Here is a 133,600-nt window from a genome sequence, read left to right on the forward strand (position 1 = left end):
TGGGATCAAGGAGACGCGGAGTCAAGAGGTTTGTTAAGCAGGCGTCCCGAGCTCTCTTGAGCTGGGTTTTTATTAGTAATTAGAACAAAGAGCATGAGATCACAGTTACTTGTAACATATTGATTGGTTCACCCATAGCCATCTCCCTTTGTGCAATATATCATAATTGGTGAAGGGGCTACGTGAGCTATTGGAGGGGCTACGTGCACTATTGCCTAGTCTGTGCTTAATCAATAACCTGAGCATTGCTTTACCTTAAGCCAGGAGTAAATGTAATAAACACGTGTGTGGTTTGCCAGCACAGCATGTTTCACTACATACAAAGAAGGGCCACTAGAATGATCCGAGGAATGGAAGGCCTGTCGTATAAAAGGAGACTTGAGGAGCTCGGTTTGTTTTCCTTAACCAAAAGAAGGATAAGAGGAGATATGATTGCACTCTTTAAATATATCAGAGGGATAAATACCAGGGAAGGCGAGGAATTATTTCAGCTCAGTGCTAATGTGGACACGAGGACAAACAGATATAAATTGTCAGTCAGGAAATTTAGGCTTGAAATTAGACGAAGGTTTCCAACCATCAGGGGAGTGCAATACTGGAACAGCCTACCGAGGGAAACAGTGGGGGCGAAGGACCTCCATGACTTTAAGATTAAGCTGGATAAGTTTATGGAGGAGATGGTATGATAGGATAACGGGCTTAGTCAATAGGTCAATTAAGTGCCACACTGGTAAATAGTACAATGGGTCAATGATATGAGATTCTTAACCTTTTTCCAGAGGGTATGGCTGGAGAGTCTTGCCTGCATGCTCAGGGTTCAGCTGACCGCCATATTTGGGGTCGGGAAGGAATTTTCCTCCAGGGTAGATTGGCTGTGGCCCTGGAGGTTTTTCGCCTTCCTCCGAAGCATGGGGCAGGGGTCGCTGGCTAAAGGAGTGGGTGGATCGGCTTATGTGGCCTGCATCTTGCAGGAGGTCAGACTAGATGATCATAATGGTCCCTTCTGATCTTGAATTCTATGATTCTATGATTCTATGATTCACAAAATCCTCTGGCAGTGAGTTCCACAGGTTGACTGTGCACTGGGTGAAGAAATACTTCCTATAGTTTGTTTGAAACCTGCTGCCTATTCATTTCATTGGGTGCCCCCTAGTTCTTGTGTTACGAGAAGGAGTAAATAGCACTTCCTGATTTAGTTTCTTCACACCAGTCATGATTTTATAGACCCCTATCGTATCCCCCCTTAGTCGTCTCTTTTCCAAGCTGGTCGAAAGTCAATGGAGGTGCTGCATGTAGGGAAGAAAAACCAATTGCACAAACGCAGGATGGGGTTAGCTGGGTTGGCAGCAGCACTGCTGGGACAGAGCGGGGAGCTGTGGTGGATCATCGCACCCTCGACGTGAGTCAGCAGCGCGATGCCGGTGCAAGACAAAAGCAAATGCAACGTGCGGCTGCACTACCAGAGGTGAGAACTGCTCTGCTCGGCGCTGGGCAGGCCGGGAGCTGTGTCCAGTTCTGGTCACCGCTCCCTAGAAAGGAGGTGGAGACACTGGAAAAAGGATCGAGAGGCGAGCGACAAAGGGGTCACCTCAGCTAGGGCGCCCCCCTCGGGCGGCTGTAACAGGCCTCAGCCAGGATCAGCCCCAGGACGAGCAGGACCGCGGCGCCCAGCCCCAGGCGGGCGATGTTGGCGTGGGTGAAATCCGGGCGCCCTAGGGGGGAAGGGGAGAATCACTCAGCAGCTCGGACGGGGAGATCAGCAGCTGGTGCTGCCCCGGGAGCGGAGCCCCCAACCCCCATCCGGCAGGTCTAGCTCCGGGGCCTCAGCTTCTCCAACAAGGCGGTTGCCCTGGTGGACGAACTGCCCCTGCCCCGAGCCCCCACCTCCACTCACTCCACCCCCCCCCCCGTCGCTCGCCCTCCCCCACCCTCACTCACTCGCTCATTTTCACTGGGCTGGGCAGGGGGTTGGAGTGCGCCAGGGTCCCTTTGCAACCGGGTGTGCGGGTCAAAAACCGGACACCTGGGAACCCGAGCTGCAGGCCCCGCCCTGGCACCCAGCTGGTCCCAACCCCAGAGTCAGGCCCCCCGGATCCTGCCCCTGTCCTGGGACCCCCCAGTAGCTTCCAGGAAGCAAAATACAGGGCAGGAGGTGCCAGAGGAGCTGGGGGTCTGGTGTCTGGACTCATGCACCAAGAGTCACTTTCTGCATCACACCTAACCAGCCCCAACCCCCGGGGGCGGGTCCTTCGGCAGCATGAGCCTTCCAGGGCTGGTTCGATGGTGATTCCCCCCCAGCCCATGTACCTGTACCCGGCGGCACCACTCCAGGCTGGGTCGGGTCAGTTCCCCCTGTGGGAATAGAACCAGTATCTGTTGAGGTGGGGGAGGGGCTGAAACACTGACTCGGCGATTGCCCCCCACCCCTGAAACTCAGCTTCAATCATCACTGTTATTCCCGGGGGGACAGGGTGTTTGTGTGGCTGGGGCCTGTGCCATAGGGAGCCACTGGGCCCTGACCCCTCCATGCATCCCCAGAGCAGGGAGAGCCGTCTGGGGGCCGGGATCCCCCCTTCCTCTGCCCCAAATCGCCAGTGGCTGCTGCTCCCTCCTGGCTGGGGAATCCCCCAGAGACTCTGTCCCCGCTCCCGGGCCGGGTGTCTTCCCTGCTGTGCCCAGGGCAGAGCCTGGCTCTGAGCGTCCCATTGGTGCAGAGCCCCCTGATGACCCGGCTGGGTGTGGGGCTGGGAGCGGGGACTTGGAGCCGGGCCCCTCACCTGCTACCACCAGCTGCACGGGGTCGCTGGGCTGCGAGGAGATGAAGGGCTCTGACCGGGGCCGGTAGCTGCAGCTGTAGCTCCCTCCGTGCTGCTGGCCCACGCTGGGAATGCGGAACTCGGCCCCGGCCCCAGCAGGGTCCATGTGTCGCTGCGGGTTCAGGTCTCCAGCCTTGTGCAGGAAGAACCTCACGTCCCGGCGCTGCCCCTGACACCGGATGGTGACGTCTGCCCCTGGGGCGGTGACCCCAGTGGGGCTCATAGAGATGGAGGGTCTGGGTAAGCTGGGATCTGCGCACAGGAGACAGGCTGTGAGAGCCAGACCCAGGCACCCACCCAGCCCGGGCTCCCCGAGCCACAGGCAGATCCAGGGGCCCCCCAGGCAGAGATTCCCTCCCAGATCCCAGAGTTCCCCCAATACAGAATCCCGACCCTGTGAGCTGGGCTCCCAGTCCCACAGACACCCACCCGCGGCTCCCTAGTCCTTGGAATCCAGCCTGCCTTTGACACAGCGACTCACAGGCTGGTCTCTGGCGCCCGGCACTGCAGGGCTTGAGCTCCACCAAGGAAGGGAGGCAGGAATGTGTCATTATCCCCATTCTACACAGGAGGAAACTGAGGCACAGACAGATTCACTTTCCTCAGTGAGCTCCCAGGGGCAGGGACTGTCTCCTCACTCTGTGTTTATGCAGCGCCTGGCACAAAGGGGCCCTGACCATGGCGGGGGCCCTACATGCTCCCCCAACACAAGGATCCAGGCTATTGAGGTCAGCGTTTGCAGACATCTCCACTAACTGGGGGCATCTCGGTTTGTGGGCACTTGGCCTGAGATCCCCCAAGATTGAGCCCCAGCCCAAGGAAGGACACTTTTGAAAACCACGACGTGCTCCCATCACACAAGGTCTGTGGCTGCGCCAGGAGCTGGGCCAGATCTCCTGGGTCCCAGCCCAGCACCGTGTCCACAAAGCCATCACTTCTCCTGCAGCCCTTGCCTCATTCAGCCCCGGCCAGGGCACTGCCTGGGGCGGGGTCTGGAGAACAGAGGGGATGGGATCACGGGATTAAATAGCGACTCACGGTCCCTATGCACAAGGGGCAGCGTTAATGTAGCCTCCCTGCCCCGAGTCTCCAGGGGCTGCTGCTCCCCCCTGGCTGGGGAACCCCCCAGTGACTCCGTCCCCACACCCTGGCTGGGCGCCCCCTCTGGGGGGTCAGGGCTCAGGGCAGAGCCTGGCTCTGAGCGTCCCATTGGCACCGAGCCCCCGTGAGGGTCTGGCTGGGGGTGGGGCTGGGAACGGGGACGCCGAGCCGGGCCCCTCACCTCTCACCACCAGCTCCACGGGGTCGCTGGGGTACGACACGGCGAACGGCTCCAATCTGCTGTGATAGGAGCAGGTGTAGCTCCCGCCGTGCTCCCGGTTCACGTTGCTGATGGGAAACTCAACCCCCAAACCATCCGAATCCACAGGTGGGAAATGACGTTGCTCTTTATTCAGCACGAACCGCACGCCCCGGTGCTGCCCCCGACACCGAACGGCCACGGCTCCCCCCAGAGAGACCCCCCCGCTGGGTCTCAGCAGGGAGATGCTGGGTTTGGGGTAGCTGGGCTCTGCAGTGGGAAGCAGACAGGCCGTGAGACACAGGCCCCGTCACTCACTCCTGGGGCCCGTCCTCACCACACGGCCTCAGTGGTGGGTCAGACCCGGCGGCCCTGGTGACGGGCTACTGGATCCCTTTCCACAGGGGCCAGAGTTTCCCCTCAGCCCTGGGCTCACAGCATGAGACACGGAGCAACCCCAGCCCCTGGGGCCCAGAGCTCTGCTCCCCGGCGGGTTACAGGCCATGCCAGTCTCCAGGGTCCAGTCACTCCCTGGCTTCTCTCCTGGGAGGGCTGGGAGCCAGGACTCCTGGGATCTGTCCCTGGCTCTGGGAGGGGAGTGGGGTCTAGTGGGGAGAGCAGGGAGGATGTGGGGCAGGACTCCTGGGTTCTGTGCAAAGCACCACCACCGACTTGTAGGGGACTGTGCAAGTCTCTACTATACACTGAGGTTTAAAACCTTCAGCTTCACCCATCACCCTGTAAGTGATGTGTGGCCTGGGAAAGGCCCCTGCTCTGCAGCTCCCTCTGGGGGCTGGGATCCCCCCTTCCTCTGTCCCAAATCTCCAGTGGCTGCTGCTCCCCCCTGGCTGGGAACCCCCCAGTGACTCCGTCCTGTCCCTGGCCAGGCGTCCCCTCTGCTGGGCCCAGGGCTCAGGGCAGATCCTGGATCTGAGCGTCCCATCGGTGCAGAGACCCCCTGTGGGTCTGGCTGGGGGTGGGCTGGGAGCCGGGACGCTGAGCCGGGCCCCTCACCTGCTACAATGATCTCGACGGGATCGCTGAGATACGACCAGCGACTCTGATCCGTTATGGAGCGATAGTCGCAGGTGTAGCTCCCTCCATCTTCCCGGCTGACATTGGCAATCGGAAATTCAGCCACGGTCCCATCAGGCACTGTGTGCAGCTGCCGGTTCGAGTGTCCAGCTTTACGCAGAATGAACTCCATGCCCGGGTACCGACCCTCACAGCGGATGGTGACGCTTCCCCCGAGCGCCACCACCCTGCTGGGGCTCACCCAGATGGTGGGTTTGAGAAATTCACGCCCTGCTTTCAACAAGAGACAGGAGTTAAACAGGGGAGACAGAGCCCCCCTCCCCCCGCCTCCCCTCCACCCCATTTCAGTCCATCCGTCATTTGGCCTCTCTAGGAGTCTGTCCCCTGCCAAGGACTGTCTGTCCATGGGGCTCGGGAGCAGGGGGTTCACCCAGACCTAGCTCAGGACCCATCTCCATGAGAGATCACCTGCCCCACCCTCCCCGCAACCCCACCTGAGGCCAGCCAGGCAGCCTGACCAGTGCCCCCCTCTCCAGTTCTGCCCCCTGCCCCGGGGTTGGAAATAGAGTCTGTGACTGGCAGGAGTCACACAACACCCACCTTTCCCCAGGCCTTGGGAATGGGGGGGGGGGGCTGTGAGTGCAGGGGAGGGAGCTGTTGGGGGTGGATCTGGGAACAGGGGCAAATCTGGGGGTTCTCCCCACGGCTGCACTGACCGGGAACGTTTTGGTTCCTCGAGGGGATCTAGAGCCCACGGACGGGCCCTGTTAGAGTTTGTAGGAGCTGAAATAAATCCACGGGCCTCCCCCCACCCGGATCCTCACAGCCTAGGGGGGCAGGACATAGGACATTGAACCGAGGGACTGTTCCCAGCTGCTTCATCAGGTCCTGGGAGCCGGATTCGGCTCCTAGTTACTCCATGGGGGAGAGCACAGAAGAACGGGGCCGGGTCTGAGCTCCCAGGGCGAGTTTGGGTTGAGTTTTGGGGAAGGTTCAGGGCTCAGTTCCTCTTTTCCCCACGCCATGCATCCCCTCCCCCGTCCTTGATGTTACCCTCCTCCCCACAGACTGATACTCACCTCCCCACACCCCGCTGTGCCCGGCCAGCCAGCAGCCTGGAGAGAAGACAGCTGGTTAGTGACCAGATCCCAGAGGGACTGGATCCTACACATGCCCTGGATCAGATTCTGCCATCCCCCCACCCCCCATGGGCCCACGCCCTGGTCTCAGACCCTCCCCCCCATGGGCACACGCCCTGGCTGTCTCTGATACTCACCGAGGAAGAGGACGGTGAGAGCAGCTGCCATGATGGGGGTAGCAAGGGGCCCCTCCGTGCTGCCACCAACACCCCAGTGTCCAGCTCCACCGAGCCCCAAATAAGGAACTCAGCTGGTGGCTCCAGCTACAGGAAGTTGACGATGTCTCGTCTCTTCCTGCGTCCATCACACGTTCTAATCGGCAGGCGAAGTCTAGGGCAGCCAAAGCAAGCAAAGATCCCTTCAAAACCCGGGAAACCCTGGGCCCATCAGCCCGGCCAAGCATCATGCTGCTCCCAGATTCTCTATGTCTCTGTGGGGAGAGGTCACCCTCAGCATTGGGGAAGGTGCATCGGGCTGGGAGCCAGGAGACCACAGGGTCTTGTCTTCAATCTTCCACTGACCACTGCAGTAGAACCTCAGAGTTACAAACCGACCAATCAACCACACCCCTCACTTGGAACTGGAAGTGAGCGATCAGACGGCAGCAGAGATAACTTAAAACACAAGGAAATACAGAACAGTTCTGTGTTAAACGTAAAGGGAAAGTTTACAAAGAAAGATTTGACAAGGGAAGGAAACAGTTTCTGTGCTTGTTACATTTCAATTGTTAGCCAAATGGGCTCGTTCCCCCTGGAGCTTGCCCAATTACCCCAAGGAGGCACGGAGAGACAAGAGGACAGATACCAGGCCCTTTATTAGTCAGTCAGCTGAGAGGATGCTCTACTTGGCTAGTGCCAGAGAAGAGACACACCATACAAGCACAGGCAGGCTTTATTTATACACAGAGACAAACAACTTCGCGTGTGTAAATTCTGCTAACCTATGCATTGTTTAAATTCATTTTTGGTAGTAATCAGGATACATTTGCTTGACTTCCCGTCCTCCACATTCCTTTCCCAGGGTCAAGACGCATCCGTTCAGCTCACTCCCCTTTTCATATATATTCTATACATCCTGTATACGTGCAGCTTCGTGCATGGGAAACGACGAGGAGAGCTGAGATAAGCATGACTGGGATAACAAGCAAGAGCTGAGATAAACATAACAAGCATGAGCTGAGATAAACATGTTTTTCGGCCTTTGGGCCTAACAAGATTCCCCCCAAAAAGCATTTTGAGAGCCTTATGGTCCCCAATCTTCAGCCTTCACTGGCTGGTATAGGGCCATCATTTGTTGGTGTATAACTTGATTAGCCATTCGTCGGACTAATGCAATTACACAGGGAGCAAAGCAAGCTAGGGTTAATAGGGTTGTAATAAAGAGCACAAAGAGAAGAAAGCCTTCTCGGAGCCATCCCAGTTGCGGCAACCAGGACGTGAACCAATCCATATTCCACCCACTCCAGGTTTGGACCGGGACATGGGCTAACCTCCTCATTTCTTTTGTTATTTGTTTTACCGCTCTTCCATTATCATCTATTTGTAAACAGCAATTAGACTCGTTTAATTTTGCACAGATTCCCCCTTCCTCTGCCAGCAAATAATCAAGAACTAGATGGTGCTGATAAATCACATTCCTCATCTGAGTGGACTGATCGGCTAAAAGATCCAGAGCCGCAGCCGTCTGATTAGTTATTATTTCCAAGATGGCTTGCAGCCTAATTATCCGATTTAAGTTGTAAATGGGCTCCCTTGCCCCTGAGATCCATTCATTTGGATTCCATGTAGCTGGTCCATAATGTTTTATAATTCTCTCAGGGGGCCACTCCTGAGCTCCCCATGTTTGGGAGCTTCCAGCGGTCAATGAGGAATCCACAGACCGCCTCTCCCTAATCAGATCATCATATACCTTAATTCCCAATTTATCTCCCTGCATCTGGGGTAGTAGAAAGAACAAGGGCCTAATGTATCCGATGTAACATATTCCTGACCAATTTGGAGGCAATCTTCAGTACGCGTATTGTCCACATATCCAATAGTGGCCTTTTAGGGCTCATTTTCCCTTTGCAAAGGGACCCTCCCAGGTCTCGGGGTAGTCTTCGGGGCCCGGCTCTTCATAGTATAAAGAGTTACCCATTTCTAGGGGCTCCCCTAGTACGATGGACGTACCGTCGGGATTACAATATTCACATTTCCACGCCCCAGCCCCTTCCCTCCAAGCACAATTACAACCGAATTTAGGGCTATTGGTTGTAGACCAAAAATGGTTAAAATGGGTTACCCGAGTTCCATTAGAGTGTTGCCATGCCCACTGATACCAGCGTACCACATGGTCCTTACTGGTGGTATTATCGCGCTGGCACCTTAAAAAGAGGGCATCAAAGAACCCATCCAGTCCTACGGCCTTACAACCCTCGCCAGTATGCTGTTGGTAGGAACATCTTACCCAGCTATGATTAGTGAGTTTCACGTGGGTGTGGTTCCATCGCCCTTGATATTTAGAACAGTCATACGTATGGCAACTAGGGTGATCGTAGCAGTCATATCCTAGAGATAGGGTCCAGTCACATCGGCTTTCTCCCACATACACCCCCTCTCGTCGTGTCCGATTGAGACAAAGGATCCCTACTCCAGAAGAATAGAGGCACCAAGGACTGCTATCCTCAGTCCAACTTCCCGTTCCATCATGGACTATACTTAAATTACTAATCCACCATTTAGCTTGTACTGGCTGGGCTACCCAAGGCCACTCATTCCAATCCCCTGGACCTCCACAAACCCAGCAGCTGCTAAGATTGAAGGAATTCGCTATTGTTTCCCCTAGTTGCATAAACCTATTTTCCCAACCATAGTAGCAGTGTGAATACATAAGCAATAGTATCAATAATAAGTTCATTATCATTTTTTCTTAAACAGTCCTTTCAGTCCGTCAGGTCCTTGATATTCCCAGATGGTGTCTTCACCCGTGCCACCCCGGGCCTCCGGAGCCGGGGCGGACAGAGGGCTGATGTCCTCTTTGGTTGAGTCGGTTTCCAGGTTCGGGTTCAGGAACCGCTTAACCCGCGTATGGTGTGTCCATTTGTCGCTCCCGAGAATTTTAACTGCGGCTTGGCTGATGAGCGAAATGGTATGTGGACCGTCCCACCTCGGCGTAAGGGGGTCGCGCTTCCACTTCTTGACAAGGACCTGGTCACCGATCCCGAATGGATGTACAGTCTGGTCCAAGGGAAGGGCCTGGAAAGGTGCCGCGTAGCGATGTAGCTGTAACAAAACAGATTGCAACCCGGAAACCTGTTTCCATAGTAAGTCATTTCCCACTTCCCAGGTTACATCCTCCCGGAATCCTGGGATGAGTATTCGGGGAGGAAACCCAAAGACCAGTTCAAAGGGCGAAAGTTTAAGACCCTTGCGCGGGGCCCTTCGAATGCGGGTGAGGGCGAGTGGTAAAGCATCGAGCCACTTCAAGCTAGATTCTGTGCATATTTTAGTAAGAGTATCTTTGAGAGTTCTATTCATCCTTTCTACTTGACCCGAGCTTTGCGGCCTCCAGAGTGTATGTAGTTTCCATTGTATGCCGAGGGCCTGGGATACCTGCTGGACCACTTGTGAGACAAAGTGGCTTCCCCTATCAGACTCAATTACCTCGGGGAGATGGAAACGAGGAAGTATCTCCTGTAACAGGGCTTTGGTGACAGCCCGGGCCTGACAATGCCGGCTGGGGTAACATTCCACCCATCCGGTAAGTTGATCGACAAATACAAGCAGGTATTTATAGCCCCTGCAAGGGGGCATCTCAGCGAAATCAACTTGCCACCTTTGAAAAGGGAACATAGCCCATGGTCGACCTCCCATCGGGGCAGGAGGGCCACATCCCTTCTGGTTTGTTTGTTGACAGATGGCACAGTTATTAACAATTCTTTGGGCTTCCATGTGCATACCCAGTCCTTTAAGGGACCTGGTGGCCAAATCAACCATTGCCCCAGACCCCAGATGTCCCTCTTTATGCATGAGCTGGAGAATTTCCTGGAGTACTGGCCTGGGGACAAAAATCTCTCCCCCAGGCAGTCTCCACCATCCAGAGGAATCCTGCCGGCCTCCTGTGGCCTGGGCGTGACCTATTTCCTCGGCTGTGTATTGGGGAGGAGGGGTTTTAGTCTCAGTATCTTGAACCATGAGAAGCCATAAGGCCCCGTCTCGGGCGGCCTCCTTCGCGGCCTGATCAGCCAGTTGATTATACCTTCGCTGTTCGGCCTCAGGGGCCCTCCCGTGGGCACGCACATGTATCACAGCGACCCGGAGAGGGAGCATCAGGGCCTCGAGCAGTGTTTTAATGAGGCATCCATGTGCAATCTTTTGACCTGAGGCCGTAATGAATCCTCTTTCTTTCCATAGGATCCCATGTGCATGCACCACCATGTAGGCATACCGACTGTCAGTATATAGGTTAAGGGTTTTCCCGGCCCCTAAACGGAGGGCCTCGATAAGGGCCACCAGCTCCGCCGCTTGAGCGGACAAATTAGGGCTAAGTTTAAACTTGTATATTTCTTTTCCCTTAATCACTACTGCCGCTCCAGTGTACCACCTGCCATCCACCACATAGCTGGACCCGTCAACATATCCCTCAACATCGGGGTTGGGCCAGGGCAGGTCTGAAAGATCAGGTCAGGGTTTGGTCTCTTGTTGCAGGACCTCGATACAGTCATGAGTAGGACCGGCCTCCGAGGAGACCTGGGGATCGGGCAGTAGGGTGGCCGGGTTAAGGGAACTAACTGTCTTAAAGGTCAGATTGGGGGCCAACAAGAGCCCTACTTCGTATCTAGTATGTCGACTGGGATTTAGATGCTTCTCCCCAGCACCAGTTCCCAGTATCTGAGGCACCCCGTGGGGGACCACAACTTCAGTATCCCCACCCAGGGTTAACTTTTCGGCTTCCTGAACGAGGAGGGCGGTCGCTGCGACGGCCCGTAAACAGGCAGGCCATCCCTTGGCGACAGGGTCCAAGACCTTTGAATAGTATCCAATAGGTCGCCAGGTTGGTCCTGACCTCTGGCACAGGACTCCAGCCACCACCCCTCCTCTCTCATGAACGTATAGGGTGAATGGTTTCCGGGAATCTGGGAGGGCTAGAGCGGGAGGTTGAACCAAGGCTTCTTTAAGCTCTCAAAATGCTTTTTCCATTTCCTTGGTCCATACCCAGTGGAGCAAACCTTCCTTAGTCAAGGACTCATATAATGGTCTGGCTTTTCCCCCATAGTCGGGGATCCAAAGCCGACAAAAGCCAGTCAGTCCCAGAAATGCCCTTAATTCTTGGGGATTCCGGGGCTGAGGGCTATCAAGTATAACCTGGATTCGTTCTTTACCCAGACTACGACTCCCTTGTCAGAGGTGATATCCAAGGAAGGTGACCTGCTGCTTAACCAATTGAGCTTTCTCCCTTGAAACTTTATATCCTTGTTCCCCAAGGTAATTGAGGAGCTCTATGGTTTGCTCCTTGCAGGCTGTCTTTGTTTCAGTACTCAAGAGCAGATCATCACAATACTGGACTATGTTACATGCAGGGTGGTTAGCCAGGAATGGGGCCAGGTCCCTTTTTAGCTGGCTGCCAAAAATCTCAGGCGCACAGGTAAGCCCCTGTGGGACAATGGTCCAGAGATATTGGGCCTTGTAGTGGGTGTCCGGATCCTCCCACTCAAAGGCAAACAACTTTTGAGATTCTAAATCAAGGGGAATGGAGAAGAAGGCGTCTTTTAAATCTATGACCGAGAACCAGCTGTGTTTTTTAGGTACCTGGCCTAAAATTGTATGGGGATTCGGGACGACTGGGTAGGGGGCTTCTATTAACTTGTTAATCTGTCTCAGGTCCTGGACCAACCGATACTGTCCATTAGGCTTAGGCACTCCCATTATCGGAGTATTGTATGGGGATGTGCCTTCCCTCAGCCACCCGCATTGCAGAAATTTTTGAATCAGAGGTTTCAACCCGATCCGAGTGGTTAGCTTAAGGTGGTATTGTCGAATTCGGGCTGGGCTGCTTCCCTCCTTAAGGGAAATATGCACTGGTGTGGCATTTCTAGCTCGGGCCACGCCTCCTCCCTCTGCCCAGACCTCAAGATTTACCCCTGGCAGCTGGCTTCCATCACTCCCCTTGCATTCCGGGGAGTGATCTCTAGCATTTATGAGAGCCATCTAGTAATTAGAGGCTTGCTGCTTAGGAATTCTGACTTCCATTGTCCCGTTCTCGAACGAGATTTCCGCCTGTAATTTAGTGAGGATGTCTCGTCCGAGCAGGGCTATGGGACAGGAGGGACTGCAAACAAACTGGTGAGAGATCTGTTGATCCCCGACTTTTACTAGGAGAGGGAGAGTTTTCTCCAAGGCTGTAGTCTGTCCCTCAATCCCTTGAACAATGGCACGTCCCCGAGCTCTACCCCGGGGAGCCTTATTGAGGGGGAGTAGACTAAGGGTAGCCCCAGTATCGATCAGGGCTTCAACTGGGCGGCCCTCCCCTTTAATTTTTACCGTGGGATCCAGGCTGGCAGCTTGTGCTGCCAGGAGGGGCCGCTGGGTCCCCCGGCCCCCCTATGGGGAAGATCCCTCCCCTGAAAGTCCTGTACTGCCGTAATAAATGGGAGAGGGCAAAACTCTATCTTTGTGCTCTTTTCCCTTGGCATGTCGCCGGGGGCATTCGTTCTTCCAGTGTCCCTCCTCCTTACAGATAGCGCATTGATTTCGACCCAAACGGGGGCCCTTTCCCTTACTCGGTGGCCCTGGTCGTCCTTTAGCCTTGCCCCCCTTCTCCTCATTTCCCTCCCTTAGGGCCAGTGCCAAAACGCGGGCCCCTTTCCTTCGTTCCTCATCGTCTCTGCGATCATAAACCTTCATTGCAATCTCTAACAGCTCCTCTATATTTTTACCTGATGCCCCATCCAATTTTTGCAACTTTTTCCTGATGTCCTCATAGGATTGTCCAATGAAGAGGGGAATCAATACCCGCTTTCCATTGGCATCCTCCGGATCGAGGTCTGTGTACCTCTTACAGGTGTTACACAGGCGCTCATAAAAGGCAGCTGGATTTTCACTCTTTTCCTGTCGAACATTATACAGCTTGGCCCAGTTTGGGGTTTTTCTAATGCATCGTTTCATTCCCTGTACTATGGCCGCGGCATATTGGCGATGCTTGGTCTGGCCGTCGTCATCATGCCCCCAATCGGGAGGGCTCTCTGGTAATTGTTCTGCCACCTTGGCTGAATCTTTTTCTGTTTCAGATAGCCGTTCGTGGGCCCTCGAGAGGACTAAACGCCTCTCTTCAGCGGTCAATAAGGTGTTAAGAGCAACTCTCATGTCGTTCCAGGTAGGGTTATGGGCCGAGATTAGGGTCTCAAATACTGCTGTTAGTGGGGCGGGGTCTTCCGAAAACGGGGGATTCTGTTGTTTCCAATTATATAGATCACTAGTAGAAAAGGGAACATAGATCATAGTGAGCCTACCACCGGGGGCTACAGTTTCCCTTAGTGGCATCGTGTACACCGTGTCACCCTTATCCTTGTCTGGGGAGCGAGTAAGGGTTAGTTGAGTGTCCCCAGGTACAGGTGTGTAATTAGATGCCATTTTCCCCACCTTTCTTTTGGGAGTTATTGCGGGGCTGAGGTGAATCGTCACCTTGCTCCTAGGGTTATCAGCCACCCAGGAGCCTGAGGGGGTTGGAGGGGGCTCCTGCTTGGAGGTTCCTGGGACGCTTGGCTCATCCTCCTGTTTCATAGTTGGGGCAATATCCTCAGAGGGAGGGGGGCCTTTTATCAGGGCTGCCAGGACCGGGAGGCCAGGATACAGAGGGGGAGGGGGCATAGGATCAGGGGCAGAGGGAATTACAGCTGGCGGACAAGATTTCTTAACAGGGGGACTGGACCTTCTAACAGGGGCACGGGCCATTAGAGTCTTAATAGTCCGCGCTTTACATTTTTGCAACCGGGGGGGGGGGGGGATTGGCCACGAGGTCCTGCCAAATATCTATATAGGGATATTGGTCCCAGTTTCCATCCCGGGTTACAATGCTATGTACAGCTTGTACGATTTCTGGTTTGAGTGTTCCCCCCTCAGGCCATTTCACCCAGAGTGTTACCCATTCCAGAGTACAGAACTTTATAAGATTGTCTTTACATAATACAATTCCATAATCAGCCTGGCGTCTAAACGCTTTCCAATTACTCAGCATACATCCTCGAGGGGTTTCAGAGAAAGTGCTCTGAGAGGACCCCATTGTATTTTCGACCCGCTCTATGGAGGAAGGAGAAAGAAGAGGAGGAGGGGTGTCACTTATTCAGGTCCTCACTGGGTCACGAGGTTCGGCTGATCCCCCTTGCGATCAAGATATCCTGGTCATCGGGGTTCCCCCCTCGCAAGATTCTTGGGGCGGCTAGAATCAGCTTAAGTCTCGGACTTTAGTCAGTGGTACCCACATACACCGGTCTCCTAATTATCTGCTCGAGTGTTTATAACCTTGGCCTCCAACAAAACATTAATAGGAAAAACAGAAATACTGCTACCAAGAACAGGAGCAACCCCTGGGGTTGTTCCAAGTCCCAGTAATTGTCCAAGACGGTCCACGGGCTGGTGGAGTTAGTCATTGGGCATTAATTATATCATTCCTTAATAAAGAACATACACATTTGACATAACCATATTTCATAAGGCAATACACTGTCCCATGCACGTGCCGCCTAGAGGGCTCCCGTTACCCAACCTACACTGCAGGGGCGTCCCTGTAAGGTATTATGCCTCAAACCTGACAGGTAAACGCACTTACCACCTGGAGTGGCTGCGTCCGGCGGTTGGATTTCCCTCTGCTTTGTCCGTCCTGCTTCCGTGTCCGTCGGAGTTCTCTATAGAGGGGGCGCAGCCGTCCCAGTCGATTGCAGCGACCCGGAGCTCGAGCAAACCACAGCCCGAGGTGGCCACTCTCCTGGGTCGTCCTCGGCCACCGGTCAAGCGCCCCCTAGAGGGAGAGAAGTCCCATCTGGGTCGCCATTTTGTTAGCCAAATGGGCTCGTTCCCCTTGGAGCTTGCCCAATTACCCCAAGGAGGCACGGAGAGACAAGAGGACAGATACCAGGCCCTTTATTAGTCAGTCAGCTGAGAGGATGCTCTACTTGGCTAGTGCCAGAGAAGAGACACACCATACAAGCACAGGCAGGCTTTATTTATACACAGAGACAAACAACTTCGCGTGTGTAAATTCTGCTAACCTATGCATTGTTTAAATTCATTTTTGGTAGTAATCAGGATACATCTGCTTGACTTCCCGTCCTCCACATTCCTTTCCCAGGGTCAAGACGCATCCGTTCAGCTCACTCCCCTTTTCATATATATTCTATACATCCTGTATACGTGCAGCTTCGTGCATGGGAAACGACGAGGAGAGCTGAGATAAGCATGACTGGGATAACAAGCAAGAGCTGAGATAAACATAACAAGCATGAGCTGAGATAAACATGTTTTTCGGCCTTTGGGCCTAACACAATTAAGCTGGTTAAAATCAGCATTTTTCTACGGCATAGCTAAGTTTCAAAGCTGTGCCAAGTCCATGTTCAGTTGTATGAAGTCAAGTTGAGTTGTAAACTTTTGAAAGACCTGTGTGAGGAAGTGGGGAATTTTCTTGGTTTTTCTTTGTTTTTCCAGGGGGTTGCATGCAGCGGGGGTGGGACTCAGTGTCCCCAGGTGTTACTGGTTTAAGGAGGGGAGGGGAGAGGGAGTTTGTGGTTACAGAGGACCGGAAAGGGAACTGGGACCCCAGCCAATGGTCTGGAGGCTGGAGACCCCAGCAACTGGTGACCTGGTGACCCAGAGACCCAGCTCAGGAGTCACAGCCGGTTCTGGCCAGTGGGAGAACAATGGGCTGCGGGGAGAGGACCCTGGTCACCTGACCAGCCGGTTCCAGCCAGAGGGGCCAGAGGAGGGCTGAGAGGAGAGGAGGCCCAGGCGACCCTGTTTCCCTGGAGAGAAGACAATGGACAGAGGGGGAGCTTGGGGCCGGGATATCGGAGGCCCAGCTGGGAAGCAGGGGGGCTCTGGGCTGCAGAGGGGGAGCAGGCAGAGCCCACCTGGATACAGGGGAGACTGGGATGTGCTGGGCTGAGGGAGGCCAGGCCTGAGGCCCTGAGAGTTTCCTGCGCTGGGTTCAGATGCTCAATAAAACCTCCTGTTTTACGCTGGCTGAGAGTCGCTCCGGGCTAGAGATCAGGAGGCATCAACCCTTTTGGGGCTGAGGAGGCCCCGGGGGTCCAGAGCGAGTGGACTCCGTGAGGGGGCCCACGGCAGAGACAGACGTGCTAAGGCTCAGAGAGGTGCGGCTCCAGGAGGTGGAAGGGCCTGACCCTGAGAGAGAGTGGACCCCCGAGAAGGGCTGTCGCTCTGAAAGGGGCACCCCCCACGGACCGCACAGGGCCAAGAGTGGGCACGATCTGTGAGTCCGTGACAGCCAGGGCCCCTCCCTCCTTATTCGGCCTCTAGTGCCAGCCTCTCCTTTCCTGTCCAGTTCAGGCAGGTGCCCCGACTGATGCTCCCTCCCTCCCCCCAGGAGCTCATTGTCCAGCCCCCTGCCACCCCCACCCCATGCACTCCTTGTGCCCAGACTGCTGGGTCACACCCACCCACGCTGCCCCTCCCTGATCCCAGCCAGGATTGGCAAGCGCCCGGGTGCAAAGGTGCCCTGGGAGGCTAGGAACTGGCTCCTGAGAGGGAAGGGGGGGGGTGCCCAGCCTTCAAAATAGAACCCAGGAGTCCTGGCTGCCAGCCTCCCACTTGCTGTAACCACTAGACCCCAGTCCCCTCCCAGAGCCAGGAAGAGAACCCAGGAGTCCTGGCTCCTATTTCCCTCACTCTAACTACTAAACCCAACTCCCTTCCCAGAGCCAGGGATAGAACCCAGGAGTCCTGGCTCCCAGCCCACCTGCTCTAACCCATCAGGCCCCAATACCCCAGTGCTGCACTAGGGGGCGCTATGTGCAGGGAGCAGGAGGAGGGGTCAGGAGAGGGGAGCTCTCCCCTGGCAGTCAGCGCTGCCCTGATACCCCAGTGCACTGCTAGGGGGCGCTGTGCTGCAGGGTGTGGGGGCAGAGGTCACTAGGGGGCGCTCTCCCCGGCCTCCCCAGCCCCCGATCCTCACAGCCTAGGGGGGCAGGACATAGGACATTGAACAAAGGGACTGTTCCCAGCTGCTTCGTCAGACCCTGGGAGCCAGATTCGGCTCCTAGTTACTCCATGGGGGAGAGCACAGAAGAACGGGGCCGGGTCTGAGCTCCCAGGGGGAGTTTGGGTTGAGTTTTGGGGAAGGTTCAAGGCTCAGTTCCTCTTTTCCCCATGCCATGCATCCCCTCCCCCGTCCTTGATGTTACCCTCCTCCCCACAAACTGATACTCACCTCCCCACACCCCGCTGTGCCCGGCCAGCCAGCAGCCTGGAGAGGAGACAGCTCTTAGTGACCAGATCCCAGAGGGACTGGATTCTACAACTTGGGCTCAGATCCCACCCGCTCCATGGACACATGCCCTGGACTCAGATTCTGCCACGCCCCCACCCCCCATGGGCACACGCCCTGGCTGTCTCCGATACTCACCGAGGAAGAGGACGGTGAGAGCAGATGCCATGATGGAGGCAGCGAGGGGCTGCCACCAACATCCCAGTGCTGCGCTCCACCGAGCCCCAAATAAGGACCTCAGCCGGTGGCTCCAGCTACAGGAAGTTGATGATGTCTCGTCTCTTCCTGCGTCCATCACACGTTCTAATCGGCAGGCGAAGTCTAGGGCAGCCAAAGCAAGCAAAGATCCCTGCAAAACCCAGGAAACCCTGGGCCCATCAGCCTGGCCAAGCATCATGCTGCTCCCAGATTGTCTATGTCTCTGTGGGGAGAGGTCACCCTCAGAACTGGGGAAGGTGCATCGGGCTGGGAGCCAGGAGACCACAGGCTCTTGTCTTCAATCTTCCACTGACCACTACAGTAGAACCTCAGAGTTACAAACTGACCAACCAACCACACCCCACACTTGGAACTGGAAGTGAGCGATCAGACGGCAGCAGAGATAACTTAAAACACAAGGAAATACAGAACAGTTCTGTGTTAAACATAAACTGCTAAAAACGTAAAGGGAAAGTTTACAAAGAAAGATTTGACAAGGGAAGGAAACAGTTTCTGTGCTTGTTGCATTTCAATTAAGCTGGTTAAAATCAGCATTTTTCTTCGGCATAGCTAAGTTTCAAAGCTGTGCCAAGTCCATGTTCAGTTGTATGAAGTCAACGTTGAGTTGTAAACTTTTGAAAGACCTGTGTGATGAAGTGGGGGATTTTCTTGCTTTTTCTTTGGTTTTCCAGTGAGTTGCATGCAGAGGGGGTGGGACTGTGTCCCCGGGTGTTACTGGTTTAACGAGGGGAGGGGAGAGGGAGTTTGTTGGTACAGAGGACCAGAGAGGGAACATGGGACCCCAGCCAATGGCCTGGAGGATGGAGACCCCAGCGACTGGGGACCTGGTGACCCAGCTCAGGAGTCACAGCCGGTTCTGGCCAGTGGGAGGACAATGGGCTGCGATGAGAGGACCCCGGTGACTTAACCAGCCGGTTCCAGCCAGAGGGGGCTGAGAGGAGAGGAGAGGAGGCCCAGGCCACCCTGTTTATGAGCCTGTTTACCTGGAGAGAAGACAATGGACAGAGGGGGGGACTTGGGGCCGGGGATATCGGATGCCCAGCTGGGAAGCAGGGGGGCTCTGAGCTGGAGAGGGGGAGCAGGCAGAGCCCACCTGGATGCAGGGGAGACTGGGATGTGCTGGGCTGAGGGAGGCCAGGCCTGAGGCCCTGAGAGTTCCCTGTGCTGGGTTCAGACGCTCAATAAACCCTCCTGTGTTACGCTGGCTGAGAGTCGCTCCGGGCTAGAGAACAGGGGGCATCAACCCTTTTGGGGGTGAGGAGGCCCTGGAGGTCCAGAGCGAGTGGACTCCGTGAGGGGGCCCACGGCAGAGACAGACGTGCTAAGGCTCAGAGAGGGGCGGCTCCAGGAGGTGGAGGGTCCTGACCCCGAGACAGAGTGGACCCCTGAGAAGGGCTGTCGCTCTGAAAGGGGCACCCCCCACGGACCGCACGGTGCCAAGAGTGGGCACGATCTGTGAGTCTGTGACAGCCAGGGCGTCTCGCTCCTTATTCGGCCTCTAGTGCCAGCCTCTCCTTTCCTGTCCAGTTCAGGCAGGTGCCCCCACCACCGATGCGCCCTCCCTCTCCCGAGTAGCTCCTTGTCCAGCCCCTGCCACCCGCAACCCATGCACTCCTTGTGCCCAGACTGCTGGGTCACACCCACCCACGCTGCCCCTCCCTGATCCCAGCCAGGATTGGCAAGCGCCCGGGTTCAAAGGTGCCCTGGGAGGTTAGGAACTGGCTCCTGAGAGGGAAGTGGGGGGGTGCCCAGCCTTCAAAATAGAACCCAGGAGTCCTGGCTGCCAGCCTCCCACTTGCTGTAACCAGTAGACCCCAGTCCCCTCCCAGAGCCGGGAAGAGAACCCAGGAGTCCTGGTTCCTATTTCCCTCACTCTAACTGTTAAACCCAACTCCTTTTCCAGAGCCAGGGCTAGAACCCTGTAATCCTGGCTCCGAGCCCATCTGCTCTAACCACTAGCCCTCATTCCTCTCTGAGAGCCAGGGATAGAACCCAGGAGTCCTGGCTCCCAGCTCCCCTGCTCTAACTACTAAACCCCACTCCCTTCCCCGAGCCAGGGAGAGAACCCAGGAGGCCTGGTTCCCAGCCCCCCCTGCTCTAACCACTAGCCCTCACTCCTCTCTGAGAGCCAGCATAGAACCCAGGAGTCCTGGCTCCCAGCCCCCCTGCTCTAACCACTGGCCCCCACTCCTCTCTGAGGGCCAGGATAGAACCCAGGAGTCCTGGTTCCCAGCGCCCCTGCTCTAACCCATCAGGCCCCAATACCCCACTGCTGCACTAGGGGGCGCTATGTGCAGGGAGCAGGAGGAGGGGTCAGGAGACAGGGGCTCTCCCCTGGGAGTCAGCGCTGGCCTGATACCCCAGGGCACTGCTAGGGGGCGCTGTGCTGCAGGGCGGGGGGGCAGAGGTCACTAGGGGGCGCTCTCCCCGGCCGTCAGTGCTGGCCCCAGCGCTAAGCAAAGTTCTAATTACTCCGGCAGAGAGAATCCTGCAAACCCCTGGGCAAGAATTACAGCCGTGGCCGTCGTCACCTCCCCACCGTGTCCTCGGCTCGATGGACCTCTCAGGAGACGCGTCGCCAGCGGGATGGGTCCTGCTGGGGTTTCCCTGGGGTCGTCCCTCTTCCATATTGTGGTTCTGACCCCACCTAACACAGAGCGGCCAGCCGGGGTCAGACCAAAGGTCCGTCCAGCCCAGTGTCCTGTCGTCCTCCCAGCAACCAGAGGCCGCGCCCCACCCCCTCACCCTCCGGCCAGGGTCATTCCAGGCTCTGTCTGTGTCCCGTTCCCACGGCCCCGCCCCACAGGGCCCATGTGGGTCCCACTGCCACCCTGCACAATGGGGCCTGGTGTGAATCCGGGTCACTGCTGGTGGGGCTTCGGGGGGATCCCTTTCCCCTGCCCCTCCCCCAGGCCAGCCCCAGCCGGAGCTGGCCCCCGCGCTGGGCAGTGATGTGGGTGGGGGGATTCTGCAGGGGGGGCTGCCCCACTAGGGGGTCCGGTGAGAACAGCTCGTGCCCCCCCTGGGAGCCCACTTGCATATGTCCATCCAGCCCCCTGCTGGTGTGTGTGTGTGTGTGTGTGTGTCCTCCACCCTGCTGGTGTGTGTCCAGCACTTCCCCCTGCTGGTGTGTGTATGTTGTGCCCCCTGCTGGTGTGTGTCCAGCACTGCGCTCTGCTGGGTGTGTGTGTGTGTGTGTGTGCAGTGCTGCCCCCTGCTGGTGTGTGTGTATGTGTGTGTGTGTGTGTGTGTGTGTGCGCAGCACTGCCCCCTGCTGGCTGCCCCCAGCCCAGGGCAGCGTGAGACACTCCCCAAAGCTCAGGCGATGGGAAGGAGGCCGGGCCCTGGTACTTTGCAGCTGATGCTGTCCCAGGCATGGGTGGCAAGTTTGTAGAAATTTTGGTGGTGCCCAGAACCCGCCCCCCAACTCCGCCCCCCCAAACTCCGCCCCCACCTGCCCAGGGGCGGGCTCTACCTTTTTGGCCGCCCCAAGCAGTCATGCGCGGGAGGCGCCCCGGAGCCGCGGGAGCAGCGGACCTCCCGCGGGCATGACTGCCGAGGGTCCGCTGGTTGCGCGGCTCGGCTGGACCTCCCGCAGCTGTGGACGGTTCGCAGGTCCGGCGGCTCCGGTTGAGCTGCCGCAGTCATGCCTGCGGGAGGTCCAGCCGAGCCGCGGGACGAGCGCCCCCTCCGCAGTCATGCCTCCGGCAGGTCCGGTCGTCCCGGGGCTCCGGTGGACCTCCCGCAGGCATGACTGCGGCAGGTCCGCCGGCCCAGCCTGCCGCCCCCCCTGGAAAGGGCCACCCCACGCGCGTGCTTGCCGCGCTGGGGTCTAGAGCCGGCCCTGCACCTGCCTAAGGCTCTTGGAGGGGGTTTGGGGGGGGGAGGTCTGGGGTGCAGATCCTGGGCTGGGGATTAGGGTGCAGGAAAGGTGCAGGGTGCAGCCTTTGGGATGGAGTTTGGGTGCTGGGTGCAGGCTCTGGGCTGCGGCGGGGGGGTGGGTGTGCAGGAGGGGGTGAAGGGTGCAGGCTTTGGGACGGAGTTTGGGTGCAGGCTCTGGGCTGGGGGTGGGGGCATAGGAAGGGGTGAGGGGTGCAGGCTCTGGGAGGGAGTTTGGGGATAGGAGGGAGTGCAGGGTGAGGGCTGTGGGGCTGAGGATGAGGGATTCATGCTGCGGGGGGGGGCTCAGGGCTGGGGCTGAGGATTAGGGTGCGGGGGGATGAGGGCTCTGGCTGGGGCTGAGGATTAGGGTGCGGGGGGATGAGGGCTCTGGCTGGGCATGAGGGTTTGGGGCATTGGAGAGGCTCAGGGCGAGGGCGGAAGGGCAGGGTAAGGGCAGCCTGCCTTGCCATTAGTGGAGGGCAGGCACTACGACCCTGGGGCAGCAGACAGCAGTTCTGCCAGGAGCCGCTCTACTCTGACAGCAGGAGCAGGCAGGGGAGAAGCACACGCTGCTTTCTGTCAGGCAGGGACGTGGCGGGCGGGGGGGGGGACACGCAGGGGGAGGGGTGGCAGGCGGGGGCTGGGACCTGCTCCAGGCAGGGCCGGGGTTGAGACCCAGCTCCAAATATTGCTGGAGCAGGGCACCCGGCCCTGAATATTCCTGGAGCCTGGGCACCGCAGATGAATATAACCTGCCGCCTATGGCTCCCAGGCGAGCTCCCTGCGCGCTCCCGGCACCGACCTGACTGGAAATCGGTGGGTGCCCCCCCAGCCGGGGCTGTTCTGCGTCACGGGCCAGCCAGGCATTTCCAGCCCCTCGGCGCTCGGCAGAGCTTCACTTCTTGCTTAATAAGGGGGGGAGGGATAGCTCAGTGGTTTAAGCATTGGCCTACTAAACCCAGGGTTGTGAGTTCAATCCTTGAGGGGGCCACTTAGGGATCTGGGGCAAAAATTGGTCCTGCTAGTGAAGGCAGGGGGCTGGACTTGATGACCTTTCAAGGTCCCTTCCAGTTCTAGGAGATTGGTATATCTCCAATTATTACCTATTACCTATAATCCGCACGGGTCACAGCAGTGTTTACTGTCAGGCATTTCCCCTGTTGCGCTGCTGGAGAGGTGCTGGGAGGGGCCAGGGCAGGGGCTCCAGGCACCTACAGGAGATTTGTGTTGAGTGAAAGGGCCAGAGTGGCACAGAATGATGCGGTTTGAGCATTTTTATCCATTGAACTATTGAGAGATGTGCAAAATGATGGGGGTGGTGCCAGGCCATGGAGAGGTCAGATGAGAACTGTGACATGACAGCAGATGGGGAGATGCAGGAAGTTAAGAACATAAGAGCTGCCAGACCAAAGATCCATCCAGCCCAGTGTCCTGTCTGCTGACAGTGGCCAATGCCAGGTGCCCCAGAGGGAATCATCAACTGATCCATCCCCTGTCGCCCGTTCCCAGCTTCTGTCAAACAGAGGCTTGGGACACCATCCCTGCCCGTCCTGGCTAATAGCCATTGATGGACCCGTCCTCCATGAACTTATCTAGTTCCTTTTTTTGAACCCTGTTATACTCTTGGCCTTCACAACATCCTCTGGCAGTGAGTGCCACAGGTTGACTGTGCGCTGGGTGAAGAAATACTTCCTGTGGTTTGTTTGAAACCTGCTGCCTCTTCATTTCATTGGGTGCCCCCTAGTTCTTGTCTTATGAGAAGGAGTAAATAACACTTCCTGATTTACTTTCTTCACACCCGTCATGATTTTACAGACCTCTGTGAAAGTTACTAGTGGTCCCCCTTAATAGCTTACAAGCGGCCAGTAGGGGGAAGCAGAAGCCTTACGTACACAGTGACCTGAACTTTTTAACTATCTTTTCTCTTCTGCCTCAAAGCAGAGAAATCTTGCTCCAAGCCAGTTTTTACTAACCAGATAACAGAAGCACGGGGTTGGACACCCACCAATGAAGGGTTAACACGGCATGGTCTTTGTCTGAAAGTGTATAAAAAGCTTGTGAAACTTGTGTGCAGCAGAGTTTTTCTATCTTGATACAGAGCTCTTTCTTCTGCAGAATAAAACATCTTTTCCTTATCCCTGTCAGGTTGTTATTGGCTCTCAGGTAGGCAGACCCGATATTTCGGTAACACCTCCATCGTATCCCCCCTTAGTCGTCTCTTTTCCAAGCTGGTCGAAAGTCAATGGAGGTGCTGCACTAAGGAAAGAAAAACGAAAGACACAAACGCAGGATGGGGGTAGCTGGGTTGGCAGCAGCACTGCTGGGACGGAGCGGGGAGCTGTGGTGGATCATCGCACCCTCAACATGAGTCAGCGACGCGATGCCGGTGCAAGACAAAAGCAAATGCAACGTGCAGCTGCACTACCAGAGGTGCAGCGCGCACTTCCCGGGCGGTGAGAACCGCTCTGCTCGGCGCTGGGCAGGCCGGGAGCTGTGTCCAGTTCTGGTCCCCGCTCCATAGAAAGGATGTGGAGACACTGGAATAAGGATCCAGAGGCAAGCGACAATGGGGTCACCTCAGCTAGGGCGCCCCCCTCGGGCGGCTGTAATAGGCTTCGGCCAGGATCAGCCCCAGGACGAGCAGGACCGCGGCGCCCAGCCCCAGGCGGGCGATGTTGGTGTGGGTGAAATCCGGGCGCCCCGGGGGGGCTGCTGTGGGGGAAGGGGAGAGTCACTCGGCGGCTCGGACGGGGAGATCAGCAGCTGGTGCTGCCCCGGGAGCGGAGCCCCCAATCCCCGTCCGGCAGTTCCGGCCCTGAGGCCTCAGCTTCTCCAACAAGGCGGTTGCCCAGGTGGACGAACAGCCCCTGCCCTGAGGCTCCACCCCCCACTCTCTCCACCCCCCCATCACTCGCTCTCCCCCACCCTCACTCACTCGCTCATTTTCACCGGGCTGGGCAGGGGGTTGGAGTGCACCAGGGTCCCTTTGCAACCGGGTGTGCGGGTCAAAAACTGGACACCTGGGAACCTGAGCCCCAGGCCCCGCCCGGGCACCCAGCTGGGCCTAGCCCTAGAGCCAGGCCCCCCAGATCCTGCCCCTCTCCTGGGACCCCCCAGTAGCTTCCAGGCAGCAACCTACAGGGCAGGAGGTGCCAGAGGAGCTGGGGGTCTGGTGGTGAGGGAGGGGCAGGAGCTGCCCCTCCCCCTGGTGTCTGGGCTCATGCACGAAGAGTCACTGCCCCCGTCCCGCCCAACCAGCCCCAACCCCCGGCGGCGGGGTCCTTGGGCAGCATGAGCCTTCCAGGGCTGGTTCGATGGTGATTCCCCCCGAGCCCAAGTACCTGGCCCTGGGCTGCCCGGGCGGGTGGGAGCCGGCGCCGCTCCAGGCTGGGTCGGGTCAGTTCCCCCTGCGGGAATAGAACCAGTGTCTGTTGAGGTGGGGGGAGGGGCTGAAACACTGACTTGGCGATTCCCCCCCCCCGAAACTCAGCTTCAATCATCACTGTTATTCCCGGGGGGACAGGGTGTTTGTGTGCCTTGGCCAGTGCCATAGGGAGCCACTGGGCCCTGACCCCTCCATGCATCTCCGGAGCAGGGAGAGCCGTCTGGGGGCCGGGATCCCCCCTTCCTCTGCCCCAAATCTCCAGTGGCTGCTGCTCCTCCCTGGCTGTGGAACCACCCAGTGACCCCGTCCCCTCTGCTGGGCTCAGGGCAGAGCCTGGCTCTGAGCGTCCCATTGGTGCAGAGCCCCCGGATGACCCGGCTGGGTGTGGGGCTGGGAGCAGGGACGGCTGAACCGGGCCCCTCACCTGCTACCACCAGCTGCACGGTGTCGCTGGGCGGCAAGGAGACGAAGGGCTCTGACCGGGGCCGGTAGCTGCAGCTGTAGCTCCCTCCGTGCTGCCGGCCCACGCTGGGGATGCGGAACTCGGCCCCGGCCCCAGCAGTGTCCATGTGTCGCTGCGGGTTCAGGTCTCCAGCCTTGTGCAGGAAGAACCTCACGTCCCGGCGCTGCCCCTGACACCGGATGGTGGCATCTGCCCCTGGGGCGGTGACCCCGGTGGGGCTCAGGGAGATGGAGGGTCTGGGTAAGTTGGGATCTGTGCACAGGAGACAGGCTGTGAGAGCCAGCCCCAGGCACCCACCCAGCCCCAGCCTCCCTGGCCAGCCCCAGTGACGGGCAGATCCAGAGGCCCCCGGGCAGAGTCTCTCCCAGATCCCAGAGTTCCCCGCACCCAGAATCTTGGCCCCGCGAGCTGGGATCCGATCCCCACAGACATGGCATCGTGGCTCCCTAGTGCTTGGGATCCAGCCTGCCCTTGACACACAGCGACTCACAGGCCGGTCTCTGGTGCCTGGCACTGCGGGGCTTGAGCCCCACACAGGAAGGGAGTCAGCCCCCCGGGAGGCAGGGAGGGGTCATTATCCCCATTCTACACAGGAGGAAACTGAGGCACAGATAGATTCACTTTCCTTAGTGAGCTCCCAGGGACAGGGACTGTCTCCTCATTCTGTGTTTATGCAGCACCTGGCACAAAGGGGCCCTGACCATGGCGGGGGCCCTACATGCTCCCCCAACATAAGGAGGTTAGATAGGTGTTGGGCATCACCTGATCTGGAGCTACCACCTTGGGCCGGGCCAGCGTCACCTCAGCGTCCATGTCCCACTATCCATAGACTTTCCTCCCATCCACCTCCAGGGGAACAAGGCACTCGCTCCGCAGGGACAGCCCTGCGCCCACCCTGTAAATGGAGAACCTGGTGTCGGGAGCATCCAGCTCTGCAGAGGAGTTGGCCTGGGCCCTCCTCCCTCCTGAGCAGTTGATAAGCTGCCAGCCCCCCTTGCTTGGGAAGCCGGCCCCTCATCCGGCTGGGCTGCTACCCAGTTAACCCTCTGTGGGTCCGGTTTGCTCAGTCTGTCCCTGAGCTTGGGGCACTGGGTCTGTATGTGGCCTCTCTGGCCACAGTAATAGCAGCCCATGTCCCGTGGGTCCCTTCGAGCTGTTCGGTTGGTCCTGATGCCGGATGTTCCCCTTGGGATGGAGTTCTCCATGTTTCCCCTGTGGGCGGTCCCAGGGTCCTCTCTCTGTGCATCGTGGTGGGCCTGTTCCTTTGGGACTCTTCCCTGCCACCCCTCGACCGGCTCTTCACAATCTCATCAGCCAGCTGCCCTGCGTGTTGTGGGTTCTCCGGCTTTTTGTCCACCAACCACAGCCTCAGGTCGGACGGGCACCGCTCATACAGCTGCTCTAGTACGATCAGTTTAACCAGGTCCCCCTTCGTCTGGGTCCCATCTGCCCACTTGCTGGCGTACCCCTCCATGCGGACGGCCAGTTGCAGGTAGGAGACCTCAGGGGTTTTACCCTGACTCCGGAACCTCTCCCGGTGCATCTCAGGAGTCAGCCCAAACTCGCGCAGCAGGGCCTGCTGGAATGGTTCGTAGTTCCCTTTCTCCTCCTCTCCCAGCTGGCAGTACAATGCCACGGCCTTGGGGTCCAGTAAGGGGGTGAGAACCCGGAGCCTGTCCGCAGGATCTACCTGGTGCAGCTCGTAGGCCATCTCAAAGGCACCCAGGAAGTCATCCATGTCCTCCCCGTCCTTACGCGGGGCCAGGATGGACTTATCAAAGGTCCGCACAGTCCTGGGCCCCCCCCATTCACTGCAGCCCGGGGCCTGCTGCCCCCAAGCCTCGCCCCTTGTCTCTCTTCATGCTGCCTCTGTTTTCCAGATCCTCCAGCTCTCTCAGTTTTAGCTCTCTCTCATTTCAGCTGCTTCCGCTCCACCGATGCCGAGCGTCGCCGGGAGGATCCCCTGCTGGCCGGGGGTGTCACGGTGCCCTCAGTATTCGCTGGGCTCCTCCCCGCCCTTCCCCTAGGCATAGGCAGGAGGGGTCTCGGGAAGCCCTCAGCCGCCGGCTGACCACTCCCAGCGGGGACAGACACTGGTGCCTGCGCTGCATCTGCCAGGCTGCTTCCCTCAGAGCCAGGGATCAGTTCATTCAAGCGATCTCCCTCCTCTAGCTGGGCAATCAGCTGGTCTTTGGTGAGCCTCCCTCTGCGCAGCCCCCTCTGCCTGCACAGCTCCACCAGGTCGCTCTTAAGCCGCTTGGCAAACATCTTCCTGCTGGCCGCTCGCAGGCCGGGGTGCTCGCCGCTCCCCCTGGTTCCCAGGGAGACCCCTAGTGTGCCAGCCCTTCTTCAGGTCACCACCTCTCTGCCAGGGTCGAGCTGCAGACTCCTCCGCCCCTGGGACCGCTCACTTCGATCCCCCGGGGGACTCTGTTACTGCGAGAGCCTTCTCTCTTGTCACACGCTCCCAGGGGTTAATCGCCCCCTGAAACCATCTCTCTCTGAATCTTCAGCACGCCTGGTCCCCGTCAATCCCCCTTTGTTTTACTGCTCCCCAGTCACTTACTGCAGGAAGCGCCGTCCACAGGTGCAGTAGATCCCACCTCTACCACCAGTTGTCACGGAGTCTTTGTGTGGGGGGGGGGACAAGGCTCTGCACCCCCGGCTTCCTGCGATTCACCATTTCAATGACAGGAACACAGTCCAAAACAGGTCTTGCCGGTACAGACAACAGGACCCCCTTTAGTTAGGTCCATCTGGGGTCCCCAGGGAGGCCACAGTCCCATTGGGAAGCCCAAGCCCCATCGGGGCTCCCCTGCATTTTCCAGCCAGCTCTAAACTTAAACCTCCCTCCAGCCTCTCACTCAGCCTCCCCCCGGCTCCTCCCCCAGCCTTTGTCCTTTGTCCAGTGTCGGGCAAAGGTGTTACCTGGCCTCCAGCCCCCCATCCTGGGTTCTCAGGTTACATGCTCAGGTGTCCTCCCTTCCCCAGTGCAGCCGTCCCAGCACAGCTCCCCTGCAACCTTCCCAGGCCAATACTCCTCACTCAGCATTCACCTGGCACAGCCAGAACATTCCCACTTCCTCACACCCCCTAACTGATGCGCTGCCTGGGGAAGCCCCCCCGCCCCACACACACGCTCTGCAGCTCCCCCTGGGGAAGGGGTCCTGCCCCCTGAGCCCTGAATCTCCAGCCGCTGCTTCTCCCCCCTGGCTGGGGAACCCCCCAGTAACTCCATCCCCCATCCCTGAGGGGCGTCCCCTCTGGTGGGCCAAGGTTCCAGCTGGCTGTGGGGCTGGGAACGGAGACACCGAACCAGGCCCCTCTCCTGCTCCCACCAGCTCCACGGGGTCGCTGGGCTCCGACCAGGTGTGGGGATCCAAGCTGGGGGGATAATAGCAGGTGTAGCTGCCTCCCTCTGCCCGGCTCACTTTGGGGAGGGGAAATTTGACCCCAGCCGAGTCCCTGCCCCGCGCTGCTGCGTTCCTGGCCCCAGCCTTGTTCAGAGCAAACTCCAGACCCCGGCGCTGACCCCGACACCAGATGGTTGCAGCTCCCCCTAGGGTGACCCCCCGACACACACTGGGGCACAGGGAGCGTCAGCGACGGGGCAGAGACAGGGTCAGGGTCTCCCCTGGGATCCAGGGCACCAAGGCACCATGGGGCCGAGATATCCCCCATCCCCGCAACCTTCACTGGCTGGGCTGGACGTCCCATCGACTGGGTGCCAGGGCTCACGGAGACCCCCTGGGGATCTAGCTGGGTGTGGGGCTGGGAGCCGAGGTGCCGGGCTGGGCCCCTCACCTGCTACAATGATCTGCACAGGGTCACTGGGCTCCGAGTAGGCAGGTGGTCCTGTTCTGTGGCTATAACGACAGGTGTAGCTGCCCCCGTCTTCCCGTCTGGCGCTGGTGATGGGAAATTCAGCCTCAGAGCCGGCAGGGTCTGTGTAAGTCAGCTCCTTCCCAGCTCCATCCTTGTAGAGTTGGATCCTCATGCCCAGGAGCTGATTCCGACACCGGATGGTGACGTTTCCCCCCCACGGGGATCACCCCACTGGGGCTGACGGAGATGGAGGGTTTGGGGTAGGACCCCTCTGGAGTCACAAACAAACAGGCAGTAAGTGGGGGAGACACAAACCGCGTCCGTCTGACTCAATCCTCTGCCCATCTGTCGCTCCAGCATTTCACCCCTCGCCCAGCCCTGGGGTGCAGCCCGGCCCCACGGCTCACAGCCGGGGAGAGACACAGCAGGGGGGAAAGGAGATTTCCAGTCTCTGATTCCTTCAGTTCTCCAGGGTCAATTCAGCCCTGCCCCCGCTGCAGTCAGGGGTGACTCCAGACTGACCCCAAAGAGTTGAGATCAAAACCTGTCCCTGCCCCCATCGCCGTCAGGTGGTGAATTGGGATCTACCCTGTGGGGTTCCTGGTCTAAATTTGGGTCATTTGAGCAAGCAGCTCTCAGGACAGGCCCCCTAAGAAAACATGTTTACAAAATCCCCCAGTTGTTCTAACAGGTGCCCACCCCTGTAATGAGTGGGGTGAGGTCTCAGTCCCCACCTCTGGGGCATGTGTCTGACAGGATCATCCCTTTGGGGGATTGGTGCCCCTCACCCCCACCCACATCCCTTGTCCTTAATGCAGAAATTCCCCCAGCTGCCTCATTCCCCGCATATACTCACGTCCGGACACCCCACTCCACCCGGCCAGCCAGCAGCCTGGAAAGGAGATGGGTCGTTAGGGACCAGATCTCAGAGCAAATGGATCCTACATTGGTCTCAGATCCCACTATGGGCACACGCCCTGTCTGTCTCCGATACTCACCGAGGAGGAGGACGGTCAGAGCAGATGCCATGACAGGGCAGTGGGGGGCCCCTCAGTGCTGCCACCAACACCCCAGTGCTGAGCTCCACCCAGTCTGAGGCCCGAGTGCGAGCGGAATGAGGAACTGCGCCGGGGGCTGCAGCCCCAGGAAGCCCGTGATGCGCTCGGCCCCTTTCTTCCCATCAGCTGGTTTCTCTGCAATCTCCAGCCAAAATCTACCACGGTCAGAGCAAAGCCAGCTCCCTGCAACACCCAGCAAACCACATCCCCTCCTGCAGCTGCCTGGTTCTGCCCCCCTGCCCCACATCAGCTCCCAGCCCCACATGGGAGCTGCCCAGTCCAGGGACCAGCTAGGAAAAGGGGGAATCTCAGGAGGCGTCAAGAGGTGCCCAGGCTGCCCTGACCTTTTCCCCCAGACCTCCCTGGACATCAGCTCAGCACAGAGGAGGGCACCGCCCCCCCCCCCAACACACACACACAGTGCCACCCACGGAGCGGCCCTCTCCCATGGAGCAGGGCAGAGATTCCTTCCTGACCCAGCTGGGACCAGCGCCCGCCCTGGGGCCTGGACAACCTCCTTCTCAGGTAGTGTCACTGCAGATGCTGTTTTTAGCTGAGTGATGTGGCACAGAGACAGGACGGGGTCTGGGAGGGTTTGTGGTTTCCGGCCCCAGTAACGGGGGGAGGGAGGGGTAAATGTAGATCCTGACTTGTTAAAGGAGCAGTGGATAAATCAGCCACAGGGGAAGTCTGCCCAGAGCCGGCGCTCGCTTCCTGTTTCAGCTACTGCCAGTGTAACTCTGTGTTATCCCCGGGGGGACAGGGTGTTTGTGTGGCTGGGGCTGGTGCCGGCTCAGTAGCCACTGGGCCCCGACGCCTTTGTGCTTCCCCAAAGCGGGGACAGCCGTCTGGGGGCTGGGATCTCTCCCCAAATCTCCAGCAGCTGCTGCTCCCCCCTGACTGGGGAATCCCCCAGTGACTCGGTCCCTGTTCTCCAGCCGGGTGTCTCCCCTGCTGTGCCCAGGGCAGAGCCTGCCTCTGAGCATCCCATTGGTGCAGAGCCCCCTGACGACCCAGCTGGGTGTGGGGCTGGGAGCTGGGACGGCTGAGCTGGGCCCCTCACCTGCTACCACCAGCTGCACGGGGTCGCTGGGCTGCGAGGAGATGAAGGGCTCTGACCGGGGCGGGTAGCTGCAGCTCCCTCCGTGCTGCTGGCCCACGCTGGGGAAGCGGAACTCGGCCCCGGCCCCAGCAGGGTCCATGTGTCGCTGCGGGTTCCGGTCTCCAGCCTTGTGCAGGAAGAACCTCACGTCCCGGCGCTGCCCCTGACACCGGATGGTGATGTCTGCCCCTGGGGCAATGACCCCAGTGGGGCTCAGAGAGATGGAGGGTCTGGGTATGCTGGGATCTGCGCACAGGAGTCAGGCTGTGAGAGCCAGACCTGGGCACCCACCCAGCCCCGGCCTCCCCCAGCCCCAGGCAGATCCAGGAGTCCCCGGGGAGAGATTCTCTCCCGGATCCCAGAGTTTCCCCACCCAGAATCCCGGCCCTGCGAGCTGGGCTCCCAGCCCCACAGACACGAACCACGGCCCCTAGTGCTTGGGATCCTCATACGCCGTGTGTGGCCCCTGCCTCATTCACTGCCCTGGACAGAGCGACTCATGGGCTGGTCTCTGGCGCCAGCACCGCAGGCCCAGGGTTGCCGGTGCCCAGTTTTCAGCTGGAAAGTGGGTTGAACAGGGAACCTGGCAGTGCCGCTGCCCGGACACTAAACCTGATTCCCTGCAGTACCCGGCCTCTGCCACCAGGGGGCGGGAAGAGCAGCTGCTGCTGGAGCCTGGAGGCGCAGTGGAGCCACTCAGCAGGGGCCCTGCCCCACTCCCTGCCCCATTAACACCCACCCCCACCTGGAGCAAGGCTCCGCTGGCAAGGGGAGGGTGGTGGACAGAGCAATGAGTGACGGTGGAGGGGGGGGAAGAGGACCAGGGGGCGGGGGAGGTCCCAGCACTTAGTGTCCAGTTATCACAAATTAGAAAGTTGGCCACCCTAGCAGTGCCTGAGCCCCACAGGAATGAAGTCACCCTCACCCCCCCTCCCTCCAGAGGCAGGGAGGGGTCAATATCTCCATTCTACATGGGGGAAAACTGAGGCACAGACCGATTCATTTTCCTCAGTGAGCTCCCAGGGACAGAGACTGTCTCTTCGCTCTGTGTTTATGCAGCACCCGGCACAATGGGGCCCTGATCATGGCGGGAGCCCTACATGCTCCCCTGACACAAAGGATCCAGGGCTATTGAGGCCAGTGTTTGCAGAGGTCTTCACTAACTGGGGGTGTCTCAGTTTGTGGGCGCTCGGCCTGAGATCCCCCAAGATTGAGGCCCCCCCCACAAGGAAGGACACTTTTGAAAACTGCTCCACCCAGCCAGCCAGCAGCCTGGAAAGGAGACAGGTCGTTAGAGACCAGATCCCAGAGCAACTGGATCCTTCCTGGAGCTGCAGCTCAGAGCAGAGGAGCCCCCACCCACCACCACAGGGTCCCCCACAGCGTGACCCTCTCTCATGGATCGGTGCAGAGATTCCTTCCTGACTTTGCTGGACCCAGCGCCTGCCCTGGAGCATGAGGGTGGAGGGGCCTGGCCAACCTCCTTCTCAGGTTCCCTCGCTGCAGATGCTATTCTTAGCCCAGTGGCGTGGGACAGAGACAGGATTGGGGGTTGGAGGGGTTGTGGTTTCCGGCCCCTGTGACAGGGGGAGGGGGGGATACATTTACATCCTGAGTTGTTAAACAAACAGCTGATAAAGCCTCAACAGGGGAAGTCTGCCCAGAGCTGTCACTCGTCTGCTGTCTCTGCTACTGCCAGTGAAACTCTGTGCAAACCTAATGCCCCAGCACCAGGGCTGGATTTAGGGGCAGGTGACCGCCTGGGGTGCCAGGCATGGGGGGCTCCAGGCTCAGGGTGCTGGTTTTGCTGTTAGTGACAAAAGGGAAAATCGAATGTTGGAAGTAAAATGTTTCAGAAGAAAAATTCCAGTGGGAGTTTTTTTCTCTCTCGTTGTCCCTGCTCAAGCGTCTGTCGAAGAAAGGTTCAGACCAATGAAAGAAGCACCATGAAAAGACCTGGGGAGGGTTGTACAACTTTAGTAAGCGGCCGGCAGACAGGAAAACACGGCTGAGCCATTGTACGGACCTTCACCGGGCGCTGACGCATGGGGACTGTTCGGACGTCAATGACAAAGACCTCTCTGTCGAATTGGACAACGTCCGTCACGCTTTGCCACAGGGGACGCGCTCCCCACTCCAAGTTCTCCACCACACGCGTGAGGCAGAGCTGCAGGACACTTCTCCTAATGTGTGAGCAGCTCTGAGGATTCTGCTCACGCTGCTGGTCACAGTCGTGTGTGGTCAGCGGAGCTTTTCGAAGCTCAGGCTCATTAAAACGTATCTGCATTCGCCGATGGCCAATGAGAGATGGACGTCGCTGGCTGTTTTATCGCTTGAAAATGCCACTGGCCGGTCTTTGGCTCCCTCTCGGATGCTGCACTTCAGTTCACACGAGCAAAGGTGAGAAAAGCGACTTTTTGAACTAAAGGACCAGGGGTAACATTCTCAGGCTGTCACCTGTGGTAACATGATTTAATGCTGGTTGGGGCACAGGTCAAGTCCTTGACGTTTGTTGTTGGATTGTTTTGCATAAGAGTGTGGGAAACTAACATGCAAGTCTCAAGAATGAGGCTCGTTCTTATCTGCTGGGAGACAATAACAGAATAATGAATTAGAGGGTTGGCCAGGATGTTAAATAGCCAATGAAGTTACAGCTGTGCCTGTTTGCATTTTATTAACCAATTAGCAATTGCTTGATTGCCTGCATTAATTGTATAAATGAAATATGCTGGAGAGAAATAAAGGACTTAGCTGCCAATCATGCTGACTGAAAAGCTTCGTCCATGCCCGCTTGAGAGGCACCGAGACGCAACAGTTTGTGACGGGTTGGATCACAGAAACCCCCTTGGGAACTGACAGCTGATGTGCCATGACTACTTCTGCCCCTGCTTTCCCTGCCAGCCTGGGACTCCAGCACCCTGTCTTGCTAAGCCAGCCACGCCCATCTGCTCCAACACAGACCCAGGGTCTGAACCACGTGCCCGGAGCTTCAGACTTAGCTGAAAGCAGCTTACAGAAGTGTTCCTGTCTTTAACACTCAGATGCCCAACTCCCAATGGAGTCTAAACCCCAAATAAATCTGTTTTACTCTGTATAAAGCTTATGCAGGGTAAACTCATAAATTGTTCGCCCTCTAAAACACTGATAGAGAGATATGCACAGCTGTTTGCTCCCGTCCTGGGTATTAATACATACTCTTGTTGGGGACCCTGGTACCCCAAACGGCAAGGTTCGTTGTCTGACCACGAGAGAGACAGCCAACACCAGCAAGGTCCAAACAGAAAGCTCTTTATTGAAGGGTGCACAGCAACAATAAAGAGCCAGCTCGTCTCCTAAAGAGAACCAGCCTACTCTTTAGAACTACGTACAGGTTATATAGACAGTTCCGTCGCGTCACAGATTATTCATTTCACACAACCCATATCCCACCCCCCTTTGGTTAGTAACAAAAAAACTTAGTAACAAAGCACATCTATCTTTCTTTATAATGTAAGCAAGTCGCGATGCCCCAGCAACTTTCTTATCAGCATGGTTGCCAAGCCCCAGAAACTGGAAGACAGGAGTTAAGAACGGACCTAAGACAGAAACAGGGAGTGAATACAGGGAGGCTGGCTCCTTATCAGTTCCTCAAACGAACTGTTCCTAACCCAGCACATCCGGTATTATGCCAGGAATGCAGCCCCTCTTTTCTCTCACTTTTTCCCAGCTCTGTGAGAGACATGCTGCTCCTCTGTATTTTTCCACTCAGGGATTACCCAGAAACCCCTGGTTAGCCTGACTTCGGTCAGGTTGGCATAACTGGTTTTGTGCTACATCTCTATTCAGGCCTAACACTCTGGGTTAATTAATAAGTAAAAAGTGATTTTATTAAGTACAGAAAGTAGGATTTAAGTGGTTCCAAGTAGTAACAGCCAGAACAAAGTGAATTACTGGACAAAGTGGGGGATTTTCTTGTTTTTTCCTTGTTTTTCCAATGGTTGCATGCAGACGGGGTGGGACTCAGTTTCCCTGGGTGTTACTGGTTTAACGAGGTGAAGGTAGAGGGAGTTTGTTGGTACCGAGGACCGGAGAGGGAAGGTGGGACCCCAGCCAATGGCCTGGAGGATGGAGACCCCAGCAACAGGGGACCTGACAACCCGATGACCCAGCTCAGGAGTCACAGCACAGACCTGGCCTCCCTCAGCACAGCACATCCCAGTCTCCCCTGCATCCAGGTGGGCTCTGCCTGCTCCCCCTCTCCAGCACTGAGCCCCGGTTAGGCCTCTGATATCCCTGGCCCCAAGCCCCGTCTCTGTCCATTGTCTTCTGTCCAGGGAAACAGGGTCAGAAAATGGGTCACCTGGGCCTCCTCTCCTCTCTTCTGTCCTCTGGCCCCTCTGGCTGGAACCGGCTGGTCAGGTCACCGGGGTCCTCTCTTTGCAGCCCATTGTCCTGCCACTGGCCAGAACCGGCTGCAATCCCTGAGCTGGGCCTCCGGGTCACCAGGTCACCAGTCGCTGGGGTCTCCATCCTCCAGGCCATTGGCTGGGGTCCCAAGTTCCCTCGCTGGTTCTCTGCAACAACAAAACTCCCTCTCCCCTCCCCTTGTTAAATGAGTAGCACTGAGTCCCACCCCCTCTGCATGCAAACCATTGGAAAACCAAGGAAAAAGCAAGAAAATCCCCCACTTCAGTCACACAACGTCACACACGTCAGCGGGGGTTCGATCCTGGGGTGCCGCTGTCAGATTGGGAGCTGTTGGGGGGGATTCTCCGGGGCAGGGGTGTTTGGGAGCAGGGGGGGTTGTGCCGGTGTCTCAGCGCCCTGAGGGGAAGCAGCTTGTTCCCTGGGGAGATTCTCTTCTCCAGATGGGGGGATCCAGGCTCCTGGGGGTGCAGAGAGATGGCGGGTTAGAGGGGCCCGTGTCACCCTGGGCCCAGGCCCTGGGGGGAGCATGGGGCACAGAAGGGGGGGGTCACCTTACCTAGGGCACCCCCCCTCGGACGGCTGTAGTAGGCCTCAGCCAGGATCAGCCCCAGGACGAGCAGGACCATGGCGCCCAGCACCAGGCGGGTGATGTTGGTGTTGGTGAAATCTGGGCGCCCTAGGGGGGAAGGGGAGAGTCACTCAGCAGCTCGGACGGGGAGATCAGCAGCTGGCTCTGGGGCCTCCCCAGGACCAGCCCCACTCAGGGGAGGCCACATCCTGCTGCTCTGGGTGCTGAGCCTCAGCTTCCCCGGTGAAGGGGGTTCCCAGGTGGACGAACTGCCCCCCCGAGACACCCGGCACCCCAGGACGGGCCAGGGGATGGGGCCAATCAGAGCCTCAGGGTCCCAGTTCCCCAGAACAGGGAATCACCCCAGCTCCCTGTCCCCCATAGGACCCCTCTGTCCTCTCCCACAGGTGCCTCTGCCCCGGGGTATCTCGGCTGCTGCCAAACACAGCCAGGCAGTGCGCGCAGGGGGAGGCTGGCACATTACCCACTGTCCCCCCACACTCGGGCGGTGCCCAGGGCTCTGGGAACCAGGGCGCAGACAGAGGCAGCAGAACCTCTATTGGGGGGAGGGTCAGGGTGTCCGCTGAGACCCCGGGGGGGGGAGCAAGAACAGAGGGAATTCTGGGTAATGCTCACTCCTATTGCCAGGGGGATGTCATGTGGCCCAAGAGGTGTGAGGTGGGGGGTTGTCCCAGGACTCTGGCACCCAGCTGGGCCCAATTTCACAGCCCAGCCCCTCAGATCCTGCCCTTCCCCTGGGATCCCCCAGCAAATTCCAGGCATCGGGGGGCCTGGAGAACAGAGGGGATGGGATCACGGGATTAAATAGCGACTCTCGGTTCCTACGCACAAGGGGCAGCGTTAAAGTCGCCTCCCTGCCCCGAGTTTCCAGGGGCTCCTGCTCCCACTGGCTGGGGAACCCCCCAGTGACTCTGTCCCTGCTCCCCAGCCGGACGTCCCCTCTGCGGGGTCAGGGCTCAGGGCAGAGCCTAGCTCTGAGCATCCCATTGGCACCGAGCCCCGTGAGGGTCTGGCTGGGGGTGGGGCTGGGAACGGGGATGCTGAGCCGGGCCCCTCACCTCTCACCACCAGCTCCATGGGGTCGCTGGGGTACGACACGGCAGACGGCTGCGATTGGTTGTGATAGGAGCAGCTGTAGATCCCGCCGTGCTCCCGGCGCACGTTGTTGATGTGAAACAGAGCGAGATAGTCCGAATTCACCCATTGGACATTGCGTCCCTCTTTATTCAGCACGAACTGCAGGCCCTCGTCCTGGCCGCAACAAAGGATGGTCACGGCTCCCCCCAGGGAGACCCCCCCGCTGGGGCTCAGCAGGGAGATGTTGGGTTTGGGGTAGCTGGGCTCTGCAGTGGGAAGCAGACAGGCCGTGAGACACAGGCCCCGTCACTCAGCCCTGGGGCCCGTCCTCACCCCGCGGCCTCGGTGGTGGGTCAGACCCGGCGGCCCTGGGGACGGGCTCCTGGATCCCTTTCCACAGGGGCCAGAGTTTCCCCTCAGCCCTGGGCTCACAGCATGAGACACGGAGCCACCCCAGCCCCTGGGGCCCAGAGCTCTGCTCCCCGGCGGGTGACAGGCCAGGTCAGTCTCCAGGGGCCATTCACTCCCTGGCTTCTCTGCTGGGGGGGCTGGGAGCCAGGACTCCTGGGTTCTGTCCCCGGCTCTAGGAGGGGAGTGGGGTCTAGTGGGGAGAGCAGGGAGGATGGGGGCCAGGACTCCTGGGTTCTGGGCACAGCACCACCACTGACTTGTAGGGGACTGTGCAAGTCTCTACTATACACAGAGGTTTATAACCTTCAGCTCCATCCATCACCCCCTAATTGATGTGTTGCCTGGAAAAGGCCCCTGCTCTGCAGCTCCCCTGGGGGCAGGGATCCCCCCTTCCTCCATCCCAAATCTCCAGCGGCTGCTTCTCCCCGCTGGCTGGGGAACCCCCCCAATGTCTCCATCCCCACTCCCCGGCCAGGCATCCTCTCTGCTGGTCCCAGGACTTTACGCAGAAAGAACTCCAGGTCAGGGTACAAACCCTCCCCCGAGCGCCATCACCCTGCTGGGGCTCACTCAGATCGTGGGTTTGGGAAATTCTCACTCTGATGTCAAGAAGAGACAGGAGTTAAACAGGGGAGACCCCCCCCGCCTCCTCCTGCCCCAATTCACTCCATCCGTCATTTGGCCTCTCTAGGAGTCTGTCCCCTACCAGGGTTGGCACTGCCTGCCCATGGGGCTCGGGGGGTAGGGGGGTCACCCAGACATCGCTCAGGACCCGGCTGCATGAGAGATCACCTCTCCCTCCCCCCCCCGCAACCCCACCTGAGGCCAGCCAGGGAGCCTGACCAGTGGGCCCCCTGCAGCTCTGCCTCCCACCCTGGGGTTGGAAATAGCGTCTGTGACCACAGACTGTGGGAGTCGCATATGATTCACCTTTCCCCAGGCCAGGGAACGGGGGGCTGCGAGTGCAGGGGAGGAGCTGTTGTGGGGTGGATCTGGGGGTGGGGGCGGATCTGGGGGGTTCTCCCCATGGCTGCATTGACCAAGAACGTTTCGGTTACCCCAAGGGGGATCTAGAGCCCAGAGACGGGCCCTGTTAGCGTTTGTACGAGCTGAAATAAATCCACATGCCGCCCCCGATCCTCACAGCCTGGTGGGGGCAGAAGTTTGAACCCGGTGGATGGTTCAAATCCCAGCTGCTTTGACAGAGTCCGGGAGCCAGATTTGCCTCCTAGCTGCACCATGGGTGCGTTGGGGGCACAGAAGAACGGGGCCGGGTCTGAGCTCCCAGGGGGAGTTTGGGTTGAGTTTTGGGGAAGGTTCAGGGCTCAGTTCCTCTTTTCCCCACCCCATGCATCCCCTCCCCCATCCTTCATGTTACCGTCCTCCCCACAGACTGATACTCACGTCCCCACACCCCGCTGTGCCCGGCCAGCCAGCAGCCTGGAGAGGAGACAGCTCGTTAGTGACCAGATCCCAGAGCAACTGGGTCCTACACCCTGGTCTCAGATTCCACCCCCCCTCCAAGGACACACGCCCTGGCTGTCTCCGATACTCACCGAGGAGGAGGATGGTGAGAGCAGACGCCATGATGGGGCAGTGGGGTCCCCTCAGCGCTGCCACCAACACCCCAGTGCTGAGCTCCACGGAGCTGAGACCCGAGTGCAAGGGGAATGAGGAACTGCGCCGGGGGCTGCAGCCCCAGGAAGCCCGTGATGCGCTCTGCCCCTTTCTTCCCCATCAGCTGGTTTCTCTGCAATCTCCAGCCAAAATCTACCATGGTCAGAGCAAAGCCAGATCCCTGCAGCACCCAGCAAACCACTTCCCCTCCTGCAGCTGAGCTCCGAGCCCCACAGACACCGAGCCTCAGCTCCTTAGTTCTTGGGACCCTACATCCCCGTGTCTGACCCCTGCCTCGTTCATTTTATCTGGCCTGCCCTGGACACAGAGAGACTCACAGGCTGGTCTCTGATACCCGGCACTGCAGGGCCTGCGCGCCGCATAGGAAAAAGTCAACCTGCCGTCCCCCCGGGGAGGCAGGGAGGGGTCATTATCCCCATTCTACACAGGAGGAAACTGAGGCTCAGACAGATTCACTTTCGTTAGTGAGCTCCCAGGGGTAGGGACTGTCTCCTCACTCTGTGTTTATGCAGTGCCTGGCACAAAGGGGCCCTCATCATGGCGGGGGCCTTACATGCTCCCCCAACCCAAGGGATCCAGCGCTATTGAGGCCAGTGTTTGCAGAGGACACCACTAACGGTGGGCGTCTTGGTTTGTGGGCGCTCGGCCTGAGATCCCCCAATACTGAGGCCACCCCACAAGGAAGGACACTTTTGAAAACTGCGAGGTGCTCCCATCACACAGAGTCCAGTCTCCAGGGTCCATTCACTCCCTGGCTTCTCTGCTGGGAGGGCTGGGAGCCAGGACTCCTGGGTTCTCTCCCCGGCTCTGGGAGAGGAGTGGGGTCTAGTGGAGAGAGCAGGGGGATGGGGGTCAGGACTCCTGGGTTCTGTCCACAGCACCACCACCCACTTGTAGGGCACAGTGCAAGTCCCTACTATTGTCACGGAGTCCCCGAGCGATGCTCTGGAACTGCTCCCCACCAAGCCAGGCAGGACTTTGGGGAGCCTCCTCTCCCTTGGAGCAGAGTGTCTGCCGGCCAAGAAGTTCACATGGCTTCACCTCCTGGGTCTCTCCTTGGAGCATTCAGCATCCTCTGCCCCTCTGTGCGCTTCCCACAGCGATCCCGCCCCAGCAGGGTCCTGGGGAAGCTACAGGGTCCCGCCCCCCCACTTTGCAGTCAGACGTGACTCTCAGCCAGCCAGTAACACAGAGGTTTATTCGATGACAGGAACAGGGTCTAACACAGAGCTTGTAGGTACCGCGAACGGGACCCCTCGGCCGGGTCCATTCTGGGGGGCAGTGAGCCAGACCCCCACGTCTGCACTTCACTCCTCGTCCCCAGCCAGCTCCAGACTCCCAAACCCCCTCCAGCCCCTCCTCTCTGCTCAGCCCCTTTCCCGGGTCAGGAGGTCACCTGACCCCTTTGTCTCCAACACTTTCAGTTGGCACCTTTGCAGAGGAGGGGCCCAGGCCATCAGTTGCCAGGAGACAGAGTGTCAGGCATTTAGGTGCACTGGCCCCTTCCTCTGCAGCAACCACACACCCTTATTCCACCACCTAGATGCTTAAGAACTGCAGAGGGGACACTGAAGCACCAACACTGTATTCAGAGAAAACATTAAGAACATTCCCAGTTCGTCACAACTATACACTGAGGTTTATAACCTTCAGCTCCGCCCATCACCCCCTAACTGATGTGTTGCCTGGGAAAGGCCCCCCCGCTCTGCAACTCCCCCTGGGTCAGGGATACCCCCTTCCTCTGCCCCAAATCCCCAGTGGCTGCTGCTTCCCCCTGGTTGGGGAAGCCCCCAGTGACTCTGTCCCCACTCCCTGGCCGGGCGTCCCCTCTGCTGGGCCCAGGGCTCAGGACAGGGCCTGACTCTGAGTGTTCCATTAGCGCAGAGACTCCCTGTGGGTCTAGCTCGGTGTAGGGCTGGGAGCCGGGGTGCTGAGCCGAGCCCCTCACCTGCTACAATGATCTCGACGGGGTCGCTCAGATATGACCAGTGACTCTGTTGCGTTATGGAGCGATAGTCACAGGTGTAGCTCCCTCCATCCTCCCGGCCGACACTGGGGATGGGAAATTCAGCCACGGTCCCATCAGGTACCTGCCGCACCTGCCGGTTCGGGTGTCCAGCTTTACGCAGAGAGAACTCCATGCCCAGGTACAAAACCTCACAGCGGATGGTGACGCTTCCCCCGAGCGCCACCACCCTGCTGGGGCTCACCCAGAGGGTGGGTTTGGGGTAATTCACACCTTTCTTTCAACAAGAGACAGGAGTTAAACAGGTGAGACACAGCCCCCCTCCCCCCACCACCCCTCCACCCCAATTCAGTCCATCCATCATTCGGCCTCTCTAGGAGTCTGTCCCCTACCAGGGTTGGCACTGCCTGCCCATGGGGCTAGGGGGCAGGGGGTTCACCCTGACGTAGCTGTGACAAAGTGGGGGATTTTCTTGTGTTTGCCTCGGTTTTCCAGTGGTTGCATGCAGAGGGGGTGGGACTCAGTGTCCCTGAGTGTTACTGGTTTAACGGAGTGATGGGAGAGGGAGTTTGTTTCCCGGACAGGGAACTTGGGACCCCGGCCGATGGCCTGGAGGATGGAGACGCCAGCAACTGCTGACCTGAGGACCAGAGGACCCAGCTCAGGAGTCACAGCTGGTTCTGGCCAGTGGGAGGACAATGGGCTGCAAAGAGAGGACCCCGGTGACCTGACCAGCCGGTTCCAGCCAGAGGGGCCGGAGGACAGAAGAGGGGAGAGGAGACCCAGGTGACCCTGTTTACTGGCAGAGAAGACAATGGACAGAGGTGGGACTTGAGGGAGGTAATATCAGATGCCCAGCTGGGAAGCAGGGGGGCTCGGTGCTGGAGAGGGGGAGCAGGCAGAGCCCACCTGGCTGCAGGGGAGACTGGGATGTGCTGGGCTGAAGGAGGCCAGGCCTGAGGCCCTGAGAGTTTCCTGTGCTGGGTTCAACGCTCAATAAACCCTCCTGTGTTACGCTGGCTGAGAGTCGCTCCGGGCTAGAGACCAGGGTTGCTTCATCCTCCTTGTTCTGGTCCAGGTTCCCAGGAAACTTAAACCACCTCTGCCGTGACTCGGCATCATCGTTACTGTCAGTCCGGGGAGGGAGGTTTGTGGTTGGGGCCGGTGCCAGCTCGGCAGCCTCTGGGCCCTGACTCCTCCTTGCCTCCCCAGCGCGGGGGCAGCCGGGGGAGCATCCCCTGGGAAAGGCTCCTGCTCTGCAGCTCCCCCTGGGGGCAGGGATCCCCCCCCTCAGCCCTGAACCCCCAGGAGCTGCTGCTCCCCCCTGGCTGGGGAACCCCCCAGTGACACTGTCCCCCCTCCCTGTCCAGGCCAGTCCTAGGGCTCTGGGCAGAGCCTGGCTCTGAGCATCCCGTCAGGTGCCGAACTTCTGAGGGTGCAACTGGGAGCAGGGACGCCGAGCCGGGCCCCTCACCTCTCACCACCAGCTCCACGGGGTCACTGGGGTACGACAAAGTGAACGGCTCCGATCTGCTGTGATGGGAGCAGCTGTAGCTCCGGTGGGAAATGACGTCCCTCTTTATTCAGCACGTACCGCACGTCCCGGCGCTGCCCGCAACACCGGACGGTCACGGCTGCGCCCAGGGAGACCCCCCCGCTGGGGATCACAGAGATGCTGGGTTTGGGGTAGCTGGGCTCTGCAGTGGGAAGCAGACAGGCCGTGAGACGCAGGCCCCGTCACTCACTCCTGGGGCCCGTCCTCATCACGCGGCTTTAGTGTGGGGTTGTCACGGACTCACAGATCCTGACCGCTCTTGGCCCTGTGAGGTCCGTGGAGGGACCCCCCTTCAGTGCGACAGCCCTTCTCGGGGGTCCACCCTCTTATGGGGGTTAAGCCCCTCTGCCTCCTTGAGCCGCACCTCTCTGAGCCTTAGCGCGTCTGTCTCTCGTCATGGGCCCCTCAGGGAGTCCACCCCGTCTGTTCTCTAGCCCGGAGCGACTCTCGGCCAGTGTAAAACAGGAGAGTTTATTGAGAGTTGAACCCAGCACAGGAAACTCTCAGGGCCTCAGGCCTGGCCTCCCTCAGCCCAGCACATCCCAGTTTCCCTGCATCCCGGTGGGCTCTGCCTGCCCCGCCTCTCCAGCCCAGAGCCCCCCTGCTTCCCAGCTGGGCATCTGAGATCACCTCCCTCAGGCCCTGCCTCTGTCCATTGTCTCCTATCCAGGGAAACAGGGTCGTAAACCAGGTCACCTGGGTCTCCTCTCCTCTCTTCTGTCCTCTGGCCTCTCTGGCTGGAACCGGCTGGTCTGGTCACTGGGGTCCTCTCTTCGCAGCCCATTGTCCTCCCACTGGCAACAATCGGCTGTGCCTCCTGAGCTGGGCTTCCGGGTCACCAGGTCCCTAGTCGCTGAAGTGTCTGTCCTCCTGGCCATTGGCTGGGGCCCCAGTTCCCTCTCCAGTCCTCTGTACCAACAAGCTCCCTCTCCCCTCCCCTCTTCAAACCAGTAACACCCAGGGGAACTGAGTCCCACCCCCTCTGCATGCAACCCCCTGGAAAAAACAAGGAAAAAACAATCAAATCCCCCACTTCGTCACACCATTTAGCCCAGTATCCTGTCCTCTGACAGTGGCCAGTGCCAGGTGCCTCAGAGGGAATGAGCAGAACAGGGAATCATCAAGGTGCCCATTCCCAGCTCCTGGCAAACAGGCTAGGGACACTCAGAGCATGGTGTTGCGTCCCTCCCCATCCTGGCTAATAGCCACTGATGGACCTAACCTCCACTTACTTATCGAGATCTTTTTTTAATCCTGTTATAGTTTTGCCCTTCACAGCATCCCCTGGCAACAGGTTCCATGGGTTGACTTTAGGTTGCGTGAAGAAGTTCTTCTTTTTGTTTTTTTTTTTATGATCTGCTGCCAATTAATTTCCTTGCGTGACCACTAGTTCTTGTGTTATGTGAAGGAGTAAATAACACTTCCTTATTCACTTTCTTCACACCAGTCACAATTTTATAGACCTCTATCATATCTCCCCTTAGTCGTCCCAGTCATTTTAATTTCTCCTCTTGTTTCAGACCCCTAATCATTTTAGTTGCCCATCTCTGTACCTTTTCCAATTCCAATATATCCTTTTTGGGATGGGGTGACCGGGTCTGCGAGCAGTTTTCAAGAGGTGGGTGCACCGTGGATTTATATAGCGGCTCTATGATAATTTCTGTCCTGTTATCTGTCCCTTTCTTAATGGTTCTTAACCTTCGGTTCCGCTTTTTCACTGCCGCTGCACACTGAGTGTATGTGAACCATCACGTCAGCGAACCATCCACAATGACTCCGAGATCTCTTTCTTGCAGGGGCGGCTCCAGGCCCCAGCACACCAAGCGCGTGCTTGGGGTGGCATGCCACGGGGGGCGCTCTGCCGGTCGCCGGGAGGGCGGCAGGCGGCTCTGGTGGACCTCCCGCAGGCGTGCCTGCGGAGGGTCCGCTGGTCCCAGGGCGGCTCCGGTGGTCCACCTAAGCTGCGGGACCAGCGGACCCCCGGAGCCGCCTGCCGCTCTCCCGGCGACCAGCAGAGTGCCCCCAGCGGCATGCCACCCTGCTTGGGGCGGTGAAATGTCTAGAGCCGCCCCTGCTTTCTTGAGTGGTAACAGCTAATTTAGAGCCCATCATTTTGTATGTAGAGTTGAGATGATGCTTTCCAATGTGCATTACTTTGCACTGATCAGCACTGAATTTCATCTGCCGTTTTGTTGCCCAGTCATCCAGTTTGGTGAGATCCCTTTGTAACTCTTCGCAGTCGGTTTTGGACTTAACTACTTTGAATTGTTTTGTATCATATGCAAATTTTGCCACCTCGCTATTTACCCCTTTTCCTAGATCACTTATGAATATACTGAACAGTAATGGTCCCAGTACCGACCCCTCAGGGATACCACTATTTATCTCTCTCCATTCTGAAAACTGATCATTAATTCCTACCCTTTGTTTCCCATCTTTTAACCAGTTACTGATCCATGAGAAAACCTTCGCTCTTATCCCGTGGTGGCTTACTTTTCAAAAGTCAGCTTAAATATTTTTTTTTAAATTTATATTTGTTTTAGAAATCTAGAACTGTTATGTGATTTGGTGTAATTTGCATTATCCTTATGTAAAATTTGAATTCTCCTAAGAAAACATTTAATTTATTCATATCTCTTTTATATGTTGCAGGTCAAAGTGAAAATGAAAAGACAAAAAAAAAAGCAACGATTTTTCCACTCAGAGGCCTCAAAAACCAACCACGGTGAAGAACACACCAAGAACCAAGAATATATCAACATGTCATCTGAAGGTTCAAGTGGTGTATCTACAGCCGACCAGCCCAAGCACAAATACAGCTACTACTAAAGTGTCTCCAAAACCTAAAGGGAGTTCCCGATGTCTGTTGGTCAAAGTGTTCCCATTTATTGACGTTACAAAAGATGGCTACTGGTGCACCTCTTGCAAAAAAGCTTACGAAGAAAGAAAGCTTCCCAGTGCTGTAACTGGTAAAAGTGGAGGAGCATGGTTTGCCAGACCGATCAGCAAAGCCAGTGCTGACAAACTATGCGAAAAGGCTGCAAAACACCAGGCCTCTGGACTGCACCAACATGCAGAAAGCCTTATAAGGCAATCACTGTCAAAGGCAATTTTAGAAGTACTTACTGAGGCTGTTAAGAATGCTGGAGATGCAACACAGTTCGTGTAAACAAACGTGACTGTGGCATCCTGCTTTCTATTTAAGCAAGCGATGCCACACACTACAAACTGGAGGCCAATGTTAAGTGCACTGTCACTTGTTCATCCTGAACTTGAACAGTGGTCGACCAGCAAATGCTCACTATCTTTCTGCAAGAAACTCAGCTGACTGGCTAGACGCATGTGGTGCAACAGTGAAAGACTCAACAGTTGAAAAAGTGAAGAACTCTCTTGGAGGATGGAGACTTCAGCGACTGCTGACCTGAGGACCAGAGGACCCAGCTCAGGAGTCACAGCTGGTTCTGGCCAGTGGGAGGACAATGGGCTGTGAAGAGAGGACCCCAGTGACCTGACCAGCCAGTTCCAGCCAGAGGGGCCAGAGGACAGAAGAGGGGAGAGGAGACCCAGGCGCCCCTGTTTACGTGGGGAGAAGACAATGGACAGAGGCAGGGCCTGGGGAAGATGATATGAGATGCCCAGCTGGGAAGCAGGGGGGCTCTGAGCTGGAGAGGGGGAGTTTATGAGTTTGTCAATTTAACAAAGAAATTGGTATCTACCAGGCTTGTTATCCCAAGGGGAATCTCTGACACGCTTCAAACCAAACACACTGCGTCAGGTAGAACAAACAAACACATTTATTAACTACAATAGATGGATTTTCAGTGATTATAAACCAAAACACAACAAGTCGGATTTGGTCAAATGAAATAAAAGCAAAACGCATTCTAAGCTCATCTTAACACTGTCAGCGCCCGTAGAAACTTATACGTTTCTCACCCCAGGCTGGCTGGGTGCCCTTCCCCAGGCTCTCCCCTTCGATCAGCACTTCAGTCGCTGGGTGCTGGTGTCTGTAGATGGAGGTGGACGAGAGAGAGCCTGGCAAATGTCTCTCCCTCTTCCCTCTTGGCTGTGCCCCCAACCCCTTCAGAGTCAGGGGAGCGTTACCTCATCGCAGTCCCACACTGACCAAGGGAAGGGGGGTGACTCGCTGGAGAGTCCAACAGATCCTTTGTTGCTGCCTAGGCCAGTGTCCTTTGGTCCTGTGAGGCTGGGCTGGGTTTGTCCCGTACATGCCCTGATGAGGTGTGAACTGCCCCTCTGCTCTTGGGGAGCTTTGCCTGGGCTTGTTTTAAGCTATGAAGACACATTTTCAGCCTCATAACTACATACGTGACATTACAACCTATAACATCACTGTAACAACCATACTCGGTGCATCATGAGCCTTCTGAAGACGCCCGAGATGACAAACTTTGCATATTATTATTATCATCATATTATAAGGATGAACATGGGGGTGGAGGGTGTTCCCCCCGAGGTACAGAGTGTCACTTGTGGGGACTAGCAGACTTAGGGGGGCTCTTTAAGCAGAAGTTAAGGGAAACTGAGGCAACAGGGAGCCAGCCGATGTCTGAGCACCCAGGAGCAGGCGGATGTGGGTCAGTGGTGTCTCTGCAGGCTGATCTGTAGGTCCGGAGGCTGCAGGGGCCGGGGGTGGGGAGCATCTCATGCCGGGGCCATGATGGTGGAGCTGAGGGGACTCTTTCTCTGCTCATCACTGAAGGGTAACAAAGCCTCGTTTAATGGAAAACAGTCCCCCATCCCCTGCAGGGGGGATTCAGAACTGCCCTGCTCTGTGTCCTAGCCCCTGCACTGCTCCCAGCAAGTGATGATTCCCATGTCGCCCCAGGGGCCCTTGCAGGGAAGTTCCAAGGTGGGGATTAGCAGTGGGGCTCACCCTGTGCCTGAGGTCTCGAGGAGGGGAACATCGGGGTCAGAGGGTGTTACAGATTGTGGGGGAGTCCGGCCCTGCACCCCTCTTCCTGGGACTTCCAGTGACTCTCAGCCAGCCAGTAAAACAGAAGGTTTATTGGACAACAGGAACACAGGATACAGCAGAGCTCGTGTTCAGAGCCAGGACCCCTCAATCTGGCCTTTCTGGGGTTCAGGGTGTCTGGATTCCAGCCTAGGTTCCCCTGCAAACCCACCACCCAGGTCCCAAACCGAAAAACGGACTCAACCCTCCCGCTCAGCTCCCTTCCTTTGTCTAGCTCCCAGGCAGAGGTGTCACCTCCCCTCCCGCAGGCCTAGCTCATGTTACAGTTTTAATACAGGGTGCCTCACCTAAAATCCTCCCTGGCTCTCCCATCTCCCACACAGACAGCCCCTACTCCATCACAGAGGGTGATCCCCCCCCCCCGATCTCCTGTACGGGCCCTGCCCAGGGATCACTTCCCCTCAGCCCCCCCCCACCCCGGCTCACGGCGATGGAGCCCCCAGCACAGCGGGGAAGGGACGACCCCACGGAGGGGCTGTAAACAGCCGGCGCCAATTGGTCATGGGCACCAGACCCTTCTGCAGCTTCGCCCGGAGTCAGGCTGAGAACCCCGGTGACCTGACAACTGTTGCCCTTCCCCAGAGGGGCTGCAACCCAGCACCGGGCGAAGGGTCCCTGTATAACCAGCCGATGCACCCCCAGGCATGGGCACGGGGGGGCTGTGGGGTGCCCAGGTTGGGCTGGTTTGTGGTTCTGTGTTTATTACAAATCTGGAGATTAACAGGAAGCAAAATAATATAAACAGCCACCTCGGCACATCCCCGCTCCCTCCCCGTGCTGAGCCCCCCACGCCAGCCCCCACATCTGGGTCTGGGCAGGGCAGGGGGACAGCAGCTCGATGGGATGGGGCTGCAGTGGGGGGAGGGCAGCGTCCCCCCTAAATCTTCCCTAGAAGCAGAGTTCTCAGGGCAGGTGCTGCAGGGGGTGAGTCTGTCACTCCCTGGGGGCCGGAGCCCCATGGCTGGGGGGGCTCTCACCGTGGGGCCCCCCGGCTCACATTGATCGTGGCGTACAGGCTGGGCTGGGCGGGCTCAGGGGCAGGGGCCAGGCCCCCCCACTTGCCCTGCAGCGCCCGGCCGTCCAGCTCGGCGTAGGTGAGTCTGTCGGCATCGGGGTCGGGCTCCTGGGGCTGGGATGGGAGAGAGTCACTGAGGTGTGTGTGTGTGTGTGTGTATGAATCCACCAGCACCCCAACACACAAACACACACACACAGAGCTGGTGATCCCATAAGCTCCCCCCCCCAACAACCCAACCCCCACCCCAAACCACTGAGGATGCCAGGAAAGGTGGGGGGGGAGGTGTGAGGGGCTGCTGGGGTCCATGTGGGTCAGGGTTGGGGGTCAGGCCCCCATGGGGGAACAGGGGACACTTACCGGGGTCTGCGTCTCTTTCCCTTTGTCGATGGAGGTGTCTGTGGAACAGAGACACCCGCTGAGCTGCACCCCCGGCCGGCCCAGAGCAAACCCCACACCCAGCTCCAACCCCCCCATCCAGCCAGAGGGGTCAGAGCCCGGCAGAGCCACCCCCCAACCCCACAGCATGGGCCAGGGACATTAGCCCCGTGTTACAGAGATTAAAACGGAGGCACAGAGATGTCTGGGGGTTACAGCAGGGGCGGGGGCTGGGAGTCAGAACTCCTGTGTTCTCACCCTGGCTCGGGAGGGGAGTAGGGTCTAGTGGTTAGAGCAGGGGGCTGGGAGCCAGGAGTGGATGGGGAACTAGAGCGGGAAGGGAGGGTGGCCCCAGGGAGCTCCTGGGAGTCCAACACTCTCAGCTGACACCGGCTACCTCTGGGGCCCTCTCCTTAGCCCCGCCCAGCAGCAGCTGTAAATCAGGCCCCGCCCCATGTGGGTGAAGCCCCCACAAGCCCCTCCCCTCCACCAGGAGTCCTCCCCCACCCTGGTACCCCCTTGGGTGTGTTACTCACAGAGGGGGTCTTGCTGAGCCGGCGCCTTTAATGCCCCCATAGGGCTGGTGCTAAAAGAGAAAATTCCCTTGTAAATATCATATCCCCCCTACCTGCAGGGAGATTCCCCAACACACCCAGAGAACCCCCATCCTGCCTCACAGTGAACCCAGTTCCCTAACCCCCCCTTGCCCCAACCACCAGACTCCACCCTCATCCCGCTCTAACCACTAGTCCCCACTCCCCTCCCTGAGCTGGGGACAGAACCCAGGAGCCCTGTGAGCCAGGCAGGTCTATCGGGAGTGGGGAGGAGCCGGGTTCCTACCTGCTTAGTCTCGGTGCGGCTCCTCTTCCTGCAGAGGGACACAAACCAGAATCCCCCATAAGCCGATCGGGATCCTCTGGTCCCAGCACCCGGCCACCCCCCCCACCCCGCCCAGGGCAGCAGGGATGGAGGGCAGCACAACACCGTAGCATGTACCGGGGTGAGGGGGAGATTAACTCAGGGGGGCTTTTCCTGTCCCCAGTCCTCCCTCATTCATGACTCGTTATAACAAACCTGATCCATAGGTTGGCTCCCCTGGCACCCCATGTACCGGAGAGGCCCGGTGCTGATGGCTCTTTATACAGGAACCCTTCAGCTGGTGCTGAGATGCGGCTCCTCTGGGGTGGGACAGCTGTGTGTGTACAGGGATTACTCAGGCAGCAGACCCTGCTGAGTTCCCCCCCGTCCCCTGCCCTCCCTTGGCTTTCCCGGCACAGTCCCCCATCCCAGCCCTGACCCCATCCGGCCCTGCTTAGCGGCAGGTTTAACCCTTCCCTCGCTGGACGGGGTACTCACTGGCTCGGATTTTTCTGAAACAGACGAAGGCCACAAGGAAGAGAAGCAGGAGGAGGCCAGCGGCTGCTACGCTCATCCCGGCGATGATGGCCCAAGTCAGAGGTCTCGATCCTGCTGGGAAACAGCAGCAGCCGTGAGTGCCGGGGGCGGCTGGTCTGTTCCCCTCCCCACAGCCCCTTCCACCCCAGGCGGCGCCCAAGGGGCTGGGACACCTCAGGACGCAGCCAGCAGAAAATTCTATGGGGAGGATGTTTGGGGCCCCAGGGCATCAAGTGGGGTCAGACCCAGCAAGGTTTGGGAGATTTGTAGCACTAGGGGCCACTGGGCTGCAGGGGGTGGGGGGCTCAGTAGGGGGCGCTCTCCCCATCGGTCAGGGCTGGCCCCACTGCCCCAGCACGGCACTAGGGGGCGCTGTCTGATCCCACCTGGCCGTCATTTCTAAGGCATTTCACCCCCTTCCCATGGCCACACCGGCTCAGGCCAACGGGCCCATCTAGCCCGGTATCCCGCCTCCCAGGCTGGCTGCTGCCGGCTGCTTCGCAGGGAGCTCCAGGGCACCATCCCCCATGGCCACTGATGGGCCCAGCTGCCCCCAGAGGAAGCAGCCTCCGGCTGCTCTGTTAGCGGCGGGTTCGTGTCGGAGCAGGAGGCTTCGCTCCCCTCCCAAATCCATTGGTGCGGGGAGGGGGGAATCACTGCCCCTGAGAACAGCCTCCATCCCTCCCCCCCGGGCAACCACTGGGGGAAGCTGCCCCATAATCTGTGACTCAGTAGATTCTCCCCCCGGCCCCGGTACCTGGCTCTGGGCTGTCCAGGCGGGTGGGAGCTGGCGCCGCTCCAGGCTGGGTCGGGTCGGTTCCCGTTGCGGGAATAGAACCAGCGTCTGTTGAGGTGGGGGGAGGGGCTGAAACACCGACTCTTAGTTCGCCCCACACTGGGGGGCCCCAGAGCCCCGGCCGCTGGGAGAGCAGGACAGGAGAAGCCCCAGCGCTCTGACCCGCAGAAGTGGGGGTGGGGGCAGGGGAAGCCTTAGCACTGGGACCTCCCCAGCAGCCCCAGGATGGGAGGACTCTCGCTACCTGCCGCTGCCTCAGGGCTGGGGGACTCTCACTCCCCGCTGCACCCCAGGGCCAGGGCGTGGGACAGAGCTTCTCCGGTCTGGGGGTCACAGTGTGTGTGTGTGGGGGGGGCAGAAAGTAGCGAATGGGTTGCGGGGCTGCAGTGTGGGGACAGTTTTGGGCGGGGCCATGGGTGGAACAGGGGCGGGGCCCCGGGATGGGGCAGAAAGGGGCGGGGCTGTGGGCGGGACCGCAGGCCGAGGAGTGGAACAGGAGAGGGACGCAGGTGGAAGGGGGGGGAGGGATCCCCCCTTGCTCTGGCCCAGGGCCCCAGGAAACCTTAATCCACCTCAGCCCGTGACTCAGCATCGGTTGCTACTGTCAGTCCGGGGAGGGTCTCCTGGAGGCGCCGGTGGGTGCTCGATCCCGCTCTGCCTCTGGCCCCACCCCGACTCCAGCCCTGCCCCCCCTTCCCACCCCCATTCCAACCCCTCCCCCAAAGTCCACACCCCAACTCCACCCCCTCCCTGCCCCTTTTCCAACCCCTTCCCCAAATCCCCACCTCCTCCCCTGAGCGCCCTGAGTTCCCACTTGTGACGAAGTGGGGGAGGTTCTTGTTTTTTCTGTGTTTTCCAGTGGGTTGCATGCAGAGGGGGTGGGACTCAGTTTCCCCAGGTGTTACTGGTTTAACGAGGTGATGGGAGAGGGAGTTTGTGGGTACAGAGGACCGGAGAGGGAACTTGGGACCCCGGCCGATGGCCTGGAGGATGGAGACCCCAGCGACTGGGGACCTGGTGACCCGGCGACCCGGCTCAGGAGTCACAGCTGGTTCTGGCCAGTGGGAGGACAATGGGCTGCGAAGAGAGGACCCCGGTGACCTGACCAGCCGGTTCCAGACAGAGGAGAGCTGAGAGGAGAGGAGACCCAGGCCTTCCTGTTTACGAGCCTGTTTCCCTGGAGAGAAGACAATGGACAGAGCGGGGGCTTGGGGCTGGTGATCTCAGATGCCCAGCTGGGAAGCAGGGGGGCTCTGGGCTGAAGAGGGGGAGCAGGCAGAGCCCACCTGGCTGCAGGGAGACTGGGATGTGCTGGGCTGAGGGAGGCCAGGCCTGAGGCCTGGAGAGTTTCCTGTGCTGGGTTCAACCCTCAATAAACCCTCCTGTTTTACGCTGGCTGAAAGTCGCTCCAGTCTAGAGATCATGGGGGCATCAACGCCTTCGGGGGTGAGGAGGCTCTGGGGGTCCAGAGCGAGTGGACTCCCTGAGGGGGCCCACGGTAGAGACAGACGCGCTAAGGCTCAGAGAGGTGCGGCTCCAGGAGGTGGAAGGGCCTGACCCCGAGAGAGAGTGGATCCCCGAGAAGGGCCATCGCACTGAAAGGGGCACCCCCCACCGACCGCATGGGGCCACGAGTGGGCACGATCTGTGAGGCCATTACAACGCTCCTCCCCTCTACCTCCCAGAGCTTGTTATGCCGTGAAACAGCTGTTTTGCAGCAGCAAGCGCTGGGAGGTAGGCGGAGAAGCAGGGACGTGGTGCGCTCAGGGGAGGAGGCAGAGGTGAGGTGAGGCGGAGGTGGAGGTGGGGAGGGGACCTTGGCTGTTTGTGGGTGCAGAGCCCTGGAGCACCAGGAGCTGGCGCCTATGCCTGGGCCCTGACTCCTCTGTGCGTCCCCAGTGCGGGGGCAGCCAGGGGAGTATCCCCTGGGAAAGGCCCCTGCTCTGCAGCTCCCCCTGGGGGCAGGGATCCCCCCTCCCCCAGCCCTGAATCTCCAGTGGCTGCTGCTCCCCCATGGCTGGGGAACCCCCAAGTGACTCCATCCCAGATCCAAGACACTGTGTCCCCTCTGCCAGGCCCAGGGCTCAGGGCAGACCCTGGTTCTGAGCGTCCCATCAGTGCAGAGACCCCCTGTGGGTCCGGCTGGGGGTGGGGCTGGGAGCCGGGACAGTGAGCCGGACCCTTCACCTGCTGCAATGATCTCGACGGGGTCGCTGGGCTGCGAGGAGACGAAGGGCTCTGACCGGGGCCGGTAGCTGCAGCTGTAGCTCCCTCCGTGCTGCCGGCCCACGCTGGGGATGCGGAACTCGGCCCAGGCCCCAGCAGGGTCCATGCGTTGCTGCGGGTTCAGGTCTCCAGCCTTGTACAGGAAGAAGCTCACGTCCCGGCGCTGCCCCTGACACCAGATGGTGGCGTCTGCCCCTGGGGCAGTGACCGAAGTGAGGCTCAGGGAGATGGAGGGTCTGGGTAACTCTGGATCTGCGCACAGGAGACAGACACTGAGAGCCAGACCCAGGCACCCACCCAGCCCCGGCTGGCCCCAACCACATGCAGATCCAGGGGCCCCCAAGCAGAGATTCTCTGCCAGATCCCAGAGTTCCCCCCACCCAGAATCCCGGCCCTGCCAGCTGGGCTCCCACCCCACAGACACCGAGTTACAGCTCCCTAGTGTTGGGATCCTCATATGCCGTGTGTGGCCCCTGCCTCATCCACTGCCGTGGACAGAGCAACTCACAGGCTGGTCTCTGGGCCTGAGCCCCACACAGGAAGGGAGTCAGCCCCCCAGGGAGGGGTCATTATCCCCGTTCTACACAGGAGGAAACTGAGGCACAACCAGATTCACTTTCCTCAGCGAGCTCCCAGAGACAGGGATTGTAACGTTACTCTGTGTTTATGCACAAAGGGGCCCTGATCATGGCGGGGGCCCTACATGCTCTCCTAACACAAGGGATCCAGCGCTATTGAGGTCAGCGTTTGCAGACGTCTCCACTAACTGGGGGTGTCTCGGTTTGTGGGCGCTCGGCCTGAGATCCCCCAAGATTGAGCCCCCCCCCCCAAGGAAGGGCACTTTTGAAAACCACGACGTGCTCCCATCACACAGAGTCTGTGGCTGCGCCAGGAGCTGGACCAGATCTCCTGGGTCCCAGCCCAGCGCCGTGTCCACCAAGCCACAGCTTCTCCTTCAACCCCTGCCTCATTCAGCCCTGGCTGGGGAACTGCCTGGGGCGGGGCCTGGAGAACAGAGGCGATGGGATCAGGGGATTAAATAGCGACTCCCGGTTCCTACGCACAAGGAGCAGCGTTAAAGTAGCCTCCCTGCCCTGAGACTCCAGGGGCTGCTGCTCCCCCTGGCTGGGGAACCCCCCAGTGACTCCGTCCCCGTTCTCCAGCCGGGCGTCCCCTCTGTGGGGTCAGGGCTCAGGGCAGAGCCTGGCTCTGAGCGTCCCATTGGCACCGAGCCCCCGTGAGGGTCTGTCTGGGGGTGGGGCTGGGAACGGGGACGCTGAGCCGGGACCCTCACCTCTCACCACCAACTCCACGGGGTCACTGGGGTCTGACATCTTGAACGGCTCCGATCTGCTGTGATAGGAGCAGCTGTAGCTCCCGCCTTGCTCCCGGCTCACGTTGTTGATGAGAAACAGAGCCTGTGAGTCCGAATCCACACTTTGGAGATGGCGTCCATCTTTATTCAGCATGAACTGCACGGCATGATGCTGCCCCTTACACCAGATGCTCACGGATCCCCCCAAGGAAACCCCTTCGCTGGGGATCCCAGAGATGCTGGGTTTGGGGTAGCTGGGCTCTGAAGTGGGAAGCAGACAGGCCGTGAGACACAGGCCCCGTCACTCAGTCCTGGGGTCCGTCCTCACCACGTGGCCTCAGTGGTGGGTCAGACCCGGCGGCCCTGGGGACGGGCTCCTGGATCCCTTTCCACAGGGGCCAGAGTTTCCCCTCAGCCCTGGGCTCACAGCATGAGACATGGAGCAACCCCAGCCCCTGGGACCCAGAGCTCTGCTCCCCGGCGGGTGACAGGCCAGGCCAGTCTCCAGGGGCCATTCACTCCCTGGCTTCTCTGCTGGGAGGGCTGGGAGCCAGGACTCCTGGGTTCTCTCCCCGGCTCTGGGAGGGGAGGGGGGTCTATTGGGGAGAGCAGGGAGGATGGGGGCCAGGACTCCTGGGTTCTATGCACAGCACCACCTCCGACTTGTAGGGGACTGTGCAAGTCTCTACTATACACTGAGGTTTATAACCTTCAGCTCCGTCCATCACCCCCTAACTGATGTGTTGCCTGGGAAAGGCCCCTGCTCTGCAGCTCCCCCTGGGGGCAGGGATCCCCCCTTCCTCTGTTCCAAATCTCCAGTGGCTGCTTCTCCCCCCTGGCTGGGAACCCCCTAATGTCTCCATCCCCACTCCCCGGCCAGGCGTCCCCTCTGCTGGGCCCAGGGCTTTACGCAGAAATAACTCCATGTCTGGGTACAAACACTCCCCCGAGCGCCACCACCCTGCTGGGTCTCACCCAGATCGTGGGTTTGGGAAATTCTCACCCGGATGTCAAGAAGAGACAGGAGTTAAACAGGGGAGACCCCCCCCCGATCCCTTCCCACCCCAGTTCACTCCATCCCTCATTCGGCCTCTCTAGGAGTCTGTCCCCTACCAGGGTTGGCACTGCCTGCCCATGGGGCTCGGGGGCAGGGGGTTCACCCAGACGTCGCTCAGGACCCGGCTGCATGAGAGATCACCTGCCCCCCTGCCAGCCCTCCCGAGGCCAGCCAGAGAGCCTGACCAGTGGTCCCCCTGCAGCTCTGCCCCCCACCCTGGGGTTGGAAATAGCATCTATGACCACAGACCGTGGGAGTCGCATATGATTCACCTTTCCCCAGGCCATGGGAACGGGGGGCTGCGAGTGCAGGGGAGGAGCTGTTGGGGGGCGGATCTGGGGGGTTCTCCCCATGGCTGCACTGACCAAGAACGTTTCGGTTACCCCAAGGGGGATCTAGAGCCCAGAGACGGGCCCTGTTGGAGTTTGTACGAGCTGAAATAAATCCACGTGCCGCCCCCGATCCTCACAGCCTGGTGGGGGCAGTAGTTTGAACCCAGTGGGATGGTTCAAATCCCAGCTGCTTTGCCAGAATCCAGGAGCCAGATTCAGCTCCTAGCTGCACCATAGGTGTGTTGGGGAACAGAACGGGGCCGGGTCTGAGCTCCCAGGGGGAGTTTGGGTTGAGTTTTGGGGAAGGCTCAGGGCTCTGTTCCTCTTTTCCCCACCCCATGCAGCCCCTCCCCTGTCCTTCATGTTACCCACCTCTGCACAGACTGATACTCACCTCCCCACACTCTGCTGTGCCCGGCCAGCCAGCAGCCTGCAGAGGAGACAGCTCGTTAGTGACCAGATCCCAGAGCAACTGGATCCTACACCCTGGTCTCAGACCCTGCCCCCCTGAATAGGCACACCCCCGGTCTCAGATCCCCCCCCACCCCCAAGGACACATGCCCTGGCTGACTCCGACACTCACCGAGGAGGAGGACGGTCAGAGCAGACACCATAATGGGGCAGTGCAGGACCCTCAGCGCTGCCACCAACACCCCAGTGCTGAGCTCCACCCAGCCTGAGGCCCCAGTGCGAGCGGAATGAGGAACTGCGTCGGGGGCTGCAGTCCCAGGAAGCTCGTGATGTGCTCGACCCCTTTCATCCCATTGGATGGTTTCTCTGTGTCGGGGAGATCTCTATCCCAGACTTTTCAGGTTCGTCCCGCAAAGAGACAAACAACTCAGTGAAATCCAAATACCAAGTTCTTTATTAATGCACACGTCAATGAAGAACAACCCCTGCTCCACACAGAACCAGCCCCTGCCCTCTGCAGATTCAAACTGTGTTTTATTAGCGGCTCCATCGTGTCATCACTTACGTCGTGTCATCGCTGCACCTTCCCAGTTATACTTTCCCAGCATAGAAGAGAAAAACAAAGAGCAACTGTTATTTCATGATAAGCCTCAAAAAGGTACAAGTTGCTTCAAACCAGCTTCTGCAAGTATTTTTCCCAGACCCTGCAAGCACTGTCCTATCTAGCAAGGTCATAAATCTGGCCTGTTTACCCCAGCCAGTAAATTTTTTTTCTTCAGTAGGCCTTGCTGTGTTATTGCGAAGCAGAACAGGCCATCAAGCCAAACTCATCAAGCCCCTGCTTTGTTCCTAGAGGACCCACCAAGGGGACTTGAGGAACACAACTGAAATTATACTACAAAGGAAGGACGCCGAGCTTTAGGAGTTGGTTTACACATTTGGGACATTAAACTTATCATTTGTTGAAAGCACAAATAACAACATTGTAAGCATACAAAGATTACAACAAGCCCCAAAACCAAAAAAGCCCGAGTCAGGGCCGGCTCCAGACACCAGACGAGAAAGCACGTGCCTGGGGCGGCACATTGAAAGGGGCGGCATTCCGGCCAATCTTGGGGCGGCCAGCCCAGCCCTGCAGGGACACGGACCCTGGCCCAGGGGGCAGGGCAGGAACTAATGATCCCTGCCGCTCATTGTGCTGCCGGGCTCCCCGGGACGCGCCACTCCCCGCTGCCTGCACTGGCCTCCGCCTCCCGTGCCATTCTGAGCCCAGCCTGGCCGAGCCGCCTTTAAAGGAGTGGCTGAGCCACCACCTCCTGCAGCCCCTGGGCACCAGAAGGAGGAAGGGTTCTGCGGCGGCCCAGTGGTCAGAGGAGGGCAGGAGGGTTCTGTGGCGGCCCGGCGGGCAGCGGAGGGCAGGAGGGTTCTGTGGCGGCCCGGCGGGCAGCGGAGGGCGGGAGGGTTCTGTGGCGGCCCGGCGGGCAGCGGAGGGCGGGAGGGTTCTGTGGCGGCCCGGCGGGCAGCGGAGGGCGGGAGGGTTCTGTGGCGGCCCGGCGGGCAGCGGAGGGCGGGAGGGTTCTGTGGCGGCCCGGCGGGCAGCGGAGGGCGGGAGGGTTCTGTGGCGGCCCGGCGGGCAGCGGAGGGCGGGAGGGTTCTGTGGCGGCCCGGCGGGCAGCGGAGGGCGGGCCCCACTGATCCCGGCACCTGCTGTTTGCACTGTGCTGAGCCCCGCTGCAATGCCGGCCCCGCGCGGAGGTCGCAGACCCCAGCCAGTGCTGCCTGTGTTGGCCCCCTCGGAGCCTGCCCGGCTGGGAGAGGCACCCCAAGGCCCGAGGGGGGAGCCCCTCTCGCCCAGCTGCGAGCGGGCTACAGCGCCTGGCTGCCCACGGGCGGAGGGAGTGGGCGGGTGCTGCCCTTCATGAGCTCCTTGCGGCTGCCTTTTTTTTTTTTTTTTTTTTGCGCTTCGGTAGTCCGGCCGCTTTTTTTTTTTTTTTTTGCCTGGGGCGGCAGAAAAGCTAGAGCCGGCCCTGGCCCCAGTAAATATGTGTTACCCCAACCTGCTGGAAGGGTTTGATAAGCTGTATGATTACATAGCCAATACCAGCCAGATCCTTTAGGGACGTGCCAAGAGGAGCTGGAATAAGTTTGAATAGTGATTTTACAGCTTGTACAATTACCCACAAAGCTGCTTTTGTCTGAGGAGTGCCGGCTTATGCAGAAAGCATAAGAACCCTGGGCTACCATATCAATGGACCGAGTCTGGTTCCACGGAACAGACAAGCTGGTGAAAGCACTGTCCCGAGACGTGACATTTTCCCATGACCTGAGAGAGATGAGTACCCCCAACAACGGGATACCTTGACCAAAGTGCGTGGGGGTCTGAATACACATTCAGCATTGTGTTTGGTTTACACTTTGCACTATAGCACGTGTTAAATCCAGAAAACGATTACCTGTCCAATCATTAAGCGCTTTTCAGGTAAGGGGTTGAGACCAGTCAACATTCTTTTTGGCACCTCGCACATTTCTTAAACGTCCAGAAGGAAGGTGATCTCGATATAGGACTGTAGACGGGTCGGACTCAACCCTGCGGCGCCTCCTGCTGGTGACTCTGGGAATTAGCTCTGTTCCAGCACTGGAGCGCCCTCTGCAGGCTGGTGATCAGCCTGTCCTCTGGCCCCCGGGTCCCTCCCTGGACTCGGTGCCCTTTTACATGGGGGTGCTGCCCCCTGGCAGTAACCCCTTTTCTCTCAGGGCTTCCCCTTCTCAGGGAACCCCACCCTCTATCCCCACCTTACCTCAGTGTATGGCTACTGCCAGTCATTGTCTAGCCCCACGCCCTGGGGCAGGCTGCAGTATCAGCCAACTCATCACTGGCAAGGAGGGTTTGGACCTGCTGCCTTGGCCTACCCCTGGGCTGCCCTCTGCAACCCCCAGCACCTGTTAGCCCAATGCTAGGCCACAGCCTGGGGCTTTCCAGGCTGAAGCTCCCCAGCTCCTCAGCCTTTCCCCAGCCCTGCTTCACTCAGGTATCCAGCCTCAAGCTCCCTGCAGCCAGGCCCTTCCCTCTCTGAAGGCAGAGAGATTCTCTGCCTCTGGCTTCCCTGGCCTTTTATAGGTGCCAGCTGTCGCTCAGTTTGGGGCGTGGCCCCAGCTGCAGCCACTTCCCCATTCAGCCCAGCTGAAAGGCTGTTTTCTCCAGCCTCGGCCCCTTCCCAGGGCTGTTTTTAACCCCTTCAGGGCCGGAGCAGGGGTCCACCCTGCTACACCCTCCCCACCTCAAGAACCCCTCCACCGGGGGGCGGGCGGGGTGCTCTACCAGCCCAGCTTTCTCCTCAGCTGGGGCCGCAGAGAATCCCTTTCTGCTCGCAGGCTCTCCATTGTTTGGAGCAGCCTGCTTGCTTCATCCACAGTCTGGGTCCCCACCACAGACCTCCCTAGTCCTACGTGGGTCCCCACTTCTGTTTGGGTCCCCACCTCGGCCCTTATGTGGGTTCCCTGATTTAGTTGGAGCCTCTCTGCCCCTGACAGTTCCCTCTTTTGGGCCTTGGTCGTCACCACCCCCTCCTTTGGGGCAATCTTGGTCCTGGCCTGGTCCTCCGGCCTCCCCCAACTTCTCTGGGGACTAGGCTGCTTGCGCCCCTTGTGGCAGAGGCAGCACAGACAGTGCCCACACCTGACCACCTCAGGGCTAGTCTGGGCCCTGTGAGTCCCCTGAGCGCACTCCCTCTTCTTGTGCCCTGGTTCCCCACAGGCCCAACACATTTTGAGCCCCCCTGTTGGCTTCACAGGGGGCACTCGAGTCTGTCCATGGTCCATTTTTGGCATAGCCCTTCCTTCAGGGCTCACCTGGGCCCTGCGAGTTCCATGGGGGCACTCCCTTTTCAAGTGTCCTGGTTCTCCACAGGCCCAACAGTTCCTTGGCCTTGTCACCGGCCTCCTGCCCCAGGTGCCTGGGCTCCAATGAGGTCCTTGTGCCCTCCCCTGCAGCAGCTGAAGCAGCCCTGCTTGCTGCTCGGCGAGCCGGGCCACACAGGCTCTCCAATAATAGTCTCTGTTCATTTTCTCCACCATCTTGGACTCAGCTCTTCTTCCAGACAACTGTCCCACAGTCCTTGCGCTGGCCCCTTGTATCAGGGGCAGACCGCTATGCCCGCATTTTCCACCATGTGTAGATGGGTCGGACTCACCCCTGCGGCGCCTCCTGCTGGTGACTCTGGGAATTAGCTCGTTCCAGCACTGGAGCGCCCACTGCAGGCCGTTGATCCGCCTGTCCTCTGGCCCCCGTGCCCCTCCCTGGACCCGGTGCCCTTTTACATGGGGGTGCTGCCCCCTGGCAGTAACCCTTTTTCTCTCAGGGCTTCCCCTTCTCAGGGAACCCCCACCCTCTATCCCCACCTTACCTCAGTGTATGGCTACTGCCAGTCATTGTCTAGCCCCACATCCTGGGGCAGGCTGCAGGATCAGCCACTCATCACTGGCAAGGAGGGTTTGGACCTGCTACCTTGGCCTACCCCTGGGCTGCCCTCTGCAACCCCCAGCACCTGTTAGCCCAATGCTAGGCCGCAGCCTGGGGCTTTCCAGGCTGGAGCTCCCCAGCTCCCCAGCCTTTCCCCAGCCCTGCTTCACTCAGGTATCCAGCCTCAAGCTCCCTGCAGCCAGGCCCTTCCCTCTCTGAAGGCAGAGAGAGACTCTGCCTCTGGCTTCCCTGGCCTTTTATAGGGGCCAGCTGTGGCTCAGTTTGGGGCGTGGTGCCAGCTGCAGTCACTTCCCCATTCAGCCCAGCTGAAAGGCTGTTTTCTCCAGCCTCGGCCCCTTCCCAGGGCTGTTTTTAACCCGTTCAGGGCTGGAGCAGGGGTCCACCCTGCTACAAGGACAGGGGGTTCTAACCAGGCCAAATAGCATGACCCCTTCCAGGAAACAGGCAAGCTTAAATAAGCCTTTTCTCCACACACCCAATAGACTCCAAACAAGGGATTAGATATAACAGATGCAGTATATTGGGGTTTGTAATACCATCCAGTCCAGGCAGAGAGACCGTGAAAACTATTAGCAGCATTATCAGTACACTGACACACAGAGTACTCAGTACCCGAAGAATTAAAAGAATGTTTTTTTATGCAGCGTATGCGAATGATCTCTGAATGCTCCAGCACTGCGGTGCAATCAGTGTGTGATAGATCTGGTGCTATAAAGCAAACATGAGGTTTATTCAATACCAACCAATTAAGCAAGCTACAAAAGTTAGTAGGGAAACTATACCAGGACTTCCCAGGTCGGGGTAAACCTTGTACAAGAGTACAATCAGGTCCCCGGCTTTCACCAAAATGGGTTCCATTAAAATAGGCTTTACAATTGATAACACCTACAGGCACATTTCCTGAGCCCAGGAAGCACCACTCACCAGGTCGCTTCCACACCGTTAGATAGCTATTAATCTGGATTTTGAATCTGCCCAGGTTAGGTTCTGCAAGCCTGAGGAGTCCTTCCATGAAGGAGCCCATGTCATAGTCATAGGGCTGAGAGGTATGGGGATCATGGGAAGATCTCGGTGACTATCTACTGGCATTAAGGGGCATACCCAACACGAAATGTTATTCAGTGCTGGCATACGGGCTTTCATTTCATGAGCAAAGTGAATAAAGGCCTTATGTTCATATCCCCTAGTTAGTCCAACCACCCCAAAGGAAAACCAACAAACAATGCACAAATGAGTCCACCAACTCCCCAGGCGACTGTTCGTTGCCATTCCTTGGGGAATGGGCACCAGTCTACTTCTTCTTGAATTTTAGCCTCAGGTCGCCCAAAGGGGTAGCAGTCCATTTCTCCTGGGCACGGGGGTCGTCTGCTTCTGGCTCACCCGGTTCGCGGTGGGGTGAACGTGCGTGGCTCCCTCGAAGTCTGATGCCATCTGCTTCTGGGTAACCCTTTACCAGGTCGGGCTCCCTAGCGAGGCTCTGTTTGACTCTGGTATGATGAATCCAAGCGGGACGTTCCTTGACCCGAACAGCAGCAGGGCTCACCAGGATAGTCTCGAATGGTTCTAACCACTGGGGTTGAAGTGGAGTCTTTCAGTAAGCTTTGATCCACACTGGGTCACCTGGCGAAATGGAATGAACAGCTCCCCACAACGGTAAAGATTGAGACTGCGCTGAGTACCGTTGTCATGTAGTTAAATGCTGCTGCAAAGCTTTTACGTAAGTTTTTGTTTCACAAGGCAGATCAGGGTCACTAGGTATTGAAACCGGAGAAGTAAAAAGAGGTGGTACATGTCCAAAAAGTATCTCAAAGGGTGCTAGCTTAGTCCTGGAATTCGGGGTAGTCCGGACAATATACAAAGCCAAAAGGAAAAACTTTAGTCCATTTGATCTTAAGTTTCTTACACAACTTGGTTAGGGTGGTCTTTAGAGTTCCATTCACATGCTCCACCTGGCCCGAGCTCTGAGGATACCAGGGGGCATGAAAAACCCATTTTGGCCCAACCGCTTCAGTGAGTTTCTTGCAAATTTTTGCTGTAAAATGCGTTCCCTGGTCAGAATTAATTTTTCAGGAGGGCCAAACCTTGGCAGGATCTCATTAAGAAGCACCTTGCAAACTGCTTTGGCAGTGGCTTTCCTTCTGAGCGGGTAAGTCAGTAAATTCAATTTGAATGTGCTGCATGGGCCTAGGAGCCTGTTGCCGCCACAGAGGGCCCGAGGAAAGCAATAGTGGGGTTCGTGGCCCAGTGTGCTTCGCGTCAGTGAACACGCCAGGGTGGAGAAGCAAGCAAAGTTTATTTGAGATCTCAAAGCGGTGCAAGGAGACTTGGCACGTCTCAGATCAAGCACACCCAACATAAGCAATTTTTCTCTTTTTATACTTTACTTCAGCTAAGCTCTTCCCTTCTTCCCCCACCCCCTTTCCCCTTTCCCCCTCCCTCCCCCTGTAGCAGTTACATTAAACAGTTAAGTCATCTTGGTGGCTATAAGTCTAGATCATTAGTAACTCTTCTTTTGAACTGTTATCTTGTCCTTTTCCCTTTGATCTGTTATCTTGCCCTTCAGCCATGCAGGCCTCATTACTACCGCTCTATACTGGTTTGAGCGGCGTTGCGACTGATAACTGACTGTTACACATTCCGTTTTCTGCTGCTGGCTGTTTAGGTCGATTAAAGTTCAAACATGGAGGAGCTTTGGTTCATTTAGGCCTAGAGCAGGGGGGCTTCATCGACACTCGTGGTCTTCCACCCTCCCGAGTTACCAAGGGTTATGCCTAGTGACACCAACAAGCCCATCTGCGCCCACCAGATGGCACCTGTTGGCGTGTTCCCTTAGGATTACATTGCTGACGACGAATACAACTTTCCAGTACTCGTCTGGCCATTTCGCTTAATCCAGGAGATACAAACTGGCTAAGAACGATTTGAACCATTTTATTCACTCCTAGGTGGGTGTTGCTGTGAACCTTTTGTAGCACCTCACTTTTCCCATGGTGCCTTTTCAGTATCTGAAGCTTGTAATTGCCATTGAGCTAGAGGGGCTCCCTGTAGGGTCACTGCCCTGGCCACCCTGTCAGCCAAGTGCCCTTCCATTGCGACGGGATCAGTCTGTCTGGTACGAGCCCTGCAGTGCATCACCGCAATTTCCCCAGGAGCCTGAATGGCTTGAAGCAGTTCAGCAATTTCCTTTCCATGGGCAAACTGAGCTCCAGACGAGGTAATGAAACCTACTTCCTTCCAAATTGCACTCGTGGTGCGACACACCCCAAAAGCATATTCTGAGTCCGTATAAATATTAACCCTTTTCCCTATAGCGTGAAGGCCGGCTGCGGTGAGGGCTGTTAACTCCGCAGCCTGGGCACTCACCCCGGGAGAAAGAGCTTCCCCTATTAATACAGTCTGCGTATCAGTAACTGCGTATCCAGAGTGTCGGATTCCTTCCCGAACAAATGCAGATCCATTCACAAACAACTTCTCTTTTCCAATGTCCTTGTGCACCACAATAATGACAACCACTACTTCTAACTCCTTCACATCCTCTGCCTCTCGCTGCTTCTCCTCTTTCCCATCCTCTCCATCCACCTCTGTTCCATCCGTGACCTTTTCCCTTCCCCCGGACATTGCTACTGCCAACAGTGACACTCGCTCCTTTACATCCTTCTGCTTTTCCTTTTTTCTTTTTCTTTCTTCTTCTCTCTCCCATTAAACACTCTAGTAACAATGCTAACTACCTCAGGCAAACTTTTCCCTTGCATACCGTCTGGATGCTCTCTAAATCTCTTTGCAATATCCTCCGCACATTGTGACCTGAAAACCATTTTAACCATCTCCTTTCCATGATCAGTTTCAGGATTCAAATTCCCATGCATTGTGACTCCACAAAGTAGTCGAGCACAAAAGTCAGAGGGGTGCTCGTCCGGACGCTGAACACAAGCAGTCACCTTGCTCCAATTTGGAGTAGCCTCCCCTGCGTCTCTAATGCCATTCAAAACAGCTTTTAAAAAATCCATCCAACTTTGTCTTTTGAGCTGAATTGTTGGGATTCCAATTAGGGTCGTCAATTGGCCAAGGTGCATTCAAATGACCTGCAGATTTTTTTTTTACTTTTTGTCTTTCATCTTCTGTTATGAGAGTATCTAATAACTGATTTACATCTTCCCAAATGGGCACATGAGTGAAAAAATTGTGCGGAGCGTTCTTTCCACTGCCTCAGGATTGTCTTGTAAGCGAGGCATAATGTACTGCCAGTTAAACAAATCTGAAGTTGCAAACGGGGTATGGATAAAAACCATCTCATGTCCCCCAGCAACCAGTGGAACCAGATAAGTGCTCAATGCGGCTTGTACTATCAGGGGTGTCTCAGAAACATCCTCCCTCATGGAGTTAAGTAACCTAGTGGGGGTCCACAAGGGCGAGGACGAGGGCTGCTGTAATATTGGGAGTGTTTGAGAAGCAGCCCCTGGCCAAGTTTGCAGAAGGCCGGCTGGAGGCTGCACAGAGCGGGTAGGGCTGCCTGATCCCTCTGAAGACGAGGGAACATCACCCTGAACCCTCCCCCTGGATTCTCCTCTGACCCTGAACTGTCCCTAGCCTGCTGTCCTTGAATCCTTGCACTCCACCGGACAGGGGGAAGAACAGGACCAAAACTCTCCTCCTCCCGGTGTGACTCTGGGGTATACGGCGGGGTATTTTTACAAGAGCTCTCCATACAAACAGCTTCAGAAGCTACCCGTCCCTCCGTGGGTTTCTAATTATACCACACAAACAAATAATTCATTTGTCCTGGCCTAAGATCCACCAAAATATCCCTTAAGGAGTTCATCCTATCTGTGGAAAAGGTTCCACCCTCTGGCCAGTCTCTAGTCGGGGACAAATGAAAGGTAAATGATGGCCGTTGGATCCAACACAAATTTCTCATCTTAGCCTTGGACAATCCGGCCATCCCGCATGTATCCTTCCAATCTCTCAGAATGAGAGATAACGGGGCATCCCCGGGGCATTTACTGCCACCTTGTCCCATTTCCCTGTACCGAGCGCTCACTTACCTAGGTCCCGGGACTCCTGCTCAAAGGGCAGGTGGACGTTGCTGGATTTAAACGGGCTCAGGCTGGTTCATGAGACGATGTCTTATCGCCAGCGTGAGATCCGACTCCTGGGCCAGGCTCCTCTCAATTGAAGGATGCGTGCTGCGTTGCGTCGGAGACGGACTCCCTCGCCGGAGAGTCGGACGGGTCCCATCTGGAGTGCCGAATCTGTCGGGGTTCTCTCTATCCCAGACTGTTCAGGTGCGTTGTCTGACCGCAAAGAGAGACAGGCAACACCAGCAAAGTCCAAATGCCAAGTTCTTTATTAATGCATGCACACGTCAACAAAGAGCCAGCCCGTTCTCCACACAGAACCAGCCCCTCCCCTCTGCAGATTCAAACTGTGTTTTATCAGCGGCTCCGTCGCGTCATCACTTACGTCCCGTCATCACTGCACCTTCCCAGTTATACTTTCCCAGCATACAAGAGAAAAACAAAGAGCAACTGTTATTTCTTGATAAGCTTCAAAAAGGTACAAGTTGCTTCAAACCAGCTTCTGCAAGTATTTTTCCCAGACCTTGCAAGCACTCTCTTATCAAGCAAGGTCGTAAATCTGTCCTGTTTACCCCAGCCAGTAAATTTTTTTTCTTCAGTAGGCCTTGCTGTGTCATTGCTAAGCAAAACAGGCCATCAAGGCAAACTCATCATCTGCAATCTCCAGCCAAATCTACCGTGGTCAGAGCAAAGCCAGCTCCCTGCAGCACCCAGCAAACCACATCCCCTCCTGCAGCTGGGCTCCCAGTCCCACAGACACGAAACCTCAGCTCCTTAGTTCTTGTGACTGTATATACCCGTGTCTAGCCCCTGCCTCGTTCATTTTATCTGGCCTGCCCTGGACACAGAGAGACTCACAGGCTGGTCTCTGATGCCCGGCACTGCAGGGTCTGAGTGCCGCATAGGAAGGAGTCAACATGCCGCCCCCCCAGGAGGCAGGAAGGGGTCATTATCCCCATTCTACACAGGAGGAAACTGAGGCACAGACAGATTCACTTTCCTTAGTGAGCTCCCAGGGGCAGGGACTGTCTCCTCACTCTGTGTTTATGCAGCGCCTGGCACAAAGGGGCCCCCATCATGGCGGGAGCCCTACATGCTGCCCAAACCCAAGGGATCCAGTGCTATTGAGGCCAGTGTTTGCAGAGGTCTCCACTAACGGTGGGCGTCTCGGTTTGTGGGCGCTCAGCCTGAGATCCCCCAATACTGAGGCCACCCCACAAGAAAGGACACTTTTGAAACCCGCGAGGTGCTCCCATCACACAGAATCCAGTCTCCAGGGTCCATTCGCTCCCTGGGTTCTCTGCTGGGAGGGCTGGGAGCCAGGACTCCTGGGTTCTCTCCCCGGCTCTGGGAGTGGAGTGGGGTCTAGAGGGGAGCGCAGGGAGGATGGGGGTCAGGACTCCTGGGTTCTGTGCACAGCACCACCACCCACTTGTAGGGCACAGTGCAAGTCTCTACTATACACTGAGGTTTATAACCTTCAGCTCCGTCCATCACCCCCTAACTGATGTGTTGCCTGGGAAAGGCCCCCCTGCTCTGCAACTCCCCCTTGGGGCAGGGATCCCCCCCTCCCTCAGCCTCTGCTGGGCCCAGGGCTCAGGACAAGGCCTGACTCTGAGTGTCCCATCAGCGCAGAGACCCCCTGTGGGTCTAGCTGGGTGTGGGGCTTGGAGCCGGGGTGCTGAGCCGAGCCCCTCACCTGCTACAATGATCTCGACGGGGTCGCTCAGATACGACCAGTGACTCTGATCATAGGCGGCAGGTTCGTATAATTTTTGGTGGGGCCCAAAATGGTGGTGTCCCCCCCCCCCGCCGCTCTCACCCTGTAAGCTGATATAAAATGAAGCTACAATGCATCAGCACCACAAGATTACAAGGGTCAATTAAAAGTGGAAAGTCAGAAGCAGCACGTGCCTGCTTCAATATACGGTATTAAATTTTTTTGCACCTGTTGTGACAAAGTGGGAATGTTCTTAATGTTTTCTCTGAATACTGTGTGGGTGCCTCAGTTTCCCCTGCAAGATGGCAACTGACGGTGTTGGGGACAAAGAGATCAGGTGGCCTCCTTGTCCGGAAGAGACACAAAGGCCAGATGAGGGAGTGTCAGTTTGGAGCTGGCTGGGGAAATCGGGAGAGGCCCAGAACTTGGGTCTGGGCTCCCCACCCCCCAAGATGGACCTGACTGAGGGGTCCTGTTTTCTGTACCTACAAGCTCTGTTTTAGACTGTATCCCTGTCATCTAATAAACCTTCTGTTTTACTGTCTGGCTGAGAGTCACATCTGACTGCGGAGTTGGGGTGCAGGGACCTCTGGTTGCCCCAGGACCAGCCTGGGCAGACTCGCTGCGGAAAGCGCACCGTGTGGAAGGGCTGAATGCTCCGAGGTCAGACCCAGGAAGGTGTGAGCTTCTTGCTCTGGAGACAGTATGCTCAGAGAGGAGGCTCCCCCAGAGTCCTGACTGGCTTTGTATGGAGTTGTTCCAAAGCATCCCAGCATCCCCTTCCACAGCATGCGCTTCCCGGAAGTCTGCACAGGCACTGACACTCCCTCCTCTGGCCTTTGTCTCTTTTCCAGGCATTAGGAGGCCACCTGATCTCTTTGTTCTCCAACACCTTCAGTTGGCACCTTGCAGGGGGGTGGCCCAGGCCATCAGTTGCTTGGAGGCAGGGTTGCAGCCATTATCTGTGCAGACGGCATCACACTGGCCCTCTAGGGCTTTACAACAATCACACCCCCTTATCCCACCATCTAGAGCCTTAAGAAATGCATTGGGGAAACTGAGGCACACAGACAGTATTCAGAGAAAACACCTGTATATGACCAGTTACATACTTTGAAGGGTGTAAAATAATCAAATATTGTGCTAAATACAATGATACTCCAAACTGACCACCAAATTTAAGTTGCATGTTTTTCCCCTCAGGTGAGGGTTCTGGGGTGGGGCTGGGGATGAGGGGTTCACAGTGCAGGAGCGTGCTCGGTGCTGGGGGTGCAGGCTTTGGGGTGAGGCAGGGCTGAGGAACTTGGGGTGCAGACAGGCTGCCCCAGGGCTAGGGCCAGAGAGGACTCCCCATCACCACCACTGGCAGCAGCAAGCTCCAGGGGAGGGACCCCTCCTCTGCCCCCCTACCCCCCACAGCACACTCACTCTGCACCACAGTCACTGCACATGCTCCTAGGGCCCCTCAGGTCCAGAAAGCCCACTCCTCTCCCCTATGATGGGTACTGGGGGGGGGGGTTGCCATCACAGGTGGCCTTCCATGCTGCCCCTCACCATAACTTCACTGTGGATGGGTGATGGGGCTGCCCCTTGCCCAGCATGGGGCAGAAGTGGGGTAGGCAGGGTGGTGGCTGGCTATGGGACGGGGGAGCAGGGTGTCATAAAATTCATCCAAGCCCCAGCTGCTCAGGTCTAGGAAGCCTCCCTCTCCCATCCCTCCTGTGGCGGGTGGGTTGGTGGGTGCTGGGGGAGGGGGCATTGCCTTCACATGTGGCTTCCTGCCTCCCCTGTGCAGCCTGCTGCGCCTCACTGGGGGTAGGAGTGGGGGCTGGAGCTGGGGCTGGAGCTGGGGCTGGGGGGGAATCATAGGGTCAAACACTCAAACATAATAAAAAAAATCATAGGGTCAAACACTCACGGAAGCCCCAGCAGCTGCTAAGGTGAGTGATGTCCCTCTCCTGGCCGGAAGTCCCGTTCGCGTCTCCTCCAGGTAGGGGCAGGGGAGGGGAGAAGAGGCCCCCTCCACTCCCCTCCCCGTCTACAGCAGCAGTTAGTTAGCATTGTTCTTATGCTAATACTGCAGCTGTAGCCTTAGGCTACGGCAGCAAAAGCAAGAGCTGTGCGCTCTCTTTACATTCAGGCAGGGAAGCTTCGGGGCGGGGGGGAACCTAGCTCCAAATATTGGTGGAGCAGAGCCCCTGATTATGAATATTCCTGGGGCTTTAGCCCCAAGAGCCCATATAAGTTGGCGCCCATGACTCTGATCTGTTATTGAGTGACAGTCGCAGGTGTAGCTCCCTCCATCTTCCCGGGTGACACTGGGGATGGGAAATTCAGCCACGGTCCCATCAGGTACCAGCCGCACCTGCCGGTTCAGGTGTCCAGCTTTATGCATAAAGAACTCCATGCCCGGGTACCGACCCTCACAGCGGATGGTGACACTTCCCCCGAGTGCCACCACCCTGCTGGGGATCACCCAGATGGTGGGTTTGGGAAATTCACGCTCTGCTTTCAACAAGAGACAGGAGTTAAACAGAGGAGACACCCCCCCTCCGCCTCCCCTCCACCCCAATTCAGTCCATCCGTCATTCGGCCTCTCTAGGAGTCTGTCCCCTACCAGGGTTGGCACTGCCTGCCCATGGGGCTCGGGGTCAAGGGATTCACCCAGACGTAGCTGTGACGAAGTGGGGGATTTTCTTGTGTTTGCCTTGGTTTTCCAGTGGGTTGCATACGGAATGAGTGGGACTCAGTATCCCTGGGTGTTATTGGTTTAACGAGGGGAGGGGAGAGGGAGTTTGTTGTTACACTGGACCGGAGAGGGAACTTGGGACCCCAGCTGATGGTCTGGAGGATGGAGACCCCAGCTGATGGTCTGGAGGATGGAGACCCCAGCGACTGGGGACCTGAGGCCCAGAGGACCCAGCTCAGGAGTCACAGATGGTTGTGGTCAGTGGGAGGACAATGGGCTGTGGGGACAGGACCCCAGTGTTCAGGCTGCATAAACCTTCCCACATGTGGCCTGCGAGTGCCATCAAGCACATTCGAGCAAAGAGAGGGTGTGAAACTGGACTGTCCTGGTGTAACTCACACCAAGGAATGGGAGAGATGCTGGGGCATCCATGGGAACGTTGGTGGGTTCAAACTTCCCCAGGTCACTGGCTGGAGTGACCTCGCTCAGTTCGGTCTCAAAGGGGGGAGAGATGTGACGAACTAGGAATGTTCTTAACGTTTGCTCTGAATGCTGTGTTGGTGCCTCAGTGTCCCCTCTGCAGTTCTTAGTATCTAGGTGGTGGAATAAGGGGGTGTGATTGCTGCAGAGCAAGGGGCCAGTGCACCTAAATGCCTGGCACTGTCTCCTGGCAACTGATGGCCTGGGCCCCTCCTCTGCAAAGGTGCCAACTGAAGGTGTTGGAGACAAAGAGGTCAGGTGACCTCCTGGCCCGGGAAAGGGGCTGAGCAGAGGAGTTGGGGCTGGAGGGGGGTGTCAGTCTGGAGCTGGCTGGGGACGAGGAGTGAAGTGCAGACGTGGGGGTCTGGCTCACTGCCCCCCACAATGGACCCGGCCGAGGGGTCCCGTTCTCTGTACCTACAAGCTCTGTTTTAGACCCTGTTCCTGTCATCGAATAAACCTCTGTGTTACTGGCTGGCTGAGAGTCACGTCTGACTGCAAAGTGGGGGGGCAGGACCCTGTGGCTTCCCCAGGACCCCGCCGGCACGGACTCGCTGGGGGAAGCGCACAGAGGGGCAGAGGATGCTGAATGCTCCAAGGAGAGACCCAGGAGGCGAAGCCGTGTGAGCTTCTTGCCCTGGAGACAGTCTGCTCCAAGGGAGAGGAGGCTCCCCAAAGTCCTGCCTGGCTTGGTGGGGAGCAGTTCCAGAGCATCGCCCGGGGACTCCGTGACACCCTGTGAGGGTCTGGCTGGGGGTGGGGCTGGGAACGGGGATGCCGAGCCGGGCCCCTCACCTCTCACCACCAGCTCCACGGGGTTGCTGGGGTACGACAAGGTGAACGGCTCCGATTGGCTGTGATAGGAGCAGCTGTAGCTCCCGCCGTGCTCCCAGCACACGTTGCTGATGTGAAACAGAGCGAGAAAGTCCGAATTCACACTTTGGACATGACATTCCTCTTTATTCAGCACAAACCGCATGCCCCAGCGCTGCCCCCAACACCAGACGGTCACGGCTCCCCCCAGGGAGACCCCCCCGCTGGGGCTCAGCAGGGAGATGCTGGGTTTGGGGTAGCTGGGCTCTGCAGAGGGAAGCAGACAGGCCGTGAGACGCAGGCCCCGTCACTCAGCCCTGGGGCCCGTCCTCACCCCGCGGCCTCAGTGCGGGGTTGTCACAGACTCACAGATCCTGCCTGCTCTTGGCCCCGTGCGGTCTGTGAGGGGACCCCCCTTCAGTGCGACAGCCCTTCTTGGGGAAGTTTGGGGGTTAAGCCCCTCCACCTCCTGGAGCCTCACCTCTCTGAGCCTTAGCACGTCTGTCTCTGCCATGGGCCCCCTCAGGGAGGCCACTCGCTCTGGATTCCAGAGGCCTCCACCCCCCAAAGGGGTTGATGCAACCGTGTTCTCTAGCCCGGACCATTTATTCAGCGTCTGAACCCAGCACAGGAAACTCTCAGGGTCTCAGTCCTGGCCTCCCTCAGCCAGCGCCAGCTTGAGGCACTAGCGCCCCAACTATGTGCTTGGGGAGGCACTTTTCAGGGAGCAGCATTTGAGCGCCAGAGGCAGCACTCCGTCGTCTTTTTCCTTCGGCAGTGGCACTCCGGCCTTTTATTTATTTATTTTTTTGTTTGGGGCAGCAAAAAACCTAGAGCCGGCCCTGCCCTCAGCCCAGCACATCCCAGTCTCCCCTGCATCCCGGTGGGCTCTGCCTGCTCCCCCTCTCCAGCCCCGAGCCCCCCCTGCTTCCCAGCTGGGCATCTGATATCACCAGCCCCAGGCCCTGCCTCTGTCCATTGTCTTCTCTCCAGGGAAACGGGGCGCCTGGGCCTCCTCTCCCCTCTTCTGTCCTCGGCCCCCTCTGGCTGGAACCGGCTGGTCAGGTCACCGGGGTCCTGTCCCCGCAGCCCATTGTCCTCCCACTGGCCAGAACCAGCTGCGACTCCTGAGCTGGGCCTCTGGGTTGCCAGGTCCCCAGTCGCTGAAGTGTCCGTCCTCCAGGCCATTGGCTGGGGTCCCAGTTCCCTCGCTGGTCCTCTGTACCAACAAACTCCCTCTCTCCTCACCTTGTTAAACCAGTAACACCCAGGGAAACTGAGTCCCACCCCCTCTGCATGCAAACCATTGGAAAAAACAAGCAAATCCCCCACTTCGTCACACCATTTAGCCTAGTATCCTGTCCTCTGACAGTGGCCAGTGCCAGGTGCCTCAGAGGGAATGAACAGAACAGGGAATCATCAAGGTGCCCATTCCCAGCTCCTGGCAAACAGGCTAGGGACACTCAGAGCATGGTGTTGCATCCCTCCCCATCCTGGCTAATAGCCACTGATGGACCTAACTTATTTATCGAGACCTTTTTTTAATCCTGTTATAGTTTTGGCCTTCACAGCATCCCCTGGCAACAGGTTCCATGGGTTGACTTTAGGTTGCGTGAAGAAGTTCTTCTTTTTGTTTTTTTTTTATGATCTGCTGCCAATTAATTTCCTTGCATGACCACTAGTTCTTGTGTTATGGGAAGGAGTAAGTAACACTTCCTTATTCACTTTCTTCACACCAGTCATGCTTTTATAGACCTCTATCATATCTCCCCTTAGTCGTCCCAGTCATTTTAATCTCTCCTCCTGTTTCATACCCCTAATCATTTTAGTTGCCCGTCTCGGTACCTTTTCCAATTCCAATATCTCTTTTTTGGGATGGTGTGACCAGGTCTGCGAGCAGTGTTCAAGAGGTGGGTGAACCATGGATTTATATAGCGGCTCTATGATAATTTCTGTCCTGTTATCTGTCCCTTTCCTAATGGTTCTTAACATTTGGTTCCGCTTTGTCGCTGCCGCTGCACACTGAGTGGATGTGAACCATCACGTCAGAGAACCATCCACAATGACTCCGAGATCTCTTTCTTGAGTGGTAACAGCTAATTTAGAGCCCATCATTTTGTATGTAGAGTTGAGATGATGCTTTCCAATGTGCATTACTTTGCACTGATCAACACTGAATTTCATCTGCCATTTTGTTGCCCAGTCACCCAGTTTGGTGAGATCCCTTTGTAACTCTTCGCAGTCAGTTTTGGACTTAACTATTTTGAATTGTTTTGTATCATCTGCAAATTTTGCCAACTTGCTATTTACCCCTTTTTCTAGATCACTTATGAATATACTGAACAGTAATGGTCCCAGTACCGACCCCTCAGGGATACCACTATTTATCTCTCTCCATTCTGAAAAATGATAATTTATTCCTACCCTTTGTTTCCCATCTTTTAACCAGTTACTGATCCATGAGAAAACCTTCCCTCTTATCCCATGATGGCTTACTTTACAAAAGTCAGCTTAAATAATTTTTTTTAATTGATATTTGTTTTAGAAATCTAGAACTGTTATGTGATTTGGTGTAATTTGCATTATCCTTATGTAAAATTTGAATTCTCCTAAGAAAACATTTAATTTATTAATATCTCTTTTATATGTTGCAGGTCAAAGTGAAAATGAAAAGACAAAAAAAAAAAAGCAACAATTTTTCCACTCAAAGGCCTCAAAAACCAACCATGGTGAAGAACACACCAAGAACCAAGAATATATCAACATGTCATCTGAATGTTCAAGTGGTGTATCTACAGCCAACCAGCCCAAGCACAAATACAGCTACTACTGAAGTGTCTCCAAAACCTAAAGGTATTTCCCGATGTCTGTTGAGTAGCCAACTTTCATTTGTGATGATTTTAAAACGTGTTAAATCTAATAAAATGGTCATGAAACATTTTTCAGTTTTTACTATGGTGTCATACAGCCCCCCTCACCCTCATGGTCTCAGCCCTTATCAGCCCTGACCGCCCCCTATAAATTGGAACAACTCCCCTAATTTCAATTCCTGGGGAAAACTCTGGAGGGACATGGGTTGGGAGGGGCAAAGGGATACGGGACCCCCACCCACTGGTGAAAGGATAGTTGAGTCTTCTTGTGCTCCTGCCGTGGGGCTGGATTGCAGCCAATGCCCCCCAGAGGGGAGAGACCCCTGTGTCCCATTGCCCACCCCCCTGAGCCAGCCATTCCCCAGCCCTGCAACAAGGAGATACCCCACACCCCTCCCAGAGCCGGGGGTGTGTGACACTCCCCTGGTGTTATCTGGATGGGTGATCTGCTCGGTCACTCCAGCCCTCGACTCTGGGAGCGAGCCCCACCCTTCTCCGCTGGGAGACCCCCACTCTTGGGCTGCTCCCCCACAGCCTCTGACGTGTGAGCGGCTCCCAGCTCCGGGAGTGAGAACTTTGGGCAGCCGCTGCCTGGACTGTGCAACCGAATGTCACCAGCCGATATCTCCGGTCCCAGACACAACCCTAGGAACCTCCATCTTGCAGTCCCCAGTTCTGCCCACTGGACGCTTCAAGCTTATATGAGTTCATCAATTTAACAAATAAATTGCCACGTACCAGGCTTGTTATCCCAAGGGGAGTCTCTGATACCTTCAAGCCAAATGCACTGCATCAGGCAGAATAAACAAACTGATTTATAAGAACATAAGAAAGGCCGTACCGGGTCAGACCAAAGGTCCATCTAGCCCAGTATCTGTCTACCGACAGTGGCCAATGCCAGGTGCCCCAGAGGGAGTGAACCTAACAGGTAATGATCAAGTGATCTCTCTCCTGCCATCCATCTCCATCCTCTGACGAACAGAGGCTATGGACACCATTCCTTACCCATCCTGGCTAATAGCCATTTATGGACTGAGCCACCATGAATTTATCCAGTCCCCTTTTAAACATTGTTATAGTCCTAGCCTTCACAACCTCCTCAGGTAAGGAGTTTCACAAGTTGACTGTGCGCTGTGTGAAGAAGAACTTCCTTTTATTTGTTTTAAACCTGCTGCCTATTAATTTCATTTGGTGATCCCTAGTTCTTGTATTATGGGAATAAGTAAATAACTTTTCCTTATCCACTTTCTCAACATCACTCATGATTTTATATACCTCTATCATATCCCCCCTTAGTCTTCTCTTTTCCAAGCTGAAGAGTCCTAGCCTCTTTAATCTTTCCTCGTATGGGACCCTCTCTAAACCCCTAATCATTTTAGTTGCCCTTTTCTGAACCTTATTAACTACAAAAGATGGATTTTTTAAGTGATTAGAAGTCAAAACACAAGAAGTCAGATTTGGTCAAATGAAATAAAAGCAAAATGCATTCTGAGCTGATCTTAACACTTTCAGCGCCCTTACAAATGTAGATGCTTCTCACCACAGGCTGGCTGGGTGCCCTTCCCCAGACTCTCCTCTGCGATCAGCACTTCAGTCGCTGGGTGGTGGTGTCTGTAGATGGAGGTGGAAGCAGGGCCGGCTCCAGACCCCAGCGCGCCAAGCGCGCGCTTGGGGCGGCATTTTGCTGGGAGGGTGGCAGGCGGCTCCGGTGGACCTCCCACAGTCATGACTGCGGAGGGTCCGTTGGTCCCGCGGCTCGGATGGATCTGCCGCAGGCACGCCTGCGGATGCTCCACCGGAGCCGCGGGACCAGCGGACCCTCCTCAGGCAAGTCTTCAACAGGTCCCCCGGAGCCACGGGACCAGCGACCGGCAGCGCGCCCCCTGCGGCATGCCGCCGTGCTTGGGGTGGCCAAATTCCTAGAGCCGCCCCTGGGTGGAAGACAGAGAGCCTGGCAAATGTCTCTCCCTCTTCCCTCTTGGCTGTGCCCCCCGCCTTCAGAGTCAGGGGAGCGTTACCTCATCGCAGTCCCAAACTGACCAAGGGAAGGGGGGGTGACTCACCCGAGAGTCCAACAGATCCTTTGTTGCTGCCTCGGCCAGTGTCCTTTGTCCCTGTGAGGCTGGGCTGGGTTTGTCCCGCTCGTGCCCTGATGAGGTGTGAACTGCCCCTCTGCTCTTGGGGAGTTTTGCCTGGGCTTGTTTTAAGCCATGACGACACATTTTCAGCCTCATAACTACATACGTGACATTACAACCTATCACGTCACTGTAACAACCATGCTCGGTGCATCATGAGCCTTCTGAAGACACCCGAGATGACAAACTTTGCATATTATTATTATCATCATATTATAAGGATGAACATGGGGGTGGAGGGTGTTCCCCCCGAGGTACAGAGTGTCACTTGTGGGGACTAGCAGACTTAGGGGGCCTCTTTAAGCAGGAGTTAAGGGAAACTGAGGCAACAGGGAGCCAGCCGATGTCTGAGCAGCCAGGAGCAGGCGGATGTGGGTCAGTGGTGTCTCTGCAGGCTGATCTGTAGGTCCGGAGGCTGCAGGGGCCGGGGGTGGGAAGCATCTCATGCAGGGGCCATGATGGTGGAGCTGAGGGGAGTCTTTCTCTGCTCATCACTGAAGGGTAACAAAGCCTCGTTTAATGGAAAACTGCCCCCCACCCCCTGCAGGGGGGATTCAGAACTGCCCTGCTCTGTGTCCTAGCCCCCGCACTGCTCCCAGCAAGTGATGATTCCCATGTTGCCCCAGAACCAGGGTCTGGGGCCCTTGCGGGGAAGTTCCATGTGGGGGGGATTATCTGTGGGGCTCTCCCTGTGTCCACGTTGTCTGGCCCGAGGTCCTGAGGAGGGGAACATTGGGGTCAGAGGGTGATGACCCCTCAGTCTCTCATAGGGGCACCGCCCAGGGATCACTTCCCCTTAGTCCCCCCACCCCGGCTCACAGCGATGGATCCCCCAGCACAGTGGGGAAGGGACGACCCCATGGAGGGGCTGTAAACAGCCGGCGCCAATTGGTCACGGGCACCAGACCCTTCTGCAGCTTCGCCCAGGGTCAGGCTGTGAACGCTGGTGACCTGGACAACTGATGCCCCTCCCCAGAGGGGCTGCAACCCAGCGCCGGGCGAGGGGTCCCTGTATAACCAGCCGATGCACCCCCCAGGCACGGGCACGGGGGGCTGTGGGGTGCCCAGGTTGGGCTGGTTTGTGGTTCTGTGTTTATTACAAATCTGGAGATTAACAGGAAGCAAAATAAAATAAACAGCCACCGCGGCACATCCCCTCCCCCTCCCCGTGCTGAGCCCCCCACACCTGCCCCCACATCTGGGTCTGGGCAGGGCAGGGGGACAGCAGCTCGATGGGACGGGGCTGAGTGTGTGTGTGAATCCACCACCACCCCAACGCACACAGAGCATGGAGCTGGTGATCCCATAAACCCACCCCCCATCCCAGCAACCCAACCCCCGCCCCAAACCATTGAGTGTGCCAGGAGGAGGGCAGGTGTGAGGGGGCAGCTAGGGTCCATGTGGGTCAGGGTTGGGGGTCAGGTCCCATGGGGGAACAGGGGACACTTACCAGGGTCTGCGTCTCTTTCCCTTCATCGATGGAGGCGTCTATGGAACAGACACATGTGCTGAGCTGCACCCCCGGCCAGCCCAGAGTAGAACCCCACACCCAGCTCCAACCCCCGCATCCAGCCATAGCGCTCAGAGTCTGGCACAGCTCCCCCTCCCCCACCCCACAGCATGGGCCAGAGTCATTAGCCCCGTGTTACAGAGAGGTAAACTGAGGCACAGAGCTGTCTGGGGGTTACAGCGGGTCGGGGCCTGGACATCCGACGCCTGTGTTCTCACCCTGGCTCAAGAGGGGAGTGGGGTCTAGTGGTTAGAGTAGGGGGCTGGGAGCCAGGAGTGGATGGGGAACTAGAGCAGGAAGGGAGGGTGGCCCCAGGGAGCTCCTGGGAGTCCAATGCTCACAGCTGACACCGGCTACCTCTGGGGCCCCACCCAGCAGCAGCTGTAAATCAGGCCCCGCCCCATCTAGGTGGACCCCACAAGTCCCTCCCCTCCCCAGGGGTCCTGCCCCACCCTGGTACCCCCTTGGGTGTGTTACTCACAGATGTGCTCTTCCTCAGCCGGCACCTTTAATGCCCCCATAGGGCTGGTGCTAAAAGAGAAAATTCCCTTGTAAATGTCATATCCCCCCACCCACGGGGGAGATTCCTCAACACACCCAGAGAGCCCCCCATCCTGCCTCACACTGAACCCAGTTCCCTAATCCCCCCTGCCCCAACCACCAGACCCCACCCCCACCCCACTCTAACCACTAGACCCCACTCTCCTCCCCAAGCTGGGGAAAGAACCCAGGAGCCCTGTGACTCAGGCAGGTCGATCGTGAGGGGGAGGATCCAGGTTCCTACCTGCTCGGTCTCGGTGCGGCTCCTTTTCCTGCAGAAGGACACAAACCAGAATCCGCCATGAGCCGATTGGGATCCCCCACTCCCAGCGCCCGGCCACTCACCCCCCCCAGGGCAGCAGGGATGGAGGGCGGCACAACACCGTAGCATGTGCCAGGGGGAGGGGCAGATTAACTCAGGGGGGCTTTTCCTGTCCCCAATCCTCCCTCGTTAGTGACTCGTTATAACGAACCTGATCCATAGGTTGGCTCCCCTGGCACCCCATGTACCGGAGAGGCCCGGTACCGATGGCTCTTTATACAGGGACCCCTCAGCTGGTGCTGAGATGCGGCTCCTCTGGGGTGGGACAGGTGCATGTGTACAGGGATTACACATGCAACAGCGCCCCCTGCAGAGCCCCCCTGCTCCTTGGCTTTCCCAGCACAGTCCCCCACCCTGCCCTGCTTAGCGGCAGGTTTAACCCTTCCCTCGCTGGGCGGGGCACTCACTGGCTTGGATTTTTCTGAAGCAGACGAAGGCCACGAGGAGGAGGAGGAGGATGGCAGCTGCTGCGCTCACCCCGGCGATGATGGTCAGACCTGGTGGTGCCGATTTGTCTGGGAAACAGCAGCAGCCGTGAGTGCCGGGGGCGGGGGGGGGTGGAGGCGGGCAGGGCGGGCAGGGCGGGCAGGGGAAGCCTTAGCACCGGGACCTCCCCAGCGGCCCCGGGACGGGAGGACTCTCGCTACCTGCCGAGGCCTCAGGGCTGGGGGACTCTCACTCCCCGCTGCGCCCCGGGGCCAGGGCGTGGGACAGAGCTTCTCCGGGCTGAGGGTCACAGTGTGTGTGGGGCGGGGCCGTGGGTGGAATAGGGGCGGGGCCCCGGGATGGGGCAGAAAGGGGTGGGGCTGTGGGCGGGGCTACAGGCCGAGGAGGTGGAACAGCAGAGGGACGCAGGTGGAAGGGGGGGAAGGGATCCCCCCTTGCTCTGGCCCAGGGTCCCAGGAAACCTTAATCCACCTCAGCCCGTGACTCAGCATCGGTCGCTACTGTCAGTCCAGGGAGGATCCCCCGGAGGCGCCGGTGAGTGGTCGATCCCCCTCTGCCCCTGGCCCCACCCCGACTCCAGCCCTGCCCCACCCCCTCCCGCCCCCATTCCAACCCCTCCCCCAAAGTCCACACCCCAACTCCACCCCCTCCCTGCCCCTAGTCCAACCCCTTCCCCAAATCCCCACCTCCTCCCCTGAGCGCCCCGAGTTCCCGCTTGTGATGAAGTGGGGGAGGAGTCTTGTTTTTTCTGTGTTTTCCAGGGGGTTGCATGCAGAGGGAGGGGGACTCAGTGCCCCCGGGTGTTACTGGTTTAATGAGATGAGGGGAGAGGGAGTTTGTTGGTACCGAGGACCAGAGAGGGAACTTTGGACCCCGGCCGATGGCCTGGAGGATGGAGACCCCAGCGACAAAGCCCTGGCTGGGATGATTTAGTTGGGTTTGGTCCTGCTTTGAGCCGGGGGTTGGACAAGATGACCTCCTGAGGTCCCTTCCAACCCTGAGATTCTATGATTCTATGACTGGGGACCTAGTGACCCGAAGACCCAGCTCAGGAGTCGCAGCTGGTTGTGGCCAGTGGGAGGACAATGGGCTGCGGGGAGAGGACCCCGGTGACCTGACCAGACAGTTCCAGCCAGAGGGGCCAGAGGGGGGCTGAGAGGAGAGGAGGCCCAGGCCACCCTGGTTATGACCCTGTTTCCCTGGAGAGAAGACAATGGACAGAGGGGGGGCTTGGGGCCGGGGGTATCAGATGCCCAGCTGGGAAGCAGGGGGGCTCTGGGCTGGAGAGGGGGAGCAGGCAGAGCCCACCTGGATGCAGCGGAGACTGGGATGTGCTGGGCTGAGGGAGGCCAGGCCTGAGGCCCTGAGAGTTTCCTGTGCTGGGTTCAGACGCTCAATAAACCCTCCTGTGTTACGCTGGCTGAGAGTCGCTCTGGGCTAGAGACCAGGGGGCACCAACCCCTTTGGGGGGTGGAGGCCCCGGGGGTCCAGAGCGAGTGGACTCCCTGAGGGGCCCATGGCAGAGACAGACGTGCTAAGGCTCCGAGAGGGGCGGCTCCAGGAGGTGGAGGGGCCTGACCCCGAGAGAGAGTGGACCCCCGAGAAGGGCTGTCGCTTTGAAAGGGGCACCCCCCACGGACCGCATGGGGCCACGAGTGGGCACGATCTGTGAGTCTGTGACACCGCTCCTCCCCCCTACCTCCCGGAGCTTGTTACGCCGTGAAACAGCTGTTTTGCAGCAGCAAGCGCTGGGAGGTAGGCGGAGAAGCAGGAACGTGGTGCGCTCAGAGGAGGAGGCGGAGGTGAGGTGGGGCGAGGGTGATGGGGAGGGGACCGTGGCTGTTTGTGGGTACAGAGCACCCACCAATTTTTCCCCCTGAGTACTCTAGCCCTGGAGCACCAGGAGTTGGCGCCTATTCCTGGGCCCTGACTCCTGTGTGCGTCCCCAGTGCGGGGGCAGCCGGGGGAGCATCCCCTGGGAAAGGCCCCTCCTCTGCTGCTCCCCCCTGGCTGGGGAACCCGCAAGTGACTCCATCCCAGAGCCACGACACTATGACCCCTCTGACAAGCCCAGGGCAGACCCTGATTCTGAGCGTCCCGTCAGTGCAGAGACCTCTTGTCGGCCTGGCTGGGACCCGGGACACTGAGCCGGGCCCCTCACCTGCTACCACCAGCTGCAGGGTGTCGCTGGGCTGTGAGGAGATGAAGGGCTCTGACCGGGGCCGGTAGCTGCAGCTGTAGCTCCCTCCGTGCTGCCGGCTCACGCTGGGGATGCGGAACTCGGCCCCGGCCCCAGCAGGGTCCATGTGTCGCTGCAGGTTCAGGTCTCCAGCCTTGTGCAGGAAGAACCTCACGTCCCGGCGCTGCCCCTGACACCGGATGGTGACGTCTGCCCCTGGGGCGGTGACCCCGGTGGGGCTTAGGGAGATGGAGGGTCTGGGTAAGCTGGGATCTGCGCACAGGAGACAGACACTGAGAGCCAGACCCAGGTAGCCACCCAGCCCCAGCTGGCCCCAACCACTGTCAGATCCAGGGCCCCAGGCAGAGATTCTCTCCCAGATCCCAGAGTTCCCCCCACCCAGAATCCCGGCCCTGCGAGCTGGGCTCCCAGCCCCACAGACACCAAGTTACAGCTCCCTAGTGCTTGGGATCCTCATATGCCATGTGTGGCGCCTGCCTCATCCACTGCCCTGGACAGAGCGACTCACGGGCTGGTCTCTGGCAGGGCCTGAGCCCCACACAGGAAGGGAATCAGCCCCCCGGGAGGCAGGGAGGGGTCATTATCCCCGTTCTACACAGGAGGAAACTGAGGCACAAACAGATTCACTTTCCTCCGTGAGCTCCCCGGGACAGGGACTGTCTCCTCACTCTGTGTTTATGCAGCGCCTGGCACAATGGGGCCCTGAACAAGACTGGGCCCTACATGCTTCCCCAACACAAGGGATCCAGCACTATTGAGGCCAGTGTTTGCAGAGGTCTCCACTAACTGGAGGTGTCTTGGTTTGTGAGTGCTTGGCCTGAGATCTCCCAAGATTGAGGCCCCCCCACAAGGAAGGACAGTTTTGAAAACCGCAAGGTGCTCCCATCACAGTCTGTGGCTGCTCCAGGATCTGGGGCCCAGCCCAGCGCTGTGTCCTCCAAGCCCCCACTTCTCCTGCAGCCCCTGCCTCATTCAGCCCCAGCCGGGGCACTGCCTGGGGCGGGGCCTGGGGAACAGAAGGGATGGGATCACGGGATTAAATAATGACTCACGGTTCCTACGCACAAGGGGCAGCGTTAAAGTAGCCTCCCTGCCCCGAATCTCCAGGGGCTGCTGCTCCCTCCTGGCTGGGGAACCCCCCAGTGACTCCGTCCCCGCTCCCCGGACGGGCGTCCTCTCTGCGGGGTCAGGGCTCAGGGCAGAGCCTGGCTCTGAGCGTCCCATTGGCACCGAGACCCCATGAGGTTTGGGCTGGGGGTGGGGCTGGGAACGGGGATGCCGAGCCGGGCCCCTCACCTCTCACCACCAGCTCCATGGGGTCGCTGGGGTCTGACACGGCAGACAGCTCCGATTGGCTGTGATAGGAGCAGCTGTAGATCCCGCCGTGCTCCCGGTTCACGTTGTTGATGTGAAACAGAGCGAGATAGTCCGAATTCACACTTTGGAGATGGCGTCCCTCTTTATTCAGCACGAACTGCAGGCCCTGGTGCTGGCCGCAACACTGGACAGTCACGGCTCCCCCCAGGGAGACCCCCCCGCTGGGGCTCAGGGAGATGTTGGGTTTGGGGTAGCTGGGCTCTGCAGTGGGAAGCAGACAGGCCGTGAGACACAGGCCCCGTCACTCACTCCTGGGGCCCGTCCTCACCACGCAGCCTCAGTGGTGGGTCAGACCCGGCGTCCCTGGGGACGGGCTCCTGGATCCCTTTCCACAGGGGCCAGAGTTTCCCCTCAGCCCTGGGCTCACAGCATGAGACACGGAGCAACTCCAGCCCCTGGGGCCCAGAGCTCTGCTCCCCGGCGGGTGAGAGGCCAGGCCAGTCTCCAGGGTCCATTCACTCCCTGGCTTCTCTGCTGGGAGGGCTGCGAGCCAGGACTCCTGGGTCCTGTCCCTGGCTCTGGGAGAGGAGTGGGGTCTAGTGGGGAGAGCAGGGAGGATGGGGGCCAGGATGGGGGCACAGCACCACCACTGACTTGTAGGGGACTGTGCAAGTCTCTACTATACACTGAGGTTTATAAACTTCAGCTCCGTCCATCACCCTGTAACCGATGTGTTGCCTGGGAAAGGATCCTCCTAGTCTGCAGCTCCCCCTGGGGGCAGGGATCCCCCCTTCCTCTGCTCCAAATCTCCAATGGCTGCTTCTCCCCCCTGGCTGGGAACCCCCCAATGTCTCCATCCCCACTCCCCGGCCTGGCGTCCCCTCTGCTGGGCCCAGGGCTTTACGCAGAAAGAACTCCGTGTTCGGGTACAAACCCTCCCCCAAGCGCCACCACCCTGCTGGGGCTCACCCAGATCATGAATTTGAGAAATTCTCACCCTGATGTCAAGAAGAGACAGGAGTTAAACAGGGGAGATACCCCACCCCCGCCTCCTCCCACCCCAATTCACTCCATCAGTCATTCGGCCTCTCTAGGAGTCTGTCCCCTACCAGGGTTGGCACTGCCTGCTCATGGGGCTCGGGGGGCAGGGGGTTCACCCAGACGTCGCTCAGGACCCAGCTGCATCAGAGATCACCTGTCCCCCCGCCAGCCCCCGCTGAGGCCAGCCAGGGAGCTTGACCAGTGGGCCCCCTGCAGCTCTGCCCCCGACCCCGGGGTTGGAAATAGCGTCTGTGACCACAGACTGTGGGAGTCGCACATGATTCACCTTTCCCCAGGCCAGGGAACGGGGGGGCTGCGAGTGCAGGGGAGGAGCTGTTGGGGGGTGGATCTAGGGGTGGGGGCGGATCCTCACAGCCTGGTGGGGGCAGAAGTTTGAACCCGGTGGATGGGTCAAATCAGTGATGAGCTGCCAAAAAATTAACAATCGGTTCCCTCCTCCTCACCCCACGAGGGGGTCGTGCCCCCCCTGGGACTCCTGCCTCATCCAACCCCCCACATTCTTTGATGCCCCCCCACAGATCCCTACCCCCCTTCCCTCTCCCCTGACTGCCCCCTGCCGCCCCATCCAACCCCTGCTCTCATTCCTGATGGCCCCCCGGGACCCCTGCCCTATCCCACCACCCCTTCTCTCTGTCCCCGACTGCCCCTGGAAGTGGAACCCCTGCCCCTGAGTGGCCCCCACCTCCCCATCCAACCTCTGATCCTTCCTGACTGCCCCCCGGGACCCTTGCCCTCACTCAACCCCCCTGTTCCCTGCCCTCTGACCGCCCTGACCCCTATCCACCCCCCCACAACCCCTCGAACTCCCGTGCCCTCTTCCAACACCCTCTCCCTCCTCCCTTACTGCGCTGGAGGCCGGGCCGGGGGCGCTGGACCAGGCCGGGGCAGAGCCGGAGCCGCCTGGCAGGGACCAGGCCCGGGGGGGAGCCGCTTGGCCGGAGCCAGGCTTGGCAAGGTAAGCTGGGGCGGGGGAGCGAGGAGGGCTCCAGGGAGGCACGGCCCAGCCCAGTCCTGCTCCGGCCGAGTGCCCTGGACCTGGCCCGGGACTGGTTAAGCAGCCCCGGCCCCGGCTGAGTGGCTCTGGCCCCGGCCTGAGGCCAGAGCCGCTTGGCCGGAACCGGGGCCAGAGCCTCTCGGCCGGGGCTGGGGCCGGCGCTGCTCAACCAGGCCTGGGCCGGAGCCGGGGCGCTCGCAGCCGGAGCGGGGACGCCTGGCCGGGCCGGGGCCGCAGCTGGACTTGGGGCGCTCACGACTGGAGCTGGGGCCGGAGCCGGGGCGCTCGCGGCTGGAGCCGGGGCCGGAGCCGGGGCCGGAGCCGGTGCGCTCGCGGCTGGAGCAGGACTGGGCTAGGCTGCACCCCCCCTCCCTGGAGCCCTCCTCGCTCCCCCACCCCAGCTTACCTTGCCAAGCTGCTTCTTGCTTCTGAGCCCTCCCGAGTCCCAGGTTTCCCGCGCGAACATCTGAGTTGCGGGAAGCAGGCGAGGGGGAGGAGAAGGGAGGGGCAGAGCCTTCAGGGGAGGAGCCCAGGAAGCAGAGCTGAGCTGGGGCCGGGGGCGGGGCCGCCCTTTTAGATCCTGTTGGTCTGGAACAACCAGTTTTAAAAGGGTTTCTAAATTTAACAACCGGTTCCTGCAAACCGGTGAGAACCGGCTCCAGCTCACCTCTGGCTCAAATCCCAGCTGCTTTGATAGAGTCCGGGAGCCAGATTCAGCTCCTAGCTGCACCCTGGGTGTGTTGTGGGCACAGAACGGGGCCGGGTCTGAGCTCCCAGGGGGAGTTTGGGTTGAGTTTTGGGGAAGGTTCAGGGCTCAGATCCTCTTTTCCCCACCCCATGCATCCCCTCCCCCGTCCTTCATGTTACCCACCTCTGCACAGACTGATACTCACCTCCCCACACCCCGCTGTGCCCGGCCAGCCAGCAGCCTGCAGAGGAGACAGCTCGTTAGTGACCAGATCCCAGAGCAACTGGGTCCTATACCCCGGTCTCAGATTCCCACCGCCCCCCCCCCCCCCGAAAAGGACACCTGCCCTGGCTGTCTCCGACACTCACCGAGGAGGAGGACGGTCAGAGCAGACACCATGATGGGGCAGTGGGGGCCCGTCAGTCCTGCCACCAACACCCCAGTGCTGAGCTTCACCCAGTCTGAGGCCCGAGTGCGAGGGGAATGAGGAACTGCGCCGGGGGCTGCAGTCCCAGGAAGCTCGTGATGCGCTCGGCCCCTTTCTTCCCATTGGATGGTTTCTCTGGGTCAGGGTTATCTCTATCCCAGACTTTCCAGGTGCGTCCCGCAAAGAGACAAACAATCCAGCAAAGTCCAAATGCCAAGTTCTTTATTAATGCACACGTTAACGAAGAACAACCCCTGCTCCAGACAGAACCAGCCCCTCCCCTCTGCAGATTCAAACTGTGTTTTATGAGCGGCTCCGTCGCATCATCACTTACGTCGTGTCATCACTGCACCTTCCCAGTTACACTTTCCCAGCATACAAGAGAAAAACAAAGAGCAACTGTTATTTCTTGATAAGCTTCAAAAAGGTACAAGTTGCTTCAAACCAGCTTCTGCAAGTATTTTTCCCAGACCCTGCGAGCACTCTCTTATCTAGCAAGGTCGTAAATCTGGCCTGTTTACCCCAGCCAGTAAATGTTTTTTCTTCAGTAGGCCTTGCTGTGTTATTGCGAAGCAGAACAGGCCATCAAGCCAAACTCATCAAGTCCCCCCTTTGTTCCTAGAGGACCCACCAAGGGGACTTGAGGAACACAACTGAAATTATACTACAAAGGAACGCCGAGCTTTAGGAGTTGGTTTACACATTTGGGACATTAAACTTATCATTTGTTGAAAGCACAAATAACAACATTGTAAGCATACAAAGATTACAACAAGCCCCCAAACCAAAAAAGACCCAGTAAATATGTGTTACCCCAACCTGCTGGAAGGGTTTTATAAGCTGCATGATTACATAGCCAATACCAGCCAGATCCTTTAGGGACGTGCCAAGAGGAGCTGGAATAAGTTTGAATAGTGATTTTACAGCTTGTAAAATTACCCACAAAGCTGCTTTTGTCTGAGGAGTGCCGGGTTATGCAGAAAGCAGAAGAACCCTGAGCTACCATATCAATGGACCAAGTCTGGTTCCACGAAACAGACAAGCTGGTGAAAGCACTGTCCCGAGACGTGACATTTTCCCATGACCTGAGAGAGATGGGTACCCCCAACAACGGGATACCTTGACCAAAGTGCATGGGGGTCTGAATAGCCATTCAGCATTGTGTTTGGTTTACACTTTGCACTATAGCACGTGTTAAATCCAGAAAACTATTACCTGTCCAATCATTAAGCGCTTATCAGGTAAGGGGTTGAGACCAGTCAACATTCTTTTTGGCACCTCGCACATTTCTTAAACGTCCAGAAGGAAGGTGATCTCGATATAGGACAGGGGGTTCTAACCAGGCCAAATAGCATGACCCCTTCCAGGAGACAGGCAAGCTTAAATAAGCCTTTTCTCCACACACCCAATAGACTCCAAACAAGGGATTAGATATAACAGATGCAGTATATTGGGGTTTGTAATCCCATCCAGTCCAGGCAGAGAGACCGTGAAAACTATTAGGAGCATTATCAGTACACTGACACATAGAGTACTCAGTACCCGAAGAATTAAAAGAATGGTTTTTTTATGCAGCGTATGTGAATGATCTCGGAATGCTCCAGCACTGCGGTGCAATCAGTGTGCGATAGATCTGGTGCTATAAAGCAACCTATTCTGGTAAACACATGAGGTTTATTCAATACCAACCTATTAAACAAGCTGCAAAAATTAGTAGGGAAAACATACCAGGACTTTCCAGGTCGGGGTAAACCTTGTCCAAGAGTACAATCAGGTCCCCGGCTTTCACCAAAATGGGTTCCATTAAAATAGGCTTTACAATTGCTAACTCCTAGAGGCACATTTCCTGAGCCCAGGAAGCACCACTCACCAGGTCGCTTCCACACCGTAAGGTAGCTATTAATCTGGATTCCTGAATCTGCCCAGGTTAGGTTCTGCAAGCCTGAGGAGTCCTTCCATGAAGGAGCCCATGTCATATTCATAGGGCTAAGAGGTATGGGGATCATGGGAAGACCTCGGTGACTATCTACTGGCATTAAGGGGCTGTAAGAGTCCGGTGTGGGGGCTCAGCCCTCTCAGGAGCGGCTGGAAGCCAGGCCGCCTCACTACACGAGGCTGGGAAGCAGTTCGGTCCCCAGAGTCCAAGCCCTAGGTCAGGGCGGGCAGCAAATATTAGGTCACGGGCTCAGGCCTGAGGCAGGGGCTGAGCAAAACAAACAGTAATTTAAGCCCAAACCCTCAGTCAGGGCGGGGCAACAGACAGCAGTTCTGGGCTCAGACCCTCAGGCAGGGGCTGAGCAAACAAAGTCAGTAAAGCCCAAGCCCTAGGTCAGGGCGGGCCAACAAGCAGCAGTTCAAGGGCTCAGGTCCTCAGGCAGGAGCTGAGCAAACAGCAGGTAAGTCCAGACTTCTATGTCTGAGCGCTGGTGTGAGGGGGAGACTGCCACCCATGAGTGGGGTGGCAGGGGGGACACAGACCCACCCACTCCACTGTGTCCCAGCCCAGGGCCCTAACAGCGGCAGTTAGTCTGCTGCTGTGCCAGTGGGGTCCTGACCGCAACACACCGACATCGGCTCACAGTCTGCTGTAGCCAGACTGGGGTCAGCTACCCCCAGGCTACTTTCCATCTCCCCCTCCATGGGTACCTGCTCATCTCTGGTGTCCGGCGCTGGGTCCCACACCATGGGCTCCTCGACGTGCTGAGGGCTGGCTAGGTCGGGCTGCTCCTCAGGACTCGGGTCGAGGGGACGCTCGAGCAGCTCCTCAGGGTACCAGGCTCGGGGAAGGCTCGGCCAGTCCTTAGGGTACCGGGCTCGGGGAAGGCTCGGCCAGTCATCCTCAGGGTACCGGGCTCGGGGAAGGCTCGGTCCAGCAGGAGCTCGGTCAGGAGCGTCTGTCCTCTCCGGACGCCAGGCAGCAACTGAGCGCTGGGCCTGGGCCTTTATACTTCCTGTCCCGCCCCTTGACTTCCGGGGGGCGGGGACAGGCGGCAGTGGCTCCGCCCACTGTGGCGGCTGTTCTGGCTCATCCCTCTCAGGAGCGGCTGGGAGCCAGGCCGCCTCACTACAGGGGCATACCCAACGTGAAATGTTATTCAGTGCTGGCATACGGGCTTTCATTTCATGAGCAAAGCGAATAAAGGCCTTATGTTCATATCCCCTAGTTACTTCAACCACCACAAAAGAAAAACAACAAACAATGCACAAATGAGTCCACCAACTCCCCAGGCGACTGTTCGTTGCCATTCCTTGGGGAATGGGCACCAGTCTACTTCTTGAATTTTAGCCTCAGGTCGCCCAAAGGAGTAGCAGTCCATTTGTCCTGGGCACAGGGGTCGTCTGCTTCTGGCTCACCCAGTTCGCAGTGGGGTGAACGTGTGTGGCTCCCTCGAAGTCTGACGCCATCTGCTTCTGGGTAACCCTTTACCAGGTCGGGCTCCCTAGCGAGGCTCTGTTTGACTCTGGTATGATGAATCCAAGCGGGACGTTCCTTGACCCGAACAGCAGGAGGGCTCACCAGGATAGTCTCGAATGGTTCTAACCACTGGGGTTGAAGTGGAGTCTTTCAGTAAGCTTTGATCCACACTGGGTCACCTGGCGAAATGGAATGAACAGCTCCCCACAACGGTAAAGATTGAGACTGCACTGAGTACCGTTGTCATGTAGTTAAATGCTGCTGCAAAGCTTTTACATAAGTTTTTGTTTCACAAGGCAGATCAGGGTCACTAGGTATTGAAACCGGAGAAGTAAAAAGAGGTGGTACATGTCCAAAAAGTATCTCAAAGGGTGCTAGCTTAGTCCTGGAATTCGGGGTAGTCCAGACAATATACGAAGCCAAAAGGAAAAACTTTAGTCCATTTGATCTTAAGTTTCTTACACAACTTGGTTAGGGTGGTCTTTAGAGTTCCATTCACATGCTCCACCTGGCCCGAGCTCTGAGGATACCAGGGGGCATGAAAAACCCATTTTGGCCCAACCGCTTCAGTGAGTTTCTTGCACATTTTTGCTGTAAAATGCGTTCCCTGGTCAGAATTAATTTTTCAGGAGGGCCAAACCTTGGCAGGATCTCATTCAGAAGCACCTTGCAAACGGCTTTGGCAGTGGCTTTCCTTCTGAGCGGGTAAGTCAGTAAAATGAATTTGAATGTGCTGCATGGGTCTAGGAGCCTGTTGCCGGCACAGAGGGCCTGAGGAAAGCAACAGCGGGGTTCGTGGCCCGGTCTGCTTCGCGTCAATGAACACGCCAGGGTGGAGAAGGAAGCAAAGTTTATTTGAGATCTCAAAGCGGTGCAAGGAGACTTGGCACGTCTCAGATCAAGCACACCCAACATAAGCAATTTTTCTCTTTTTATACTTTACTTCAGCTAAGCTCTTCCCTTCTTCCCCCACCCCCTTTCCCCTTTCCCCCTCCCTCCCCCTGTAGCAGTTACATTAAACAGTTAAGTCATCTTGGCGGCTATAAGTCTAGCTCGTTAGTAACTCTTCTTTTGAACCGTTATCTTGTCCTTTTCCCTTTGATCTGTTATCTTGCCCTTCAGCCATGCAGGCCTCATTACTACCGCTTTATACCGGTTTGAGCGGTGTTGCGACTGATAACTGACTGTTACACATTCCGTTTTCTGCTGCTGGCTGTTTAGGTCGATTAAAGTTCAAACATGGAGGAGCTTTGGTTCATTTAGGCCTAGAGCAGGAAGGCTTCATCGACACTCGTGGTCTTCCACCCTCCCGAGTTACCGAGGGTTATGCCTAGTGACACCAACAAGCCCATCTGTGCCCACCAGATGGCACCTGTTGGCGTGTTCCCTTAGGAGTACATTGCTGACAACGAATACAACTTTCCAGTACTCGTCTGGCCATTTCACCTAATCCAGGAGATACAAACTGGCTAAGAACGATTTGAACCATTTTATTCACTCCTAGGTGGGTGTTGCTGTGAACCTTTTGTAGCACCTCACTTTTCCCATGGTGCCTTTTCAGTATCTGAAGCTTGTAATTGCCATTGAGCTAGAGGGGCTCCCTGTAGGGCCACTGCCCTGGCCGCCCTGTCAGCCAAGTGCCCTTCAATTGCGACGGGATCAGTCTGTCTGGTATGAGCCCTGCAGTGCATCACCGCAATTTCCCCAGGAGCCTGAATGGATTGAAGCAGTTCAGCAATTTCCTTTTCCTGGGCAATCTGAGCTCCAGACGAGGTAATGAAACCTCCTTCCTTCCAAATTGCACCCGTGGCGTGACACACCCCAAAAGCATATTTTGAGTCCGTACAAATATTAACCCTTTTCCCTTTAGCGTGAAGGCCGGCTGCGGTGAGGGCTTTTAACTCCACAGCCTGGGCACTCACCCTGGGAGAAAGAGCTTCCCCTATTAATACAGTCTGCGTATCAGTAACTGCGTATCCAGAGTGTCGGATTCCTTCCCGAACAAATGCAGATCCATTCACAAACAACTTCTCTTTTCCAATGTCCTTCTGCACCACAATAATGACAACCACTACTTCTACCTCCTTCTCCACGTCCTCTGCCTCTCGCTGCTTCTCCTCTTTCCCATCCACTCCATCCACCTCTGTTCCATCCGTGACCTTTTCCCTTCCCCCGGTCATTGCTACTGCCAACAGTGACACTCGCTCCTTTACATCCTTCTGCTTTTCCGTTTTTCTTTTTCTTTCTTCTTCTCTCTCCCATTAAACACTCTGGTAACAATGCTAACTACCTCAGGCAAACTTTTCCCTTGCATACCATCTGGATGCTCTCTAAATCTCTTTGCAATATCCTCCGCACATTGTGACCTGAAAACCATTTTAACCATCTCCTTTCCATGATCAGTTTCAGGATTCAAATTCCCATGCTTTGTAACTCCACAAAGTAGTTGAGCACAAAAGTCAGAGGGCTGCTCGTCCGGACGCTGAATGCAAGCAGTCACCTTGCTCCAATTTGGAGTAGCCTCTTCTGCGTCTCTAATGCCATTCAAAACAGCTTTTAAAAAAATCCATCCAACTTTGTCTTTTGAGCTGAATTGTTGGGATTCCAATTAGGGTCATCAATTGGCCAAGGTGCATTCAAATGCACCTGCAGATTTTTTTTTAACTTTTTGTCTTTCATCTTCTGTCATGAGAGTATCTAATAACTGATTTACATCTGCCCAAATGGGCACATGAGTGCAAAAATTGTGCGGAGCATCCTTTCCACTGCCTCAGGATTGTCTCGTAAGTGAGGCATAGTGCACTGCCACTTAAACAAATCTGAAGTTGCAAACGGAGTATGGATAAAAAGCATCTCATATGCCCCAGCAACCAGTGGAACTGGATAAGTTCTCAACGTGGCTTGTACTATCAGGGGTGTCTCAGAAACATCCTCCCTCATGAAGTTAAGTAACCTAGTGGGGGTCCACAAGGGCGAGGACGAGGGCTGCTGTAATATTGGGAGTGTTTGAGAAGCAGCCCCTGGCCAAGTTTGCAAAAGGCCGGCTGGAGGCTGCACAGAGCGGGTAGGGCTGCCTGATCCCTCTGAAGACGAGGGAACATCACCCTGACCTCCCCCTGGATTCTCCTCTGTCCCTGAACTGTCAATAGCCTGCTGTCCTTGAATCCTTGCACTCCGCCGGACAGGGGGAAGAACAGGAACAAAGCTGTCCTCCTCCCGGTGTGACTCTGGGGCATACGGCGGGGGATTTTTACAAGAGCTCTCCATACAAACAGCTTCAGAAGCTACCCGTCCCTCCGTGGGTTTCTAATTATACCACACAAACAAATAATTCATTAGTCCCGGCCTAAGATCAACCAAAATATCCCTTAAGGAGTTCATCCTATCTGTGGAAAAGGTTCCACCCTCTGGCCAGTCTCTAGTCGGGGACAAATGAAAGGTACATGACGGCCACTGGATCCAACACAAATTTCTCATCGTAGCCTTGGACAATCCGGTTGTCCTGGATGTATCCTTCCAATCTCTCAGAATGAGAGATAACGGAGCATCCCCCAGGCATTTACTGCCACCTTGTCCCATTTCCCTGTACCGAGCGCTCAGTTACCTAGGTCCCGGGACTCCTGCTCAAAGGGCAGGTGGACGTTGCTGGATTTAAACGGGCTCAGGCTGGTTCATGGGACGACGCCTTATGCGTGAGATCCGACTCCTGGGCCAGGCTCCTCTCAATTGAAGGATGCGCGCTGCGTTGCGTCGGAGACGGACCCCCTCGCCCGAGAGTCAGACAGGTCCCATCGGGAGTGCCAAATCTGTCGGGGTTCTCTCTATCCCAGACTGTTCAGGTGCGTTGTCTGACTGCAAAGAGAGACAGGCAACACCAGCAAAGTCCAAATACCAAGTTCTTTATTAATGCATGCACACGTCAACAAAGAGCCAGCCCGTTCTCCACACAGAACCAGCCCCTCCCCTCTGCAGATTCAAACTGTGTTTTATCAGCTGCTCCGTGGCGTCATCACTTACGTCCCGTCATCACTGCACCTTCCCAGTTACACTTTCCCAGCATACAAGAGAAAAACAAAGAGCAACTGTTATTTCTTGATAAGCTTCAAAAAGGTACAAGTTGCTTCAAACCAGCTTCTGCAAGTATTTTTCCCAGACCTTGCAAGCACTCTCTTATCTAACAGTGTTGTAAATCTGGCTGTTTACCCCAGCCAGTAAATTTTTTTTCTTGCTGTGTCATTGCTAAGCAAAACAGGCCATCAAGGCAAACTCATCATCTGCAATCTCCAGCCAAATCTACCCTGGTCAGAGCAAAGCCAGCTCCCTGCAGCTCCCAGCAAACCACATCCCCTCCTGCAGCTGGGCTCCCAGCCCCACAGACACCGAGCCTCAGCTCCTTTGTTCTTGTGACTGTATATAACCGTGTCTGGCCCCTGCCTCGTTCATTTTATCTGGCCTGCCCTGGACACAGAGAGACTCACAGGCTGGTCTCTGATGCCCGGCACTGCAGGGCCTGAGCGCCGCATAGGAAGGAGTCAACCTGCCACCCCCCCAGGAGGCAGGAAGGGGTCATTATCCGCATTCTACACAGGAGGAAACTGAGGCACAGACAGATTCACTTTCCTTAGTGAGCTCCTAGGGGCAGGGACTGTCTCCTCACTCTGTGTTTATGCAGCGCCTGGCACAATGGGGCCCTGATCAAGACTGGGCCCTACATGCTTCCCCAACACAAAGGATCCAGCACTATTGAGGCCAGTGTTTGCAGAGGTCTCCACTAACGGTGGGTGTCTCGGTTTGTGGGCGCTCGGCCTGAGATCCCCCAATACTGAGGCCACTCCACAAGGAAGGATACGTTTGAAAACCGCGAGGTGCTCCCATCACAAAGAGTCCAGTCTCCAGGGTCCATTCACTCCCTGGCTTCTCTGCTGGGAGGGCTGGGAGCCAGGACTCCTGGGTTCTCTCCCCGGCTCTGGGAGGGGAGTGGGGTTGTTGCCGGCACAAAGGCCCGAGGCGACAGCAACAGTGGTTCGTTGTCCGGTGTGCTTCGCTCCAATAGACACACCAAGGTGGAGAAGCAAAAAAAAAGGTTTATTTGAGATCTCAAAACCCGGTGCTCGGAGGCAGATAAGTCTCAAATCGAGCACCCTCCATACAAGCAGCTTTCTCTCTTTATACATGATTTTAGCTAAGCATCTCTATTACCCCCACTGCCCAGCTCCCCCTTCCCCCCCCCCTTCTTCCCTCCCTCCTAGTTCCCATACAGCAGATACATTATAAAGTAGCAATTACTCTAAACAGGTTAAATCATACTTGGCAGAAAATACATCATCTCGTTAGTAACTTTTTCCCGACCGGTTATTTTGCTTAACTCCCTCTGTGCTATCCAGGTGCAAGCAGGAATTGCCTTCTGGTATCAGTGCTGCACTGATAACACATTCCATTCTCGGTTACTGACTTGTAAGGTTGATCCGATTTTAAACATGGGCGCACTGTGGGCAAGTGTAAGGCAACTTTGGTTTATTTAGGCCTAATACAGGGAGGCCTCATTGGCACTGTTGTTTTCCACCCTTCTGTTAATAGTGGGCCATGCCTGGTGCCACCAACAATTCCCTCCTTTGAGAATACTCAACAAACCTTTGGCTGAGTGTTCTCATATACTGTGGACAAAATGTAATTGAGTTCCATGGAGCTGGGGCTGTCAATGAGAGGGTACATAGGGACCTTCGGGGCACGGGGGGTACAAAGTTTACGGAGGAGCAGTTAGAGAGATTAAACTCTTGGGCAAAGCAAATCTTCAGGTTCTCATATGTATTTGACTCTAATTTGTTAGGAATTCCCCTCCATCCCGCATGTGCCTGGGGAGAAACGGGAGTTAACGAGAGGAGTGTTCCCATAGCAAAGAGTAACGCTGTGGCAAACCCTAGGCCTGGATCCATACTGAGCAAGTGATCCTAAGGCCTAACAATTACAATTCCCCAAATACCCACAAAATTACTACTACTAATAACAAGCAGATTAAAAACAAAAGGGACCAAGCCCACAGGTTAGGCTGGCCCTGTGAAAATAAACACAGCCAACGTTCAGAGTGTTCACGGGGAGTGTGCTGTAACTGTCCAAATGGGTCAAGGGCATTCCCAACAGGCCTTACTGTCGCCTGAATAACAGTTTAAGTCCCAGATCGTCGTTGGCAGTCTTCTCCGCAGGTTGGACGGTCCACCGTTCAGGAGCTGGCACTGCTTTCAGACGGGAGTAGTGGATCCAGTTCTTGTATCCCTCGACCTTTGCTGCTGTGTGGGTGATCAGCAGGACGGTGTGAGGTCCCTTCCACTTCTCTTGGAGAGGCTCGTCCTTCCAGGTACGAACGAGAACGGAGTCACCAGGCTGCAGGGAGTGGACAGGGGCATCCAGCGGGAGAGGCTGCAAGTCTTTGGTATACCTGTGGAGAGAACAGAGAACAGCAGACAGAGAGCACATGTACTGAGATAAGAAACCGCAGCCTACCTCCCACTCCCCTAACAGAACCGGTGTACCATTCATAGGCCATGCCCTCCCAAACATAATCTCGAAGGGACTAAGCCCTAACCTGCCCTTTGGGAGAGCACGAACTCGGAGCAAGACAAGGGGTAAGGCATCAGGCCACCGAAGAGAGGCCTCTTGGCAGACCTTTGAGAGATGCCGCTTGAGTGTCTGATTAGTACGTTCCACTACTCCACTGGCCTGTGGTCGTCATGGAGTGTGGAGCTTCCAGGTGATCTGTAGAACATCCGAAATCCCCTGAATGACTTGTGATGTGAAGTGTGTTCCGTTGTCAGATTCCATCCACTGGGGGAGTCCAAAGCGAGGAATAATTTCCTTGACAAACTTGAGAGCTACCGTTCTGGCAGTGTTGTTACGGCATGGGAAGGCTTCAGGCCATCCGCTGAATCGATCCACCATGACGAGGAGGTATCTGAACCCTTGGGTTCGGGGGAATTCAGTGAAGTCTACTTGCCACACCAATCCTGGCCCTGGGGTAGGTTCCAGAGCGGCTGGTGGCACTGACACTCCTGGTCGAGGGTTGTTCTTTTGACAGACTAAACATTCAGCCTGTACCTGAGAAGCCAGGGGTCTCAACCCAGAGGTTAGAAAATACTTATTCATAAGCTGGGTGAGAGCCTCCCTTCCAGCGTGAGTGGTCTGATGTAGTTTCTGTAGTACTGGCCATATCAGGCTTTTAGGTAGGAGGATTTTTCCTTCTGTGGAGTGGAGCCATCCCTCCTTTTCCTGGAGCCCAAGTGAGTCGGCCAGATTCCTTTCTTCACGAGAGTACTGAGGGGCTGGGAGCTCACCCACTGATGGGATGAGGGCATGCACATGGGCCTCCTCAGCTTCCAATGGTTCCAGGGTGGCAGCTCGCTTGGCTTCCCTGTCGGCCCTGGCGTTGCCCTTGGCTACGTCCTGGTCTTCTCTTTGATGGGCTTTGCAGTGCACCACTGCTACCTCTGAGGGGAGCTGTACCGCTTCCAGAAGCTGGAGAATTTGTGTCCCATGCTTGACCGGGGACCCTTGAGCTGTAAGCATTCCTCTTTGCTTCCAGAGACCTGCATGAGCATGTAGCACTCCAAAGGCATATCTGGAATCAGTAAAAATGTTAACTCTTTTTCCTTTTGACAGTTCGAGTGCACGGGTTAAAGCTACCAATTCAGCCAGCTGGGCTGATGTTCCGGCAGGCAAACCCTCCGCTTCCACAGTCTCGTGGAGAGTTACAACAGCGTAGCCCGCCCTCCTTTGCCCATCTGTAACAAAGCTGCTGCCGTCAGTGTACCACTCATAGTCTGCATTGGGGAGTGGCTGATCTTTTAAGTCTGAACGGCTGGAGTACTGGGCATCTATGATTTCTAAACAGTCGTGTTCCTGCTCCTCTGTTTCTGGCAACATAGTGGCTGGGTTAAGAGTGGGGCAGGTCTGCAGGGTAACTTCAGGATTTTCTAGGAGTTTAGCCTGGTACCGAGCTACCCGAGCCTGCGTGAGCCAGAGACCACCCTGTCCAGCAGGGCTTGAACCATGTGAGGGGTTCCCCCCCAAAGTCAGTTTCTCTGCTTCACTAAGCACCAGGGCAGTTGCTGCGACTGCTCGCAAGCATGCTGGCCAACCCTTGGCAACTTGATCCAGCTGTTTAGAGAAATATGCCACAGGACGTTTCCAGTTGCCTAATAATTGAGTAAGCACCCCTAGAACCACTCCCTTTCTTTCATGCACATACAGTTGAAACGGCTTAAAGAGGTCTGGCAGACCGAGTGCAGGGGCTTCCATTAGCTTTCTCTTTAACACTTTAAATGCCTTGTCAGCTTCTGAGGACCAGTGAAAGGGGTCGTGATCCATTCCCTTAACACATTCATACAAGGGCTTAGCCCACAGTCCGAACTCTGGGATCCATATTCTGCAAAAGCCTGCCATGCCCAGAAAAGCCCTGAGCCGTTTACGATTGCTTGGGACAGGAATTTGACAGATAGCTTCCTTCCTTTCGTTTGAAAGCTGCCTTTCCCCCTGTCTTATGTGAAATCCTAAGTACTGTACTTCTGAGAGGGCAATCTGAGCCTTGCTCCGAGCTACCCGGTATCCTCGGAGCCCAACAAAGTTCAGGAGGCTCACAGTGGCGTGGAGGCAAGGGGTTAATCCCACCGCCCCAATTAACAGGTCGTCCACATACTGCAAGAGGAGGATCCCGTCCGGAGTATTCCACTCCTCCAGGTCTTTGGCCAGAGCCTGGCCGAAAAGGGTGGGGGAGTTTTTAAATCCCTGTGCTAAAACAGTCCAGCAAAGTTGTTTCTTAACCCTTTTCTCGTCTTCCTACTCGAAGGAGAAAATCTCCTGGGATTGTGTGTCGACCGGAATTGTGAAGAAAGCATCTTTCAGGTCTAGGACCGAAAAGTGGGTGTACTGCCCCCCTATAGATGCCAACAGTGTATACGGGTTTGGAACAAGGGGGTGCAGAGTCTTAACCCGTCCATTAACTGCCCTCAGGTCCTGGACCAGCTGATAGGTACCATTGGGCTTTCGAACAGGCAGGATGGGGGGGTTCCAGGCTGACTGGCATTCTCGCAGTACCCCATACTTCAGAAACTGATTTATAGTTTCCTGCAGCCCTTCTCTGGCCTCCCTCTTGATCGGATACTGCTTGATTCGCACCGGACCTTTTCCTGGCAGGAGCTGAACCTTAATGGGGGTGTGATGTGCTGCCTTTCCTGGGGCCCCCGATGCCCATACTAGAGGAAAAACCTGGTCCTCCCACTGGCTCCACTCTGGGGCTTGCATGGCTGAGGGCTCAACTGCAAGAGTCATTATCCAGGCATTCTCTGGGGGCAGGGTGAGGGTGATTTCATCTTGGGTGAAGTGCAGGGTGGCACCTAAGCGACAAAGCAGATCCCGTCCCAGTAGAGGCGTTGGACAGTCGGGGAGGTAAACCAGCTTGTGGGAGAGAGTTCTGTCTCCCAAAGCACATTCTGCTGGAGCATACACTGGACACTTAATTCCTTTTCCTGTAGCACCGACCACAGTGAGGGAATCTGCCACAGGCAGCTGAAGGGGTTGATTTACAGCGGTTCGAGCTGCTCCAGAGTCTACTAAAAAGTCTATTTCCGAATTTCCCACCCGCATTTTTACTCGGGGTTCTGGGGGCAGGATAGTCCGTCTCCCCTGACACCCCTAGTCTTGATTCTCTGCTGCCATCATAGGGGTATCTTCCCTCTCGGGGCACTCATTTTTCCAGTGTCCCTCCTTCCGGCATATGGCACACTGATTGCGACCCAAACGCCTTTTCTGTGAGCCAGGGCGCCCACGTCCATGGCCTCTCATTCCCCGGCCCCTTCCACCTCCTTCCTGAAACTTCCTTTTGTCACCAGCCTGAACTGCTGTAACCATCATCTTCACTTGCCTCTTTTCCTTCTCTCCCTCTCTGAGGCTGTAAACCTTGTTTGCAGTTTCCAAAATCTGTGCCACAGACATGCCCATCAAATCCTCCTTTTTCTGCAATTTTTTTTTAATGTCAGGGGCCGCACGGCTGGTAAAGATACCCTTTATAATTGCCTCAGTTGCCTCAGCATCAGGGTCTGCGTTAGTGTGTTGCCGAATGGCATCCCGGATACGCTGCAGAAAAGCGACCGGACTTTCCTTAGGCTCCTGTATGAGCTCGTAAGGTTTGGCCCAATTGTTATGGCAAACAGCTGAGTGCCGGAGTCCGTGCAAAAGCAGCTCCTTATACACGGTGAGGCGGGTCCGATCCAGTGGATCATTAGGATTCCACCCAGGATTTGCTGTGGGGACCATGACAGCAGGAATGGGGACATGAACCTGATCCTGATCATGCCTTATTTGTGCTTCTTCCCTTGCCTTAGCTATAACCTGGTTCCTCTCCACTTCAGACAACAGGGTCCTCATAAGGATATTACAGTCATCCCAGTCAGGCTTATGGCTGGCAAAACATCCCTCAAAAACCGAAATGAACTTGCTGGGATTCGTGGAGAATTCCCCTGCCTGTGCCTTAAAGGCTGCTAGGTCCACTGGGTTAAAAGGCACATGCGAGTAAACTAGCATAGTAGTGGCCCGGCGCCCCTCCGCTCCCGGGCGGGCCACCACAGTCTCAGTAATCAACGGATAAAGTCCCACTGAAGGAGCAATCTCTGGAACCCGAGGCACCTGGTCTTTATATGGTGGGGGTGTAGGAGCCGAAGGGGACACCGACTCTGCCATTACAACCAGGGAGGGGTTCGGGGAACTAACAGCAGTGACTACCGAGCCTGTCGGAGTCAAATTACACTCTTGCAACAGATCTGACCTATCTCTTAACAACATAAACAACTGTACATACATATGTTCATTCCACTTATTCATTCGCTGACAAAACAAAGCTAATTGAAGGATCGTGTTGTAATTAAGTGATCCCTCCGGTGGCCACCTCTCCTGGCCCTCTAGCTGGTACTGAGGCCAGTCTACTGTACAGAATCTTTTTAGTTTACTTTTAGTCAATGGATCTTTTCCAAACACTTTCCAATTCATCAGAATGCATTCTAAGGGTGTACACCGTACCCTGCCTGTACTCTGTCCCTGCCCCATACCTATGGGAAGACACTGGGCGTCCCCAGGTCTTAACAGGCAAACAAAAGGTTAACAGCACTGGACTGTTCCTACCTTATCCACGAGACCGGTTCCCCACCGTCGCCCGCAGCTGCTTCTCCACTATCTGAGAGCGTTGCACCGTAGTGCCCTCCGGGGTCGACCACACCACGTCTCCGCCGAGGCCCCCGATGAAGTCACCGGTGCGCGCTGGGCGTCGGTCGTCGCCGCAATCTGTCGACCTCCAGGAGGGGTCCGGGCAAGGCTAAATTTAGCCTCGAGCCCACCCAGGGACGCCAAAACTGTTGCCGGCACAAAGGCCCGAGGCGACAGCAACAGTGGTTCGTTGTCCGGTGTGCTTCGCTCCAATAGACACACCAAGGTGGAGAAGCAAAAAAAAAGGTTTATTTGAGATCTCAAAACCCGGTGCTCGGAGGCAGATAAGTCTCAAATCGAGCACCCTCCATACAAGCAGCTTTCTCTCTTTATACATGATTTTAGCTAAGCATCTCTATTACCCCCACTACCCAGCTCCCCCTTCCCCCCCCCTCTTCTTCCCTCCCTCCTAGTTCCCATACAGCAGATACATTATAAAGTAGCAATTACTCTAAACAGGTTAAATCATACTTGGCAGAAAATACATCATCTCGTTAGTAACTTTTTCCCGACCGGTTATTTTGCTTAACTCCCTCTGTGCTATCCAGGTGCAAGCAGGAATTGCCTTCTGGTATCAGTGCTGCACTGATAACACATTCCATTCTCGGTTACTGACTTGTAAGGTCGATCCGAGTTTAAACATGGGCGCACTGTGGGCAAGCGTAAGGCAACTTTGGTTTATTTAGGCCTAATACAGGGAGGCCTCATTGGCACTGTTGTTTTCCACCCTTCTGTTAATAGTGGGCCATGCCTGGTGCCACCAACAGGGTCTAGTGGAGAGAGCAGGGGGATGGGGGCCAGGACTCCTGGGTTCTGTCCACAGCATCACCACTGACTTGTAGGGCACAGTGCAAGTCTGTACTATACACTGAGGTTTATAACCTTCAGCTCCGTCCATCACCCCCTAACTGATGTGTTGGCTGGGAAAGGTCCCCCTGCTCTGCAGCTCCCCTGGGGGCAGGGATCCCCCCCTCCCTCAGCCCTGAACCTCCAGGAGCTGCTGCTCTCCCCTGGCTGGAGAAGCCCCCAGTGACTGCATCCCTGGCTGGGCGTCCCCTCTGCTGGTCCCAGGGCTCAGGACAGGGCCTGACTCTAAGCGTCCTGTCAGCGCAGAGACCCCCTGACGGTCTAGCTGGGTGTGGGGCTGGGAGCCGGGATGCTGAGCCGAGCCCCTCACCTGCTACAATGATCTCGACGGGGTTGCTCAGATACGACCAGTGACTCTGATCTGTTATTGAGTGACCGTCACAGGTGTAGCTCCCTCCATCTTCCCGGGTGACATTGGGGATGGGAAATTCAGCCACGGTCCCATCAGGTACCAGCCGCACCTGCAGGTTCAGGTGTCCAGCTTTACGCAGAAAGAACGTCATGCCCGGGTACCAACCCGCACAGCGGATGGTGATGCTTCCCCCGAGTGCCACCACCGTGCTGGCGATCACCCAGATGGTGGGTTTGAGAAATTCACGCCCTGCTTTGAACAAGAGACAGGAGTTAAACAGAGGAGACACCCCCCCCCCGCCTCCCCTCCACCCCAATTCAGTCCACCCGTCTTTCGGCCTCTCTAGGAGTCTGTCCCCTACCAGGGTTGGCACTGCCTGCCCATGGGGCTCGGAGGCAGGGGGGTCACCCAGACATAGCTGTGATGAAGTGGGGGATTTTCTTGTGTTTGCCTTGGTTTTCCAGTGGGTTGCATACGGAGGGAGTGGGACTCAGTATCCCTGGGTGTTACTGGTTTAATGAGGTGAGGGGAGAGGGAGTTTGTTGTTACACAGGACCGGACAGGGAACTTGGGACCCCAGCTGATGGCCTGGAGGATGGAGACCCCAGTGACTGGGGAGCTGAGGACCAGAGGACCCAGCTCAGGAGTCACAGATGATTGTGGCCAGTGGGAGGACAATGGGCTGTGGGGACAGGACCCCAGTGTTCAGGCCGCATAAACCTTCCCACATGTGGCCTGCGAGTGCCATCAAGCACATTCAAGCAAAGAAACTGGACTGTCCTGGTGTAACTCACACCAAGGAATGGGAGAGATGCTGGGGCATCCATGGGAACGTTGGTGGGTTCAAACTTCCCCAGGTCATTGGCTGGAGTGACCCCGCTCAGTTCGGTCTCGAAGGGGGGAGAGATGTGATGAACTGGGAATGTTCTTAATGTTTTCTCTGAATACTGTGTTGGTGCCTCAGTGTCCCCCCTGCAGTTCTTAATATCTAGGTGGTGGGATCAGGGTGTGTGATTGCTGCAGAGGAAGGGGCCAGTGCACCTAAATGCCTGACACTCTGTCTTCTAGCAACTGATGGCCTGGGCCCTCCCCTGCAAAAGTGCCAACTGAAGGTGTTGGAGACAAAGGGATCAGGTGACCTCCTGGCCCAGGAAAGGAGCTGAGCAGAGGAGGAGGGGCTGGAGGGGGGTGTCAGTCTGGAGCTGGCTGGGGACGAGGAGTGAAGTGCAGACATGGGGGTCTGGCTCACTGCCCCCCAGGATGGACCCGGCCGAGGGGTCCCGTTCTCTGTACCGACAAGCTCTGTTTTAGACCCTGTTCCTGTCATCGAATAAACCTCTGTGTTACTGGCTGGCTGAGAGTCACGTCTGACTGTGAAGTGGGGGTGCAGGACCCTGTGGCTTCCCCAGGACCCCGCCTGGGCGGACTCGCTGTGGGAAGCGCACGGAGGGGCAGAGGATGCTGAATGCTCCAAGGAGAGACCCAGGAGGTGAAGCCGTGTGAGCTTCTTGTCCTGGAGACAGTCTGCTCCAAGGGAGGGGAGGCTCCCCAGAGTCCTGACTGGCTTTGTGGGGAGCAGTTCCAGAGCATCGCCCGGGGACTCCGTGACACCCTGTGAGGGTCTGGCTGGGGGTGGAGCTGGGAACGGGGATGCTGAGCCGGGCCCCTCACCTCTCACCACCAGCTCCACGGGGTTGCTGGGGTACGACAAGGTGGACGGCTCCGATTGGCTGTGATAGGAGCAGCTGTAGCTCCTGGCGTGCTCCCGGTGCACGTTGTTGATGTGAAACAGAGGCAGAAAGTCCGAATTCACACTTTGGACATGGCGTCCCTCTTTATTCAGCACAAACCGCACGCCCCGGCGCTGCCCCCAACACCGGACGGTCACGGCTGCGCCCAGGGAGACCCCCCAGCTGGGGCTCAGCAGGGAGATGCTGGGTTTGGGGTAGCTGGGCTCTGCAGTGGGAAGCAGACAGGCCGTGAGACGCAGGCACCGTCACTCAGCCCTGGGGCCCGTCCTCACCCCGCGGCCTCAGTGCGGGGTTGTCACAGACTCACAGATCCTGCCTGCTCTTTGCACCGTGCGGTCTGTGGGGGGACCCCCCTTCAGTGCGACAGCCCTTCTTGGGGAAGTTTGGGGGTTAAGCCCCTCCACCTCCTGGAGCCTCACCTCTCTGAGCCTTAGCACGTCTGTCTCTGCCATGGGCCCCCTCAGGGAGGCCACTCGCTCTGGACCCCTGGGGCCTCCACCCCCCAGAGAGGTTGATGCAACCGTGTTCTCTAGCCCGGACCATTTATTGAGCGTCTGAACACAGCAAAGAAAACTCTCAGGGTCTCAGTCCTGGCCTCCCTCAGCCAGCGCCAGCTTGAGGCACCAGCGCCCCAAGCATGTGCTTGGGGAGGCACTTTTCAAGGGGCAGCATTTGAGCGCCAGAGGCGGCACTCCGTCGTCTTTTTCCTTCGGCAGCGGCACTTCGGCTTTTTATTTATTTATTTTTTTGTTTGGGGCAGCAAAAAACCTAGAGCCGGCCCTGCCCTCAGCCCAGCACATCCCAGTCTGCTCTGCATCCCGGTGGGCTCTGCCTGCTCCCCCTCTTCAGCCCAGAGACCCCCTGCTTCCCAGCTGGGCATCTCATATCACCAGGCCCAGGCCCTGCCTCTGTCCATTGTCTTCTCTCCAGGGAAACGGGGCGCCTGGGCCTCCTCTCCCCTCTTCTGTCCTCAGCCCCCTCTGGCTGGAACCGGCTGGTCAGGTCACCGGGGTCCTGTCCCCGCAGCCCATTGTCCTCCCACTGGCCAGAACCAGCTGCGAATCCTGAGCTGGGCCTCCGGGTCGCCAGGTCCCCAGTCGCTGAAGTGTCCGTCCTCCTGGCCATTGGCTGGGGTCCCAGTTCCCTCTCCGGTCCTCTGTACCAACAAACTCCCTCTCCCCTCACCTCGTTAAACCAGTAACACCCGGGGAAACTGAGTCCCACCCCCTCTGCATGTAAACCACTGGAAAAACCAAGGAAAAAACAAGCATATCCCCCACTTCGTCACACCATTTAGCCCAGTATCCTGTCCTCTGACAGTGGCCAGTGCCAGGTGCCTCAGAGGGAATGAACAGAACAGGGAGTCATCAAAGTGCCCATTCCCAGCTCCTGGCAAACAGGCTAGGGACACTCAGAGCATGGTGTTGCGTCCCTCCCCATCCTGGCTAATAGCCACTGATGGACCTAAACTCCACTTACTTATCGAGATCTTTTTAAAATCCTGTTATAATTTTGGCCTTCACAGCATCCCCTGGCAACAAGTTCCGTGGGTTGACTTTAGGTTGCGTGAAGAAATTCTTCTTTTTGTTTTGTTTTTATGATCTGCTGCCAATTAATTTCCTTGCATGACCACTAGTTCTTGTGTTATGGGAAGGAGTAAATAACACTTCCTTATTCACTTTCTTCACACCAGTCATGATTTTATAGACCTCTATCCAATCCCCCCTTAGTCGTCCCAGTCATTTTAATCTCTTCTCCTGTTTCATACCCCTAATCATTTTAGTTGCCCATCTCTGTACCTTTCCCCATTCCAATATCTCTTTTTTGTGATGGGGTGACCGGGTCTGCGAGCAGTTTTGAAGAGTTGGGTGAACCATGGATTTATATAGCGGCTCTATGATAATTTCTGTCCTACCTGTCCCTTTCCTAATGGTTCTTAACATTTGGTTCCGCTTTTTCACTGCCGCTGCACACAGAGTGGATGTGAACCATCACGTCAGAGAACCATCCACAATGACTCCGCGATCTCTTTCTTGAGTGGTAACAGCTAATTTAGAGCCCATCATTTTGTATGTAGAATTGAGATGATGCTTTCCAATGTGCATTACTTTGCACTGATCAACACTGAATTTCATCTGCCATTTTGTTGCCCAGTCACCCAGTTTGGTGAGATCCCTTTGTAACTCTTCGCAGTCAGTTTTGGACTTAACTATTTTGAATTGTTTTGTATCATCTGCAAATTTTGCCAACTCGCTATTTACCCTTTCTTCTAGATCACTTATGAATATACTGAACAGTAATGGTCCCAGTACCGACCCCTCAGGGATACCACTATTTATCTCTCTCCATTCTGAAAACTGATAATTTATTCCTACCCTTTGTTTCCCATCTTTTAACCAGTTACTGATCCATGAGAAAACCTTCCCTCTTATCCCGTGATGGCTTACTTTTCAAAAGTCAGCTTAAATAATTTTTTTTAATTTATATGTGTTTTAGAAATCTAGAACTGTTATGTGATTTGGTGTAATTTGCATTATCCTTATGTAAAATTTGAATTCTCCTAAGAAAACATTTAATTTATTAATATCTCTTTTATATGTTGCAGGTCAAAGTGAAAATGAAAAGACAAAAAAAAAAAGCAACAAGTTTTCCACTCAAAGGCCTCAAAAACCAACCACGGTGAAGAACACACCAAGAACCAAGAATATATCAACATGTCATCTGAAGGTTCAAGTGGTGTATCTACAGCCAACCAGCCCAAGCACAAATACAGCTACTACTGAAGTGTCTCCAAAACCTAAAGGCAGTTCCTGATGTCTGTTGGTCAAAGTGTTCCCATTTACTGAAGTTACAAAAGATGGCAACTGGTGCACCTCTTGCAAAAAAGCTTACGAAGGAAGAAAGCTTCCCAGTGCTGTAATTGGTAAAAGTGGAGGAGCTTGGTTTGCCAGACCGGTCAGCAAAGCCAATGCTGGCAAACTATGTGAAAAGGCTGCAAAACACTAGGCCTCTGGACTGCACCAACATGCAGAAAGCCTTATAAGCCAATCACTGTCAAAGCCAATTTTAGAAGTACTTAATGAGGCTCTTAAAAATGCTGGAGACACAACACAGTTCGTGCGAACAAACATGACTGTGGCATCCTACTTTCTATTTAAGCAAAAGATGCCACACACTACAAACTGGAGGCCAATGTTAAGTGCACAGTCACTTGTTCATCCTGAACTTGAACAGTGGTCGACCGGCAAATGCTCACTATCTTTCTGCAAGAAACTCAACTGACTGGCTAGACGCATGTGGTGCAACAGTGAAAGTCTTCAAAAAAGTGAAGAACTCTCACCACATTCAAAAAATTTGCGTACATATCTGATGAATGCACCGATGCAAACGGGCATGAAGTATGAAGACGTGTACGTTATCTTAATGTCAGGGGTAGGCCAGTAGATGCATTTCTAGATGTTCAAGTTATAGAAGACAAATTGGCTGCATTTGTGACAACCCACATGTTAGAAGAGTTAAATGCTTGTCAAACAGATGGCTGCTTGTGTATTTCTCTGGAAGACATGGTGGAGCACAAGCTTTGCTCAGAGAAAAGTGTAACCCTAATCTCACCTATACACACTGCATAGGTCACCTACTCCAACTAGTGCTAGTACGAGCTGCAGACTCTTCAAAAGAAATTTAAAAAACTATAGATTTAATGTCTTCATTATATTCTTTTTTCAGCAAGAGTCCAAAAAGACTGAATATCTTGGAAAATATAGAAGATACACTGGGACTGAAGTTCATATTAGGCCAATCTGGGAAAACCCGCTGGCTTTCTCATGAGCGATCCTTGTCTATTGTCTTGAAATTACTCCAGCCATTATTACTGGCTTTGGAAAGTATCTATTGAAATAGGATGGATCTAAGTAGTGAGGCTGGTGGATTACTTTTGCTACTACATTCAGAGAAGACTATTGCCATTTTCTCTCTCGTAAGTCTACTGTGGAAACCACTTGGATCATTAAACAATGAATCCAGGCATCTGCTACAACAGTAGTAGATCTTTGTCCAGCAATAGAAGCTATATTTGGATCAACCAGAGAGCTATCCATTGAAAAAGTACCGGAAGAAGCAAAGACTTCAGTCCAGAAGTTGACTAATGAAGGCATTTATATTGATTCCTTAAGTGAAGAGGACAAGAAGTGTTTGTTAAGCCAGCTGAAAAAGTACACAGACCTGATTCTTACAAATCTACAACAGCAACTTCTAGATTCTACTCAACCTCTAACTAGCTTTTATAGATCCCTGTCCTATAAAATACAGACAGTTGAGTGGAGTGAGGCACCACCAGCAATGGGGCTGCCACGTGATCAGGACAGAACAGAGACTTTGAACACACAGGGGAATATCATGACAATTGAATGAAGATTTGACTTCAACTTCTTTTGTATCATCACTAGTGGCTCAACCCGATCTTTGTGCCACGTTTCCTGAGATGAAAGAAGTAGGAATTCATCACTTTTTCCTCATTGAATAGGATTTTGTGTTCTGAAAGAAGTCGCCTTCTGCCTCATCATGGGAATGAACTAATGAGCATATTGTGACGAAGTGGGGCTGTTCGTACTGGGGGCTGGGAATGCTGGGTGCAGGCCTCTAAGTATCTAGCAAAGCAGAAGGCCGGCGCAACCGAATGCCTGACACTCTGTCTCCTAGCAACTGATGGCCCGAGCACCTCCCCTGCAAAGGTGGATCTAAAGGTGTTGGAGACAAAGGGGTCAGGTGACCTCCTGGCCCGGGAAAGAAGCTGAGCAGAGAGGAGGGGCCGGAGGGGGTTGGGCAGACTGGAGCTGGCTGGGGAAAAGAGGGGAAGCAGAGACAGGGCTCTGATCCCCAATGGGGGCTGTGGGGCTCCTGGGGCCCCAAGATGGACCTAACAGGGGGGATCCTGTTATCTGTGCCTGCAAGACCTGTGTTGGACTGTATTCCTGTCGTCTAAATAAACCTTCTGCTTTACTGGCTGGCTGAGAGTCCTTGTGAATCGGCAGGGAGCCCAGGGGTGCAGGGCCTGACTCCCCTACACTCCGTGACACATATCAATTGAAGAAATGGAAGTATCGGACACACAAGAACCACCGAAGATGAATGCGCTGCATTCAAGAAGTTCATTAACAGAGCTGTGCAAAATTATAACAGGAAACCAAGAAGGATGTAGACGTAGTGCTGCATGGAAGGCTTGAGTAGCCAACTTTCATTTGTGATGATTTTAAAACGTGTTAAATCTAATAAAATGGTCATGAAACATTTTTCAGTTTTTACTGTGGTGTCACACAGCCCCCCTCACCCTCATGATCTCAGCCCTTATCAGCCCTGACCGCCCCCTATAAATTGGAACAACTCCCCTAATTTCAATTCCTGGGGAAAACTCTGGAGGGACATGGGTTGGGAGGGGCAAAGGGATACGGGACCCCCACCCACTGGTGAGGATAGTTGAGTCTTCTTGTGCTTCTGCCGTGGGGCTGGATTGCAGCCAATGCCCCCCAGAGGGGAGAGACCCCCGTGTCCCATTGCCCACCCCCGTGAGCCAGCCATTCCCCAGCCCTGCAGCAAGGAGATACCCCACGCCCCTCCCAGAGCCGGGGGTGTGACGTTATTGATATAAATGGGGACCATATAGAACATGGGTTGCAACCAAGGTCCTGTAGTGGCACCAAATCCTAAGTAAAGGGGGTCATATAAGGTGTCTAAGATCAGGTTCTGGGTTGCTGGTTATGATTATGCTGTCTATATGTCTGTGTATTATTTTGTAGTTGAAGTTATAAATATTGGCTCTGTAATGTCTGTAATTTTGTATTATGCTCTGCCTCTGGGAAGTGTCCCAGACAAAGCTGATGTTAGCCCGGCATAGCTGGCTTGATGGCCCATTAAAAGGCCATCAGCTACACAATTGACCCATGGAGAGAAGGCAGACACGCCTTGTGACTCAGCAAAGTATGCAGGGACTGGCCCATGTGACTCCAGGCTCCATTTTGCTGTAATCTTCCACAGTGAAGACAAAGGGATTCTTACACCTGGAAAAGTCTATATAAGGCTAATGCCTCATCTCCATCTTGTCTTCAATCCTGCTTCTGACCTCTGGAAGGACTTTGCTACAAACTGAAGCTCTGCACGAAGGACTGTTGACCCATCCCAGCGGGGGATGTTCCAGAGACTTAATCTGAACCTGCAGTTTACTCCAGCACTGCTGCAAGCCTGAACTAAGAACTTTGCCATCACTGTATGGAATTGATTCCATTTAACCAATTCTACCTCTCATCTCTACCTTTTTCCCTTTATAAATAAACCTTTAGATTTTAGATTCTAAAGGATTGGCAACAGCGTGATTTGTGGGTAAGATCTGATGTGCATATTGACCTGGGTCTGGGGCTTGGTCCTTTGGGATTGAGGGAACCTTTTTCTTTTATTGGGGTGTTGGTTTTCATAACCATTCATCCACAGGACGAGTGCACTGGTGGTGATGCTGGGAGACTGGAGTGTCTAAGGAAATTGCTTGTGTGACTTGTGGTTAGCCAGTGGGGTGAGACCAAAGTCCTTTTTGTCTGGCTGGTTTGGTTTGCCTTAGAGGTGGAAAAACCCCAGCCTAGGGCTGTGACTGCCCTGTTTAAGCAATTGGTCCTGATTTGGCACTCTCAGTTGGGTCCCGCCAGAATCGCTCCGTCACAGGGGGTGTGTGATGTTCCTCTGGTGTTATCTGGATGGGTGATCTGCTCGGTCACTCCAGCACTCGACTCTGGGAGCCAGCCCCACCCTGCTCCGCTGGGAGACCCCCACTCCTGGGCTGCTCCCCCACAGCCTCTGGCGTGTGAGCGGCTCCCAGCTCCGGGAGTGAGAACTTTGGGCAGCCGCTGCCTGGATTGTGCAACCGAATGTCACCAGCCGATATCTCCGGTCCCAGACACCCACCTGGGAACCTCCGTCCTGCAGTGCCTAGTTCTGCCCACTGGACGCTTCAAGCTTATATGAGTTCATCAATTTAACAAATAAATTGCCACGTACCAGGCTTGTTATCCCAAGGGGAATCTCTGATACGCTTCAAGCCAAACGCACTGCGTCAGGTAGAATAAACAAACTGATTTATTAACTATCATATTATAAGGATGAACATGGGGGTGGAGGGTGTTCCCCCCGAGGTACAGAGTGTCACTTGTGGGGACTAGCAGACTTAGGGGGGCTCTTTAAGCAGGAGTTAAGGGAAACTGAGGCAACAGGGAGCCAGCCGATGTCTGAGCACCCAGGAGCAGGCGGATGTGGGTCAGTGGTGTCTCTGCAGGCTGATCTGTAGGTCCGGAGGCTGCAGGGGCCAGGGGTGGGGAGCATCTCATGCCGGGGCCATGATGGTGAAGCTGAGGGGACTCTTTCTCTGCTCATCACTGAAGGGTAACAAAGCCTCGTTTAATAGAAAACTGCCCCCCACCCCCTGCAGGGGGGATTCAGAAATGCCCAGCTCCGAGTCCTAGCCCCCGCACTGCTCCCTGCAAGTGGCGATTTTCATGTCACCCCAGAACCAGGGTCTGGGGCCCTTGCGGGGAAGTTCCATGGGGGAGGATTAGCTGTGGGGCTCTCCCTTTGTTCACATTGTCTGGCCCGAGGTCCCGAGGAGGGGAACATTGGGGTCGCAGGGTGATGACCCCTCAATCTCTCATAGGGGCACCAACCAGGGATCACTTCCCCTCAGCCCCCCCTCCCTCCCCCCATCCCGGCTCACAGCGATGGATCCCCCAGCACAGCGGGGAAGGGACGACCCCACGGAGGGGCTGTAAACAGCCGGCGCCAATTGGTCACGGGCACCAGACCCTTCTGCAGCTTCGCCCGGAGTCAGGCTGAGAACCCCGGTGACCTGACAACTGATGCCCCTCCCCAGAGGGGCTGCAACCCAGCGCCGGGCGAAGGGTCCCTGTATAACCAGCCGATGCACCCCCAGGCATGGGCACAGGGGGGCTGTGGGGTGCCCAGGTTGGGCTGGTTTGTGGTTCTGTGTTTATTACAAATCTGGAGATTAACAGGAAGCAAAATAATATAAACAGCCACCTCGGTGCATCCCCTCCCCATCCCGGTGCTGAGCCCCCCACACCAGCCCCCATATCTGGGTCTGGGCAGGGCAGGGGGACAGCAGCTCGATGGGACGGGGCTGAGTGTGTGTGTGAATCCACCACCACCCCAACAAACACAGAGCACGGAGCTGGTGATCCCATAAACCCACCCCCCATCCCAGCAACCCAACCCCTGCCCCAAACCACTGAGTGTGCCAGGAGGAGGGAAGGTGTGAGGGGGCTGCTGGGGCCCATGTGGGTCAGGGTTGGGGGTCAGGCCCCATGGGGGAACAGGGGACACTTACCAGGGTCTGCGTCTCTTTCCATTCATCGATGTTGGTGTCTGTGGAACAGAGACACCCGCTGAGCTGCACCCCTGGCCAGCCCAGAGCAGAACCCCACACCCAGCTCTGACCCCTCCATCCAGCCATAGCGCTCAGAGCCTGGCACAGCCCACCCTTCCCCGTCCCACAGCATGGGCCAGAGTCATTAGCCCCGTGTTACAGAGAGGTAAACTGAGGCACAGAGCTGTCTGGGTGTTACAGCGGGATGGGGGCTGGGCATCTGATGCTTGTGTTCTCACCCTGGCTCAGGAGGGGAATGGAGTCTAGTGGTTAGAGCAGGGGCCCGGGAGCCAGGAGTGGATGGGGACCTAGAGCGGGAAGGGAGGGTGGCCCCAGGGAGCTCCTGGGAGTCCAACACTCTCAGCTGACACCGGCTACCTCTGGGGCCCTCTCCTTAGCCCCACCCAGCAGCAGCTGTAAATCAGGCCCCGCCCCATCTAGGTGGAGACCCCCCCAAGCCCCTCCCCAGGGGTCCTGCCCCACCCTGGTACCCCCTTGGGTGTGTTACTCACAGATGTGCTCTTCCTGAGCTGGCACCTTTAATGCCCCCATAGGGCTTGTGCTAAAAGAGAAAATTCCCTTGTAAATGTCATATCCCCCCACCCACGGGGGAGATTCTTCAACACACACAGAGAGCCCCCCCCCGCCTCACACTGAACCCAGTTCCCTAACCCCCCCTGCCCCAACCACCAGACCCCACCCCGCTCTAACCACTAGACCCCACTCTGCTCCCCAAGCTGGGGACAGAACCCAGGAGCCCTGTGACCCAGGCAGGTCGCTCGGGACGGGGAGGATCCAGGTTCCTACCTGTTTGGTCTCGATGCGGCTCCTCTTCCTGCAGAGGGACACAAACCACAATCCCCCATGAGCTGACTGGGATCCCCCGGTACCAGCGCCCAGCCACTCTCCACCCCCAGGGCAGCAGGGATGGAGGGCAGCACAACACCGTAGCATGTGCCAGGGGGAGGGGCAGATTAACTGGGGGGCTTTTCCTGACCCCAATCCTCCCTCGTTAGTGACTCGTTATAACGAACCTGATCCATAGTTTGGCTCCCCTGGCACCCCATGTACCGGAGAGGCCCGGTGCCGATGGCTCTTTATACAGGGACCCCTCAGCTGGCACTGAGATGCGGCTCCTCTGGGGTGGGACAGGTGCGTGTGTACAGGGATTACACATGCAACAGCGCCCCCTGCTGAGCCCCCCGCTCCTTGGCTTTCCCAGCACAGTCCCCCATCCCGCCCTGCTTAGCGGCAGGTTTAACCCTTCCCTCGCTGGGCGGGGCACTCACTGGCTCGGGTTTTTCTGAAGCAGACGAAGGCCACGAGGAGGAGGAGGAGGATGGCAGCTGCCACGCTCACTCCAGTGATGACGGTCAGACCTGGTGGTGCCGATTCGTCTGGGAAACAGCAGCAGCCGTGAGTGCCGGGCGGGGGGGGGGGGGGGTGGCGGCGGGCAGGGCGGGCAGGGGAAACCTTAGCACCGGGACCTCCCCTGCGGCCCCGGGACGGGAGGACTCTCGCTACCTGCCGCTGCCTCAGGGCTGGGGGACTCTCACTCCCCGCTGCGCCCCGGGGCCAGGGCGTGGGACAGAGCTTCTCCGGTCTGAGGGTCACAGTGTGTGTGTGTCGGGGGGGGGCAGAAAGTAGCGAATGGGTTGCGGGGCTGCAGTGTGGGGACAGTTTTGGGTGGGGCCGTGGGTGGAATAGGGGCGGGGCCCCGGGATGGGGCAGAAAGGGGCGGGGCTGTGGGTGGAGCCGCAGGCCGAGGAGGCGGAACAGGAGAGGGACGCAGGTGGAAGGGGGGGAGGGATCCCCCCTTGCTCTGGCCCAGGGCCCCAGTAAACCTTAATCCACCTCAGCCCGTGACTCAGCATCGGTCGCTACTGTCAGTCTCGGGGGGTGGGGGAGGTTGTGACTGGGCAGCCCCTGGACCCAAAGGTGCCATCTTCTGCTGGCGCCGGTAGGTGCTCGAACCCGCTCTGCCTCTGGCCCCACCCCGACTCCATGCCTGCCCCAACCCCTCCCACCCCCATTCCAACCCCTCCCCCAAAGTCCACACCCCAACTCCACCCCCTCCCTGCCCCTAGTCCAACCCCTTCCCCAAATCCCCACCTCCTCCCCTGAGCGCGGCGAGTTCCCGCTTGTGACGAAGTGTGTGTGTGTGTGTGGATGTTTCTTGTTTTCTCTGTGTTTTCCAGGGGGTTGCATGCAGAGGGAGGGAGACTCAGTGCCCCCGGGTGTTACTGGTTTAACGAGGGGAGGGGAGAGGGAGTTTGTTGGTACAGAGGACCGGAGAAGGAACTTGGGACCCCAGCCGATGGCCTGGAGGATGGAGACCCCAGCGACTGGTGACCTGGTGACCCGGAGACCCAGCTCAGGAGTCACAGCCGGTTCTGGCCAGTGGGAGGAAAATGGGCTGCGGGGAGAGGACCCCGGTGACCTGACCAGCCGGTTCCAGCCAGAGGGGGCCAGAGGGGGGCTGAGAGGAGAGGAGACCCAGGCCACCCTGCTTCCCTGGAGAGAAGACAATGGACACAGTGGGGGCTTGGGGCCGGGGATATCGGAGGCCCAGCTGGGAAGCAGGGGGGTCTCTGGGCTGGAGAGGGGGAGCAGGCAGAGCCCACCTGGATACAGGGGAGACTGGGATGTGCTGGACTGAGGGAGGCCAGGCCTGAGGCCCTGAGAGTTTCCTGTGCTGGGTTCAACTCTCAATAAACCCTCCTGTGTTACACTGGCTGAGAGTCGCTCTGGGCTAGAGACCAGGGGGCATCAACCCCTTTGGGGGGTGGAGGCCTGTGGGGGTCCAGAGCGAGTGGACTCCCTGAGGGGGCCCACGGCAGAGACAGACGCGCTAAGGCTCTGAGAGGGGCGGCTCCAGGAGGTGGAGGGGCCTGACCAGTGATGAGCTGCCAATTTTTTAACAACGGGTTCCCTCCTCCCTCCAAAATTTTAACAACGGGTTCCCTCCTTCCCCCCCCTCCGTGGGGGGGGGTCGTGCCCCATCCAGCCCCTCATGTTCCTTAACACACACACTCCGAGACCCCTGACCCATCCCCCCCTTCCCTGTCCCCTGACTGCCCCTTGCCGCCCCACCCAACCCCTCCTCTCATTCTCAATGGCCCCCCAGAACCCCTACCCCATACAACTACCCCTTCTCTCTGTCCCTGAGTGCCCCCACCACCTCATCCAACCCTGCTCTTTCCTGACTGCTCCCCGGGACCCTTGCCCCCATTCAATCCCCCTGTTCCCTGCCCTCTGACTGCCCTGACCCCTATCCACCCCCCCACAACCCACCCCCTCCCTGCCCCCTTACCACACTGCCTGGGGACCGGGTCCACTCTGCCAGGACCACGACCGGCGCCGCTCGGCCCGACTCCCCGGGCCGGGCCGGCGCCGGGGCCGGGCCGCTCAGCCCGACTCCCGGGGCCGAGCCGCTCGGCCCGACTCCCTGGGCCGGGCCGGCACCGGGGCCCGGCCGCTCGGCCCGACTCCCCGGGCCGGCACCAGGGCCCTGGGACCGGGAGCTGCTGAGCCAGCCGCACCTCCCCTCCCCCTCCGCGCCCCAGCTTACCTGCTGGCTGCCTCCATGCTGCTTGTTCAGGCTTCCCGCGAATATCTGATTCGCGGGAAGCAGGGGAGGGGGAGGGGGAGGAGAAGGGGGCGGAGCAGGAGAAGAGTGGGCGGGAACTTTTGTTAAATTTAGCAGCCCTTAACAAGCGGTTCTAAAATGGCTGCTAAATTTAACAACGGGTTCCCGCGAACCCGTGCGAACCTGCTGCAGCTCAGCCCTGGGCCTGACCCCGAGAGAGAGTGGACCCCCGAGAAGGGCTGTTGCTCTGAAAGGGGCACCCCCCATGGACCGCATGGGGCCATGAGTGGGCACGATCTGTGAGTCCGTGACAACGCTCCTCCCCCCTACCTCCCAGAGCTTGTTACGCCGTGAAACAGCTGTTTTGCAGCAGCAAGCGCTGGGAGGTAGGCGGAGAAGCAGGGACGTGGTGCACTCAGGGGCGGATGTGGGATGGGGACCGTGGCTGTTTGTGGGTGCAGAGCACCCACCAATTTTTCCCAGTGAGTGCTCCAGCCCCGGAGCACCAGGAGTCGGTGCCTATGCCTGGGCCCTGACTCCTCTCTGCGTCCCCAGTGCGGGGGCAACCGGGGGAGCATCCCCTGGGAAAGGCCCCTGCTCTGCAGCTCCCCCTGGGGGCAGGGATGCCCCCTACCTCTGCCCTGAACCCCCAGGAGCTGCTGCTCCCCCCATGGCTGGGGAACCCCAAGTGACTCCATCCCAGATCCACGACACTGTGTCCCCTCTGCCGGGCTCAGGGCTCAGGGCAGACCCTGGTTCTGAGCGTCCCATCAGTGCAGAGACCCCCTATGGGTCCGGCTGGGGATGGGGCTGGGAGCCGAGACACTGAGCTGGACCCTTCACCTGCTGCAATGATCTCGACGGGGTCGCTGGGCTCTGAGGAGATGAAGGGCTCTGACCAGGGCCGGTAGCTGCAGCTGTAGCTCCCTCCGTGCTGCCGGCCCACGGTGGGGATGCAGAACTCGGCCCAGGCCCCAGCAGAGTCCATGCGTTGCTGTGGGTTCAGGTGTCCAGCCTTGTGCAGGAAGAACCTCACGTCCCGGCGCTGCACCTGACACCGGATGGTGACGTCTGCCCCTGGGGCGGTGAAGTTTAGAGAGATGTTTGGTCTGGGTAAGCTGGGATCTGCGCACAGGAGACAGACACTGAGAGCCAGACCAGGGCACCCACCCAGCCCCAACTGGCCCCAACCACATGCAGATCCAGGGCCCCAAGCAGAGATTCTCTCCCAGATCCCAGAGTTCCCCCCACCCAGAATCCCGGCCCTGCGAGCTGGGCTCCCAGCCCCACAGTCACCGAGTCACAGCTCCCTAGTGCTTGGGATCCTCATATGCCGTGTGTGGCCCCTGCCTCATCCACTGCCCTGGACAGAGCGACTCACGGGCTGGTCTCTGGCAGGGCCTGAGCCCCACACAGGAAGGGAATCAGCCCCCTGGGAGGCAGGGAGGGGTCATTATCCCCGTTCTACACAGGAGGAAACTGAGGCACAAACAGATTCACTTTCCTCCGTGAGCTCCCCGGGACAGGGACTGTCTCCTCACTCTGTGTTTATGCAGTGCCTGGCACAATGGGGCCCTTATCAACACTGGGCTCTGCATGCTCCCCCAACACAAGGGATCCAGCACTATTGAGGCAGCGTTTGCAGACGTCTCCACTAACTGGGGGTGTCTCGGTTTGTGGGCGCTCGGCCTGAGATCTCCCAAGATTGAGGTGCCCCCACAAGGAAGGACACTTTTGAAAACCGCGACGTGCTCCCGTCACACAGAGTCTGTGGCTGCGCCAGGAGCTGGGGCCCAGCCCAGCGCCGTGTCCTCCAAGCCACCACTTCTCCTGCAGCCCCTGCCTCATTCAGCCCCGGCCAGGGCACTGCCTGGGGCGGGGCCTGGAGAACAGAGGGGTTGGGATCACGGGATTAAATAACGACTCCCGGTTCCTATGCACAAGGGGCAGCGTTAAAGTAGCCTCCCTGCCCCAAATCTCCAGGGGCTGCTGCTCCCTCCTGGCTGGGGAACCCACCAGTGACTCCGTCCCTGCTCCCCGGCCCGGCGTCCCCTCTGCGGGGTCAGGGCTCAGGGCAGAGCCTGGCTCTGAGCGACCCATTGGCACCGAGCCCCCGTGAGGTTCGGGCTGGGGGTGGGGCTGGGAACAGAGGTGCCGAGCCGGGCCCCTCACCTCTCACCGCCAGCTCCATGGGGTCACTGGAGTCCGACACGGTAGACGGCTCCGACTGGTTGTGATAGGAGCAGCTGTAGTTCCCGCCATCGTCCCGGCTCACGTTGTTGATGTGAAACAGAGCGAGATAGTCCGAATTCACAATTTGGACACGGTGTCCCTCTTTATTCAGCACGAACTGCAGGCCCTCATCCTGGCCGCAACAAAGGATGGTCACGGCTCCCCCCAGGGAGACCCCCCAGCTGGGGCTCAGCAGGGAGATGTTGGGTTTGGGGTAGCTGGTCTCTGCAGTGGGAAGCAGACAGGCCGTGAGACACAGGCCCCGTCACTCACTCCTGGGGCCCGTCCTCACCACACGGCCTCAGTGGTGGGTCAGACCCGGCGGCCCTGGGGACGGGCTCCAGGATCCCTTTCCACAGGGGCCAGAGTTTCCCCTCAGCCCTGGGCTCACAGCATGAGACACGGAGCAACTCAGCCCCTGGGGCCCAGAGCTCTGATCCCCGGTGGGTGACAGACCAGGCCAGTCTCCAAGGTCCATTCACTCCCTGGCTTCTCTGCTGGGGGGGCTGGGAGCCAGGACTCCTGGGTCCTGTCCCCGGCTCTGGGACGGGAATGGTGTCTAGTGGGGAGAGCAGGGAGGATGGGAGCCAGGATGGGGGCACAGCACCACCACCGACTTGTAGGGGACTGTGCAAGTCTCTACTATACACTGAGGTTTATAACCTTCAGCTCCGTCCATCACCCTGTAACCGATGTGTTGCTTGGGAAAGGATCCTCCTAGTCTGCACCTCCCTCTGGGGGCAGGGATCCCCCCTTCCTCTGCCCCAAATCTCCAGTGGCTGCTGCTCCCCGCTGGCTGGGGAACCCCCCAATGTCTCCATCCCCACTCCCCGGCCAGATATCCCCTCTGCTGGGCCCAGGGCTTTACGCAGAAAGAACTCCGTGTCTGGGTACAAACTCTCCCCTGAGCGCCACCACCCTGCTGGGGCTCACCCAGATCGTGGGTTTGGGAAATTCTCACCCTGATGTCAAGACCCGGCTCAGGACCCGGCTGCATGAGAGATCACCTGCCCCCCCGCCAGCCCCTCCGAGGCCAGCCAGGGAGCCTGACCAGTGGGCCCTCTGCAGCTCTGCCCCCGACCCCGGGGTTGGAAATAGCGTCTGTGACCACAGACTGTGGGAGTCGCATATGATTCACCTTTCCCCAGGCCAGGGAACGGGGGGGCTGCAAGTGCAGGGGAGGAGCTGTTGGGGGTTGGATCTGGGGGTGGGGGGCGGATCTGGGTGGTTCTCCCCATGGCTACACTGACCAAGAAATGTTCGGTCACCCCAAGGGGGATCTAGAGCCCAGAGACGGGCCCTGTTAGCGTTTGTACGAGCGGAAATAAATCCACGATCCTCACAGCCTGGTGGGGGCAGAAGTTTGAACCCGGTGGATGGTTCAAATCAGTGATGAGCTGCCAAAAAATTAACAACCGGTTCCCTCCTCCTCACCCCACGAGGGGGTCGTGCCCCCCCTGGGACTCCTGCCTCATCCAACCCCCCACATTCTTTGATGCCCCCCCAATGGATCCCTACCCCCCTTCCCTGTCCCCTGACTGCCCCCTGCCACCCCATCCAACCCCTCCTCTCATTCCTGATGGCCCCCCGGGACCCCTGCCCTATCCCACCACCCCTTCTCTCTGTCCCCGACTGCCCCTGGAAGTGGAACCCCTGCCCCTGAGTGGCCCCCACCTCCCCATCCAACCTCTGATCCTTCCTGACTGCCCCCCGGGACCCTTGCCCCACTCAACCCCCCTGTTCCCTGCCCTCTGACCGCCCTGACCCCTATCCACCCCCCCCACAACCCCTCGAACTCCCCTGCCCTCTTCCAACACCCGCTCCCTGCTCCCTTACTGCGCTGGAGGCCAGGCCGGGGGCGCTGGACCAGGCCGGGGCAGAGCCGGAGCCGCCTGGCAGGGACCAGGCCCGAGGGGGAGCCGCTTGGCCGGAGCCAGGCTTGGCAAGGTAAGCTGGGGCGGGGGAGCGAGGAGGGCTCCAGGGAGGCATGGCCCAGCCCAGTCCTGCTCCGGCCAAGCGCCCTGCACCTGGCCTGGCCCAGGACTGGTTGAGCAGCCCCGGCCCCGGCTGAGTGGCTCTGGCCCCGGCCTGAGGCCAGAGCCGCTTGGCTGGAACCAGGGCCAGAGCCTCTCGGCCGGGGCCGGGGCCGGGGCCGGCGCTGCTCAACCAGGCCTGGGCTGGAGCCGGGGCGCTTGCAGCCGGAGCCGGGGCACTCACAGCCGAGGCGCCTGGCCAGGCCGGGACCGGAGCCGGACTTGGGGCGCTCGCGGCTGGAGCCGGGGCCGGAGCTGAGGCCGGAGCCGGTGCGCTTGCGGCTGGAGCCGGGGCTGGAGCCGGAGCCGGGGCGCTCGCAGCTGGAGCAGGACTGGTTAGGCTGCGCCCCCCCTCCCTGGAGCCCTCCTCGCTCCCCCACCCCAGCTTACCTTGCCAAGCTGCTTCTTGCTTCTGAGCCGTCCCGAGTCCCAGGTTTCCCGTGCGAACGTCTGATTCGCGGGAAGCAGGCGAGGGGGAGGAGAAGGGAGGGGCAGAGCCTTCAGGGGAGGAGCCCAGGAAGCAGAGCTGAGCTGGGGCCGGGGCCGGGGCCGCCCTTTTAGATCCGGTTGGTCTGGAACAACCGGTTTTAAAAGGGTTTCTAAATTTAACAGCCGGTTCCTGCGAATGGTGAGAACCGGCTCCAGCTCACCTCTGGCTCAAACCCCAGCTGCTTTGATAGAGTCCGGGAGCCAGATTCAGCTCCTAGCTGCACCCTGGGTGTGTTGGGGGCACAGAATGGGGCTGGGTCTGAGCTCCCAGGGGGAGTTTGGGTTGAGTTTTGGGGAAGGTTCAGGGCTCAGATCCTCTTTTCCCCACCCCATGCAGCCCCTCCCCCGTCCTTGATGTTACCTTCCTACGTGTAAGGGGACTGTTGCCCCCTTACTAACATTCAGGGGGGGTGTTTGGTTGCTAGCTCCCAGCACTAAAAGGGGAGGGATCGATGGCAAATCAGGACCCTGAGACTGACAGTCCCCAGGAACAATGGCAGGAGGCCAAAGCTCCAGGTCAGCCTGATTGACAGGGCGGGCCGGCTAATCAAGGACACAGAAGGCCAGTGTGGGTCCCGTCCTCCGTGTGTGAGCAGGAATGTGCCTGGAGTCAGACAGAGCGGGGCCGAGCAAGCTGAGCTGGAGAACAGAGCCAGGCCAGATCCAGAGGGGCCAGAGCTGCAACCAACTCAGGGAGAGCAGATCCTGTGCTGGGAGCAGAGCTGCAGCCACGGAGCCAGAGGCACAGCCCAGGGAGAGCAGATCCTTTGCTGGGAGCAGAGCTGCAGCCAGAGAGCCAGAGGCACGGCCCAGGGAGAGCAGATCCTGTGCTGGGAGCGGAGCTGCAGCCACGGAGCCAGAAGCACGGCCCAGGGAGAGCAGATCCTGTGCTGGGAGCAGAGCTGCAGCCAGAGAGCCAGAGGCACGGCCCAGGGAGAGCAGATCCTGTGCTGGGAGCGGAGCTGCAGCCACGGAGCCAGAAGCACAGCCCAGGGAGAGCAGATCCTGTGCTGGGAGCAGAGCTGCAGCCAGAGAGCCAGAGGCACGGCCCAGGGAGAGCAGATCCTGTGCTGGGAGCAGAGCTGCAGCCACGGAGCCAGAGGCACAGCCCAGGGAGAGCAGATCCCGTGCTGGGAGCAGAGCTGCAGCCAGAGGGCCAGGTGTGGTGAGCAACTGGGGCCAGCCAAGGGGGGAACCTTGGTAAAAGGGCCCAGCACAGACAGACGCCCCAGCCAAGGGTCCTTGCAGACCAGACTGGGAGGGGGATCTTAACCCGACGGGGGGCTGACGCTGGGAAGAAGGGTCCCACCACCCAAAGCCTGGAGGTGTGTGGTCACCGCCATTGCAAGTGTCTAACCGGCCGCTTAACTGCAGCACAGCCAGGGCCTGAGAAGGAGGCCTGGGACCTACAAGGAACAGACTGCGAAGTGCTTTGATGTCCAGAGACGCTGTTTGTAATGTTCCCTGCCACAGAGCAGAGTGATGTGTTTTCCTGTAACCGTTCCCATTTGTTCTTATTCTTTTCTTTAAATTAATTGTTACGTAAACAACTTGTATTTGCTTTAAATTGTATGGAATAATCAGTGGGTCAGGGAGGTGCCCAGTGCAGAGAGGGTACCCTGGAGTGGGGACACCTTAGCCCCTGTCCTAGGTGGCCACAGCAGGGTTGGGGGTCGAGCACCCCAGGAATCCTGGGCCCAGCCTTGTTGGGGTTACGAGGACTCTGCCAGACAGGAGAGTGGAAGGGGAGTCCTCAAGGGCAGGGAGGCCTCTGGGTAAAGGAAGTGGGAGCGAGGACTCAGATCCTTTCACTAGCCCACTTCACCGGGGTAGCACAGAAGCCAGGAAAGTTCCCCACAATAGTGGGACCATTCCCCCGCTTACATACGCACAGACTGATACTCACCTCCCCACACCCCGCTGTGCCCGGCCAGCCAGCAGCCTGGAGGGGAGACAGCTCATTAGTGACCAGATCCCAGAGCAAGTGGATCCTACACCGTGGTCTCAGACCTCCCCCCCGCCCCACATGGGCACACCCCCAGTCTCAGATTACCCCTCCCCCCAAGGACACATGCCCTGGCAGTCTCCGACACTCACCGAGGAGAAGAACGGTCAGAGCAGACACCATAATGGTGCAGTGCAGGACCCTCAGTGCTGCCACCAACACCCCAGTGCTGAGCTTCACCCACCCTGAGGCTGAGTGCGAGGGGAATGAGGAACTGCGCCGGAGGCTGCAGTCCCAGGAAGCTCGTGATGCGCTCGGCCCCTTCCTTCCCATTGGATGGTTTCTCTGGGTTGGGGTTATCTCTATCCCAGACTTTCCAGGTGCGTCCCACAAAGAGACAAACAATCCAGCAAAGTCCAAATGCCAAGTTCTTTATTAATGCACACGTCAACGAAGAACAACCCGTGCTCCACACAGAACCAGCCCCTCCCCTCTGCAGATTCAAACTGTGTTTTATTAGCGGCTCCGTCACGTCATCACTTACCTCGCGTCATCGCTGCACCTTCCCAGTTATACTTTCCCAGCATACAAGAGAAGAACGACTGTTATTTTTTGATAAGCTTAAAAAAGGTACAAGTTGCTTCAAACCAGCTTCTGCAAGTATTTTTCCCAGACCCTGCGAGCACTCTCCTATCTAGCAAGGTCATAAATCTGGCCTGTTTACCCCAGCCGGGAAATTTTTTCTCTTCAGTAGGCCTTGCTGTGTTATTGCGAAGCAGAACAGGCCATCAAGCCAAACTCATCAAGCCCCTGCTTTGTTCCTAGAGGACCCACCAAGGGGACTTGAGGAACACAACTGAAATTATACTACAAAGGAAGGATGCCGAGCTTTAGGAGTTGGTTTACACATTTGGGACATTAAACTTATCATTTGTTGAAAGCACAAATAACAACATTGTAAGCATACAAAGATTACAACAAGCCCCAAAACCAAAAAAGTCCCAGTAAATATGTGTTCATAGAATCTCAGGGTTGAAAGGGACCTCAGGAGGTCATCTAGTCCAACCCCCTGCTCAAAGCAGGACCAAACCCCAGACAGATTTTTGCCCCCATATCCCTAAATGGCCCCCTCAAGGATTGAACTCACAATGCTAAGCCACGCGGGATTAGCAGGCCAATGCTCAAACCACTGAGCTATCCCTCCCCCCATACCTGCTGGAAGGTTACCCCAACCTGCTGGAAGGGTTTGATAAGCTGTATGATTACATAGCCAATACCAGCCAGATCCTTTAGGGACGTGCCAAGAGGAGCTGGAATAAGTTTGAATAGTGATTTTACAGCTTGTAAAATTACCCACAAAGCTGCTTTTGTCTGAGGAGTGCCGGGTTATGCAGAAAGCAGAAGAACCCTGGGCTACCATATCAATGGACCAAGTCTGGTTCCACGAAACAGACAAGCTGGTGAAAGCACTGTCCCGAGACGTGACATTTTCCCATGACCTGAGAGAGATGAGTACCCCCAACAACGGGATACCTTGACCAAAGTGCGTGGGGGTATGAATACACATTCAGCATTGTGTTTGGTTTACACTTTGCACTATAGCACGTGTTAAATCCAGAAAACGATTACCTGTCCAATCATTAAGCGCTTTTCAGGTAAGGGGTTGAGACCAGTCAACATTCTTTTTGGCACCTCGCACATTTCTTAAACGTCCAGAAGGAAGGTGATCTCGATATAGGACAGGGGGTTCTAACCAGGCCAAAGAGCATGACCCCTTCCAGGAGACAGGCCAGCTTAAATAAGCCTTTTCTCCACACACCCAATAGACTCCAAACAAGGGATTAGATATAACAGATGCAGTATATTGGGGTTTGTAATACCATCCAGTCCAGTGTGAAAGTAGAATGAATTATATTGTAAAAATAAGAATGGATTAAAGAAATGTTGTATGTACCTTTAAGCAGAGATAAGAAATGTTGAAATACAGGTGCCAGGAAAAGAAACATTAGGCATAAACAATGGTGCTAATGGCGAAACATTAACAGAAGATGGGTAATAGTTAGTAAGGAAATAAGATATGCATGCCTAGCCCAGGTAAATGTATCTGATTCTGCTTCCTTTGTTATCTTGTTAAGTTCTCACCCTTTTATCTGTATAAATAAGATAGTTTGTGTCTTGCATGGTGCTCACATTATCTGGGTGTCATTAGCAGAGCGCTGTGCTAATAAAACAGAGTGGTCTGACAAACTGTGAGTCCTGAGTCTAACTTTGACAATTTGGAGGTTCCACCGAGATGGCAACCGTCTTCACTGGGGCTATGTGATTCCTGACCATTTTTGTAGGATGACCGTGGCAGCCGGCACCTGGGCATTTGGTCCGAACGGTCCTCCACCAGAACGGAAAGGCGCATGACCACAGTGAAGTCTACGCCATTGAACCTGTTGGTTCCCACTCTGTTCTGGTAGGGATCCCAGGATCTGACATCAGGAATCTGGTCAGGTAATTATTTCTGTGTTTTGTCCGGACTGAGGACTGTCCTGTCTCTGTGTCTATCCGTCCTCCTGTGGAGTGTTTGAGTCTGGGTGCCATCTCCGTCCGGGGATCGGCTCCTGTCCCCGCGGTCTGAGTGAGTGGAATCTGCACAATCGCAGCCGCACCGCACTTTGGGTAAAACCCTGGGTGTGAAAGCAAGGGCGATTGAGGCAGTAGCCTGTGGGCTCCTTTTGTATGTTGCACCGGGCATTGCTCTGACGAACCCGAATTTCCTTCTTGTGTGATTGGTGTGTGAAGTCCTCCTGTATGGGTAACCAGACGTCTAAGTAGGGACAGTTCCCTAAACGAACGCCGGCTCATTTTATATATTTGGGAAGGGTCCAGACTCCTGTAAGAAGGGTCCGGACTCCTGTAAATTTCTGGAAAAATGGTCTAGGCTAACTCAGGGGGATCCCAAAACTCAGTGGCCACTGTTAGAATCTTGGAACAAAGACCGAGTGGACGTCTTAAAGGACAAACTCGGCCAACCTAAAACTAAATTGGCTAAAGGAGAGGTTAATTGTTTCATTCAGTGGTGGGAAGAGGCAAATCGTAGCTGGACAAAATAAAAACTCGCCTCTCTCAAATATTCAAATAATCAGTTAAAAGCTTTATTAAAAGCCTCCTCTCCCACCACCAGACCGAGCGCTCCCCTTTACCCTGTTCTCAAAAACCCACCCCGGATCGATCCAAACCCCTTAATACTCCCATCTCATTGTAAAAAGGACAAAAGTCCCTTGTTCTGTTCCCCTTTGTTGTCTGCATCAAAAACTGATTCTTTAGTGTTCCACTACCAATTCAGCAAAGAAGGTGGGCTCCTCAACTAGCCCCCACCCTTTCTGGTCCCTTTCCTTAAACATTTATTTCAAAATTGTGAAGTGACCACAATATCACTCACAAACGGTTCATTAAAAAAAAAGGATCAGGCCCAGAAAAGCAGGCAAGCAACAGATAAAGAAACTGAAAAACGAAGCCCTGAGGGCATAGTGTAAGGAGTAAGAAAAGCAGTAAGTGCAGGCATGAACCCCTGGATCAATACTTAAAATGGTGAAATCTGAGGTGATAAAGGTGTTATTTTGGGAAATAAGCAAGTGATTTAAGGAAAGAGAGTGAAAAGTTAACTCTACAGAGGCTGGAGAGAATTAAGCAGTTAAACTTTGTGAAAATGTTAAAAAGGACCATGTTAAAGAGAGAGAATTCTTGGTTTCTTTGCAGCCATTCTGAAGGAAAAATGGGCCCTTTTCCAAAAGAGTGCCTGTAAATAATCCAAATATATATACAGCTATGTAAAAAACAAAGCAGTGTAAAGTAATGTTAAGGAAAAGAAAATGTGTATGTATCTATTTGTCTGTGAAAATATGTAAAGTTCTAAGAATCTAAACCAGCACATCTGGTTTGTAAAACTCCTGTTTTGTAGGTGTAAGATAAATTGGTTTTGTTATTGTTTTTAATGCCACTAAAAATTCATTAGACTCTTTAATTCAGAGTTTCAAAACTGATAAACCTTTTTGCAAGACACAGGTAATTAGTGTTGTTTGGCTTTGAGATTTAGCATTTAACTCTTAAGGGGTAACTTGATTCTTTATAAAATGTAAAATGTTTTAAAATAAAAACCAAGTCATGGCTGCAATAGGGCAGTCAAAATCAGGAGAATAGGGAGAGATTCTGGAGTCTTTTTGTTTGTTTGTTTGTTTGTTTGTTTTTTGTAACAATAGCAGATAAAAGCTGTAGTGAAAAAAAAAATTAACAGTGCCCCTCTGAAGCAACAGCAGAGGTGAGGTGCACAAAACAAAAAGAAGCAATGTTAAAAACACTGAGCCTTAAAATGGCTCTGTGTAATCAGACTGTCACTTTAATAAGGGTACATGAAAACTCTGTAAAAACAAAAGAAACAGTTACACCTTATGTAAACATTAATATGGCTAATGTTTAAAAAAAAAAGTTGTAGTATAGAAGGAATGTTCTTTTTCCCTAGGACATGCGCAGTGTATATTGTAAAAAGGGGTAAAAGAAATACAAATGAAATATGCTACTGCATTAAAATCCTATTAGGGTTCCAAAAAGAGCCGCAATAGGCTGTGTTTTCTTTTTCAGATCCCTGTGTGTTAAGACAGAGTCTCTGAGCTTTGCTGATGGCTTTGAATCCAAAAGCCAAGCCTGTGCTGATGCAAATTACCTAACTGATAAAGAAAGGTGACAACTGCCAGCACAAAAGAAATTGCCTAAATAAAAGACATGGTATAACAAGATCCCTTTAAGAGAATTGATGCTAAATGTTATTGTTAATATTAAACACTGAAATAAATTGAATGTTAGTAAGTACCCCTGTAACAACGTATAGTGTGTATGATTTTTGGAAAAATCCTTTAAGGTAATATGGTAATGATGCTTCTCAGCTATTACCTGTGAAGAAACTTAAAGCTTAACACAGCAGGAAAAACATTACAAACTTGGTCTGCTATAAGAAGAAAAACTTAAGGTACACCACCTCATGAATTTAATAACTAAACAGTGGAATACTTTCCCCATAACTCTTAAAAAGTAGAAGCCATTAAAACCTGGCCTGCCTATAGAACAAAAAACACAGGAAAATATGGGGGTAATTCCTCTGTTTTGCCGGCAATCAGCAAGGGTATTTGTAAAAGAACGGAATCTTTAAACAACAATCAATGCCACCCCAAAAGGGGTAGAAAAATGTTATTTTTGTCTTTCAGAAAATCATAAAAAGCTAATACCAGCTACAGAACAAGGGAAAGAAAAAAACATCCTGCGATAGCTATGGAATGTACTGAAATGCAGATATTTAGAACATACGATGTTTTGGGTAATATCAGAAAATATTAAGGTTTTAATGCATCTGTTAAATCAAAGGAAAAGATTATTGTTTAATACCTATCAATATAACTGGATGCAGTATGTCTCCAGTACGGTAAGACAAAATTTGTTAAGTGAAGAAATTGTTGTTAAAATTGCACACCAACAGGCTCTGGAAGCAAAGATACGGAAAGTTAGCCCACTCCACAGATTGCACCTGGGATCCTTCTGGCTACCCCAGACCTCAAGCCAGTGGGCTGGGGAGGAAGGGAAACTATTGGACACTAGAGGTTGTACCAAGTGGACTCCTCAAAAGTGGGTCTGCTTATCCATGCCTGTTGCTCCAAAGCCCTGTAGTAAAAACATCTGACTAGGATCCTGTATGTGGGATAAAATTAATAATTAGACCAAAGTATTGTATAACTGGCAATGTGTGTGTTAATTCTTGGAAAGAAGTGTTTTAAAAGGATAAAAGTGTTAGCAACCCACCAGTAGACAAATGTACATGTAATGTAAGGACTGTGTTTACCAATAATCACATTTACTATTTGCCACGACCAAAAAGTCTCAGCTTACTGTAAGCACTGATTTAGCTGAGTTCTCTATCAGTCTTGGCATTGAATGGCAAACAGTTACCAATCATCTGTTTAAAAAGGTATAAAGGTAACATAGTTCCTAAAAACAAAAACAAACAAACAAAACAATGTGAGAAACAGAATCATTCATATTATACATGCAAATTGGGACATGTTAAGAATTGCCACTGCAGAAAGACATAACAGCTTACCATTGGTATAACATATTTTCTGAATAGTCTCTCACAACTACTGGCATACTAATGATACTACCCCTAACTGTTTGGTTTTAAATTGTATGTGTTTAATTGAAATATTTGGAACGTGCTGTTGGATAAAACAAATATATGCAAAGCTAGAGCCACAGGCCCAAATCACCTCCCAGTATTTTCTATTATGTGGACTACATAAGAAGTGACACTGGCGATTAATAATCTTAGTGTCAAATGGGGGATATGTAGGAGCTGGAATTTATAATGTACTATGAGAATTAATGTATAATTTGGACTTTATAATGTACTATGAGAATTAATGTATAATTTGATTTCATCCTGCTAGCCACCCTTTTTGAATAGCAGAAAGAAATGACCCTCTGGGACTATAAGATTCTGTTTTCCCATATGCATTACAAATTGGGCCCTCTCTAACTCTTTGTTTTAAGATTTAGGTAGTAAGAGACAGGATTCTCTATTGTATCTATGTTAAGTAAATTAGAGAAACATTGAAGGCCTGGGTCTCAATGTAAATTGTCTTGGTTATTAATTGTAAAACTTAGCAAGGTTTAATTTGCAATGCCTTTTTGCTAGATATAAAATACTGCTGTTTGTACTCTCAATCTGTTTGTGTGAATGAGGAATGAATGCATCAGGAAAAGATGTGAAGGCCATTGTTATAGCCAGAGTCAAGGAAAGAAGCGAAAAGACTTAAAGAGCATCAAAGGATCATCAGGCACTGCTTACTACCCAGACGGCTGTTAAACTGTCTGGCATCCGCAGCATGGATACATGCTTTGCCGTGTAAGAATGCAACACCCACAGCGAACCAATCATCACCTCAGGACCACGCAGAGTCAATTTTGACTCCAGAAGATGACGTAGAGGAACAGCCTGCAATACCTTACAATCAACGTTCTCGTAAGGGTTGCCAGAAGCAGACGACAACCTAAAGCAAGGCCCAAGAAGAAGCAGTAGTGAGCCTAGCGCCTGCTGCCTGGTGGACATAAAACTGTGACTGCAGTTCCCTCAGTTGAGGTTGTCAGAACCAGAAGGGCCCTGCCTCCAACACGCACCTCTGGTGGTGCCTGTTCCTCGGCTGTTGGTGTCTGAAGGTCTGGGGAGTCCACAATGACAATTCTTTTATCCAGCAGCAAGTGTGGATAGCTCAGACCCTTAATATTTCTAAATGCTGGGTCTGCAGCCACATCCCAGCCCACTCTCCAACTGGTGTTCCTGTCCTGGCTATCCCACTCAATTCCCCAGACCTCACTGGAGGACCTGGTCCGTTTAACACAATATGGAACAGTAATGACACCTGGGAAGAGACTATTGGCAGTTCCTTTAACCCACTTGGGGGAGTAATACACCAGGCAAAAAAAAAAAAAAGGCTCCTGAGGTTAAAAGAAGTAGTTAAAATAATGGCAAATAAAACTGAAGAAAGTTTAAGAGCCCTGGCCAAAGAAACAGGGGCGATCCGACAGGTGGCCTCCAAAACCGTCAGGCATTGTACATAGTGCTGCCGGCCAAAGGAGGGACCTGTGCTCTCATTGGAAAACAATGTTGTGTGTTTATACCTGACGATACCAATGAGGTAATAGATCACGCTAGCCACTTAGAACAAATCGCATATCTTCCCCATGAAGAGCTGAGTTCTTTATGGAAGTGGCTAAGTAACCTGTTCAATTTCTCTGGCATAGGAAACTGGTTGTTTCAGGGAGCCCTGACTATCCTGTTTGGAATCCTAATAATTTTTGTATGTTTTCAGTTAGTCTCCTGTTGTACCCAAAATCGTGTAAGACATGCCACCCAGGTGACTGCCCCAGAACAGAGTGCTAATATGATAATTTTGAATATTGCTGATGAACAAAGAGATAAAGAACGGTTAATATGTGGAACCCAGTAAAATTTTGGTCATGGCGTGAGCTTGACCAAAAGGAGGGATTGTGAAAGTAGAATGAATTCTATTGTAAAAATAAGAATGGATTAAAGAAATGTTGTATGTACCTTTCAGCAGAGATAAGAAATGTTGAAATACAGGTGCCAGGAAAAGAAACATTAGGCATAAACAATGGTGCTAATGGCAAAACATTAACAGAAGATGGGTAATAGTTAGTAAGGAAATAAGATATGCATGCCTAGCCCAGGTAAACTTATCTGATTCTGCTTCCTTTGTTATCGCGTGTGGAAGCCAATTAATAATTAACAAGGATTTGAAGAGATCTTAATGAATGTTAGTTAGTTAGCATGAGTTAGGCTAGCTGTGACCCTAATGACGTGAGATTTGTAGAAGCAAGATAATGTAAGACAGAGTGAACTGTGTGAAAGTTATTACGACCTTGCAATATGCAGTCTTGTTTTTTTTAATAGTGAGACAAATAAGATAGCAGAAAAGCTTATGTATAAACAAAATGTATTTGTTGCTTTTTACCGTCTGTATTATTGCTAGAAATTGTCTGTAACAAAGGTATAAAGGCTTGATGTAATTGTTTACCAGTTGAGAGACCTGTCCGGGACTGGGGTGACCCTGTGTCCTATGGCACTCTCTCCCTCCATTGTAATTACTGGAGAAATAATAAAGTATTTGATTTTGCTGCACCCAAACAAAAAGCGAGAACTAAGTTTTTCTCCGACACTTGTTAAGTTCTCACCCTTTTATCTGTATAAATAAGATAGTTTGTGTCTTGCATGGTGCTCACATTATCTGGGTGTCATTAGCAGAGCGCTGTGCTAATAAAACAGAGTGGTCTGACAAACTATGAGTCCTGAGTCTAACTTTGACACCAGGCAGAGAGACCGTGAAAACTATTAGTAGCATTATCAGTACACTGACACACAGAGTACTCAGTACCTGAAGAATTAATAGAATGGTTTTTTATGCAGCATATGCGAATGATTTTTGAATGCTCCAGCACTGCGGTGCAATCAGTGTGCGATAGATCTGGTGCTATAAAGCAAACATGAGGTTGATTCAATACCAACCAATTAAACAAGCTGCAAAAGTTAGTAGGGAAAATATACCAGGACTTTCCAGGTCGGGGTAAACCTTGTCCAAGAGTACAATCAGGTCCCCGTCTTTCACCAAAATGGGTTCCATTAAAATAGGCTTTACAATTGCTAACGCCTACAGGCACATTTCCTGAACCCAGGAAGCACCACTCACCAGGTCGCTTCCACAGCGTAAGATAGCTATTAATCTGGATTTTGAATCTGCCCATGTTAGGTTCTGCAAGCCTGAGGAGTCCTTCCATGAAGGAGCCCATGCCATATTCATAGGGCTAAGAGGTATGGAGATCATGGGAAGACCTCGGTGACTATCTACTGGCATTAAGGGGCATACCCAACACGAAATGTTATTCAGTGCTGGCATACGGGCTTTCATTTCATGAGCAAAGCGAATAAAGGCCTTATGTTCATATCCCCTAGTTAGTCCAACCACCCCAAAAGAAAAACAACAAACAATGCACCAATGAGTCCACCAACTCCCCAGGTGACTGTTCGTTGCCATTCCTTGGGGAATGGGCACCAGTCTACTTCTTCTTGAATTTTAGCCTCAGGTCGCCCAAAGGAGTAGCAGTCCATTTCTCCTGGGCACGGGGGTCGTCAGCTTCTGGCTCACCCGGTTCGCGGTGGGGTGAACGTGCGTGGCTCCCTCGAAGTCTGACGCCATCTGCTTCTGGGGAACCCGTTACCAGGTCGGGCTCCCTAGCGAGGCTCCGTTTGACTCTGGTATGATGAATCCAAGCGGGACGTTCCTTGACCCGAACAGCAGCAGGGCTCACCAGGATAGTCTCGAATGGTTCTAACCACTGGGGTTGAAGTGGAGTCTTTCAGTAAGCTTTGATCCACACTGGGTCACCTGGCGAAATGGAATGAACAGCTCCCCACAACGGTAAAGATTGAGACTGTGCTGAGTACCGTTGTCATGTAGTTAAATGCTGCTGCAAAGCTTTTACATAAGATTTTGTTTCACAAGTCAGATCAGGGTCACTAGGTACTGAAACCGGAGAAGTAAAAAGAGGTGGTACAGGTCCAAAAAGTATCTCAAAGGGTGCTAGCTTAGTCCTGGAATTCGGGGTAGTCCGGACAATATACGAAGCCA

The 133,600-nt window shown here is 56.1% G+C and overlaps 5 protein-coding genes and 2 long non-coding RNA genes across 13 annotated transcripts; all 7 read right to left on the bottom strand.

Annotated features, from left to right (window-relative positions):
* Nucleotides 1-23,580: 23,580 nt before the first annotated feature.
* LOC123350118 (leukocyte immunoglobulin-like receptor subfamily A member 6) lies at nucleotides 23,581-55,008 on the bottom strand. Of its 2 annotated transcripts, XM_044988506.1 has the most exons (4): nucleotides 54,128-55,008; nucleotides 25,673-25,693; nucleotides 25,205-25,270; nucleotides 23,581-24,575 (listed from the first exon to the last, which is right to left on the bottom strand). In XM_044988506.1, exons 1-4 carry the CDS (start codon nucleotides 54,600-54,602, stop codon nucleotides 24,445-24,447), a joined length of 693 nt encoding a protein of 230 aa, XP_044844441.1. In that variant the 5' UTR covers nucleotides 54,603-55,008; the 3' UTR covers nucleotides 23,581-24,444. The 2 variants fall into 2 exon arrangements, with proteins under 2 accessions (XP_044844441.1, XP_044844442.1); XM_044988507.1 differs by lacking the exon at nucleotides 25,205-25,270.
* Nucleotides 25,941-30,747, bottom strand: LOC123350140. The gene is made up of 4 exons (XR_006573717.1): nucleotides 30,535-30,747; nucleotides 30,393-30,428; nucleotides 29,516-29,807; nucleotides 25,941-25,963 (listed from the first exon to the last, which is right to left on the bottom strand). It is a non-coding gene; the product is annotated as an uncharacterized LOC123350140 (long non-coding RNA).
* Nucleotides 36,278-44,607, bottom strand: LOC123350114 (immunoglobulin superfamily member 1-like). The gene is made up of 6 exons (XM_044988499.1): nucleotides 44,572-44,607; nucleotides 41,767-42,061; nucleotides 39,585-39,620; nucleotides 37,751-38,035; nucleotides 36,660-36,779; nucleotides 36,278-36,561 (listed from the first exon to the last, which is right to left on the bottom strand). The coding sequence occupies exons 2-6, from the start codon at nucleotides 41,957-41,959 to the stop codon at nucleotides 36,419-36,421; spliced, it is 777 nt and encodes a 258-aa protein (XP_044844434.1). The 5' UTR covers nucleotides 41,960-42,061; nucleotides 44,572-44,607; the 3' UTR covers nucleotides 36,278-36,418.
* On the bottom strand, nucleotides 47,611-82,674 carry LOC123350096 (proline-rich receptor-like protein kinase PERK2). 6 transcript variants are annotated; one of them, XM_044988466.1, is made up of 7 exons: nucleotides 51,881-52,586; nucleotides 51,085-51,195; nucleotides 50,803-50,920; nucleotides 50,569-50,596; nucleotides 50,265-50,314; nucleotides 49,711-49,748; nucleotides 47,611-48,056 (listed from the first exon to the last, which is right to left on the bottom strand). In XM_044988466.1, the coding sequence occupies exons 1-7, from the start codon at nucleotides 52,509-52,511 to the stop codon at nucleotides 47,827-47,829; spliced, it is 1,206 nt and encodes a 401-aa protein (XP_044844401.1). In that variant the 5' UTR covers nucleotides 52,512-52,586; the 3' UTR covers nucleotides 47,611-47,826. The 6 variants fall into 6 exon arrangements, with proteins under 6 accessions (XP_044844401.1, XP_044844400.1, XP_044844403.1 ...); XM_044988465.1 differs by having other exon boundaries at nucleotides 51,085-51,198; XM_044988468.1 differs by lacking the exon at nucleotides 51,881-52,586 and having other exon boundaries at nucleotides 51,085-51,257.
* Nucleotides 82,675-82,722: 48 nt separating this feature from the next.
* Nucleotides 82,723-89,918, bottom strand: LOC123350126 (immunoglobulin superfamily member 1-like; the record flags this gene model as incomplete). The annotated part of the gene is made up of 5 exons (XM_044988519.1): nucleotides 89,679-89,918; nucleotides 87,367-87,397; nucleotides 86,811-86,846; nucleotides 83,841-84,122; nucleotides 82,723-82,796 (listed from the first exon to the last, which is right to left on the bottom strand). Coding segments are annotated over exons 1-5 (462 nt in total), but the record flags the coding sequence as incomplete, so codon positions are not given.
* Nucleotides 89,919-89,991: 73 nt separating this feature from the next.
* LOC123350135 lies at nucleotides 89,992-103,410 on the bottom strand. Its single transcript, XR_006573712.1, has 3 exons — nucleotides 102,869-103,410; nucleotides 94,052-94,299; nucleotides 89,992-91,252 (listed from the first exon to the last, which is right to left on the bottom strand). It is a non-coding gene; the product is annotated as an uncharacterized LOC123350135 (long non-coding RNA).
* An 8,349-nt stretch (nucleotides 103,411-111,759) lies between these two features.
* LOC123350133 (leukocyte immunoglobulin-like receptor subfamily B member 3) lies at nucleotides 111,760-119,157 on the bottom strand. The gene is made up of 7 exons (XM_044988532.1): nucleotides 118,839-119,157; nucleotides 117,510-117,791; nucleotides 114,367-114,474; nucleotides 113,885-113,912; nucleotides 113,590-113,639; nucleotides 113,039-113,076; nucleotides 111,760-112,073 (listed from the first exon to the last, which is right to left on the bottom strand). Exons 1-7 carry the CDS (start codon nucleotides 118,855-118,857, stop codon nucleotides 112,071-112,073), a joined length of 528 nt encoding a protein of 175 aa, XP_044844467.1. The 5' UTR covers nucleotides 118,858-119,157; the 3' UTR covers nucleotides 111,760-112,070.
* Nucleotides 119,158-133,600: the final 14,443 nt, after the last annotated feature.

Source organism: Mauremys mutica, chromosome 15 (assembly GCF_020497125.1).
Source record: "Mauremys mutica isolate MM-2020 ecotype Southern chromosome 15, ASM2049712v1, whole genome shotgun sequence".
Taxonomy (NCBI): domain Eukaryota; kingdom Metazoa; phylum Chordata; order Testudines; family Geoemydidae; genus Mauremys; species Mauremys mutica.

Coding starts and splice junctions, on each gene's coding strand:
- LOC123350096 (XM_044988465.1), bottom strand. CDS start 52,511: ATGCTGAGTCACGGGCTGAGGTGGATTAAGGTTTCCTGGGGCCCTGGG. Junction 51,199..51,880: donor CCTGGACAGCCCAGAGCCAG/GTACCGGGGCCG, acceptor GCTGTTTCCCAG/CAGGATCGAGACCTCTGACT. Junction 50,315..50,568: donor GCCGCACCGAGACTAAGCAG/GTAGGAACCCGG, acceptor TTTCTCTTTTAG/CACCAGCCCTATGGGGGCAT.
- LOC123350133 (XM_044988532.1), bottom strand. Junction 114,475..117,509: donor CGTCGAGATCATTGCAGCAG/GTGAAGGGTCCA, acceptor GCTGTTTCCCAG/ACGAATCGGCACCACCAGGT. Junction 113,640..113,884: donor GCCGCATCGAGACCAAACAG/GTAGGAACCTGG, acceptor TTTCTCTTTTAG/CACAAGCCCTATGGGGGCAT.
- LOC123350114 (XM_044988499.1), bottom strand. CDS start 41,959: ATGGAGTTCTCTCTGCGTAAAGCTGGACACCCGAACCGGCAGGTGCGG. Junction 36,780..37,750: donor CATGGAGCTGGTGGTGAGAG/GTGAGGGGCCCG, acceptor CTTCCCCCCTAG/GGCGCCCAGATTTCACCAAC. Junction 36,562..36,659: donor TCCGAGGGGGGGTGCCCTAG/GTAAGGTGACCC, acceptor CTGCACCCCCAG/GAGCCTGGATCCCCCCATCT.
- LOC123350118 (XM_044988506.1), bottom strand. CDS start 54,602: ATGAGGATCCCAACACTAGGGAGCTGTAACTCGGTGTCTGTGGGGTGG. Junction 25,271..25,672: donor CGTGCAGCTGGTGGTAGCAG/GTGAGGGGCCCG, acceptor CTATTCCCGCAG/GGGGAACTGACCCGACCCAG. Junction 24,576..25,204: donor CCCGGGCAGCCCAGGGCCAG/GTACTTGGGCTC, acceptor CTTCCCCCACAG/CAGCCCCCCCGGGGCGCCCG.